The sequence below is a fragment of the Hydra viridissima genome, unplaced genomic scaffold (assembly GCF_058129835.1).
Source record: "Hydra viridissima isolate aposymbiotic clone 2 unplaced genomic scaffold, HvirCarnegie_v1 scaffold_1, whole genome shotgun sequence".
Classification (NCBI taxonomy): domain Eukaryota; kingdom Metazoa; phylum Cnidaria; class Hydrozoa; order Anthoathecata; family Hydridae; genus Hydra; species Hydra viridissima.
Window position 1 is genome coordinate 9,737,535 of NW_028324300.1, and position 107,040 is coordinate 9,844,574.

Here is a 107,040-nt window from a genome sequence, read left to right on the forward strand (position 1 = left end):
CCATGGAAATCTATGATTTCTTAAACAAGTTGTTGAATGCTTTTATCGCGTCTTCTCTTCCTTTTTGGATCAACGACTCTTTAGTCAATTCGTCAATGACGCTTTTTGTCTTGGTTCGGATTTCTTCACTCATGGCTTTGAATTTTTGAAGCTCGCTGAGAATGAGTTCGTACTCGGAATCACTCACAAATCCATCCATGAGAGATTTTGAAATGTGGTCGCTAATCGTATTCAATTTTGACTCGGAAAGAACTTTCAATTTTTCGTGCTTTTCAGCCTTTAGCATCATTTTTTTGTTCTGACGATTTCCGAAAATGGATAAAGCTCCCAATACAACAGCAATCCCTTCACACGCAATCGAAACTGGAGTGGCAACAACGGTTGATAAAAGTGCAATCCCTGCAACCCCTAAACCAATGCATACCGTTTGTAATCCGTCGTCGGTGAAACGAATTATTTTTGCCGCTCGATGGTATTTTTTACTCAAAGCCATTCGTTTCACTTTTTCATCCTCTATTTCTTTTTGGATCTCGCTTATTTTTTGAAGCCGGTAAATATGCCCTCCATCTGATGGTGCTGTTGGAAGAACTGGATAAATTTTTTCAGTGTTTTTGATTATCTCCATCTTTTTAACAAAGACACATTTTTTTTAATTCGAATCGATGTAGTTTATTTTACAAAGCTTTTCACCTTTTTTAACTATGACTTCCTGGTTGCTGTAATTGTGTATGGTCATGACTATGTCATCCACAGACTCGGAAAAAATAGCATCGTTTTTGAAATAATTCAATTGGTTGCTTATTTTATCCATCAAAGTGACGACAGCAATTCCTTTGTCTAATTGTAAACCTACAGACAACGATATCTGCTTGTGAGATACAGGAGGAAATTTAATGTCTTGTTGAGCAAAAATCTCGTGCTGTCTGTAGGTGTTGAAATAGGTGGGATAATCCAACTTTTTCTTTGTTACAATAATGTTTTTCATATTTTTTCGTTCCAACTCTTTGATTCTATCCTCTAAATGACTCAGTTGGAAATTAAAATTGTAAATCTCTGCTGAGGCGCTGTTTTTAAGCAACTTGTGTGGGGCATGCATTTTTTAATATGAAAATAAAATGTTTTAAGTCGTTTTATTTTCAGTTTTTTGTGCTTTTACATTTCCTCGTCAGAATCCATTTCTCCCAAATCCAAGTTTTCACACATCATGATGCTATGAGGTAAAGACGCATTTTTTACGATGATGGCTTCGGACAGTTTAACTTGAATAGACACAATCGAAGGACCAATATACACCCCCTCAATTCTAAGTCCTCCAATAGCATAACATCTTTGGTTGATAAAATCATGTCCAGAAGATAAGACCAAATTTTTATTATGATGTTCTCCTTTGACTCCATTTTTTATATCAAGAGCTGTTTTCTTTCTATGAAATGTAGAAGTAATGAATATTTCGTCTTCATTTTTAGATCCTTTAGTTATATACATTTTAGCATAAAACACTGGCGCTGCATCAGCATGGTTAGCTTTATATTTTAAAATACTCAATTCGTCTGAATTAATTTGCTTTCTTCTTCCTCCCTTTTTAAGTTTGGATGACAATTTATCTACTTCACCTCTAATAAACAAAGTAATCTTTTCCATTGTGCTAATAAACTTTTCTTCTTCTTCAGTTTTACCCTTTTTAGCATCAAAGCAAACAAAGGACATGGAATATCCAGTCAATTTTTGTGTTACCGGATCTTTATTTTCACACACACCATACGAAAATAATGTAGGTGTTCGTAATACAAGAGGACCATCTCCAGTTGGATAAGAATATTTTACTGGCACTTTTTGATAGACTACTGGTTTTGTTGCTGCGTAAATTTCTCCAACTGATAATTTGCTCTCATCAAAATTTTCCATTGTAATAAAATTCATTTCTTTTCTATATACAAGATTTTTATTTAACTCAAAAATTTTTTTTCTTGCCATACAAAACGACGCGTCTATTTTTGCAAACTTAACAATTCATTATTATCTACCCATGAGTTGAACGAGTCTGGATATCCCAACCATTTGACTAAAGATCTGTTCTTTTGCTTTCGAATGACTTTTTCAATTCTAAATATGTCTTGATTGGTCTTTTGCATTTCTTGTTCATAAAATGTACCTTTAATTTCTTCACCGTTAGCATCAGCGATTTTATACGTGGGTGGATTCGTATGCTGAACATTTAACACGGTAAAAACCTCTTCAGTCCATCTCGGTGTATACCCCTTTTCAAAATGAGACTTCTTTTTTACGATCCTCACTTGATCACCTATCAAGAATTTTGGTCCTGCTCTTTCTGTTTGCGTATTTCCATTCAGGTTCATCCAAACCCTATATTTATTCTTTTTATCGCTAGCTTCCACTGGAGTCATTTTGATAGAAGAGTGTTTGGTGTGGTTGTAATTTTTCACCATTTCATCTAATACGTCAATGTATTTATGAGTGTTGTTGGCTGAAAAATATTTAAACATTCTCTCTTTCATCGTTCTGTTCCATCGTTCAACAACAGAACTTTTTTCCTCGTTTTCAGTGGAATACAATTGCACTCCCAACGCTTGTACATGCTTGTTATAAAACTCTTTACCTTTGTCCACCCACATCTTTGTACACCTTCTCTCCTCAAATATTTTGCTTAGAGCGTTAGCTACATCAACTCCAGTTTTACTCTTTAACGGAACGATCCATCCATACTTTGAAAACACGTCGATCACCATGAGCAAATATTTTACGCCGTTGTTGAATTTTGAAAACGATTGCATGTCAACCAAATCTGCAGCCCATATTTCATCCATGTCGTTCACAAACACTTTTCTTCTTTTAAAATGATGAATGACTGGTTTATGAAGCTCGTTTGCAAGTTGATCCGTCCATTTCAGGTTCTCCGGTGGTTTTTTTTTGCAGATACACCTAATCCGAATTTAGCTTTGGCTTTGATGATGGGAGTGATCAGTTTTCTTTCGTTTATTTCTCTCTGAGTGGGATTTTGTATAGAGTTCATTTCTTCAAGCATCATTTGATCTGCTAAATTTCTGCTTTGAACGTCGTTTAAATATTTATAAGCTAAATCATGATGGTATGCTGCATTGTCCACTCGATCTACCGGTTTGCTCCACTCTTGATACATGTCTGTGGATGTAAGTCTTTTGTCCAAGTTTGTGCCAGGTCCTGCAAAATTCATTCCTGGAATGTGCATTTCTCCTGGAAATTTTGCCCATGGAAGCTTTATTTTTTTTGAAAAATTGTTAATCGTTTCCACCAAGTCTCCTCCTTTTGCCGTATGCGAAGAAACAAACTTACATTTGGTTGTTCCGCAAACGTTGCAAGCCCCTTTAACCATATGCCGGTTGTTTTTTGTGATTTCGTTTCTCAAATGATTCGTTTCTGTTTTCCTTTTACATTTAACACAGTACATTTTATTTAAAAAAAATATTTTTAAACTAAAAATGGAAGTGTCTGATTTGTCATGGAATATTGGAAAAATCAAAAGAAACAACAACAAGCTTTTACCGAGAAGCATTCGAGGAATCATCGTTGGAAAATCCGGATGTGGAAAAACAACGTTGCTTCTCAATTTATTGCTCAGACCTGGATGGTTGGATTATAACCATTTGCAAGTTTTTGGAAAATCTCTTTTCCAACCCGAGTACAAAATACTAAAAAGTTCGTTCGAAAAAAAATTACCAAAAAAAATAATTCTCGACTTGTTCAAGGTACAAACCGAAATTGAAAAATTGAAACTAGATCCTGAATGTGTTATCAACGATCTTTCAAAAAATTTTTCCGAAACCGAGGGCATGGAGTGTGAATTTTTTGAAACGGCTGACGATGTGCCTAATCCTGAAGATCTTGATTCATCCAAAAACAATTTAATGATCTTTGACGATTTGCAACTTACCAAACAAAACAAATGTGAAAAATATTACATCCGAGGAAGACACTCTAACGTCGACTGCTTTTACCTCGCTCAAAATTATTTCATGCTCCCAAGACAAACGATCAGAGAAAACACCAATTTTATCTGTCTCTTTCCTCAAGACTTAAAAAACATTAACCACATTTATCAAGATCACGTTTCGAGTGATATGGGAAAAAAAGAGTTTGAAAAGTTTTGCAGACATTGTTGGTCTGAACCTCACGGATTTGCGGTGATTGATTTGTCTTCAAAAAAGGACAATGGAAAATATCGAAGCGGATTTGACACTTTTTATTTTCCAAAAGAAGCCATTTAAATATGTCTGAATCCGAAGGATTTAAAATTTCACAAGTGAAATTCCATTGATCCGCAAACGGATTTAAAAAATGTTGCATAATAAAAAAATGTCAGGCATAATCATCGACGTGGATGGAAATTCCAACGTAATCATAACAGAATTTTTAGACAAAATCGTTTTTGACAAAGGAAAAACTTATGAAATGGCTTTTCTTGGGCTTGAGATGTACAACAGCTTTCCAAACATCATCAGCAAAAACAATTCTTTCCGGTATAGCATGAACAACGGAACCCATTGGGAAAATGTCACCATTCCAGACGGGAGCTACGACATCAAAAACATCAACAATTATTTACAAAAGACCGTCTCAAACACAATAAAAAATTATGCGTCTCAAAGCGCTAGCTACGTCACAGCAAATAAAATCAGCTACTCTCCCGATAACATAAAAATCGGATCCAATTTAAACACTTTAAAATCAACCATCACACTTGGAATGAATTATTTGATGGATTTGAACGTGGAAAACAGCATCGCATCAGTTTTAGGATTTACAAAAAGACAATTGGATCCTAATTCCGAATATGAGTCTGACGATATTGTTAGAATTTCAAGCATCAACACGATCAGAATCCTCAACAACGTCATCGGGTCGGCTTACGTCAACGGCTCCCAACTCAATTGCATCTACTCTTTTTATCCAGCTGTTGGTCCTGGTTTTAAAATCATCGAAAGACCAACTCATTTGACTTACCTCCCTGTCAAAGTCCCAGAAATTTCTACAATGATCACTCGCGTTGTTGATCAACATGGAAATTTGGTTGATTTTCGTGGAGAGGAGATTACGATCCGTTATCACATTCGAGAAGTGAAATAAATATTTTTTCCCACATTTAAAAATGAGCAAATATGTTAGTGTTAAATTAAATGTGTCTCAGGGACAGACTGAAAAAATAAAAAAATCAATGATAGCAGGTAAACCTGTGAGCATCCGTATTTCAAAAGATGATTTTAACGGAAACGACGTTTTACTTGTAACACAAAATCAACATCGAAAACTTCTGGACGCTCTCCATCGAGGAGTTGGAGTCACCATTAAAATGAGCAAAACCCAATTGGAACATAACGCAAATGTGAAAGGAGGATTTATTGGAGCTCTTCTACCTTTATTGGGTATGTTGGGTAGTACACTTGCAACAAGAGTAGTTCCAGCTCTTGCTACCGGATTGTTAGCAGGTGTAGGATCTTCTGCAGGTTCTGCTATGGTTGATAAAATTGCAGGAAGAGGTATCGTTTATTTGAAAAAGAATGGAAATGGAATGAAAATGGGAACGCACAGAGGAAACGGATTATTTTTAACACCCTGGCCTAAAGGAGGATCATTCAAAGACGGAGTTTACGTTAAAAGCGGAAGAGGATATGAATCTATCGGAGCTGGTTTGCTTCTCGGACCAAACTCTCCATTCTCAAGCATCCCTTTTTTAAATTTAATTTTGTAAATTATACAGTGAAAAAAACTTTTTTAAAATGACTTAAATAAATTTTTTCTTGTTATAAAAATGAGTATTACAGAACAAGAAGAATTTGAGGAATTCCTTTACAGCGAACTACAGGAAATAAACACTTTTGACCCAGAATTACACAGAATAGCCATACAATTGCACGATGATAATCACAAAAAAAGAATTGATGAAAATTATATTAATAAAATTAAAAAATTAAATACCTTACCCATTCATACCAATACTAAACTCTTACTAAAACATGGATTTGAAGAACAACGGCAAAAACAACATGCACAAAGAATTAGAGAAACGCGAAGAGAAAAATATAAACATCTTTTTCCATACTTGAACTACTACAAAGAATAAATTAAGACATTCACAACCTTTTTTTCATAATGACATCTCATTATGAAAATGCACAAAAATGGAAAGACGCAAAAAATCCTGCGCAAAAATGCCAATGAGTCTGCGCAAAAATGTCAATGAGCCAGAACCCGCTTTTTATAGTAGTACTCTCCCCCTGAACTTTTTTTGAGATCTTACGAACTTGGCTGACCCGAGAAAACTCTTTAGGAGTATAATAGGGTAGACCCTACGGAACAATAAAATGCTGTCTCTGAAATATAATCTTAAAGAAGGAGCTAGAAAATTGAGTTCAAAATTTATTTCTTTGTAATTATAAGAACAACCACAAATCATAGTTGTGTTTTGCATTTTTTACAGTATGTTAAACTCCACATTTTGAGAAACAACAAAGTTGAATATAAAGTATGAAAAGTATAGTACAGTGAAATCAACAAGTTTTATAAATAGGATAAAAAATACTCTAAGAACACAATAGTATGAGTTGTGAGTTTACTTTACTGTTACACAATCGATCTGAAAAATTTCTAGCACCTATATTATCCATTGTAAAATCATACGAAGTATGAGTGTATATATATCTGATAGTTTGGTCCTATTTTATTTCCAAAGCAAGCCTCGACAACATCATTGGATTTTCTGATAGTGTATATAATTGGCATTCCTTGGATTGTTGCTTTTCTCTCAAGCTTTTAAAGGGAATCAAGTTTTGTTAGAATTTTCTGATATTTTGGACCATCTAGCTGTCTACCATGAAAAGGTTGTACAACAACTCTTATCTCAGCTCAGCAACCCATTTTGAGAAGTTTCTTTGAGAAACTTTAAAAGGTGATTTACAAACATTTATCAAATTAAGTTCCATTGAAGTCAAGAACAAATGATTTTTCAAATCATGAAAAAAGAATTGGCAAATATATTGAGTATTTCAGTTTACTCAATGATTTGCATTGATAAAACAACTTGAGTGGTTACAAGCACATAATATATATTTATAATACAAGAAGTTCAGTATAAAGTCTTAGCATAGTACTCTTAACATAGCTGAGTATCAGATTAACAAACAAAAGAAAGCATGGGTAGCACACAATGCATTGTGGGAATTATTAAAAAACCGTTAGTTTATTATCGGGAAGCCGAACAGGCTTCAACAAAATTAACAACATTTTTAAAGGCTTTTGCATTTTTCATATCAGCCTCAGAATCTGTAAGGACTTTATGACATGCATTTAAACATTCAATAGTTCAAGGTGAGCCAGTATTGAAGAGACTTTTAGAAAAAATATCATACCAACAACAAGGACGCATACTTAAGCGTCATTAAATCCCACAAATAATGTTTTATTTCAAATGAGAGCAAATATTTATCTACATAAGCTTTGTTCAAGTTTAGCAATTTGGTCATATTTTCAACAACTTTCTAGACACATTAGAGATTTGTTGTGAGGAGAAAATGATTATAAAGTTCTTGAGCAATGTTTAAAAACTTGGCAAGAAAATTTGGCTCAATTAATCTTTCATTTGAGACGTTGTTCAATGTAGATGCCAATTTTTTAATTTTAAAATTAGAAAGCCCTGTATTAACCAGCTCTTAACATGATCTCTAGCAATCAACATAGAACATTGTTTGTTTGAAAAACCAAAAAAAAAACAGGGGTATCCTGGAAGTAAATAATTTTTTTACAGCTATTAGGTTCTCGGTCGGTGCTATTGCAGCTTCTACAACTTCATGTGGTTTAGTTATATCTGGTGATACTGATGACATTGTTGCATCTTTACCATATAGCCAGTTGAGCTCAAGAGTTTTTTTTCAAATACATTTTTTACTAAGTTATTTTCCTTCAGCATACCCTTTAAGTTCAGCTATTAAAATAAAGCAATATCTACTAAATTTTTGTTATCAGACATTCACCTTGTAATGTCTTGTAACCAAATTTAGAGAATATTGCGTTATTTTAATAGCTGAACTCAGAGTATAGTAAGAACCTTTCTGCTTGGTTTTCTTCAAAAGAAAGTATTTCTTATTATTTAGGTAACTCATTGTTTTAATAGATAAATTGCCTAATTATAGAAAATAATAATAATAGTCGCAGTAGTAGTAGTAGTAATAGTAATGATAATAATAATAATAATAATAATAATAATAATAATAATAATAATAATAATAATAATAATAATAATAATAATAAAAATAATAATAACAATAATGATGATAACTGTATTGGTCTTCCAGTGAGATTTGTTTAAGATTTGTATAAAATTAAAAAATATCTTTAATAACTTTTATTTTAAATTACGTTAACATTATTTTGGTAAAAAATAATGTTAACGTAATTTAAAATAAAAGTTATGAAAAGTGTTTAGCAAGAATTCTCGCATATTTTTTGTAAATATTTGTTCAAATTGATAACAATAGATATTCATAATGCACGAGCGAATAAGAATGTAACATTTATCAAATTTATTAAGTACATATAATTGAACCCGTCATTTCGAAAAGGGCACAAGTCACACTTTTTTCGAATTTCACTTTTTTGAGCCATTTTATTTATTTATTTATTTTTTTTAATAAATAAAGTTCACAAAAACTCTATATGTTTTTTATTTATCTACTCCTATATTTAGTTTTATAAGCACCGTAGACTTTTTTTGATAAGAAACATATTTTTTGTTGATCCTGAAAAGTTTTAATTAACGGACTTGTGTCCTTTTCGAAATGACGAGTTCAATTCTTTAATTAAGACATGAAACTTCATGTTCTCTTTACTTGCAATTCCAATTTATTACAACATATTGTATGAAATTCCAAATAACATAAATTTCCGTCATTCGTCGCCAACAGTTGAGAAATAAAAGACAGGAATTCACGTCTCCCGTCTTCAAAGTGTTAAGTAATTGAACTCTATACAAATTAGCAATGCTACGAACATTTTCAAGTTTTGTTGAGGATAACAAGGCACGCATGCTCAGAACAAAAGTTCTGAGCATGCGTGCCTTGTTATCCTCAACAAAACTTGAAAATGTTCGTAGCATTGCTAATTTGTATAGTGTTCTACTGAATGAAAAACAGAAACGAATGCGTTTGGAAGCTTGCTCGATAATCCACACAAAGTAGAGACAATTACAAAGAAATTAGAAAAACAAAAAAGAAAAAATTGTGGAGTAAACGTTAAATATATAAAAAAAACCAAAGTTAAAAACTTGAACAAAACAACAACTTAAAACACAAATTGGTTAAAAGTGATATAAAAACAATTATAAAATTTGTATAAAAGTATATACTTAACATAGATGTATATATATATATATATACATATATATATATATATATATATATATATATATATATATATATATATATATATATATATATATATATATATATATATATATATAACACACACACACACACACACACACACACACACACACACACACACACACACACACACACACACACAAAAGAACAGCGGTATTTTGTTAAAATCAAGTTCTCGTGTCTAAAATTTAGAATTCTGAAAATTAAGTGTTAAAATTTCACCTTACAGCTTTGTATATCTCGTTTGATGTTTGTTAGAAACGCTTTTTAAATGTTTACCTTTAACATTTCACCACCCGACAGCCTTGACTTTTCTGCTGCGAACACAAGTCGATGTCCCCTTAAGCTGTCCTCAGGTCCTGATTTTACCAAACATTTATCACTGAGAGCTACAGATCTTACAAATGATTTCATAAGATAATAGTCTGCGAACCCATGACCAGACATCCTAGTTTTTTCAGTGGGTTGTCTGGATTCGAATTTTGTTGTTTTCAAAGTATCAAACTGAAAAAGATTGAAGTTTCCTCCATCACAAATAATCTGACCTTTAGAACCCATAATAGTTATCTTTCTTGAACAAACATCTTTTGTGAAAGCAGACATTGTAAAAGTAGCATATATACCGCCTTCAAACTCCATGTTGACAACTTGGTAATCACACACATCATTATCCGAATTGTAAACACATAGACCATAGGGTCCAGTACGCAAAGCTTTAGTCATATTTTCAATATCAGGAATATCACAAACAGCATAGCAAAATGTATCTGGCACACCTTGTTTAACTCGAGTTAAATACTGTTTAACTGACGAGTATGGACAACTTTCTTCAATGCTACAATCTAAACACCTATCAGCTGCTCCAGTGGGCTTCTTAGAAGGCTTAAAATGAACTAAGCTACCAAAAGACTGAATTTTAGTGCATTTCACATTACCAATAAAATATTTAATCAGATCAAGGTCATGACAAGATTTTGTCATTAATGAGCCAATATCGCCTACTGTTTTTCTCCAATTACCTCGAACAAAGGAGTGGGCAAAATGCCACCAACCAACTGGTTCAAGATGTTGAATACCAACCAATTCTCCTTAAAAAATCCATGCAAAGATTGCTAGTTTCCCAATATTTTTAAAAACTTTATTATAAAATAAAGCATAAAAACTTTAGCATAAAGTAAAGCATAAAAAAAAACATATTTTACTAAGAAAATAAATAAAACCTATTGACCCATCATCAATCAGTTTTTTTACAGTCATATAATGATTAGTATACCGCATCACATGACCTATTGCAAGGATAATATTATTATGCTTGGCTGCTTCAACCATTTCTTCACACTCTCTTTCAGTGGGAGCCATAGGTTTCTCACAAAGAATATGGTAACCTAGATTGGCAAAAGCAAGGCATGGTTCATGATGTAAGTCATCTAAAGTTGCAATAATAACAGCATCAGCAAACTTTTCTTTTGATGCAACCTAACAAAAAAAAAAAAAAAAAAAAAAAAAGTGATTCAGTTTTTTTATATACTCTTGTTTTTACTCTATCAGTCATATAAATAGTATGATGACTGGAAATAAAATCATAAAAAAGATTGTAAAAATAATTATTTCATTAGCTTGTATAAGTTAATCTAGTTTGTCATACAAATGAAGATTAAATTTTACATAATTTGCCAACATCATGTTTTTGTAGAAGATTGCAAAAATTTCTTGAGACATATGTTAAGTACTTTAGGTTTGCACACGTATGCATGCATATGAAGCACACATACGAAGTGTATATAAAAGATTAAGAAATTTTAGAAAACATGTGTTCAAACATAATAAAACTCCATTAAAACAACATATACCTCTTTCCAGTCAGAAAAAACATTCTCATCACTTAATCTAAACTTTTTTTGAAAGCTTAGTCTACGGACTTCAATTGGTTCAGCTAAACCCACAACACTCATGCGTTCAGGAAAATCCATTGAATATGTAGCATAAACATTTCCTCGGCTTCCTAATGACAAACAAATGACAACAAAGTTTGAATGCATTTTTCAAATTGAGGGCTTAGGATTATTTGATGTGCAATGAGAGCTTATTTAAAATTACAGCAAAAAATCTTATGAAAAATAAACAATCTTTAGTGAAATTTCAATCAGAATAAATAAAGCTGTACTGAAAAATTAATGAAATTTGTGTTTCATAGTAGAATATTAACCTGGTAAAAAATATCATTAAAAGGGCCTATGGCTGCAAGACCAAGAAGTTTTTAATGAAGCAAATACTCCTTTAATTTATGCAAAAGAAAGATTTTTTTGGACTGAGTTTGGGATAAGAAATTTCTCTCACTATGTTCCAGACCCTCATGTTCAATATAAAGTAACTGAAAAATATTTTTGTAATCTTATAGGGGGTCTTTAATCATGAAATGGTGCTCTTTGTTACTACTAAAAGTCAAATACAAAAATATTTTTTTTTAACTAATCATATTTGGTAACAATCAATTTAATAACTTTATATATATAAACATAACTTTTTAGGTTTAGTAATCAATAAACCCCAATTTATTCATCTAGAAATGTCAAAATTGGTTAATGCAAATCAATACTTCACTAGAAATATTGATCAAGAGTCAAATATATTTTGGGTGTATAAAGGATGTTAAAGCATATAAACATCTATTCTTCTTGCAAGAGTTATCTATACAGAAAGATCCAGTTACTTTTCTAAAGTGCTTAAACAAACAATTTGCCAAAGATTATTACTGCTCCTTAAAGGTTCATAATTTAATTGATCATCATGGCTTGTTGTTTTTCAAGAAAAGGGAAGTAAAAGCATCAAAAGAGGCTAACCTTTTATCATATGTACAGGTAGTAAACTTGGACTAAACTTTTGACTAAGGTGATTTAAAAAGAAAAAAGTAATAAAGTTTTTAATCTGCAATTGCTAATCTGGCCATTAGTTTTTATAGTTGGTGAAAGAGTAGTATACTCTTAGACAGCAGGTGGGTGGGATAATTCTAAATTTTATAAAAAAATTCACAACATGTAGATTTCTTGTATGATGCTACAACAATGTCCCAACTCTCAGTTTGAGATTACCTTAAACAGTTTAAGAGAGTAAACTGATCTTTTGGCTGGCATCTTGATCTGGAATGAAAAAACATGTAAAAATTGTTAGGGATTCCTACATGTACCTATATAAATATGAAGTTCATGGTCAATCGCTATAATACTTATATAATTTTCTATCATGTACAACCCATCATATCAAGTTTTAGATTTCTAAACTCCATATAAACAGGAAGAATCACACATATATGAAATATCATTGAAAAGTTAACCAAATTTTAGTAGTAAAAGAGTGTAAATAACTTTGGTTGACTGATACTGGATGTCTAATGATTACTCTGGAGTTTAAAATATAAAACATTTTGAAAGGAATTTTGTAACAGTAAACCCACCCTCTTAGGGCCCTTTTTTTTCATTTTGTGTCATTGCCCTTCAAAATATTAGTACATTAGAATTTAAATATATATAGGAATTACACTTTACAACAATATTAGCATAAAATTCTATGATATAGTATAAAATCTCTATACACAAAATTATATTTTTAATGCATTTTGAAAATTCTTGGTTTCTTTAAAAAAAATTTCAAGAACAAGTTTCAACTGTTAATTACTTTAAAAAGATAGGCAATGCAGAATTACAAATCTGCAAATAATGAAATAATAATGCAGTCTACCAAAAAAATCAAAACTATAGAACAGCTGACATAAAATCACAATTTTAAAGTTTTATTTAACTACATAATTAGATCTATAATCCTTTGCACTTCTGTTAACAGTTAATGGTTTTCATTAATTGTTTGACATTAGTATATCTTTTGACTGATTATTGAAGTCTTTGATTTACTGATTATTGAAGTCTTTGACTTACTGTATATTTTCTCTCTATTTCTTTCTTTTTTTTTTTTTTTTTTTTTTTTTTTTTATCATGACAATTTTAAAAACAAAAATCTTTTGATGTCAAAGGGTTACCAGTAATAGCCAGAAAAATATTTAATGGCAGTGGCCTAGTAATTTAATAACATACTATTTTCAGCATTCCATATACTTTTGAGATTTAAAAATTAGGAAAAAAATTACTTTTAATTTTATAATAAAAAATAATTCACACAAAATCTAGGCTTAAATGCATGCAGTTTTTTGTTTTTTTTAATACTTTTCAAACTTTTACTTTCTAGAATTTAAAATGTTATCAATAGAAAAAGAAATTTATTTTATGTCTGTAACTATTTCAAAAATACATGATAGAGTAATGCATGATAGTATAATGCCTAAGTAACAAATTTAAAAAGAGAAAAAAAATTAGTGCTACATCACAAGTGTCATTTTATTTGTTTGCCACAATTTTAAAAATGATGAGAAGAAATACAAATAACATTTGAAGCTGATATAAAGAGCTAAAAAATCACATTTTTAAAACATGTTTATTTTTTAAACAAGGTCCCTTGAATAATGAGGCCCAGGACACCAGGCCTCCTTTTTCTAACAGGTCCTGTATATACATATACACATATATAGAACAACCTGCTCCAACAACAATTACTTTTATTTGCTGGTGTGAGATTTCTTCTTTTTCATCTTCATTTTGGAGAAGGATATCTCTTGACATGTTGGTAACCTCCTGTTCTTTTAAACTGCCTTTATTTCCCATTTCTAAAATAACAGAAACAGTTGTTTGTTTTTTTGTTTGTTTTTTTTAAATAAACTATATTCTTATTCAAAAAGCAACAAACTCATGTTTGTTGCTTTTTGTATATATATATATATATATATATATATATATATATATATATATATATATATATATATATATATATATATATATATATATATATATATATATATATATATATATATATATATATATATATATATATATATATATATATATACACACACAAAACACTTTCTATATTTTCTGAAAGTACATACCGCACTTTATTATCTGAAAATTTTGTGTTAATTGTAGCGTATTTCTTCTTAATTTCAATTATAGTCTCTTTAGGGTCGGTTTTTCGAAGCAAAAAAAGTTTTTAACCAAAAAATCATTATTTCAGATCTTTATGTAATCCCGCGTTTTTATAACAACTTCGCCATCCCACAAAAACAGACAACTAAATATGGAATAAATTCCATTGCACATCAATGTACCTTTCTTGGAACACCCTTCCGTACACCCTTAAAACAGATTTTATTCATAGATCCAAGAATTTATTCCAAAAGTCACTCCATCATTTCTACCTAAAAAGTTACGCTTAACTTTATTTTTTACCTCAATAACTATTTTCTTTATGTTTATGTACATTTTATAATTTCTTATTTGTGTATATGTGTATATACGTATGTATATGTGAATACGTTATAATAACTATTTGACCTATATTTTAACTCTTTTAAAGTCTGTTTTATAAGTGTTACTTATAAATTTTTGTAAAGTTCTACTTTTATTATGTGACTAGTTTATTTGTTATGTTTTTCTCTTGTCTTTTCTTTATCTTATCTAGGTCATTGCGTTTTATTACTAAATTACTATTTGCAATGACCTGTGTTTTTTGTAACATCCTTAACACGAAATATATTGGTATTGATATTGATAACCTTTTTAAAAACCTATTCTTCAGTTCAAAATCATTCTTTTGTATAAAATTTTTTCGAGCAATTCAAAAATCCGTACAACATGAACATATTAAATTGCAAGTATTGAGAGGTTATTAAAGCTTGATTTTTTAATAAGTGAAAGTTAATTAACTTAAAGGAATTGACACCTGATAAAAATGAATAACCAGCATGGTTTGCCACTCTATTCATCAAGATAGAGGAATGTAAATTTCTTTTGTGGAAATTGTCAAGAAAAAAGTGTTGTGATCCTTTTCAAATTATTGCAAGTACATAGTTTTAGGTCAAAAGGTTCTTAAATGTAAAATAATATGACAAAGCGGACTATAGCACCAATGTGTCGCATGTTAAAATTATAAAGAAGACAATAAGTAAATTAAATGCATATTACTTTATATTCGACTGTCCAAGACCAAAGTCAAGCTTGTCAATATTAATGACAATTAAGCAACTCTTTGAAAGGTTGTAATTTTTACAGATAATTGGCTTTTAGTTGCCATGCATTAATCTATTCTAGGGCTACTGTAGAATCATTTAATGGTTTAATCAGCCATTAAAGGTTTTGGATTTGCATATAATAGCTTTTTTCCAATTAAAAAAGAAAAAGACAATCATTTATTTGCCAAAATATGCAATCTTTTTTTTCTTTCGTCCTCGTAAATACAAAAGCAAGTGAGACAAGGTAATCAAGATTGTTAATTTGGAACTGGTATCATTATACACTAAGGAGCAACGTCTTTGTAAATAAAATTCCAACTCATTAATTCAATTTTCTATCATTAGTTTATTACTCATTATAATATCACTTTTACTTTTAATAATACTTTTTTTTACTCTTTCGCCAGCAGAACGATTATTAACAATTATCCTTTAAGGTAATCTGCAACAGGTGAAGCTCAGAATCTTCATCGCCCGAATTTTTCTTGAACTTTTGGACTATGCTTTTAAATGTAAATAGTTTTTAAAACAGCTAAAAGTCTCAGGGTAAAAGTCTTAGAAGACGTGAAACAAACAAATAGTTTTTAAGATAACCATAAAAATAACTAATAAAGTTGTTGATAAAACTTACAGTGACCTATTATAAAAAAACCTATTATAAAACCATCTCAATGACTTACTCTTACTTTTTGTCCCATTACAATAAAGTTCTTTTAATTTTCAAGTTTCTATTTGAGGTTCGTTTGGTAAAAAGTATTAATTATGACCCATAGCAAACTGTTTCTCAAAAGTAAACTGTTTAATTTCAAGTTGATTCTTATCCATGGATCCTTTTTCCTTAGTTACTCATAACCAAGGATCCTTAGTTATGTTCAACTAAAGTTTACCGTTTTTTGCTTTTCGCTCAACCATTTAACCTTTACTGATGTCACTAGATCTTTAATATTACCTGAAGTAGGTCACGTTTGATTTTAGTCTTCTTCAATGTTATTTAAAATTATATACCCTGCTATTTTTTGAGAATGGAGGAATTTTATCATTGAAAATTAGTAATTTATCTTCTTGCTTTGCAGGTGATTTAACTAATATCAATGGTGGTTTTACTAATATCAAAGTCTTGTAATTCTAAATCTTTTACTAAAACGTCAGCATAAATAAGTTAAGAAACTCAATCAAACCTGATAAATCTTTTATACAAACCACCCTTCATTTACCCCTACAAACAAAGCGCATGTTCCAAATAAAAAAACTTACGTGTGATACATTTATACTCATAATAAATATCTCAATTATTTTGTTTGTTTTATCAATCGTAAGGTAAAAAAAAAACTCCTTTTCGTTATTCAAATTACTCTTATGGAATATAGCAGTTAACTTAAATTGGACCTTGTAAAGCTTTATTGCCGAAACCTTTAAAATAATATAATAAAAATTATTTAAAAACTTATCTAACTGCCAGCCTAAATATCACTGCTGTTAACATAGGAACGATATTTTGAACATACCACAATAAGCTGTTGTTTTTATCAGCTTACTTTTGCTGAAGGAACTAAATTTTTATATACTTTGACACAAAATTTTACAAAACTTTGACTCGTTTATTTATATAGTTAATACAACGTGTTGATCAATGTTTTAGGTCTACAAGAGATAATAAGGGTGGGGTATAGTTCAATTAATTTTAAAAGCAAATCTCTTAAAAACTAAAAACATTTTAGCTTATTTGTTAAAATAGAATGTTGAAGTTTCAAAAATAATTTAGAAGTATCATTAATTATGTCAGACTTGTTAATAAAAGAACTTTCAAGTAAAAACTTCCTTGCATCATTCAAAAACTAAAAAAGATATTTTTACTGTATTTAAATTAATCACCCCTTTTCTTTTTGAACTCAGCTGCAATTATTTATTTGCGTCAGCCATAAATATGGAATGCACAAATTGTATCATTGAAAATTAGAAAATAATTTCGGACAGGTAAATACGAACAACTTCTTGAAAAGCCAAAAAAGTGTAAACAACACATTGTTGATATATTTACGTATATATATAAAACAAAAAATTTGAATGAAATTAGATATTTGTTTAAGTGCGCTTATGAAAAAGCTTCGTTGATGTTTGATTTAAATTCTATAATATTTGAACATACCGAATTGAAAGATCGTTTAAAATGATGTCCAGCTACTTAATATATGTAACTATTTATTTTGGTTAATTGCTAAAATATTCAATTATTTATCTGTTATGAAACCGGTGTAAAATAAAATCTCTGAACTTAATTTCTCGGTAAACTAAGACTTTCCCGCTCTTAAAAAAAGTGTGTTAATAAATTAAACTAGTTTACTAAATATCTCAAATTATAATTACATCTAAACCAAAGCGTGTCTGTTAGGGATGGCAAAATCCCGGACATTCTCAATCCCGGGATTTTGGGATTAAGAAATTTATCTCCAGAAAATCCCGAGAAATCCAGGGGCTAAATGGAAAACAGAAACAATATATGGCGGTGAAGTATGTGAAGAACAAATTTTTAAGTACTCATCAAGCACTGAAAAATGATTAATTTATTGATAATACAATTATATAATTATATTATCGATAAATTAATCATTTTTTGGTTAACTAAAATAGTTCATCTAGTATTGAACCTTAGTAATTTAAATTATAAAGCAGTACATTAAAGATATAGCACAATATAAATAAAAATAAAAATTTTAAATAATACGAATATACATAATTAAAAATAGTATGAATATACATGAATTATATCTATTTTTGAAAGTGCCACCTTAAAAAACTGAAAGCGTCAATCATTTCGTCTATTAATCAAGTTCGATTTTTTGAGCATAAAAATCCAGCCGCTGATAATGCTCGTTTGGACTCCACACTTGTTTGCCGTATAGATTGTATATAATCATATGCTCTTTGAAGGTGATTACCTATTGTGGCACCACTTTCAAATAACGATATTTCTTTTTGAATTTTAGAAGTTATACTTTCTACCCTTATAGTTATAATCTTTTTTTCCATAACTTTATTTAATTCTTCACTTATAGTTTTGATCTTATTATCACACTCCTTGCTTAATAATGCCTCGATCAGTTGAACATCATTATTACTACTCACGTCTGCTAATGTAATTATATCTGCCAAGTTTAGGCACTTTATTATGTTTATTATAATTTTTTTATTTTAGACACTTGTATTTGGTACAAAAACATCTGGGATTTTTAATGAAGTAACCTGGACATTATGAAGATAATAAACTATGTTGCTTAATGGTGTTCTCCTCTCTTTAACAGGGTGACTCAAGGCGGCATACAATTTTCCGATTTCGGATTGTTATTGTTTTATTTTGGTCAAGATGAAACAACAACAATCTGAAACCTGGAAATAAAACAATAATAAATGCAATGTCAGCTGTAATTAAAGTTGCATCTCTTCGACAAAGTGCTTCCACAGTTGCTTTAACGGGAGTCAAAAGTAAAACTAAATGATATGGTTCGATATTCGTTTTTGTTCATCTTAATTGAATCATCAAAATTGGAATCCAATTTAAAATCTAGAAATGCCTTTTTAACACAATACTTTAACTGATCAAATTATTCAAGCATAAGCAACAAACTGCTCCATCGGGTTTTGTAATCCATGGTTAAATGGATGACCTTTCCAAACTCAATTTTTAGTATTTTAGTAAAAAATTTTCATTTTTTGTTGGGGCTTTTTAAACATTTTTACAACTTTCCTAACTTTTTTTATAATAGGTCCAATAATTTGATGTCTAATTGTAACCTCAGATGTTTCATTAGTTAAAAATGAATCGTTCTAATATCGAGTACAATCTTCCTCTTCATAAAAGTATTCACTATTAAAATCATCATTTTTGTCTTCATCATCGTTGTTATTTAAATTTGTAAAAACAGTGTTCTCATCACTAAACTTTCATCAAATTCCAAGTGACTGGCGTCTTTTTACAAAGAACTGATACAACTGCCAGCTGTAGAGGGTGGGCAAATCATAATTGTTAATCAATTTCTATAATTTTTTCAAGTTTCTTCATAACGCTTGCATCATCAGTTGTAATACCAATGATATCACCCTCAAGGTTTATTTTAAAGTGGTGGAGTCATTCGTTTTAGGGTGTATGCCAGCACTTTTCTACAGGTATACACCCTAAAACGAATAAAAAAAAACGAATCAAAACTAAATTCCAATAGTTTTTCTACTCATGTACATTCATATTCATATACCTGCAGTTTCCAAAAAATTCCACTCATTAGGTGTTAAGTAAAATTTAGAGCCTCTTGATGTTTGATCAGTTACTTCCTTTATAACTTGCTTTTTAATCTGCTCGTAGTAGTCTAAAACCATTTTTCTGATAGTATTACGTGATTTTGGAACATTTTTTTATCCTCGTGCAACTAACCCGGCTCGTATATAAATGGAGTTACAAATTGTACTAATTGATATACCATCTTTTGCTGCAATACGTGCCAACACTTCAGATAGATTTTCCTCTTTTTCAATGTTGTTGAAAAATAGTTCGTGATTTTCGGTTTTTTATTTTGAGGTTCTTCTTCTAAATATTTTGAACTTGAAGCTCTCGTGGATAAACTTGGTGCTTGCAATTTCGATGTTACTTATGTTTAGACAATAAATGGGGTTGTAGGCCTTTTGTTTAACCACCAGTTATTTTCAATATTTTTTTGCATGTACTAACTTTGCACACCACTGTTTCAAATGTTCCTCTTAAGAAATGTCTCTATATAGGATTCTTTATCAGATCTGTAATTCTAACTGAATTTGTTACTGTGAAAACGATTACCACTTTGAAAAACTGTAAAAAAAGTTTATTTATTTAATAAACGAAATGTATGAGTGATTCTCAAAAATTCTTCAACTACGGTTTAAATTAATGAAGTTTTCAAAATTAATGAAGCATTTTGAAAACTTCATTAATTTAAACCGTAGTTGAAGAATTTTTGAGAATCACTCATACATTTCGTCGCATATTAATTATAGGGTTCTATCTAATTTTTTTTTTATTGTTGTGAAAATTTAACTTTCAATTTTTCTTAGTTAAAATGTCTTTTCCTGTCATTATTTATAATTAAAACTATACGTCTTATTTGTTACTTATGTTTCATAATTAAACTGATAACTTTTTAAAAATTTTTTTGTTTTTATTATTAATTGTGAATTTTTTTTTATTATTAACAAATCTAATGATATAAAAAAAAGTAGTTAGAACCTCTGATTCTAATTGGACGATTTAGAATTAAAATGAAGCCGAAAATTAGTTAAAACATTGTAAAGAGAATAAACAGTTATGTAAAAAATAGTTTACCAAAGATTACATTTATAAGACAATTTATGATGTAAAAAATAAGTTAAAAGCTTAATCCCTATTTCTCTTGACTTTTTTTTTTATTACATTCCCGAAATCCCGGGAAATTTCCCGTGAAAAATCCCGGGATTACGGGATCAACAAATTGTACGGGATCCCGGAATATTGGGATTCCGGGGTCCCGGAATTGCCATCCCTAAATGTTTGTTAAATGCCAAAAGTATAAAAAATCAACGCAACACAGAAAATATCAAAAAGAATACACGCAATAGAGAACAGTGTAATTGTAACCACGATAACATATATTGCTTTTTCTGAAGAAAAGTGACAAATTCATATTATGCTTTAAGCATGGGAATTTCGGCCTTCGAAATCGACGAAATTAAACGAAATTCGTGTTTCAATTTCGGATCGAAATTGAGAACGAAATTTCGATTTTTTGGATTGTTTAATTTCGCGAAAAAATTTCGTATAATTTCGGGTCATTGAAAGTAACGAAATTGACACGAAATTAAACATAAGTTTTAATTTCGAAATTCGTGAATTTGTAATGTTTAAAAATTTCGTCTTTCGAAATTCAATATAAATTTCGATACGAAATTGAAACACGAATTTCGTTTAATTTCGTCGATTTCGAAGGCCGAAATTCCCATGCTTATTATGCTTTGGCCCAGAGTAAGACATCAAGAGAAAAATTACTCTAAAATATTTTACGGTAGACGAGATTTATATTTTGCAATTTTACTCAGCTTTATATCTATTTCTTGTTTTTAAAAATGGCGCAGTGAAATTTTTATTGGTGGATAAGAGAAGCCGTTTTATTGTTTTTCGAATATCAGAACGCTTATAAGGCCACTACAAGTTCCGTTTACATTTTATCCCAGCATAAATAGATATGCTTTTAGAAGAAAATTTATTAAAAAAAGTCATAAATGTGTTGTTTGCATACCATGAAGAAGACTACCCCTGCAACTTCTCCAAATAATGTTGGTAATGTCAAAAGTGAAATTCAAAAGTTATACAGGTATTTAAAACTGCTAATCCAAATTTGAAAGTAGTTGAAATTTAGCTACCTATATCTTAATGTGACATTTGACCGAAGATTTCAAATTAGTTGTGATACATATTTTAAATTTTCTCATGCATATATAAGTTTCCTCCTTGTATCTTCGCTGGTATGTATGATCTTGTATTTACCTGTGTTAGTTTGTATGTATATAGAATGTGATATTTTAAAATAAAAAAAGTAAAAAGCACTGGAAAAAATTTAGATTATTTGTTGACTTTTATTTGTAAACATGTGGATATGTTATCATTGAATTTCACAGACATTTAAGCAATGTTTAAACTTTGAGTATATTAATCTAATAATCTTACTTTTTAGGCAAATTCAGCAACTCTCTCAGCGTTTAGATCTTCAGCTTCAGCAAGCAATAGAATGGAAAGAGTGGTTTGACATAGAAACTCTTCAGTCTAGACAAAGGTTGATTTTTATTGATACAACCAAATTTTAGATTACACTACAGGATTAAACAAATTTTTTCTTTATTATGAAACCTGTCAAATATCTGATTTTTTTTTTAAAAACTCCTTTTAAAATTTATCAGTTTAAGTAAAAAAAAGGTCAAAGTAAAGATCAAAAGCATCAATCTTGATCATTCAAGTTCTCTAAAGGCTTTATATTTTTATGTTGTATTTAGGTTAATATGAGTAAAGTTAATAAAGTTAAATTTTTAACAAATGTAATTAAGTTCCTATAACTTAGAGTAGTATCTAATATAGCTAGATGTGGTAACTATTTGTAGAATACGCGATTTATGTGAACATATTTTACTGTCTGGTGAATGTGATATTGCTAGAAAGACAGAAGAGTATCTTTGGAGAAAAGCATTTTATGATATAATTCAAAAACTGAAGTCTGATAAAAAGGTTATTTGTTTGATTAAAATAATCCTCAATCTTTATTTTATATTTATAATTGCCTTAAAGTTACATCTTAGTATGTTAAATTTGTTTTTAAAAAGAGCTATAATATGGTTACTTCTTTGTGATCTAATCGTTTTTAATTAATGAAAATATTCTTTGAAAAAAAGATTGACTGTCTCACATGGAATTATTTTTAATCTACTCTAACTTGTGCAGTTACTGATTAAAAGAAGTTCATCACTTATTCACATGGTTTGTCTTAACCATTGTGTTTGTGACATTGTATTAAAATTTAATTTTTTTGAAAATTATAGGCACTCCTTAGTGACAAAGTACTTAACTCTGTGTATTGCTCTCATTTGCAAGGAGCAATTGGTTTCTATCACCATTTACTCATACGCATTCAAAGTCGTTTTAGCATACAGTTGCAAGGTTTTGTTGACTGGATTGGGACACCTACTAGTGAGTGTAATTCCTAATAAAGGGAGGCATTATTTCTGTTTTTGTTTCTTTGTTTGTTTTTTTTTTTTTTTTTTCATTTTATCTAGTCTTACATTTATTGTTGTTGGCATTTAGGCGATGATTCATTTATAACTACTACTGATGAGCAAATGGACTGGGCGATAAAGGCTTGTCAAAGATGTCTTATTTATTTGGGAGATATTGGTAAGTTTATTGAGAAAGTCAGATTGGTTAAAGGTCAGTTGTAAAATTTACAATGTTTTAGTTCTGGTGTTTACAAAAAATGAAATGAAAATCTTTTACTAACACTACCTTTTCACATGTTTTAATGTTAAAATGTTACAAATTATTGCAATCTTTTTTACTGAAAAAAAAAACCATACCTAAACTAAGCAAGTAGAGGATTTTAACAGGAGAAATTCAGTAATATTAAAATTAAAGAATTTTAATAAAAAAAGCAAGCCACTTTGTTAATTAGCTTCTTATTTTATACTTATCATTAAAATTAAAAGGTTTATTAAAATTAATTGAGTTTAAAACAACAAATTGACTTTGAATTTTTAAGAATTTTTTATAATCTTACAACTTGTGTTATTTTTGTAAGCTCGTTACCAATGTGATGTTATGACAGTTCAAAATAATTCTCTTCCTGAAAGATATTATCACTTGGCAATTCTGTTGCAACCAGAAAATGGTTTGTTTTTGGATTGTGTTAACTAAAACTGCATTTACTTTTAAATTGAAGATTTTTTTAATTGTTTTTTTTTTTAAGTATTTTTGAAGTAGTATTGTGAAATATTTGAGATTAAAAAATTTTATGTGTCTTTTATGGTTAATTAAAGAAAAATGAAAAAAATTTTGTATTTTTTTTTATGGTAATGAAAGAAAGTTTATTATTTTTTTAGGAATGCCTCACAATCAAATTGGAACTCTAAAGCAAAATCAACTTCTTCTACATGAATCTTGCTACCACTATATGAGATGGTAAGTAATGATTAAAACAGTTCAGATGATTATGTTTGTATAAGTATGTAAAAACTAAAAATTTAAACCATAAAAAGCAAATGCTTTTTAGAAGTTTTTTTAACATTCTCTTAGTGTTTTGTCAGCATCAAGTTTTGATGGTGCTGAAGAAAATTTAAAGCGTGCCTTAGAAAAACACAGTCACATGGTGGCAACAATGCATGAAGATGCTGCTGCAAATGAAGAAGTGTAAGTTTTTAGCGTATAATTAAAAAAAAAAAAAAGAAACTATGGGTTTTTTCTTTTTAATTTTTTTTTATAACAAAACTGTAAATAACTTTATAAATTACTATTCAGAGAAAATCAATTTTTCAGAATTAGCACTAAAGTACAGTTTGAATCATCATTTCTTATGCTTCAAGATGTTCTGTTTGGGATTAGAAAGTATGGCGTTCTATTACTAATCTTTTAAGCTAATAGCCTTTTCTTTCCTTTGTTATTTTACCTCTTACTTTTATTTTTACAGTTTGTGAACTTAAAATATCATTTGTTGTAAGTATATTATCAAACTTAGTTTATTTACTTGCAAATTTAGAATATCAATGGATGACCTTGCAGAATGGTGTCAATCCTTATTGGCCCTTTTTGCTCGTACACTGTCAGAGAATCTTAAAGTGCAGGAACCAATTTTGGTGAATGGGACATCAAACAAATTTACAGATATTGTTGAGCAATGTAGCACCACTGAAAAACTGACATCTGGAACTCTTGTTAAGCTGCTTACCATGATTATTTTAGATGTTGTTAAACTGAAAATAATGGGTATGTTATCTCCACTTTATTTGTGAGTTTTGAAAATTTTGTGAATTGCAAAACTTTTTTTATGTACATGTAAGACCCATAGATTTATTTTGGACTAAATATGATAATTGCTGCTCTGGAGTATAGTCCTGAAATAGATAAAAACTATATCAGGTTGTGTAAATCTGTATTTTCAACATCTAAAAGATCACTCTAAAAAAAGATATACTTGCATGTTCTAAATTAATAATTATTCATAAAATAATTAAATCTCTATTTTCTGTATACATATTTTTTAATATCCTTAACAATTAATGGTATTTACTATTAAAATTTTACTAGTTAATTAGTATATGGAAATATTATTTGATAATATGCAATTGAAATGGAATTTTTAGGATCAGACATAACATCAGCTGCTACTGCTTTTGCAGCTGCTCTTTTATCACAAATGTTGGATTACATTTCACAATACTTAAAACTTCATTACCCAATCAATGAGAAAAATTTAAATCCTGAAGATAATTTTAGTCGTATGAAGCAGCAAATTTTGATTAATCAGCGCAAGCGTCGCCGACGTCGAAGAATAAATTCCCAAAGTTCTGATCATGAGGAAAGCGATGAGGAAAGCAGTTTTACTGATGATGACTTATCAGATTTGAGTGAAGGTTTTTAGTTTTTATTGTTTAAAAATCTTAATGTGAAATTTTAACACAAGCATGCACACTAGAAAGTTCTATAACAAGTTAGTGTCAATATAAGGTTATATTTTTTATTACAGATTCAGTACAACATTTGAAATTGGAAATTGATATAATCAACATATAAAATGAATATAATGAACTGCTTTAATAACAAATAACCATATTAATAATAGCAAGTTTTTTCATTAAAACAATTTTACTTATTTTTTAGTTTTAATGGAATATACTAGTTTAATTTACTTTAAAAAAAAGTGCATGTTATGTAAATAGTGAGAAAAAAAAAGTTATTAAAAAATATTTAAAGCCCTTGTCCTGTTTAAAAAAACCTATAAATAAAAAATAAATATAGCTAATTTAAATTATAATTGATAGTGTAAAAATCTAATCTATAAAAACTTGGTTGTGCTTAAGGTTTTCAGAATAACCTTATGATAATCAAGCAATTAAAGTATGTAAACAAAATATATGCAAAAGTTGAAATTTACTGAAAATACTCACCAATTTTAATTTAACAACTTAAAGCCAAATCAGGCCAGAACATAGGTTATCATGTGATTTAATGAGAGGTAAAATAAATTTTTGTAAGCACTTTTTAACATAAATATTTGACCAGTAACTGTGAATTCACAAATACAATGTGCTGATTTTTCCCACAACTGCAAATAGCTTGCCAAATCAAGGCTTTTGTTTAGCAGGCGTATCATCTTTTGCATATTTAAATTTTTTATTGGTTCTCTATGTTTGGAAAAAAATATACAGCCCCATGAATTGTTGATGGTTCTAATTGTAAGTTTGTAAGTTTCATCGTCTTCAATAAATAGAAATATTTAGAAATTACTGTACAACTTTCTGCAGTGGATTTTTGCACCTTTTCCCTTGTTTGTCAGAATAGTTTACACCTTTTGTAATTTAAAAGAATAAAAAAAAAAAGAATAAAGATAAAGAATATTTACTTTGAACTTTTGGAACTAAACTATGAGAAAAGTGGTATTTTTTGTTTAATTTAACAGGTGTTCCCTAAAAAATGAAACTCCACAGAATGCAGTGGCTAATGTGTAAATGTTTAGATATAAACATGTCTTAGTGTTTATGTAATTTAGACAATATTCAGTTTTAAAAAAATGTATTAATAAAAAATAGTTGTAAAAATAAGCTCAAAAATGGCGGATGTAAAAAAAATGCACAAGTTCCACAAAAATAACATTACACAAGGAAAGCTGAAAAATGTAAAATGTTCCAAAACTGCAACTGCACATTGTATGATTAAAAGATATGAAATTGAACTGAGTGAAAATGAACTGAGAATATTATTATTTTGGATGACAAATCTTTTCTTACTTTGTCAAACTCTACAGTTGTTGGGAAAGATGTTGAGTATTTCTCCAGTGACAGCAAGAATGTTTCTCCAGATCTCAAGTACAAAAGAAGAGCAGGATCTGGAAGGAATGTATTAGTCTAGCTTGCAATTAGTCATAAAGGTATGATTAGACAATTAATCAAGCAATCTGGGTATTCAGATAATAAAAATATTTACAAAAAAAAATTAAGTTGAAAATATTTTTATTCCTTCATACTTGAGCAATATCCTCAAGGCAATTACATCTTTTGGCCTGATTTCATTTTCCGCTCATTATACCTAAAAATTATTGCTTTGCTGGAGAGTGAAAGTATTAAATAAATTCTTAAAAGTAATAATCCTGCCAACTGTCCTGAGATAAGGCCAATTGAAGACTTTAGGGGTTATTTGAAAATTTTAGTCTACAAGGGAATATGGAAAGCCAAAAATGTTCAAAGATTAATTAGAAGAATCTAGTATTGTTTAAAAAAATCACTCCATAGGTAAAACAACAGTTTATGAGCTCCACCAAAAGAAGATTGAATGCAGTTTGCTTAAAGGGTTACCAGAAAAGAATTGAATAACAAAATTAAATGTACATAAGTCCAGAAATCAAACTCTTTTGCAATTTGAATTGTGGCTTCTATGAAGACTTTCCAAATATTTGTGCATAATTTTTTCTCTTGTGTCTTCTGTTGTCATTTTTAAAAGTAATTTTAAATTAATGGGAAAACTAAAATATCTTTTTGAAATAACAATCTTTTAAACAAAGTACAAACACCATTAAAAATTCATTAAAATAACCACTGAAACAAAAAGATGTATTTATTATTTCACATTTTGTTTACATGCTTTCAGCTTATAGGATGATGGGTGTTCAATAAGCCTTAAATTTGTTAAAAAATAAGAATGCATTTTAAATGTATTTAGTTTACATTTTGATAAACTGTTTTTAATTCATGCTAATAAAAATGACATCTTTTCACTTTCAAAGTAAGAGAAAATTGGACAGCGTTTTAAACTTCAATTTGTTAAAACTTTAACTTGGCTTAACATAATTTAATTGCCAAATATATATAAAATATTATTTCTAGTTTCATTATTAGTAATTTTTTTTTAATATTGATTTAAAAAATGATATATGCAAAGATATATATATATATATATATATATATATATATATATATATATATATATATATATATATATATATATATATATGTGTCAGTTTTACCATTTTTTTTGAATATCAAATTGAGCAATGTTGCAGTTACTGTAACTAGGTTATAACAACAACTCTGCCAAATTTCAGGAATACTGCATTAAAAATGGCTTGCGGATTTGTATTTAAAGTTTTCAATTATGCCCTAAATTTGTAAGTTTCTAAAATATTTAGAATTTCAATCTTTGAAATTTTAAATTCCAAACCAGTATCTCGTTTCAAAACATCTCGTTTTGAATATATAATGCAACCAATAAAAATGTTTGTTAAGTTACAACAGCCAATCAAATTTATTGCATCTGGCGATTGTTTAATGTATAAACAGATAAATATAAAATAGTAAACAAAAACTTCAACAAGAATTACAAATATCATCAACAATAAAAAAATGCAAAAAATTATAGTTACACCTATTACACGAAAAAACAAGAGGAAAGAAGTATGGTGGTGGTCCATGTGAATTATTAATGACGGAGCCAAGTACTTACAGACAGGTTATTCAATACTACTACTATGTTATTCATGTAAAGCCAACTGCAGATATCATAAAAGTTACTGAGCAAATTAAAGATAATTTAAAATCAATTTGGGCTGCAGTGAATCCTAATCTACCTCTAATAACTGACAAATCTATTGCTAGAAAGGTAAAGGATCTTCTCATTCTTGTGAAAAACATTAATCGCAAGCATGGTAGAGCAAGACCAAACGAAATCTTGATGCAAATTTGGATAAGCTTTTCGATATTTCTGCTTGTTCTTGCTCATTGGATGTGCTACCTTGCAGTGATAGAAAAGTATCGTGCAATCAAGCAAATTGCTCAAAAGAACATATTATATGTATTTGCCCTCAAAACGCAAAAGTACCTCTTGAAGATAGAGTTTATCTTCGAGATCAGAGGCAGAAAACCGGTCCAAAATGAGCTTATCAACTTTCTTCAGTTGATAAAGTAGCTTTCAAGAGAAACAAGAGGATTGATAATGAGCCACAAAAACTCAAAGAGTAGTTGATAAAGCAGAATCTCTCATATAACAATGTCATCTGAAGAAGCTAGTTGTTCAACTGAAACTGAGGTAAACTTATTGTAACTTTATTGATATATTTTAAGTACACGCAAATTTTGTATGCTGAAATTTCTTTCAGGAAGAAGCTGAATGGGAACCAATAAAAAAATTTCCTGGAGACTACAACTTAATTAAACTTCCCAGGTTTGCTATGGAATTAGTCAGAAATGAGTGTTCGTCAAACTTAGGTGCAGCTCTTGCAAATGCTTTACTTAATGGCATTAAACATATTTTGAAAAAAGATGTTGATATCAATCACATCTTGATTGACAAGTGCAAACTAGATAGGGCTAAAGCACAAGTAAAAATAGTTAGTGAAGGTAAAGATCTAGAAAAAAAAAAGTTACTTTGCCTTGGTGTGGATAGCAAACTTGATCAGACCACTCGAACCTCTTGCATAATAAACTCATCTGAAGGGGAATTCCTCAAAAAACATATTGAACCTAAACATCACCCCACATTTGCTTATGAAGATGGAAAATCTGCTGGAACCTATTTGACTCATAGAACAATTCCTATAATTGGCGCAACTGGTTTAATACTTGCAAAAGAGACATTCAGTGTTCTACAAGAATTTAACAGTGTTGAAAATATTCAGGCAGTTCTTCTTGATAATACTGCTACCAATACTGGCCCAATAAGTGGTTTAGTGGTAAAACTTGAAGAGTTGTTAAGACAAAAACTGCACCTCATTGGGTGCTCGCTACATCAAAACGAACTTCCTTTAAGAGCTCTTTTTAAAAAACTAGATGGTGTAACAACTGGATGGTGTATAAATTTGAGTATTTCAAAGGAGTAGGGTCTGGTAAAGTTGCTGATAAATGGGCTGCTTATAAAATTGGTCCACTTAACCATGCAAGATGGTTAATTCTAGCTATTCGCATTCTCTGTTTATATACAAGAGACAATCAACCAAACCAGTCTTTAAAAAAACTAGTCTACTTTATTGTCCAAGCTCCAGCATGGTTTGAAATAAAGATATCATCCAAGCTGCACGACTCTCCTCGTCTTTTTTCTGTTATCGTTCGACTAAACATTCTCCCATTTAATGATGTAATACAAATTGTGAAGCAAAACATTAAAAATAATGCATTCTGCCTAAGACCTGAAAACATTCTCTATGCCATGATTAAAGATGATGACAACAAGATCTGAAATTATGGTTTTCAATCAATACTGACTCTTAGACAAAGGTAGCTTTTTAAATTATTTGATTGACTTAGTAACTAAATGAACTTGACCAGTTTTCAAAATGAATTGAAAAAAATTCCTGTAATAAATTTTAATGCCAATTACTGGTATGAGTTGATAGACTTCACTGCTCCAGATGTTACGGAACCTCCTACTACGCAACATTTTACAATTCAAGAAATTCAATACTTCATAGACAATTCTGTTAAGCCAGATATTCCGGACTTCCCATCTCACTCCCTGAGTGTAGAGCGAACTGTTAAACTAGTATCAGAAGCATCCCATTACGTTTACAGGTTTGAGAACCGACACAGCTGCATCATGACAAAACTGCTTAGCAGAAGATGCGTCAAGCATTTATATCAAAAGGATATTATTCCCATTCATTTGATAATATTTTTGAATAAATTCAAAAAGTTACTAAATTAGTTAAACAACTTTTAATAAATTTAGAATCATAAATTATAAAAAAGGTGTTTAGAAAACTTTTTAACATATTCTCACAATTGAAAATTTTAATTTCCACTTATCGCGCTTTTTATAGCGTTTTTCGTAAAATCGCAATAATCTTTAAAATCAAATCCGCAAACCATTTTTCATCGAAAATCACTGAAATTTTTTGAGGTATTTCATTTCAACTACCTCGAACTACTGCAACATTACGCAATGGGCCGGGGTAAAATCGACCTACCTTAATATATATATATATATATATATATATATAAAATGTACAAAGTTTGTTTAGAAGAAAAGAAATGATTTCAAAAAGTAAAACAATAAAAAAAAAAACATCAATAATGATTTCAAATTTTTTTAAAAAAACATCAATAATGATTTTACTAATCTTTAGCATTGAGTCTACTAAGTTTGAATCGAGCAGTATGTTTTTAAATTCTTTTAATGGGTTTTAATTTGTTGATGGAATGAAGATTCTTTTTTAACTTCATTGTCAAGCCAAGACTAAAAAATTTGAATGCAATTCATGTCTGGACTGTTAGTTAACATTTTAGTCTTTTGATATAATTTTTTCAAATCATTTAGTACAGATTTGGCACTATTGTAAGAATCATCATCTTGTTGAAATATACATCATTTGTTAGTTGCAATAATTCTAATAAATAATTACATGTTGTGAAGAATTTATATGTATCTTATGGAATTTGAGTTGACCACTGAAGAGCCCATAGTCCAGTTGAAGTTTATTCTTGCTTGGCTCTTTGAAAAACCTTCACTGAGCAGGTTTCCAGTCAAAGCATTAAATTTACTTCTTGATGTCTAAATATTGTAGGACTAGCAGTTAGGCCATTCAAAAGTTCTCATTGATTAGAAAGTAAGAATAATAAAACTCTGCTTTTTTTTTTAAATTAACCATTTCTGTTGAAGTTCATCTTTTGCAGTTAAAATCATCTGAGAATTGGAATAGTGTCAGTCTTAAATCATTCTGGACTTAATAAAATTTTATGGTATTTCAACTCACAAATTTTGAGTGTCCAGGCTCATATGCTATATACTGGTACAAAAGACCTCTCTCCTTTTAATAAATCACTATGAAACTTAAGCATTTGCAATTTTAAGGGTATTAACCATTAGTTTAAAGCAATTAATTTCTTAGTTTTTATGTTTTAATTGCTTAAATATTAATTATGAAATCAATATTATTAATATGGGTTGCACAATAATAAAAAAGTTGCATTTTTTTTACAGCTATTTGATATGTTTTAAGCAAAACTAAAACATTTTTTATTTAAGATACTGTAAGAGTTGAGATAAACTTTATGAAAAAAGCTAATTTACTAACAATGGTTTTAGCTTATTATGAGTTATCCTTTTAATAAATTAGTTAAAAGGATAATTTATAAGTGGGAGAAATTGAGTTATGCTACTTAGTTTCAACTTTAAGTTATCTTAGAGTAAATACTTTACATCCTGTATCTAGCATGTATGTCTGAGTTGATGTACTAACTTGATGTATTGTATAGCAATTTGTCTGTGAGTTCTAAACTCTTGGTTACTACTAAGACATTTAGTGCTTCATGTGAAATGCCAAAGAACTAACATTCTATCAAGATGATTTTCTGAGTAAAAAGAAAAAGTTTTTAATGTTGTCTAATGGTTTTGATATGGGTTAAGATATACTCAGATAAAAAGTGGTTCTGTTGAACCAACTTTGAATTTTTGTAAATATCTGATGAAGTTTACATTTATGATAAGATTTTAGTTTTCAATGAAAAAGTAAACTAGCATAATTTCCTATTACTGAATATTTTTATTTATTTGAATCCTTTGGTTATATTCTAAGGTGATATGGATGAAACTCTTGATGCAGAAGATCTTTCTGAAAATGAAGAATCCTTAGTTGCTTCAAATGATGACGTTGATGGTGTAATTCCCATAGGAGAAATTGAACATAAAGTAAATGGATCCATTTCTGTTAAAACAAGAAAAACTTTGAATAGTCTTTCACATGCAGGCTATAAGTTCAATGAACAGCTAAAGAAAAACAATCACAAAATGAGTGTGAAGCCGGCCAACGGTCTAATTAATCATGTATTTATGGAGAATGTTGAACTGGTAAATGATGCAGCAAAACTGCTAGATGAATTTGAAAAAATGAATGAGGAAGCTTATTTACCAGCTGTAAAAATTCTGTTTGACTGGATGTTTGCAAATCCTGATGTGCTTAAAATGAGTGCAAAGGTAAGTTTTCTTTTTATTGCATATACCTTGTTGCTGTATATACCTTGTTGCTGTACTTACCTTATTGCTGCATATACCTTCTTGCTACATATACTTTATTGTATAAATTTGATTTCTAATACTCAAATCTCAAATAGTAAAATACAAATTTTGGTGCTGTTTTAATTGCAAAATGATTTTGATATATTTATGCTATAGCTAATATTGTGATAAGCTTTATAATTTCTTTGTTTCATAACTTCTTCAATTTTAATCCTGCCACTGTTACATAGTTAAAGAAAGTGCTGAAAGAAATTATATGTGAATATTTGTTTGTTTGCTGGATTCACATACACTTGAATTCATAGATAAAAGTCTTGAGGGTTTGGAAAAGTTGACATTTACGCATAAGATTAAAGTTTAATATAATAGCAAGCAGCTATCCATAAGGTTACATTGGTAGATGAATATATTTAATTTATATAGGCATCATCAGTCTTGTGGCAGCGTCTTGCAGATGTTTTGAATGCTTTACCTTCTCAAAAACTGATTCAAACCACAGGTAAACTTTTCCTTGTAAACATATATTTTTAGGAGAAATGTAATATATAAGTAAACATTTACAGTCAAAGTTTAAAAATGAAAACTGAGTAAGTATTATAATGAATATAAACAAGGATGAAAAAAATATAGTTGAAAATTAGAAGTGGCTGAATAAGAATTGGATTATATTTGTAAGTCTAAGTAGTGATTTTTGAAAAATTAGTTTCAAATTAATATTTGTTCTTTTTTTGTTTTTCTCTCTTGACAGTATTCTACTTCAGCTCTCGACGAAGAGTTCCTTCATGGTTAAAAAAAGAGATTGAAGTTGAATCAAGTGATGTGCAGCAACGTGCCTTACCTGAAGACATTACTGTTTTTGGTGCTCCTGGTTTTGGTGATTTGCATAAACAGTTGGACATAATGTGGTTTTGTGGTTTGAACCACTCAAATCTTTATCAGGTTTAACTATTTGTGCATATTTTAACTAATCAAAACTCATGTTTAACCAATTAAAACTCATGAAATACATATCTTAGTACAATTATATTTTGAAATATAATTGTATAAAGATATAACTTATATATTTTTTTTCTCCTTTTTGATGGTAATAATACTGGCGAGGAGGAAAATACTTTAACCACCAAAAAAGAGAATGATATTATCAAAAAATCACTTACAATCAGTGAAAAAGTGTATTACAATTTAAAAGGTTTCATCTTTAAATTATTATTTTTTAATGTGCATAAGAAATGTAAAAATGCAAACGAAAAATGCTTAATATATCCTATTAAGCATTTTTTAGTTACACTTTTACATCCTTGTAGCAAGAAACTCCATTTGATTAAAAACAAAAGAACTTGCCATGTCAGAAATCATTAAAAAATTTTATTTGTTGATGTTCTTTAGTGTTCAAGATTTATGTAATTCAACAACTTATAAGAAAAAATTGTTAAATTTGCATATTTTATTTTTAAAAATAGACAATAAAATAATTATAACTTGGCAAATAAAGGTGACATGAATGTAACAGCTGCATGGTTTCACATGCTAACACTCAATGACTGATAGTAAATGTGATATATAAAACTATTTAACAAATTTTTAAGTTTTTAAATTTCAATTATGTAAATGTTTCCCTTTTTAAAATATTTTCTAAGGATGCAATAAGATGCAAATAGTAATCTGTATAAAAAAAAAACTTCACTTATACTTTGTTTATAAAGCTTTAAACTACATTTTTTGATTAATAAATGGAGGTCAACTTATCTAAACTTATGAATTATTATTTTTTATAGTTTGCTTTGCGAGTGACATACTTGAGGAAGTTTGGACATTTTATTGCTAAAAGTCAGGTATGCATCTAATTTTACAAAATTTTCATTTTCTTTGTAAGACTACATATTGCTGTTTTGAAAATTTTAACTTTAATACAAATATTGTTTAAATAACAAAAGTTCATAAAGTAATATTTGTATTTCCTCATCATCATTTTTTTTTTTAGTTTTGCAAATCCTCAACTATTTGAAGTATTTTGTAATTTTGATATTGATGAATTAGCAAATTTCATTAAGTACTGGATATTATATTCTGTAATCCTTTGGTTCTATATGTTAAAAGGATTTTTTTTTTTTTAATCTCTTTAAAACTGTTATACTAAAAACATATTTTTATTCATCTATTTATCAACTATCAAATCTAAAACCCTCATATTTAAATAAAATGAATGAGATAATGTATTAGTTGTAATACTTTAATAAGAGTGCTTTGTCAAATTTTTTTTTAATTAAGAGAGAGGTCCATTAAAAAAATGTATAAACTTAAAATACGTGACATTTTTCACACAGTCCAAATTTACATGATTTACAGATCCAAATTGTTAAATATGAAATCTTTATGCTACTGTAAGAAAAAAATTTTTTTAAATAAATTAAACAACTTATAGAAAAAATTTAACACTAAATTGAGGATAAATTCTATGCACTATGATCCACCTTTGATGGCGGCTAAAAGCTCTTTTTGGAGTAAATCTATTTTTAGATGTTATAGGTATACTAGTAATGACAATCATAGATTTCTAGAAAAAGTCTGGAAGAAATTCTTCTGCAAAAAAAAAAGTAAAATCTATACTTGTTTAACCTTTCTGTTTTTACTTTAAAAAAAAGATCCAAATGAATTCTGAAAAAAGTAATAAGAAAAAATCAACTTTTCTAGAAGGACCTAAAATTGAGCCAAAATATAATATTAAAAATGCCAAATTAAAAATAGGTTGTTTTTTTACAATTGAAATCTTGCTAGAATTTTACAAAATTAAAAAAAGGTATTTTCTAATAAAGGTTACTGCAAATCCCTTTCTGTTAAAAAAAAAAAATTCTATATGAATTTAATTTTATTAAGAATTGAACTGTAAAAAAATAACATTAATAACATAAACATAGCATTTCTAAATAAAGTTCATTCTAGCTTCATCTATAGTTGGTTTCTAAATAAATGTTGTTGCCAAATAAAAAAAAAATTGTAGCTTTTACTAATGGTCTTTATTTCACCATTATTCTACTTAAATAATTAACTGCAAAATTTTTGTTATCATATGAACTAAAAGGATATTGTCATGTGACCAAAGTGAAGATTAAATCATAGCTTAATCTATCATTAAAGTCACATACTGCATGGGTTGCACCTCAACATCATCCTTAAATATCCAGTGCTCTGGGACTTATACTGTAAAACATTTTTCAAGTATGTTCCATAAAACTAGTCCCAGATCACTGATAATTTAAAGAAAATAAAAATTTAACTTTTACCAAAAAAATTAAAGTTGCAAAAAATGGAGTTATAAAATATATACTTAGGTTGGCTAAACTTGAACCAGCCCCTAGCCTAGCTCCAGAACCATATGTACACCCCAAATACTTTTTCAATGACTGCTTTCAAAATTTATTTACATGTTAGTTTAGATTGGTAAACAGGAGTCTATAAAATATTGAAAATAATATTTTAGGAAGCCAAATTGTAGTTTAGGTTCAAATATATGAATGTGTATATTTTTGCTTAATAGTTTACTTTTTGTTATCAAATTGTTAAATGAAAATTGTAAACCTAATTAAGCAATAATTTATAGAATTTTCTCAGTTTTAATCAACAAAGTAAAACTATGGTAAAAAAATTAAAAGTTTCAATTGAAGAACTTATCAACCAATCATCACTTGTCTTGAACCTAAATTTTTTGGTATTTACAAGCACAGGTTGTGAACACTTTAAAGTTTTAAATGGCTTTTAAATAAAAAAAAGTTTCTTTTTATTTAAAAAAAAAAAAAAATCAAAACAAATAAGTAGACTTAGATCACACTAATGTTAAAAGCTTTCATTTCACAGGACCTTTTAGTTGGGTTAAAGTATAAACTCAAAAACTATACTCCTTTTATCATATTGTAACTCAGCAATCCTTTCTCTTTTAGGCACCTCCTGATTTTGATTGTAATAATAGCCCTATCTGAAATCAGGCACCTTATTTTGATTGTAATTGTAAAAATCTAGCACCTTTTCATTTTAATTGTAATGTTAGTTCTATCTGGATAAAAATTTACCAAATAGATGGATTGAAAAAACTTTAGCATTCTTTGTATACACCACATTCAAATAAGGGCATTGCAGTTTATTAATGGAGGTTCTTCAAAGTTAAGTTTATGCCACATAACCAATGGCTATCATTCAATTCTTTGTTAAGTTTTTAAATTAAAACCAAACCAGCTAATTTTTATACTGGTGTATAAGTCAAAACTTTTAGCAGTTTAGAATGGATCAAAAACATTTCTTAAGGGCGTAAGAAGATGAAAATATAAATCTGTGTAAAATGCACTTTGACTTATAGATTTTTTTTTTTTTTATAAGAAAACATTAAACTACTCTTTATAGTTAAAAAAAATCTTGACATGTTAAATGGGTCGACTTATACACCAGTACATATGGTATGTAATACCTTAAACAACAAAGTCTTTGTCTCCAACCTTTGTTTAGATGCATGAGAATTTTAAATTATATCTTTTTAAATTTTTTTTGGTTTAAATTTAGGATGTGCCCTGCTTTACATGGAATGAAAGTGAAAATAAGTTTTCAGTTTTGTTTTCACCATCATGTGATACACCACCAGTTGCAACAAAACCTCTGAGAAATAATAAAAAGAAATTGGTATGGTTGATTTTTAAATTGATTTTGTTCCCAGACTCACTTTTTAATGATATTAAAGCAAAATAAACTGATGGATTAGTTTGCTAAAAGTTGTCCTTAGCAAAAAATTGAATTTTCTTTTTTATTATTTATAAGCTAACCTATAAAATATGTAGTTGTATTATCTTCTCAGATTTCACTTTAGAGTTTTTTTATACTCTATGGAATTATGCTCAAATGTAATAGCTTAAGCATTATGTTTTGAGAAAGGCTACCTATAGTTTATACCATGTCTTACATAATAGAACTAAATGAATTAATGGGCAGTTTAATTTTTATAATGATAAATTCAACATTTAATAAGTTATTATTCATTTAGTGCCCTGAACAACAAAATCAAATAATGCAAGCACTTGCAAAAGAAAAACTGAAGGTACGAGAAGAGTGATTAGTATTTATAATTTTAATTGTACAGGAATATATAGCTATAAAATATTTAAAAGAATTTTTCCATCACTTGGTTTTATTTTTGATACAAAGCTTCATGGATGTTTTTTTGCATCCTTATCAATTTTGCTTTTAAAAACAAAAATTTATTTAGCATGAAGTGAATGAGCTTGAGAAGCAGTTACACTCTAGTAGTGCTTCACCACCTGGTAGCGTTTACCTTGTGCTTGATACACCTGTGTTGTGCAAACACATATCATTTCTACGTGCTATTGTTAACAGTGGACAGTTTGTTATTGTTGTACCAATTCAAGGTTGTAAAGGCTTTGCAGTTTAATTTTGTTGCAATACTTTTACCATGAACATGTGCAAAGCATTTGTAGGAAAACATGTTTCTGCATTTAATTCTGTTTTGTTTGTTTATATTTTGTATTTCAAATATAAAATAGTTTTTTTCTTATGTTTCAAATATTTACTTGACCAAAAAGAAGCAGATTTTTAATAACAATGGGTTTCTTGTTCAGTTATTGCTGCCTTAGACGATCTCAAAAAATTTAACCAAGGTGCAAGAGATGGAATTAAGTTCTTAGAAGAAGAAATAAAGCATGGTAACAGGTGAAATATTTTTTAAAATTCTTTATTGAATTTATAACCATTTTATAATTTAGTTTAACTTTGTTATTTGGTTGATACATTGCTTCTGAAGTCCATGTTTGAGATTAACAAAAATGTACCTTCTTTTTAAAGATGGTTGAAAACACAAAAAGATCATGAGGTGATAAACACCCATGGAATTTCCAACACTGTGAAAAAGAAAAACAGAGAAATTGATGAATGGTTGGTGCTTCTGTAGTGAATATTTTATTTTGATGCACCTTAACATTCACTTGGTTTTAAAATTAATTCCTTTTAACGGGGAATTCCTTTTTTTTTAATTTTGACTTTTTTTTTTGCAGGAGGTTTCTACAAATTGTTAGGTGCTGTCTTTATTTTAATGAGAAGCGTGAAGGCTCTGTCACACTCTTAACTACTGATAATAGTTTGCAGGGCGGAGGTAAGAATTCCAAAATGGGAACACGTCCCTGTCAACAGGCATTAGATATCTGTAAAGAGAATGGTATCTGTGTGGAACCTGTAGTGGATTTTTATAGAAGGTATCAACTTCTTTATTCTTACATAATTTATTTAGCAAAGAACTTAATATATATTTTCTGTATTGCTTACTCTTTTTTTTGGAAGAAAAAAGTTACATGAACTGATGCATATTGTACCTAATAATAAGAGCAAATAAAGACTTTCAAGTAGTCAATATTTGTTACATTGTTTAGAAAATTTTTGAATTGATTTTATTTTAGAGTCATTTTAAGATTACACTAATTTTTATTGTGTAAATTTCATATGAAAGTCTGTGAGATGGCTCTACCGCATAGATCCACACATACTCTACACATGCTCTAAAAAAGACTATAAAAAATTTTTTTTCTCTAAAAAGTTGTGTAAACTTAAGTTATACATTAAGTCGGGTTTTTATTAACAAAATTCTATGAATAATTGAGAAATTGAGGCTTTGTTAAGAGAAATAATTTGCTGAAATTGATTTATTCAGTAAAAAGCTCACATTCATATTAACAATAGCGATAATTCAATCGCCTCCTGCTATTTTTTTAAGCAAGTTGCGTCATTTAAATTAAAAACTTAGGAACCAATCAGAATTTTTTACATGAATATTAGGAAACTAAAATGAGATTAGTCTTTAGGAAAATATGAATGCCACAATTGATAGGAATGTTCCAATCTATGTTCTACTTTTTTTAATTTTGTTCCTTATTATGTTAGGATGTTATTTGTGTAAATGCTTATGGTTTCAAACAGTTAATAAGAAAATAATTTAAAAATTACAAATTTCAAGGTTGCTTGTAAACTAATAGTATATTTATGCGTATTTATTCATTATTCTTCGATCATCGCTAATTGGTTCATGATTTATATATGAACGATTAATTTCGGACAAGTTTTTTTAGTGAAAGCATATTTTTAATCCAAATTCATTAAAAAAAAAGTTTCGCCTACTTGAAGAATTTCCTTTCCGTGTTTACGTGTTTTGTTTTTTTTACCACTGAACCGAAAGGATTTTGCTGCCACTTTTTAAGAAATTATTTTCAGCCATTAGATTTAACATCAATATTTGTACAAGATCAGCAATATAAACATGTGCAAGATTAGATAAAGGAAAACAAATTGGATACTGCAGTGGATACAAAACTGGTTCATGCTTGGTTCCCCTTTATCGTTATGAAAATTGAAGTAAAAATTAAATTTTAACATAACTATAACCGAAATTCAACAGTTTCTCAAAAATTCATTCATGATGCAATAAGGTGAAAAGAACTCAGAATAGTGTTTTGTCATCATGTATGATAATTGAATAGCTTTTGGTGATACTCTTGTATGATGATGAAAGGACTTCTTCCGAACGTGATGTTGTGTTATCTGAGAAAGGTTGGGAATTTAACACAAATGCTATTTGTAATTTTTAATCTGTTTTTATTTAAAGACTTTGGTCTGTTTCTATTTATAGTCCTCAGCACTAGGCTAACCAGCACCAAAGTGTTTTCCGGATTTTAACTTTGGTAAATGCGGAAGGAAGTGCTCATCTTAATTTTGACAACTCTTCCAGAAGTTTTCAAGAGATTTTGATTTGCAAAATAAATATAGAAATATTAGTGCAAAGAAAAAGAAAAAAAAGTACTCGAAAATGTGTTTTAGTTACTGCTCTCCTAATCCAACGACTCTGCATGATTTGGTTACTTATCAAAATAAAAGGAAAAAAATCGTTTTTAGTAAAATGTCTTCAATTAGAGCATTTATTTTAATCAACTATAATCATTACTACAAATTCATCTTATCTCTTGTGGTGGATCAATCGTTTTAATTACAACTTTTTTCGTTGTATAAATAATCCATCTTTCACAGAAAGATTAACAAACGAGATTATTATGCCTATATTTTAAGAGGATGTTGTATTCAAGCTAATAAACTGTTATTCAGTGTTTTTTGTAACATCTTCATTCTTTAATCAGGGTTTATTAAAAAAAAAAAAAAAGTTATCCCACTGAAAAGTGAAATGGAAATTTGTAAGAAGTCTTTATGCGAAGCAACTGATTATTTCAACATTATAGGTTACTTATTATTAGGTCCTTTGTTTAACTAAAAGATCTTAATCTTGTTTTTGAGCTTTTTTTTTTATTATTATTATTAAACTCTATAACCAGCCGTTTTTGTACTGTTGTTCCTCTCTTAAAAATAATTTTCTATAAAACTGGAGGTCTGGACTCAGTGTAATCGTGCGAGGCTGACAGTGAACTAAATACTTTTAAAGACATTAATTATTTCTAGTCACCGTCATTTTTTCCCTTGAAAAAACGTCTCAAATGATTTTTTCGAGTATAAGGGAAGGAGCCTAATACTAATTATTGCTATCAAAATGCGTAATACGAGTTATCATTGTTATATCCATTAAATCAACTATGCTGGAATCCCATTAGACAGATTTGTTACGTTGTTAATCTAAAAGTTTTTTTTTTTTTTAGAAAAAAAAAAAAGTAAAAAATAATTACATTGCTTAGATATAACACCAAATTTGGTCACTACATTAAAGATTGTGGTTGGTGCTTTAACACAAATATACGTTTTACCGAGAGTTACGCGAACACTGTTTTAAACTAACGTTTGAATTTAAATGTTTCTATTTATATATCTAAATTGCCTAGGCTTAAAATAATATTGAGAAAATTTTAAAGATTTTTTTTTTTAAGCGATAGCCTTTGGTAACAAATATTTCAATTCAATAGCTTCTTTTTTTTTTTTTTTTTTTTTGTATTTAAATGATAAATAGTTTGTTTCATGCTCACAATAAGATTTCTTTACACCTGGGTAGATTTTTCTCTCTTTTATGTTAAGTGATAACGCGATTTGTTTATTGAAACTTATTCCCGAAGGTTGCAGTTATTGATTGTGTTCATTTGCTTATGAATTTTTTTCTTAGATGGATGACAAGGGGTGGCCCTTCGTGATATGCTCCAAACCCGTAGTCTATATGGGTAGAATGGTTCGTTATGGAAAGCTTCACTTGCTTATACGCTAACGACTACAACCAGAGATTATCTTTGTAAGCGACAGTCATTAAAATACACAATCGACGTTTACGCGTTTACAAATAAAAGACCTCAACAAAAAAACTTTAAACTTGATCATTTAGAAGTACTAGTCCATTTATAAATTCAAGAGTTGAGAGTCGAAGCTGTCATTTAGTTGATTTCTCACTACATCACATATCGTATGAATTCCTGGTGCCAGGATTCTTGGCTGGCCTATTCTACTTTGTATCTTGCTTCGTATACTGTATATTACGCCTAAACTATCCGCGTAACAAACTTGTTGACATTCGATAAGAGTATCGATTTTTTTAAATTAATTTTTTGTTTCGATAAATGATTGCATATGAGGGTAGAAAATTTATCGACGTCGACGACGTTCTTTAAATCATAAAAGTTTGTGTGTTTCATATTATCGGTTATTTTTTGTGTTTTTATCTTTATGCTACTGTTAGCTTTGAATTAGAAATTTTTTAATGCACTTGAACATGCAATGTCTTCTTGTTATAACATTTTCTGTCTATCAACGAAATAGTTTTTTACAAGTGGGTATGCTTGGTGTTGATTGACAAGACTCTGACCTATTTTTTTTTCCTTATGTAACTTGAATGTTAACAAATTTAAAGAGGATTTTTTGTACGTACGGTATGTGATAATAACAAATACATCGTTCTATTTAAAATTTTGTCTATTGAAATGCAACATTAATCACGAAATTCCTGAGTTCGCTTGCGTTACAAAAATCATTTAACGTAACTTCAGCTGATGAAAAGTGAATACTCAATCAAATTATGTATGTAGCGAGGAGACAAATCATCTTTGAGTTAAATGATAAACCCTTTCCTTTATTTTTTTATTATTATTATTTTTTTTTTTGTAGCAAAAAAATTGGTTGGTAGTGACCTTGTTAGGTAGTGACACTGTATTTATTTGAACATCAATCCTCAGATTTAAATTTGAATCAAAGAAACCACCTCTGTTATATGGTCGAACTATTGTAAATTACGCTCTAGTCTATTTTATATAACTGTTTTTGACCGTATTATGGCGCAAATTATTTGACAAGATTTTCTAATGAGTAAAATATCATGTCCTTTTGATAAAACATGATCTACTTCAACCCCCCACCCACTCACCCACCCTTCTCCCTCAGAGAAAAATGGCTGAAATCAAAACTGCTGGTAAGAAATATTTGATGATATATGAAGAGCTTTTTTTTTCCGTTCAAACTTCTTAGAATAGACGCTTAAAGCTCTTAATCATTTTGATTAATGAATCTCTACCCAAATATTGGATTGCAAATATTCTGGGAAATGACGTTCGTAAGACAAATAACTTTTTGACTGTTGCGTATTCCAAAGTGATATTATCTAAAGCTCGAAAAAATTCCCTTAAATAGAATTTGAGAAAGGAAAATTTTTTAAAACACCGTTTGAAATTAAAATATTTGACTTATGAAGTATGGACATTATTAATGTAACTACCCTTTTTAAAGTTACTTATTATTTTAATTTTTTTTAAATTTTTTAAATTAATATATATACACACATCATTTATATTATCGGGATTAATAATTCCCCATTACGTTAAAGATAAAGCTGTTTATCAATTTATTTACCAGATTTATCATCATTTTTGGAAGCGTCTATAATTGTAAAAATCCTGATAAGGACAAACCTACGAAACAGATTAAAGTTTAAAAAAGGAAAACATAACGTCAATTCTAGTCCATATTCTGCAAAGTATTTATCAAAGTGTGCATTCTGAATCTCAAGGAAATGTTTGAAATAATATCTGGGTCTTTTTCTGTAACCAATCGCAGAATTTCATATGAACTCAAACTTCAATCCCACGTTTAAAAAGTGATGACTACCTACAGCCATTTTAACCACAACTTTCAGAGTTCAAATAAAAATAAAAAGTATTTTATAATTCTTTTAAACCCCATGAGTTAACAACTGTCGTCACTCATTTCGACACAGAAGACATCTGTAGATGTAATAACACAATATTTTATGGTTACTCGGGACTGTTTACTACGGTCATTGGAACTGTTTTATTTGAATATATGAAATGATGTGTTATTATTAGGAGCTACCTATATGAATATTGGAAATCTCGTTTATGAGATTTGATATTTTTAAATGTTGTTTCCTTTGTGTAGTGTGAAATGCAAATTAAATTTAAGTCGAACATAGTTAAATCTCTCTAACCTTGTGAACCGCCCCCACTGGTTTGTGGCCTGCTTACTTTTGGCGAAGTAAAGTAACTTTAAATGTAAATTTCTATTGCAAGATCTTACTCAAGTAAGCGTTTTGTTCTTTCAATTTTAGGAGCCGTTTGTATGGCGTACTTTCATATAAACGGCTCCTAAAATTGAAAGAACATTTTAAACTAGATATCTTTCAACACCGCCGAATACTTAAGCTATTTTTATTTTACCGATTGGTCTACTTTTTAAACTAACTCAACCTTGGTTCATTTAGTCAACAAAATAAAAAGAAAAACTATTGTATAAGTTTAATGAGCGAGGTTTAACGATCGAGCATTAAACATTTTCGATTTCAAAGTTAATTTATCGCTCGTGATTACAATCAGACTAATATTCTTACAAAGGAATATCCAGATGTCTTTTTTTTTTTTAAGTTTATATTGCCGACTCTTATTTGTAAAAGTTTGATAAAAGAAACAAACATTGTTTGCAGATTAAGGAGTTTTTAAAAAACATTTGCATTAAAAATATAAACTGAAGCTATTGAAAAATTAGAATTTATTTAAAAATCTGCTCTGAATACTATAAATTCAAGAAGTTAACAATTCATTAAGTCATAAGTTCGTCATTTTTTGCATTCATAATGCTATCTACAACACTAAATAGTTTTAGATTAAGTCGAAGATTGCAACCAACTTCTTCTATATTCCACTCAGTTTTTGTAGGTGGGAATGATAAGCTGTTTTTAGAAAGGGGTAAACGTTTTTATTCAAAAATCAGACGTTTAAATTTCAGGTCTTCTTGGCATTACACATCATGCACTTTAAAACAGTTTAATCAACGTCTGTAACACAATAAACACTTATGATCTTAAATTAAATTCTCGAGTTAATCGAGCGTTAATGAATAGATTTCATCTAATCTTTAAATAAGCTTATCTTCTTTAATGTAAACAAAGCTTTAAGAGCTACTGCCATATTATTTAATACATACATAGATGCATAGATACATACACACGTACATACATACCTACATACGTAGGTATGTATGTATGTATGTATGTATGTATGTATGTATGTATGTATGTATGTATGTATGTATGTATGTATGTATGTATGTATGTATGTATGTATGTATGTATGTATCTGTGCATGTATATATAAAATGAATAATTAGATTCCTAACAATCTTTTAATAAGTAATTCTCAGATAAATGGGTAAATGAAAAAGACGACTTTTTTGCTTTATCTTAAAAAGCAAAAAATGTTAAGATAAGCTTTAGTTCAACCAAACGCACGACTAACAATTGTTTACTTTGTCTTATTTACACTACAACACTTTTATTCAATGTGCTACTAGCTTGAGCTTGTAAATTTGAATGTATTGTTGAGTTTAAGAGGTTAAGTGTAAACAAATATTGATAACTTTATATGGACGATGAGACGGCATAGTCAACCTCAGTCCCAAGCCGGTGAAAGCTGAAATACCATATCTATCGAACGCTAAATGCGTAACCCCCGAGGCCGAAGTTGCTGAAAATGAAAGAATGCCACTTTCATTTTTAGACAAGACCAGCTTCGTTAGGAATATTGCTGAAAAAATTTAATTGATAAATGTGAAACAAGATGAAATAAATCAAATAAACTCAGGTAGGTGAGATTCCAAACTTTTCCTTTTTTATCTTCTAAATATCTCCATTTTCTTAACTTACAAATTTTCACTGACAGTTCAGGCTATGATTGGAAATGATTTTTAATTGAATAATCCACTTTCAACGGAACCGCTCTTAATAAAACAACATGGCTACACCACTACGTTAACAACGTAAGCACAAATCATGTAGAAATACTTTCAAACCGATCTTATCCTTTTCCCCTATATTGTCTACGTTGTCATCATTGATAATACCATAACCGCCGCCCAAACGTCATCAGCTGCCGCAGAATTGATTACTATCTTCTTTTACCTTTCATTTTAAATTAACCCGCAAAAATTCAATACGACGTCGCAGCAGCATCTAAGTGAAAAATAAATCAAATCGTATAAAAAAAAAAGCACAAAACAAACAAACAACGTTAATATTGATTAGTTAGCAAATAAAGTAAATTTGAGAACCGAAAGAAACAATTACATCCCTGTCTAATAAAGTATAAAGAAATTTGAACTCAGCTTTTCATAATTTAAAAAAAAAGCTGCGTTCAATGCATTTTGAAAGAATGTACTAATTGCAAGTCATATCTCTGCATAAAACATGTTGAAACGATGCGAACGTGCTAAAAAAAACAAACAGAACATTTTTGTTACGCGGAAACACGTTACTCACCTGCTGTATTTGAGCACCTTCGGCGAATGTTTAAGTTATGCAAATATTCTTATTTTCTTTGCATAAATAAAGTTAATTTTTCTTTCTTTGTTAACTTTCTAGCCGAACAAAGTCTGTGAAATAAATATATTAGAATAATAAATGAAATATATATAAAATTTTCGTTTTCTTTTACTTTTTTAGTTTGCCTACTGTGAAATCATTTATTTATTAAATACTAACTTCTTTTAATTTGATAAATCTAAAAAGCAACCAACATTTTTATAGAGGTTTTCAACGTGGTAATTTCGTAAAATGATTGGTTAAAAATAAAAAATAAAAATTTTTAAACGTGATTTTGAATACTTCTTCAATAACGAAATTTGATTGGTTTAAAATAAGATTTGTTTATATAGTTTAAGAGTTCTATTCATCCAAATTTGGTTTGTTAAAAAGAAACAACGACTATATAAATTTTCTCCGCGAACCGCGTGCCGACAGCAGAGAATATTGAATAACGGCTTGATAATAGATATTGAAGAAGGCTGTTTTTTATGGTTTACTAGAGAATGTTCTTTATTTTTACAAAATTTGTGATTAGAGCCCAAGTTTAAACTTTTATCATATTGCTTTTTATTTATATGAAAAGAAAAACATATCCAGAAGTTTTCAATGAAACAAAAGTGGAAGGTGGCAAGCGAATTGACGTACGTTCTAATTTAGATTTTTTTTTTGCTCTGTTATTTAAAGGCGCTATTTTTGCTGAGATCAACTTTTTAATAACAATTTAATTTTTCTGTGGTTTTTTAGTAATAATTTGAGAAAAAACTAGATGTATCATTGTAGCAACGGTTCTGTTAACAGCATAAATATGTACCCTGGAAGGCACACCGTAAGTATTTTTAACTTTTTCAATGTCTCTTAAACATTCAATTCCTTTGTTTTTAGTATTTAAATATCTTTAAAAAAAGTTAGAGATGTAAACTATAAACCTTTCCTAGACTCTATGTTGTGATGGATAATATTTTTAAATATTTTCTCTCACTCTCTCACTCTCTAACACATACACTCACACAATACACAACACAATGAAGCAATTCATCTAATAGTTGTTTGTCTGTGTTTGAATATTAACCACATTCACAGAAAGGTTGCATTTATATTTAAAAATGCATTTATGAGTTATTATACATTATGTAAGTTCATGAAAAATATAAGTTTAACGACATACAATTTTTCTTGATTAAGGTAAATAATGTGTATGTGATGGATTTATTCTGTTGTGGATTACATTATTGCGTTGTTAGTTTCCAAATAAGCAAATATGTAGTATTTGTTTATTGTAGCTGTTCCCACTGTTTATTCACATTAACCTACAAGAGTACATGTTAATTTGAGAAATCGATTTACCAAGTATATGCAAAGATATATCATTCAAAAAAAAATCATAATGTAGTGTAGCTTCTAAATTATTTTTTTAATGCAATCTTAAACATATTTATTTAAAAATATCTATTTGTTAGTAAATTTGGTTTTTTTAAAAAATAAGTAGCAGTTTTATCCTTTATATTTTTAAAGTTAAGTGATATTTAATGTTTTAATTTTTATACTATTAAAAATTTGATAACTTTTTTATTACCCATCATTAACCAACTAAATAAATTTAAGGCACCTTGACTATAATAATATGACCTATTTGTTATATTATCATAGCCAAAAAGTTTGATATCAATAGTCTAAACAAAAAGTATTCAATTTTCTAGTAATCTTTATATTGAGTTTTTCTTGACATCAATAACCAGCACTGAAGTTGGAACTTTTTAGAATGTTTTCTAATAGTTAAGCCAGTTTCATCTTCCCTAGATGCAATTAAATTTATTATTGTTGTCACTGCTTGTTTTAAAAATTTATTTGAAAGATATTTTGGTTTGTAATATGTATTTTCTTTTATTAAGACTATTTGTGTATAGTTTTAAGGGAGATTTTAAAAATTTCATAAAAATGACCACACAAAAAATGAACTGTTTGATGTTTTTTCCATAAATAAACAAGAATTTCCTCTGAGTAAAAGCACATAAAAATACTTTATAATTAAAAGCAAACAACAACAACAAAAGAGGCTGAACAACTATTTGTTTTGGTAACTTTTACAGTTTTTGTTTGAATTTTTATAAAAATGGAAAGTCTTAATAGTTACTTTTGTGAAAAATGTTTGCCATTCTGATTAAAGAACACAAACTTTTAAATTTTCAAACTTTAACTAATTTGGTTGTGTAAAAGGGCAGAAAGAAAAAAAAAAAATTGACAATTTCAAATTAGTTTTTTCTACCATTTCTTTAAAGAAAATATGTAAGTCCATTTTAATATGTTGTGTAAATTCTGTCAAATTTTTGAATAAATATGCAGTAAATTATTAAAGAGTCTATTTTAAAAACTCTGTCAATAGTGACCAGACTGTTAGCATTGACAAAATAAAAATACTAAAAAAAACATTTAACTTAGGACAGCTGAAGGAAGTTTTAAATTTTTTTTTAATCTGTTATGATTTTTATTCTTGATCTGTCACCTTTGCTTTTCTAATTTAGACATCAAGCCAACAAAGCAGCCAACCGTTCTCTAAGTTTTCAGTATCAGAAGCATGTGACAGGATAAAAGAAGAGTTTGGATTTTTGCAAGCTCAATGTCATAGGTAAATGTTTTTTTGATTTAAAAACTTGTTTTTCTCTAAGCAACTATTTAAAATATATTTGGCACCAATTTCCATAAATGAATATTTAAGTTAAAATCTTTGTGTTATATTAGGATTATTTAGATCGCTTTTTATTTTTTCCTTTAATGTGTAAATTTTTTGAACCAAAAATTTCTCTAAGGCTGTTATCAAAATGTTTGCGAAAAATTTTATGCTTAAGCAAACAAAAAATTATTTTTAGTACACTAGGCTATCCATAGAGGAAACCCAGGTTAAAACATGCTTTTTGAACAGTTTCAATGTGTGGTTTTTCAATTCCTCAGGATAACTAGGTTGACGATTAAAGCGGTTGATATGGTGTTTTTATCTATTTGCATCTTAGATTCTTGACTTTTATTTTTTAAAAATGTTTTAAATTTTTTTTATGAGTTATCATTGAATAATTTAAAGCCTGTTGGGTTATCTTTTTGTATCAAAACTCTTATCTTCATTTATGTTGAGCGATTTACTTTAACAAAGGTTTTTTTTTAAAATAAACTCTACTTATAATTTACGCAGATACGCGTCTTCATATTTAATTGGTTTTCTTTTTCATGGAAGATGGGAGTTTAGGTCAAATGAAGTTCTTCTAAAAGCCGATTGTTTATCGCAGACGTCTAATCTAATGTTACCAGCCGCGTTTATTCAATTAGACGCTAAAGTGTTTGAGAACGATTAATAAATTTGCTACAGAAATTAAGATTGATACAGATTTAATAAAAATTTAAAATATTTTAAATAGTTAAGAAGCAAGTCTGTAGATGAATTACACTACGCTAACTTTAGAAATAAATTGCTACGCGCCTATTTTGTTAGTTTGCGTTGCTTAAAATTAAATGTCACCTTTATTTTTTTCAAATGAAAATATCATGTTAAAACGGAACTTAGGAAATCCTTTATACGCAAGTACGACGAATGGGAGTACTAAAGGAACACCTAATATTTAGTTAAAATTGACACGAACCAAAATATTTCTGTTTTATTAATTAGTTATTGTCCAAACAAATGGTTTATCTGCGGTTAACAATTATTTTTGGTCTATTGCAAAAACCGCAGTGTATGAATGGAAAAACTTCTTTGGAGAAAAAACGAGTTTCTCAAAACATTTTTTTTTTTTTTAAAAAAAAAACAAATATTTTAAAAATATTTTATTATCATCAATTTTTTTTTTTTTTTTCCTAAAATTCAAGTTTTTTTTTTAATAAAAGTGGTATTTTAATTATTTAATCATAATTCTTATTGCACATAAACTATCGTCTGTTTTATTGAATGATTGAATAAGCGAGGAAACTTCAATCAATTTTTACAAGATGTAATTTTTTTATAACAATCTGTTTGATTTTACCGGGTGTTAACTTAACATCTGTTATTTTTCAATGTTTTTATGTAATTTTTTGTAAACTTAGTGAAGAAATTACGAGAAAACCTCGTTCTGACTTTTTTAATGTTGCACGTTTAGTACTCATCATATTAATCCTCTCATTTAATGAAATTAATTTGTCTAATTAGTTTTACAAAATCTAAGCAAATATCTTTTGCTGGAAGAAAAAATTGCTTAACAATCAATTTTTACCACTTCATACCATTTAACTAGTGAATTTTATATTTGCAATTGATCACTTTACTAATCTTTTCTAAGTTCATTATATTAATTACTAACAAATTATCTTTTACTACATCATGATTGCAGGATGCAATATAAAAGAATTAATATTTGTCTAAAACTAATTTTATTTTGATGATATTACTTTGCATTTTGAAAAATGATTTTCATAAGGTGGAAAATAAAGCAAGTTTCCAAAGCATTGGAAACTTGCTTTATTTTCATTGTTTTTTAGTGCATTGTCACATTACCTGGTTAAATCATAAAGCACTTTTTTGTGTTTGTTCTTAATGCACAAATGATGAATATACAATTACAAATACCAACTAAGGTAGAATTAATACCTTCAAAATATTTGGTTGTAGATAATTACAAAATTTTTTTACAACAAATTTTTTTTGCATTTACTAGCTTAAAGATTGAGTGTGAAAAACTTGCGTCTGACAAAACTGACATGCAAAGAGCATATGTAATGGTAAGTTTAAAGTTAATTATTTTCTTTTCTTAATTCTTTATACTGTAAATTAGTTTATGGAAGATGAGGTAAGCTCAACAAGCTGTCACACTTTTTTCACTTTATCTTTTTTCTTTATTTCATTTTGTTTATGAATTTTCTTTCGCTTGTGGACTTTTTTTTTTTTTTTTTATTTTACAGTGGAAGAATTAGATATTTTAAACTAATTCTTTAAAAGAATTCACTAAAATGTCAAATATCTTTGAATTTCTTTGTAGCTCTAGTTATTAAATCTTTAATAGAACTTCTTTTTTTCTTCTTTTTTTTAAGTATTATGAAATGTCATATGGCCTCAATGTGGAAATGCACAAGCAGGTATTTAAGGAAATTGGTTTCTGCCTTTCCTATCTTGTAAAATTATATTTTGGATTTGAATTTTATTTACAAATTATATATTAACAATCTGTAATACTTTTTTTTAGACAGAAATAGCAAAGCGTTTGAACACAATATGCAATCAAGTAGTCCAATATCTTTCCCAAGAGGTATTTGTTTGTAGCATCTCTAAAAAACTAAAATGTCTCTTTACATTTATCTGTAAACAACAGTCTAGTAATATGGGTAATTAAAGTGCTATCAAAAATTCTAAGTTATGTTTTACAGGTGTTCTGCAATATAAAAGAAGTGATATGATGACATAATGATAATTTGTTTGATTAATTATTTAGCACCAGCAACAAGTGTTGCAAACAATAGAAAGAGCAAAGCAAGTGACAATGGCTGAGTTAAATGCAATTATTGGGGTAAAAATTTTATACGTCCACACTTTAATGAAAAAGTATTAAGTTGTATTGTTATAAAATCATTTAAAACCTTTTACTGTTTTTTTTTATCTTAAAGTTTTTATTATTTTTTTAAGTTCTGAAACTTTGTACAGAGATTGAATTAGAGGATTACAAATTAGGGAATCATTTTATAGTGTTTTGTATTTTTTGCAAGCTAAGATACATGTTTTTCAGGCTGTGAAGCTATATTAACATGATGCTTAAATTAGTAAAGTTCTTAAATGACATTGTAAGAAGGTATAAAAATCAGTGTTATCAAGGAAATAAAAAAAACCCTTTTTAATAATCAGTTACGTATATATTGTCCAACTGGAATACAAGATTGTCCTCTGGAGTGTAGCAAGTATCACTCTAGAGTTTGACATGATTCTCCACGATTCAAATATACTCATTGGAGTCACTTTTTAGGCTAGCTTTAATGAAAACCTGGGGGGAATTGAGGTTGTCTTAAAAAGCTAGTCCAAATACTGTAACAGGTGCTGAATGTTGGTTCAACTGTAGGACAACTGTAAAAAACTTTAAAGAAGAGGATGGCTGTTGGTCTTCTAGAGATTTTAAAAAAATTCTTTGATCTTTCAAACCATTTTTTTTTTAATACTGTGGGAAATAAACTGTTTCTTGAACCTTGCCCTAGAATTAACCTTGAAGTGCTTCCTAACTACTTTTCTGAAGGTGTGCTCTTTCACATAAAGGTTTTAGCAACAGCTTTGAGCATAATGCCATGTCTAAAATTAGCTGATTTTTAGTTGTCATTTTTTTTTGTGCAAACAGTGACAATTTAAGTACAAAAAATTGTCATAGAACATTTGTTTTAAAACACTGACCTTTTTAAAAAATTTGCTTTTGCACATTATATAACAATATTATTAGTTTAATCAAGTAAAATTAAAGTTTTACCCATATAATGTGTAGTTCACATAAAGTCTAATAATCTTTATAAAAGTATCCTTAATTTTTTTAATGTCACTGAATTGATTGAATATTTACACATATTTTTGATTATTGTTACAGCAACAATTGCATCAGCAAGGTTTGCCACATACCCACCCACCAGGTGTTAGTCTGGCACATCCTGGTCTTCCACCACCTCACCTTCCACCTGGAACTAATTCTGATCTTTTAGCTCTTTCAAATGCTGTCTCATCTGCTCCACATCTACAAGTAAAAGAAGAAAAAGAAAGCTCTCTTCGTGATTCTCCTCTCCCTCCTCGTTCAAGTTTATACAATATGTCTCGTAATACAGCTGACAGTCACTCATCACATGGAAGTGATGATGGTCGTGATGAATATAGAAAAATTCTTGCTTATGAAAAGCGTGAAATGTCTTCTCACTCAAATATTCCCAATATTAAAAGTAATGTCAAGAAAAGAAAAGAAGATAAGGAAGATAGTGATCACGATAAAAGTGATGGAGAGCTAGTTGTTGATGATCATAATGATGTTAGTAATGTTTGAAATTTTCAATTTGAAAATATTCTTAATTTAATATGTGTAGTTCCTGTTTTAATTTTTATTGTAATGCAAGATTAAATTGGCTGTTTTAAATTATACATAGGATCGTTGTTCACCTGCTAATGGAAATTTGCTGCGAAAACGTATTGCTAATGGAGAGTCTTCCCCACCATCTTCTCGAAGTAACTCTGTTGATAAGAAAATAAAAAAAGAAAGTGGACGTGATAGTGTTGGTGATAGATCTGAGCGTCCTAAATCTCCACTTCCTTATGTTGGTTCAATCAAACATGGAAAGGTTTGTCAAAAAATTTGATTATTTAAAATTATCAAATTTTTAAATCATACATATTTATAAATATTTATTTGCATGTTAGGTAAAAAAAAAATTTTAATCTAAAGTATCAGGTTTAGTTGTTGTTGTCATATTTAGCAAATGATTCCTAAATCTGCTCCAAGTCCAATTCATACATCAACTGCAATTGCTAAAATTTCTCCAATACGTAAGTTATATATTTCATGTACATGTTAATGTTTATATATTTTTTTTTTTTGCTCTTTATTTGTTAGTTTTTGTTATTTTTGTTCTTTTTTTTTTTTTTTTAATAATTATTTGTTTTCTTTTTAGGCAATGGTCCATATCAGCCGTTTTTACCTACACACAGCTCCTCAGGGAATGATATGAGTCCAGGTAAAAAAAAAAAATATTTAAAAAATTTTGATTGTGTAAGCAGCAATATGTTATGTTTTTTTTGAGATATTAAATTTGGATTATTTGTATAGGAATGCATTACTCTTCGCGAGGACCTATGGTAAGAACTTTTTGTTATCTATTAAAATATCCATTATTAAATGATGTGATATTAAAATGATTATTTAGATGGTTCATATCTTTTTAGCCAGGTGGTTTTGATGCTACTCGGAGTATGGGAGGTGTACCTAGTTTTGGTGGAATACATGGAAAACCTGCATACTCTTTTCACATTTCTGGCGATAGTCAAATGGTACCTGTATCTCTTCCTCCAGATGCTTTACTTGGGCCAAATATTCCTCGACATGCACGCCAACTTAGTACTTTAAACCATGGTGAAGTTGTTTGTGCAGTAACTGTTAGCAACCCAACCAGACATTTATATACTGGTGGTAAAGGGTGTGTTAAAGTATGGGATATTAACCAAGCTATTAACCAATCGACTATTAGCAAACCTGTTTCAACTCTGGAATGTTTAGTATGTTTTTTACTTTCTACTGTTGAAGTATTTTAGCAGCATAAAAGGAAGTTTAGAGTCTAAAAAGAACTTAATGTGTATGCTTTTATTTTTAAAGTTCTTTTTGTTTTCAGCGTGATATTTATATCCGCTCATGTAAGCTCCTTCCAGACGGAAGAACTTTAATTGTTGGAGGAGAAGCAAGTGTACTTACTATATGGGATTTGGCTGCTCCATCGCCTACTATAAAAGCAGAACTGAACTCTAATGCTCCTGCTTGTTACGCTTTAGCCATCAGTCCGGACTCAAAAGTTTGTTTCAGTTGTTGCAGTGATGGTAATATAGCTGTGTTGGATTTGCATAATCAAAAAATTGTTCAACAGTTTCAGGGGCACACAGATGGTGCTAGTTGTATCGACATATCACCTGATGGCACAAAGTTATGGACTGGTAAGTTTTGAAATGGATTAGTATCTTGTTTTAGTTTTAAAAATTTATTTCAGTCCTTTTTTATTTTTTGTTATTTATTTTTACAATTCCTGTTTATTTGCAGGAGGTTTGGATAACACTGTAAGATCTTGGGATTTGCGTGAAGGACGACAGCTGCAACAACATGACTTCAACTCTCAAATTTTCTCGCTTGGATATTGTCCTACGGGAGAATGGCTAGCAGTTGGGTAGGCATTTTTTAATGTTTTTTCAAATATTTTTTTTTTGTAAATCTTCTTTAACCCTTTCATGCGCTGGGTTGTTTTAAAACAACAAATTAAACTAAGCTTCCCCAATTCAAATGGTGCATTCTAACCGATTAAATACAATATTATTTTAAAAATGAGAGTTGAAAAAGGCTGTAGAAAAAGTCTACTTTAACATTTCATAGTACCACTGTCATTTTGTAGATGATTTTTTATGGGTTATGTTAGTTATGGAAAAATAATTGGCGCATGAAAGGGTTAAATTTTATTTGTTTTTATTCTTTTCCTGTAGAATGGAAAGCAGTAATGTTGAAGTTCTGCACGTGACTAAGCCAGATAAATACCAACTACATTTGCACGATAGTTGTGTGCTATCACTAAAGTTCGCTTCAAGTGGGAAATGGTTTATAAGCACAGGCAAAGATAACTTATTAAATGCTTGGAGAACGCCTTACGGTGCAAGTATATTTCAGGTTTGTTAAATTTTTAAATTTTTTTTTTTTTAAAGAAGTTACAAAATTTATCTTGTAAAAGTTTGCTTTTATAATTTGGCTAATTTTACAACATTTTTTTGTTTTTAATATTGTTATGCTTTTGTTTTTTCTAGTCGAAAGAGTCGTCTTCTGTTTTAAGTTGCGATATTTCTGTCGACGACAAGTATATCGTTACCGGTTCTGGTGATAAAAAGGCTACTCTCTACGAAGTCATGTATTGAATCAATCGTTAAATTCATGTACTGAATTGCTGATAAATCACCAGCTATCGAGTTTACAAATAATGCATGTTAATGTCTAAAGCAAATGCGAGTTGCACGGAGAATTATAATGAAAACAATTAATGGTTGCTTTCACTGCATCAAATCAGATAACAATTAAACAATCGAATCGCTTGATAACTCGATCATTTATCGAATTAAACAGTGTTACATAGTATGAAAATAATGGCCAATTAAAAATGGGAAAGTTTTTATCAAGTTTTTTAAACTCCAAACCCTAATGGTTTTTTTTTCAAAATTTCTCTCCGGAGTTTTTTCGACAAAGTTTAGTTTATCATAAACAGCTTTTTTGCTCTTTATGAGAAGCTAAAACTTGACTTACTTTGGTAAAACTAATGATTTAAAAAGATTCTTCAATAAACTGGCTCCTCTTTCTCCTGCATTTGTAATGTTTATCTAAACGTTATAAATTAGGCTATAAAAACTGGGGCCTGGTACGAGTTTGTAATGTACGTCAGTTTTTTGAGAGAGCAATTTTCAAGAGTAATACTGTTTTACTCTTGAGTTTCGCTTAAAGTTAATATAGAATTTTTCCTGAACCCATCCCACTAATCCCGAACCGAGACTGGCAGTTTTTAGGAATTCCCTTATCTCCATTACTCTTAAGGTTTTCTCCATTAAATTTGTAGGAAATAATCTCGATTTTTGCGCGAAGGTCCTAACGTTATTATAGGGTCTAAACTACTTAGAATATTTTTTTCATTTTATACAAATAGAAATACTCTTTAATACTAACGCGTTAGGGGGTTGCAGCAAAAAATTAGTCTTTTTTTTAAAGCTTATTTTGAGATCAGATGAATCTAGTAGAAGTCCCATTACATTTTATTCAAGTTTCTTTGCAATATTTTTTTAAGTAAAACTCCCTGGAGTCTTTGTTCCTACTGAGCTTCCTCAAACAAAAGCCTTACTGAAATTTGTTTGGCCCTAACAGCCTGAGGGTTGTGCAAAAGCACCTTGTGTAAGCTCAAGGGCATGGGAAACCACGGGCATAGAGCATCTGTTTCTCTTGTGTACTCTTTCTCAAGTTCATCCGGGTCTTATAGCACTTTTGCATGAAAGTACTCAAAAATTTGTGTGATCATTTGAGAAGGATTCAGTCCGAGCCTACGGTCTTTGACTTAAAACTGCTCACCTAACCACATTTGTTTCATCTGATATGGTACTACTAACAGATTTTAGATCATATACAACGAACTTCAACTCAACCTTAATTTTTTTTATTGAACGTCTTTGTTTTGTCGACAATATTTTTCGCTAGATCTCTTATGCCTACCCTGTACCTTTCGACAATCTATAAATTATATACAGGCAGCACTCTGAGCATTTTATCCATAGATGAAATTTCAGGAACATTTGTCGATTTCGAATAACTTTTCATACGTTTCGAGATTGGTTTCATAGTCCACTAATTTGGAATGAGTTTGAATCAAGAGGCTTTATGTTTTAAAAACTCTTATTTCATATTAGTGTTTACAATGGTTGGTATGAGGTCAGAGTTCTTATAATTATACTCTTCTGTAATAATTTATTCATTCTCTTTGGAATACTTGAACCTGTCATAAATGGTAGTAAAGAGTTGATGACAGACAACTATTCCATCGTCAGCAGAATCTTTAACGATATTTGAATAGGAACGTTACAGGAGAGGAAATAGGACCCCTCCACAACAATACTGACTATTGTCTTCACTCTCTATTTCGTGTTTTTACATAGATATTTCGGAAAAGTGTTGGTGTGTGTGTCTATTTCTCTAATGGAATGGAATGAATGGTTACCTTAATTGAAGTCATATAAAAATGTCAGAAACTTTAGTTTTGATATGTCTATTTACATTTGCAAGAAATTTATCCCTCTTGTTTCATTATCAATATATATGCAGGAGTAAGTGGGTAAATTCTGTCCATCTAACTTCAAAGAACTTAGGAAGGTGAATTAGATTATTTCCGTTTAAACATCAGTATAAAAAAAAACCATCCTGGAAAACCCTTGAGCTAACAAACGTTCGAAATATCAGAATACTGAGTTTGAGCTCAATTGTTCATTTTTTTCAATTGAGCTCAAGATTAAATGTTTTTAAAAAAACGATAAGACTCAGGAAGAAGTTCAAAAGTTAGCGAAACTTTAAAAATTAATCAAAAAGAATGAATTCTCGGCCTCTGGTGATATTAGTTTTATTATAACTCAATTTATTAGTACCTTGCAATTGTTTTTTTGTTTTTTTTTTGGTGTGGCTTTTTTTCCGGTTTTGATGCAATTCGACTCAATGTGTTGCGGTTAATGAGGAAGCGTGAAATCAATGTTAAAACGGAAATTTTTAACGTTTATTGCTATCTAATTATCATGGTGATTAGTGATATATTTAGCTGAAGAATAATTATGCAAAAAGAGTTTCTTAATTATAAAAGACACTTGACTGATATTTAAGCGCCAAAAAGCATAAAACTTTTTAGGTACAGTGTACTTTAATTTTAGCAATCAAATTAAACAAATGATGCTCAAGAAAATATTTTTATACGTGGTGCATTTATACTTTTTATGGAATAAATGTTGAACATTGAATGAAGAGGTTAAACAGTTTTAGAAAATTGAATTCAACCACTTTTCTTGGAAAGTAGTTTATTACGGTAATTTAGTTATTACTATAGTTTTGTTATTTATTTGGTTGATAAGAATATGATTCAATTACACATCGTACACACCCTAATTTAATTTACAACGGAAGCCATTTCTTGATTACTTTTCAGGAAGCAATAAAAACCCAATAAAATTAATTTTTCTTACTTACATAATATGAAACAGTTAAAACTTGAAAATTTGGTAAGAGAAACTTCATAAAGAAATTAATTCTACTGAGTTTTTACTGTGTCCTGGAAAATGGCTAACGTTTTATTTAAGTTAAGGTGACAATATATCATCTTTAATTCAATTACATATCATCTTTGATCATTTTATGAGAGGGGAGAGGAATGTTTAAAAGAGAGTTTATGACGGCTGCAATTTCAAAAATGAAATCGCGACCAAGAACTTTTCTCCACATGCGATCGCAACGAGATTATAGTTAAGTCAACTGATTTTCTAACCAATCAGGAATCTTCTAATTTTTGTTGTAATTAAAAGCTGTCTTTCGTTAAATAGTTTGAGCATTATGATTTTGTTTTCCAATTCACAAGTCGATATCCCCGATCCGGCATCAGACGCTTATTTAGACGTTCGATATTTTTTTCCGTCATAAATTCGGCTTTTCCACCTTGTCCTTAGCGATGGCTAAATGGCAAACCACTTTCCGACATTAAAATCTCTCTATACACTATTTATTTTCGGATCATTAAAATGATCCTTGATTGAAAGTCTATCACGTATCGATGAAAATATTCACCTTGTTTGTTGGAATATTTTCCCAAAATTGGTTCAAATGAGTATATAATACAATTTTAAGTTTTCATCTCGACTTTTAACGGCTAGTTCAAAATTTGATGCTAAAACAACGTTTTTACGTATTGTTTTGATAAACTTACTGCAAATTTAACAAAATAAGTCTAACTCGTGTTTATAACATCTTGGTGTGGTTTTTGAAGGTACCATCACTGCATCTTTAATGTTGAACATATATATTAGTATCACATACATATGACATACATATAACATACATGTAGCATACAACAACTTTAACATAAACATAAATTGAATATAATTGTTGATGTGTTAAATATTATAATCCAACATAATTTACACTTCCAATATAATATTCCAGACATTACTTAAATATACTTAATAAGCCATGGTTGTTTAACTAACAACTTTGAAAAATGTTATTCACGACGTGATATAAAATGCATTGTATTGCTGCAACGTGTATCCACATGCAGACTATCGTCATACTGAACCATTCACTTGTGCCCACCCTTTCTTAATGAAATACGTTTCTCCTTATAAGGTTATAAAAGCCAGTGTGTAATAATTCAATGAAACTGGCCGTTTTTTATTTCAAGCGAGGTATTGCACAATAAGTAAATTTGTTAATTTTACTTTACATAAAGGTTCGAATTCACAACAACAGAAGAAGAACCTTTGGCGAGAAATCTTCATCATACTTTTCTTTTAATAGATACGTTATACAATAACTCTTTTTGCTTAAAATTTACAAGGATTATATTTCTTCGTTTTGCATTATTCTAATTTTACAACTTAACTACTGGCCCTGCGATCCATATTTACGGCCACTGTGTAAGCTTCACCGTAGGAGTTACTCTGGTTGGGAAATTGTTACTGTTTGACCTGTTCCCTTACCATCAAGATATCTTCATAAATCTTTTCCATTTTGACCAATTAGATAACAAAGTTCTGAGTAAACGTTAATTTTTATAAAAGAAGATGCAATTCAGCGCAATCACATTTAAAGTAAACACGCGAGAAAAAAAGCACAGATTTTTACAAAGTTTTTCAGACAAAAAAAAAAAAAAATTTACTTTCGAGTGGTGCGCATATTTTTAAACTTTAGTTTTTTAAAGTCTGTTTATGCAGTTAATTAAACCTTAATTTTAGAATAGACTTAAATCCAAAGTTTCATTAAATTTTTGTTGGCTTTCGTGTATTCCCGTGGAGTTTACTCTATATTTTGGCAAACGCTGTTATGTTATTGCTAATTGTAAAATACCGTTATCATATTGTAAACTCTAAACAGCACTTTGTTTGTGGATTAGTCTTTATGTTTTCATTGAATTAAAACTATACATTCTAACTATACATTCTAACTATACATTCTAATACATTCAAAACTATGAATTTAGTAGGGATGAAACTCACGTATTCATCCCTACTAAATTCACGCTATACACACACAGACACACACATAGACACACACACACAGACACACAGACACACAGACACACACACACACACACACACACACACACACACACACACACACACACACACACACAATCTTTTTTAAATTATCAATTGATTAAAAAAAAAAAAAGAAACCAGTAAAGTTAGGTTTTCCAAATAGAACCACAATAAATCTAATGATTTCTCTTTTATTAATGGTCAGACGTTTTTAAAAATCACAAACAAAGAATTACTTGTCAGTTAATACTTTTACAAATAATACTCTGTTGATGATTTTCTTTTTAACAACAATTACTCCTACATAATTTGTATTTGACAAATGTTTTTAAGAATACACTATCAGCTAACTGTATATATAGCTAAAAGTATGCTTTTTGTGTTAGATTTGACAAGTTATGTAACTTTTAATATACTTTATATGTTCTCATGGCATATGTGGTTTTGCATATTTAGAGCACATGATTTTTGAATTTGTAGATGATAAGCATTGGTGAGCAAGTTTCAAAAATAGTGAATAATGATTTACTTGCTGCAGAATTAAAATTGGCTTTATTTACATCAGCATTGAATAGTTACAGGCATGATTCATGCTTACGTCCATTTCCCAACATTTTTGGCAATGCTTGTGATAAAAAAAGAGCTGTTCTACAAATGGTATGTTCTTTTTCCCTGTTATATATATTTTTAATTCCAACACTCGTTAAAAAATCCAGCAACTCAAAGTTTTACAATCAAAATTGTTGCAATATACAGTAATACCAATAATTGAAGAGCAAATAGGAGCATTTTAGTTATTGCCTCTTAAGTTATATTTTTTATGTTTATCTACTTAAAAAAAATATTACCTCCTACACTGTGAAACAAAGGAATCTAGTTAAAAGTTTTTACACTTTTAAATTATGCTTCCTATGTAAAATTGTGAATTAAAAAAAGTATTTGTTTTTTATTATCTAAAATTACTTAAAATCTGGCAAAAATACCCAAATTAGATATTTCCTAATATAACAGTAATATATACATATGTTTTGATAATATATTCATAAAATATGAAAGAAATACAATTTTTCTTAAATATTTTAAAACAAGTTTCCAATCTGAATGGTAATTTTCTGTTTTTGCACTCAACCTTGAACTTGATGGTTCCTTTAGTCCACAATGCTTAGGTATTATTTTTGATTGAGGATTGCTGCTTATTATTTTTAATATATACAGAAGTGCAAAGCAATTTATGTTGTTAAAACAGATTTGGTCTTTTTAAAAATAGTTCTTTTTTTTTTCTTAGAAATCCCTACTCTCTGAATTTCAACCTTTAAGAGAAATGGTAAAAACCATTAACTTGTTGTCAGAAGATTGTCAAAAATTGATTCATTGGATATTAGACTCAAAAATATATACATCTAAAACGTGTAGTAAGCAAATAGTGAGTTTTTTGACTTTATTAACTAAATACTAAGTTTATTTTATATATACTACTTTCATATATTTGCATATTTACATTTTTCAGTTTTCAAAATTAAAACTTCATCAAAAAATTTAATCTGAAAATTTAAATTTAATCTGCATTGTTAGTTCAAATAATTTTACTTATGGACTTATTTTTTTTTTTTACTTATGTTTTTTAATAAAAATTGTTTTTTTGTCCATACCTTATATACAGGGCTAGAAATAATTTTTTTAGCTCATCAGATAGGTCTGTCACAAATCATAATTAATCAGGAATTAAAAAGTTTATCATACATAATTATTTTTCTTAAAAAACAGTATAAGCACACAGAAATTTAATCAGGAACTGTTAAATTTGATACAAAAGTATAAAATACATTTAAATTTATTTCCAAGGAAATGCAATTTACTTGGCACAATCTAGATTATTATTATTAAATTAAAATTTATATATGTTAATAGATAATCACATTTAAACTATTTGAAGCTTTTTAAATAATTTTATAAAAGCACTCTTAGGCAATTATATAAAAAAGAATCTCTAGGGGATGATATCTTTTAGAAACATACTTTAGATAAACCAATAATTCTTTTGGACCAGTGACCAACTAATTTCCAGCCCTGTATAGATTATAAGGTAAAAATGTATTTTTTTAAATATTAGAATAGTTATAGTTCATTAGTTAAGAAATATTAAATAATATTAAGAAATATTATTAGTTTATTAGTAGTATGGAAATGTTTTTAAATCAATATCTACAAAGATAAACATGTTAAATTAAATAATTATTAGTACTATTATACTTATTAGTTTTAAATAAGTCTTTTTCATTTATTTTTCAAGTATCATTTTGATACTTTTATGTTATGTTTTAAAGTTTGAAGAAGTGCAAAGAAAAACTGGGCAATCAAGTTATCGGGTACAACCTGATTATATTTTTGAAATCAAATACAATACATTTTCTTCAGAAAAGTTTGATGAGCTAGCTAAAATATATGGAGTAAAGTATGGATTTCATGGAAGTCGAATGGATAATTTTCATTCTATTGTGAATAATGGATTACAGGTGCATATGATGAAGGTATACCTCTGCATTTTTTTTTAAGTCTAAGTATGAGTCTTTCTGTGTTATGTGTTGTGTTAAAATACTACATCAAAGATTGCAAAAAAATCTTAATTAGCCTGCTAATGACTAAATATAATAATGATAATAACAGAATGAAATAATATATATATATTATAAAATATGTGAATGAAAATTTTCTAATAATATATATATATATATATATATATATATATATATATATATATATATATATATATATATATATATATATATATATATATATATATATATATATATATATATTATGAAAATATATTTCTAATAAATAATAGATGATAATATTATTTTTTGTGAATTATTTAACATTTAATTACAGAATGCTGTATTTGGTGAGGGTGTATATTTAAGTGAAGACTTATCTGTCTCTATGCCTTATATAACAAGTGGTTTTACATGGCAGCATTCTAGCTTAGGACAACAAATATCTTGTGTTGCAGTGTGTGAAGTATTGGATCATCCTGGAGTAAAATGTGCTGTAGAATCTGTAAATGATGCTAATCGATCTAGAGCTGAGAATTCTGAAGCTGGTGAAGTTCCCAAAAAATATTTTGTAGTTACAAGTAGTGACTTAGTCCGTGTTAAATACCTGTTTGTTTTTACTAATAAAGAAAAAAGGTAAGAATGAAAACTAACAGTTCTCTTAAGAAAGATGAACATTTTGATAAATGTAATTCAAAATGTCTTTTCTTTAATTTCTATTTCTGTAAAGTTTAAGATTTATCTACAAAAAAAGCTTCTTATGTTGTCCAAAAAAGGGTGAAATGTGTTATTTCCAGCTCCACTATAACCAGTACTAGGAGTATCCATTGTTTTATGTTCAGTTGGCAATAAGAAAAGTTATATGTTTCACAATATAAGACTATTTGCCTTAGCATAATTTTTCACAGTTAAGTAAATGGATGGGTTGGTCAATTGAAAATATCACATTAATATTTAAAGATATCTAGAGATTTAAATTTTTTAAGTGAAAACCTTAAAACTGAATTACTAAAATCTGCAAAAGTTGAACATATAACCATTACCTTACAAATATTGTATATCTTAGAAGTATTTAAACATTGGATATCTTAGAATGAGTCTTTAACATATTCTTTATTTCCTAATAAATTAGTTTTTCAGCATTTAAATGGTAAAAGTTATTATTTTATTATACATATCTTGTTTGCAATATAAATTTACATTTGTTATAAACTATATCTAAAAAATTATAAAGATTTTTTTTCTAATCCTAAATTTTTAATACTACAGGACTCACAAACGCAGTATGGTATGTTTTCGTTATCCAGTATTGAGTATTTTGCTTGCATACTTGCTGCTGCTTTCATTTATTAGTATATGGAATAACAGAGCTTTTCAACTAATGTGGCGCACTTACTGGAAGGAGAAAAAGTCTTGATAATGTAGGTTTATATACTTATAGAGTAGAATCAAAGAAAAAGTTTGCTGTATCAAAGGTTTAACTATTGAAAATTCTCAATAATTTACAGATTTCCAGGGAATCAGTTCTGCCTTTAACTTTTGAACTTGAATAAACTGTCAGTCGCACAACATAAGTTAATGTTTGTATATACAAAGTGAACACATCCTAATCTGTATCAAGATGCTCCTTAACTTGAAATTTACCAAGGGTTGATCTATTTTTACATTTTTTAAATTTACTTGCTTAACTAATAGTTTAAATGATAAAAAATCATGATAAAATATTTGATAAAATGCTTCTGTTAAAAATGTTATGATTTGATCTATTTTTTTCTGTTTATAATGTTTGTTGGGTACAAGAAATATGAAAACATCAGCTAAGGGTTGACTTTGTCTGCTGCAAAACAAAGAATCTTTCAGTTCTTTGATGGTTACATATGTAATACTAATCTTTTCACCCATACACATCTTTCATTAAGAGCAACTGATTTTTTTTTAATGCAACTAAGACTATTGTCTGATTGATCTAGTAATTAAAAACATAGATAATTTCTCCTTAAAAGTATTTCCAGAAGTTAGAACAGTCAGTTTTAACAATTTTTCTCTGGTGCTACATCATATGCTTTTATAGTCACTATTTTTCTGGTGTTACTTCATATGCTCTCTGAATCCAACCACTTCTTAATAAGAGCTCATATCAAAAAGATATTTAGTAGAAATGTTATGCTTTTTAATATAATCCATCATATATATATATATATATATATATATATATATATATATATATATATATATATATATATATATATATATATATATATATATAACCCCTCCTATCTTGTTTCTTTTTGAAAAATATGGATGTGTACAAAATTTTAGATCATTTGATGATGTTTTGACCCCAGCCCAATTCAAATAACTGATTTACTGAAAAAATCTTTATTTTTCCACACTAAAATCATGAAAAAAATTTTGTAATGCAGTATGGTTTAGCAAAAAGAGAAGATAAGGTACATGGTAACTGAAAGGTACAATTACATAATAATAGTGATAATATAGTTTGTACAACTGTAAATTTCATGGCCATCACATGCGAGCAAATGTTTCAACTTCTTGTCACTCAGTAAAAGGTTTACACAGCCAGCAGCACCAATTTTAAGACTGTTAAATAAGAACCAGGATTTAGGTCCAATAAGTGATGTTAGTTTTCTACTGTTGGTAAGAATAGGAAAAGTTGGAAAATCCATTTCAACTATGGTTGGGAAATTTGAAGCAATGTTTGAGCAATTATTTGCCTTTCTGAAGAGGAAAGCCTATTTGAAAAAAGAGAGAACATTCTTCAGTTAAGTACCAGAAGTGTCTTTCAATTGCTTTTAAAGCTGCATTTACAATTTGTGAATCATGTTTACAATAATTCTTTAATTCATGCCATAATTTAAAATCATTATAAACTGCATTGGCCCCAATGGATGAATCTTTCACGGAGAAGTATCAACATCAATTCAGCACATTCCTGATAATCAGCATGACCTCGCAAGTTCTTTCTATTTTTGTTAGAAAGTATTCTGTATTGGTTGTTTTGCATAGATTTGCCAAATTCTATCTTTGAATTTTAGGGTCTTAAAACCAGCTTCTGTCTTAATATTTGGCCGAATTGAATTTCTAAATTGAATAGAGTTGATGTTTGTAAGTCCTGATGTTGCACCAAACAATTCTTTGTAAACAGAACTCAGTATTCTTTCATATATGATGTCAACAAACCAGTAGAAATAACTTTTTGCTGAACAGCTTTTCCAGTCAAACACAAGCTTCACTTTTATACCCAAAGTTACTAGCTATAGTATTGAAAACAAGCCATCTAACATCCCCTGAAATGTCCCACTCATCTGCAATGTCAAATGTAGTTCTAGCTTACTCTTCACCTGTTGTATTTATGGTTACTGGGATTCCAAAAACCTTGCCTTTTTCAAAGTCTGGCATGCCAGATACCAGAACTGCTAATCTTTCCTTGTTTTCCTTTTTAAAGTCTGGAATCAGTATACCATCTCAATTTACAGTTGAATATTTTTGTGCTTTTAATTTAATCTTAATTAATTCTGCTGACGATTTCCTTACTTCTTGACCTGCTCTCCGTTTGCTTTTAATTGAAAGAGTTGCTTTTTCCAGAGGAACTCTACCTTCTTTAAGAATCGCTCCCATGAATGCTGTTCATTGACCAGCTAATAGATTAAGTTTATCTGCCATGGTTGATATTATTTTGCTTTTAAATGGATTTCTGGGTAGATTTAAAGTAAGTGACTGAGTTTTTGTATGGATTGCTGTACTTTTTACACCACTAATTGAAGGAACTATAAAGTCAGGATCTTTTTTTAAAAAATGTGACCTATCAAGACAGTCTACTTCATTTTTCAGCACAATCAATGATCTTCTAAAAATTGAACATCTTTCTTTGTCATTTTTCTGGTCATACATCTGTCTTGTTGTAAAATGGCATCATCATGTGCTGTGTCAAGTAGTTGAAAAATATATTTCACTAAGTTTGCACTCTCAGCAGATAAATTTTCTCTAGTTTTGTGTTTTTGAAGATTTTCGTATTGCAAAGTTAATTTATTGAGGTTTGCTTTTGAATTCCTGGCTCAGATAGGCATAACAGCAATGCCAGAATGCTTCCAAAACTCCTTGATCTTCAATATAACAAATTTTATGGCATCATCTCTTTTGTCTTTCCGCATGGGTCCATGTTTGAGAAAAACAAAGTAGGGAAGTAGATCCCCATTTGTGGCACCTGATATCCTTTTTTTAGGGTCAAATCTTGAAGGAAATTACCAAGGAGCCATGTTTCAGACACTTTTTTTAGAATCATTTCTAAGAATTGGGTGGTGATGTGTAGTTGGTATTTGAGGTTATACTTCTTGAGGTACTTCTTCCATATTTTTATATTTTACCTATTTAATAAAAAACAAAATTTTATTTAAATTCATATAAAACTCATAAATAAGTCTTTTTACAAATTTTCTTGTATATTTCAAAAACTTAAAAAAGTATACATCAAAAATTGTCATTAAAACATTTTTATAACCCCTTAAAGCGTATTTACAAATGTTATTGTTTAAGAACTTCTAAAATTGTAAACCAAGCAGTGGTTGTCCTGCTTAGTGATGGTGAACAGGATAACCACTCAGTTATTTGGTTGGGCAGGGTCAAAACATCATCAAGTGATTTAAAATTTTGTGCACATCAATATTTTGCCAAAAGAAACAAAATAGGAGGGATGCATCATGTATATATATATATATATATATATATATATATATATATATATATATATATATATATATATATAAGAAGTGCAGGGTAAGCCTTATGAGAAAAAATTTATTAAAATTAAGTCTTTGTCTTCTTATGAACATCCCAAATGTATATAAGTATATATATTTAATTCTATAATCATCTCTATAATATTATTGCTGACAATCCGAAGAGTTGGGAAATTATTTAGTAGAATTAAAATACTCAATTTAAAAAAAAACAAAACATTTTTTTATTATTATCAGCATTTATATTACTTAGAGGCGTAGTTTCCAAATTAATGTAACCATGTTATTTTAAGTATAATTCTGTGGCTGCATTAAAGGTTTTAATTATATTTATTTACAAATATATTTTTAGGTCAAGGAATTATTGTCAAATTTGCGAATACTTGTTAAAAGTCTCTCTGTGGTGAAGATGAGGCAGCATCATCAAATTTTCTTCTGTTGTATGATTTCTTCCTTTTAGAATCTTTTAGTTTATTGGTTCCCAATTTAGTTAAGTTCATTGTTTACAATCTTACTTAGTAAGGTTGATTGGATTGGTTCCAAATTTAGAGAGTTAATTTCAGTGCAGTATGAACTTATCATATTGCAACCCACCTTGTTTGAGTGAACTTGTTCCAATGAGGATTTTAATGTAGTTTTATCAATCTGGTTTTTTATCAATCTGGTTTTTTATCAATCTGGTTTTTTAGGATACTCAATAATTTTCTCATGGTTTGTAATAAACTATATAGAAATTTTCTATAAGAATATTTCTATAATTTCTATAATGCTTTTTAAAGTTTTACTTGAAATGCATACATTAAACCTGTTCATTTAAATAAATCAGTAATTTTATGTGTAACTTGAACACTTATTTTTTTTTACATATATTGTAGATTGATATTTATATGGTAAATGGATATATCAATATTTTGTATTTATTGCAATTTAATTATATACAGTGCAAATTTTTTGTACATTTCTAAATCAGTAATATACAGCTGCTTCTGTTATCACTTTTTTGTTTGCGTTAAAATGATTTTTCCAAAGAACCAATCAAAAACTTTACAATATGTCTTATTTTTTTAAAAAACTAACAAATGAAGTCCTTTTGATTAACAGAATAACAGCTAAAAAAATCACTTTGTAATCAAATCAAAAACCATAATAAATGTTAATAAATTGAACAAAATATAATTTAGTAAAACTAAAACAATGCATCCACATTTCCCTTTGAAAGAGAAAGCCTTTCTAATATATATTAACATTGGCATTTGTTTTTTTTTTGGGTATTAATGAATAATAATGAATAATTCTCAAACTTCTATATCACTCATTTGAAATAAACTGAATTTAAATTAATTTACATATTTAAATATACAAAGTTGCAATTGTGATACTATGCATATCTTATGTTATTTTCTTTCAACCCTTCAAGTCACTGCACAGAATTTGCTATTTGATTAAATATATTAAATTTTTTATCAAATAACATCAAATAACAAATTTATGTATGAATATAAACTTGTCTCACCAAAAACATTGCTGTTTTAAACTCCAGAAAATTTTTTTGATTTATCTCGGAAGTTGAAATTGCTATTTTGTTATCATTCTTTGTTAACCAAATCAAAAACACCAATTTTTTAATTTTATCCTTTGAAAAAGGATAAAATAAAAATTAGTCTTTATTTGTTAACAATCAATAATACAAATTAGTATTAGAAAAAGTGCTAGAAAAAGACTTTTATGACTTTTTAAGATTTATGATTATCAGAATTATAAGTATTATAAATAATGAAAACCCTACTTGTTTTGTTACTTAGAAAAAAACTTGTTTCATAGATAAATCTTCTTCTTGTAATGTATTATGCAATGTAAAAACCTCTTGTAATGTATTATGGAAATAGAAGAGCTTCAATCTCTCCAAAGCTGCAATAAAAAACTAATAAAAGAATTTTTTTTTGCTTTTTTAAATTAGATTTAGTCACAGCCTTTATTTAAAAAAAGATTAGTATTTATCGACTATGATAATCAGTTTTGTAAAGCAATAAGCATATTTAGGTTTTTTACTTTACACAATAAATATTTAAATATAAAAAATACATATACAATAATATTGACAAAGAATTTAGTATTTAAATCAAAATATGCAATACCTGAATATTGTGTGTATGTAATATCTGTTAGACAAAGATCAATAGTATATTACAAAATGATAAGTTCTTCAGAGTTCGATACAGACTGTTCCCAAAACACAGAGTGTCCTCTGACCATGGACGAGTATATTGAAGTAAAGGATCAATGTGCTTTGGATAGCCAAGAGTAAGTATTTCATTAAAAATATCTCTTTTGCACACAGAAACTTTTAAGCAACATCATTTTTTAATTTCTTCTAAATTAAGTTAAAAAGTCTCAAAAATGAAAAAAAAAATAAAAAAATAAAAACAGTATTTTTAATGCTAAACCATCCTAAAAAATACTCTAAAAACTGTTTTAGCTGCATTAACTGAGTAAATAGTTGCTATCTTCTAAAGTTCTCAACAATCTAAACCAAAAACATTTGTTATCCAACGGTTTTAGTTTTTGGGGATGTTGCAAAATTGTTTGAATACTATGATGTTTTAGATTGTTAGACATCAGAATGAGTGGATCTCAATCATCAGGTGAAAGTAGGTCATTTTTTATTTTTAATTACATCGTTTCCATTATTTTAGCAAAGTTTTTGGCTGTTACAGAATAGCTAGTGTGTTTGCATCCTAACATAGTTATAATTTTTAAAGTATCTTAAAATTAGGAAAAAAGCAACCAAACTGTTTCTATGCTTAAATTCTATGACTTGGCTAAAATCAATATCCCTCACAAACAGGGCTGTGGAGTTGGAGTCTGAGTTGTGGAGTCTGAGTTTATATCCTTCACAAATTGCTAAGATCCCTTTGGTTTTAGTATATATTTTTTTTACAAAGTTTTGCTGAAAAAGCTTTTAAAAATTTTTTTTATTATTAAACTTTCTAAAAAAATAAATTTCATAAGTACAAGGTAAATATTATATGCATGATGCTCTATTTAATCCTTTTTCCCTTGACATTTGAATTTAAGTGTAAAAAATTATGAGCATTAAAATAAAAACATCCCAAAATTTTTTAGCATACTTAACAAATCAATAACAATTTTTAAAATTTAGAGAATTAGTGAAATGTAGCACCAGGAAAATATTTAATTTGAATGTAATATATGTATGATTTTAAGTAATATACTCTTTTATATCCAGATGAAGTTGTACAAGTCAAAAGTGTGGTATGATTATTTTTTATGTGTTTATCATATGTGCTATATTACTTTTATTTGTTTTATTTTTGTCATATGAGCTTTATTACTTCCCTATTACTCAACATATTTCTGATTCAGAGTTCAAGTACTGGATCTGTCAGCAACTTGTTTAAAGGCAGGTAATTGTCTTTAACTAAACCTCATTTGTGTAAAATCAAGTTTAACATAGACCTGTGTAACTTTGTCACAAAAATGTGGCTATTATTCTATTTAACATTTTAAAAAACAGTTTAGTTCGAACTGCTACCTTTTAAGCAATCAATAGTTTCTTATAAAGTATTTTTTTAGCTTTCAATTATGGCTATTATGAAATATAAACTTATCATAATTTTACATAATTGAATGTTTTCATCAAATAAAGTTAAAAATTTTTTTAAAAAACACTTTGTATTTTCAATATATATTCATTCAATAAAAAAACTCAAAGTATGAAATCTCATAATTTTCTCTCTGTGTTCAGACATATTTTTCTTTATTCATAATTAAATCATGGTTTTGTTTCTTTAACATAGTTAATAATTAACAATGGTTTATTGAGTTTTCAAAGTTTTGTTACTCTTAAGTTGTGCAGGTCTTTCCAGGTCTTTTAGGTCTTTTCTAAATTTCCTAAAATTATCTTTACAGAAGCAGAGTATTTAATAGAAACAAGTTTTAAAAAAATAGATTTTTAAAAACATAATTTAAAATTTTTAATTTGTTAACAAGTTTTATTAGATAAACATTGCATAATAACAATTTATTAGGTATTTTTTTAACATAAACTTGATTTGTTTTAGATACAATTTTAAGTTCAATTTTCCAGAAGAAGAAAAACCACCTACCAAGTGCTGTGCATTTACATATTCAAAAATGCTCAATAAGTTATATGTACGTCCTGAACAACTTATAACTATTCCATTCAGTGCATTACCACTACCCAAAAAATTTAAGCTGCAAAGTTTTCTAAGATTCAAAGAACAGAATAAAGTGGTAGAAAGATGTCCAAATCATCTTCAGAATGATGAAAGTGAGTTTTATGTTTTGTGCAAAGCTTTTGTGAGTTTTTTTGGTAATCATTGCAAAAGTTTATAAACAGCTAAATTTTTTGAGTTTTTTGTCTTAACTTTTTGCCATTTCACTGAAAAATGAATGAAGTTTTTAACAATTGTTCCTCTAATGTGATTAGATAGTATAATTAATTCAAAAAAATGATAACTTGTTACAAAAGGAAGAAATTAGACTTTTATTAAAAGCCTAATTTTTTAAAAGCCTAATTTCCTAATTTTCTTATTAACATTTCCATGCCCCATAAAAAAAAAAAATCTCTCAGTAAAAAAAAATATTATTAAAATTAATTTACTGGAGATAATATATAACTTAAATTAAATTTTAAAAATAATGGAAAAGTCTAAGAAATTGTCACAAGAAAAGAAAAGTTTAATAATAGATAACGTAGAGAAGTAGATTCTTTATAAGTAAATTTCTGACTTCTATGATGTGTCTAAACCAACAGTTAGCATACTAGTTAAGAGATGTAGAGACCATAAGACACTTGAAAATGAGCATTGTTCAGACAGGCCAAAGATAACTACAGAACATCAAGACACAATTTTGGTAAGACAATCAAAACAACATCCCTGCAAAAGTGCTGTCAAATTAAATAGCATTTTGAGCATGAATTATGGTGTTAAGTGCAGCTTAGATACTACAAAACATTGCCTGTATCAGCATAATTTTTCAAAAGATCATCTACATTAGACTTTAAAAGAATGCTCAAAAGTCTTGTCCAATGGCGAATCAAAAATTTGTATGTTTGGTAGTGATGTTATCAAGTAGGTGAGACGTCCTAAAGGTAAAAGATTTGCTCCTAAGTATTAAATGCCAACAGTTAAACATGGTGGTTTAGGTATCTTTCAGTTGTGATTCTATTGGTCAACTTCATTGTATGAAAAGCATAATGGATCAGAATGTATGTTTAGATATAATCAAGAATGCTATGTTGCGGTATGGAAAGGGCAAAACGCCTCGTGGTTGAATTTTCTAATAAGACAATCATCCAAAGCACCATGCATATTCTATTAAAAATTTTTCAATTCAAAAAGTTCCACTTTTGGACTGGCCTTTTCAAAGCCCGGATATAAATCCAATAAAACATCTTTTGTCAATTGAAGAGCAAAAAATTGACCAATAAAAATGATTTATTCAAGATGCTTTCGGATAGCTAGGCAAATATCCCCATAGATGTTCTTATCAACTTAGTTGACTCTATACCTAGTCATTGTGAAGCAATTTTAAAATCTAGAGGCTATCCAATAAAATAATTATGTGCTGTGATGAAAAAATGTGAAAGAAGAAAATTTTTTCATTTGTTTATAAACTTTTGCACAATTATGTTTTCAATAAAATTTGAATCCTCCTTCTGTTACAAGTTATCATTTAAGTAAATTATATAATGTAGTCATATTAGAGAAACATTTATTAAAAGTTTGATTCATTTTTAGTGAAAAGACAGTGTATACATATATGATGACAAAGCTAATTGAGAGTCAATATACCCATTATCAGGATCAGCAGTTTTAGTTTCTGTATTTCTTGGTTTTAAAAATGATGACCATTTTACAAGAAATGATTTGGTATTACTAAGATATTTACATTTATTTTAGTCAAGCCTAGACTTACAATTTCTGTATGGATATAGAAAATGTAATTTTATAATAAGCTAACCTATTCAGCCACTGACTCCAAAGTTAAAATATTTGTGTAAAAAGAACATTTGCTTGTTTGTCATTCAGCATTCACTTATGAAGCTTAAAAGACAACAAATTAAAGATACTGTAATTTGTGCATATGATTTTGTATAGATCTTAGCAGTTAATAGATAAATTATGATAATGTTTCATGTAAACTTGATTATGGTATCTAAAAGGTGGTAGCTTAAAATTAGCAGATTGAAGCCTAATGCCAGGCTATACTGTATTGTATATTTTGAAATCAAACATATTTTACGTTAGGCTATGGTAACTCTGAAGAATTTAAGTTCTTAACTAGTGGGTACCTAATAACTAAAATTTCTTAGATTAGACTCTATCCTATTTGTGTTTAGTTAATCTTTAATAAATAGAGAATGGAATTTTATCAATCAAGAAATATATATATTCTATCAATCAAGAAATATATATATTCTATCAATCAAGAAATATATTCTGATGTGTTTTGTTATAAATACATAATACTGTAATCATAATTAATATTGTTAGTTATTTTCTTAAATTAGTTTTAGTAATTTTAAAGTTGATAAAAAAAACCTGAGAAAAAACCCAAAAAGCCAGGTTTTTGGGCTTGGATTTTTGGGTACCAACTCTGATTTGTTTAAACTCATTCCAGATTGATTTTAAAAAACAGATTATGCAGAAGCTCTTCTCGCTTGATGATTTATCTTTTCCTGCTCTTTTTAGATGTAGAAACTCGTCATCATGTCTTAAAAGTCTATAATTCAGCAAGTGCAAAATACAAGAAAGACGAGTTTGCATTTAAAGTTGTTTCAAAACCACGCCTATCATTTGATGCAACTCTATTTGTTGAAACTTTTAGATTTGGCTGCTCATCACAATGCAGAGGGGGGATTAATCGAATTCCCATAGTTATTGTCTGCCAACTTGTTTTGAAGTATATTTTAACATATTTTTTTACATTATTGATGATGATGAGGACAACAGCAATGATAATTTTGGTATAAATATTTATAAAATATTGTCCAGATTTTCTTGTAATATTAGAAAAAAAGTTGTTGGATCAGAGATGGTAGAAGTTAATGTAAGTCAATGTCCTGGAAGAGATAGGATGAGTGCTGAAAAAAATGTAATTAAGCATTCTTTTTTTTAAAATATCTTAGCTTTTCCATTATCCATCATTATATTTTATTAGTGGGGAAATTGTATTTGGTTACAATCAGTGAAACAAAAATATGAGTTTCAAATATTTCTTTTACAATAAAAATTTGAAAATATTATTAGAAATTATAAAGAAATATTGATTACTGTTAGTAACTTTCTTTTTTGTTGTTGCACAATTTTTCATCAGTATAAAAAGGCTTTAGCAGCAGCACAACCTGCCCTGCCACCAGAGCAATTGAATACTGCTGAACTTTTGCATTTGTCTACAAGTTCTGAAGATGACTGTCAAAAAGGTATATATGAAGTTTCAAAATATAATTTTTAAAAGCATTTCTTAAGATAACTTAATGAAAAGAAAAGATGTTAAGTATTTCTAAATTATATTTTTTTCTCCTGTTTTTTAACAGATCAATCTGTCAGCAGTACAAAAACAGAAGAATATCCATATTATGTAAGTATTTTATTTTATTTCAGTGCGTCATGAGTTGTGTGTACGTAGAGTTTCTTTTTCTTGTTATTTCATGTATATAATATACATTTGTATATTAGCTTTAGTTGCAATTATGAATTTATTGCTTTGATAAAAAATTACTATATTCTAATTATTCATTTTGTTAATAAATTTTTTTTTAACCTAAAGAATGGGTCATTTACATTAATCATGAACATACAGCTACAAGAACATTTTAAAAAATATCTGCTAAAGTTCTTTTTAAACTTGTTAATAAAGTTTTTAGCAGGTTCAAAGCTTTTTGAAAAAGTTATATATTATGTATGTTTTACGTTATTTTAGATAACCGTAAGAGGGAGACGCAAAGCAGCATTACTAGCAACCATATCTTCAATATTAACAGAGTAAGTTATGTTTTGTATATAGTAAAACAACTTTAAAACAAAATTTGTAACAAGCATTGATTATTGATTATCTTACACTCAATGGTTCTTAGATTTTAGCATTTGCAAACTAAACTCCTATTATTTCAAACAGAACAATATCAGAAGTCTGTGAATTTTTTAAAAAAAGTTTCAAACACAAGTAAATATCAGGGAAATTCAAAATCAAGATAAGGAAATGGGTTTTGACTTTGTTAAAACTGTGCTTGTTAATTTCAACAAGAAAAAGCAAAGAATCATTCAAAATAAGATTTGAACTTAATGTTAAGTTATTATTTTTAAGGTAGTGGGTTAATTTTGTCTCTTTAAAAGATGGCTTTTATTTATTGCTAACATTTTTTTGGTATATTTTTTACAATTTGAATTTATTAAATGTCAGACATTTTTAGATTATTAATAAATATTTTTTGGCAAATTAGCTTAATAAAAAAAAAAAAAAAAAATTTAACAAACAAGAAAAAAATTTTATATCTTCTTTCGTAGAAATTTGTTTAAAATATTTTATGGATATTGAATTTGATTTACTGAAATTATTCAGGTTTTTGCCATAAACAAGAAAAAATGCAATTATAGAATTGAGAAATTTAACATATTTCTTTTCTGAACAATCTTTATCAAAATCCTTGAAAAAATCAAGACATTCAAAACAATGTTTGACATTCAAACAAGTGTAACTTATGATTATTTTTGTTTTCTTTTTCCTTAAACTAGATCAAAATACCATTTGTACTTGCATAATGATTGTAGATAGATAAAGGAATCTAGTTTCTATGTGGAAATTCCACAAATATTTGAAAATTGCAGAGAAGTTTGACCCATGTTCTAGTACAGCTACAAAAGTTACCAAATCTTACAATGTTGATGAGATGACCATTCCTCTCCTTTAAATGCCAATAGAAAAACTTTACTAAGACAATTACCAAAATAGAAACACAAATATAATTTTTTTTTTTTTTTTACCAGAAAAACCTGCCAACAGTGTCAACACAAAAAAAGAAGAATATCTATATTGTGTAAATAATAACAGCTTTAAACTTATTTTGTCATTAAAAGATAGAAAATGCTGTTCTAGTAATGATATTTTCTTTACATCATTCCTCAGCTTAAATATGTTTTTATACAAAAAAATATTAATGTTTAAAATTTAAAAAATTTTTACTGTTAGAAATGTGTAAAGATTAGCATTTTAAAGAGAGGCTGCATTTTAAAGAGACAAAAACCATTAAATGCCACTTGTGTTAAATTGACAAACCTTCAAATTTTACTTTAGATACCTCCATTTGCCTGTCAAAATCATCACAATTTATAAGAGTAACTTTTAGTATCATATTTCAATTAGTTTGCAGTTTTTAAATGTTTATTTTTATGGCTAAACAGTTTTTCAAAATGAATGATCACTGGTTCTTGAGATTTTGCTGTTTGAATAAGCAGCAAGTCAATTTAAATATTAAAAAAACATCGATATCTATGGAACCTCTTAAAGACTCTTAAATTTCCAGTCAATCATATTTTATTATGGACTTATTTAACAGAAAGAATTTAGCAGAATAACCTGTTAGTTAATATTTTTATATGAGGGGTTAGAACCATAGTGTTGTAAGTCACACTTTGGTTAAATTTGAGTTAGGTGCTGTATAAATTTCTAAAAAAAAAAATTATTTAGAGGCAAATTAAGTCATAACTCAAGGTAACTACCGCTAGATAGCAGCACCTTTCATGTATAAAAATGACATGTCTGGAAACCCTTATATTTTAATATGACTTACACCACTATTATTTTGATTTCCTCATGTATGGTTTGAGTCAAAAATAGTTTCTGTTTCACTAAAATTATTTATCAATAAAACAAACAGCAGTTATATTCTATTCTATGAGATATTCCTTATTATTTACAGTTTATTCGCTATTATTAGTTGCAGTATTTGCCATTTAACGACTTTGAATTCATAAGTTTGCTGAAGTATGAAATGTCATAACACTTAGTAACTATAAAAAGTCCACTGTTGCTATGCAGTACAGCTGTACTTAGCAACCGAAAAACAAAATCATTATCACTACTAGATTCAAAATCATTATCACTACTAGATTCAAAAGAGGCAAATCAGTTTAGTTGATTAGTTTGGCTACTATCCATTTACTGCATAATAAAATATCTAGTTATAATATTTATGATAAATAATTATAATGTGACGATTCAAGAGCCTATTTAAGTTTTTTATGCTCTTACTGAACAAAATTTTTTGAAATATTTCAAAAATAAAAAATGTAATTCAATCAGAAATTTAGTTTTTGTATTTATGTTGACGATTTCAGCCAATCGATGCACCCTTTCTTACTTTGCTTTGAATGTCACATCAACAAGCTTAAAACTGTCTTAGTAATTTATGTCGTCTTCATAAAAAGTGGCTGCTTAGTTGTTTTGTTTCATAATTTTTTCCTGTTCTCGTTGCCGTTTGGAAAAGAATTCCTTTTCTTATTGCCAATGTTTTTGATTTTCTAATTAGATAGTCTGATGACTAAAATATTTAGTTGTTTCTCTTGACTGATCGAATTGAGGCAATTTTAGTAAGCATCAGCGTTTGGTTTTTTCCGTTAACAACGAATAGTAACGAATAAAATGCAAATTTCTATATCAGCCTTAAATTTCTATATATCAGCCTTAAATCTCTATATATCAGCCTTAAATTTAATTTTCTGAAGTTTGTTAAAATAGAATTCTTTATGTGTTTGCGGTGTGTTAAAATTATGTTCATACAAAATTTGTTGTTTTTGAAATATAAGTCTAACTGGTTTAATCGAGTTCTGTGTCTTGAAGGATTGAAACAACATGATCTAATGTATGAAGTATTGCAAATTTTTTTCCGGAATCTTAAGGTTTGTAGCTCTAAATGTAAAACTTACATTGAATTCGATTTATTTCAAACGACTAGTAAGTCGTTTGAAATAAATCGAATTCAATGTAAGTTTTAATGTATTAAAAAGTTTGCGATTTTTTCGTTATTAACGGAAAATCAAAACTGCGATTGTTACACGTTTAAATGTTTGAACATGCAGCTATTAAATTTCATCGTTTCATTATTTTGTAAAATTTCACTTGAATTTTGATTTTTAGCTTTAAAAAATAAAACGTAAATAACCATAATTTCCATCGTTATATTTTTCTACAAAGTAAAAATTATATGACTCAACTACTTTTATAACTATTAAGAATGATTAATTTATTTGAATTGATTAACTGACACAAGATTTTTTTGATTGCTCAGGAGAACTTTATTGTTTTTGTGCTGATTTGTTGTTTTTCTCTTCTTGGTTTCACGTTTTAAAAGTTTTTATACTTAGATTGTTTATGGATGGTAGTTTTTATTTGCACTTGATTAAAATTTGAATATATCTTATTTAATTATAGGCATCCAGAACTATTTTGATCTTGCTCATCCAACCAGAATTTTTTTAATTCTTTATTCTTGAGACTTTTGTAAGAAGTTTAATATGAAAAAGGAAACGTGTTTTTTATTTATATTAAAACTATTACTATAATATTGTTACTTCTCTATAACTACTACAACTGAGCTAATGAGACCAACTGAGAAGTGTTACCAAATTAAACATTGAGTATAAATAACAGAAACGTATGACTGAGCTATTTTTTATCCCTGGGAAATAATCACAGCTTAAAATTTTAGTTATTTTGAGTGTATAAATTTTTTTAGTGCCATTAACTTTGGCGCTTGTTAACAAGCAGTTTGCTTTTGAATGTAACATAAGGACAAAGTACCCTTGCGTTGCTAACAACGAATTTCAAAAAAAAAAAGAGAACTTTGAAGCTTAAAACACATTTAACATCCCCTTAAACTTACCTCAGTTTTAAACTTTTCATAGTTAACATTTGCTATTTAGTTTTTCAATTTGTATTTTGCTTTCCCGAGAATAATCTTCAGTAAATTCACTGAAACGTGTTTAATCAGTGGCCGTGTGTTTAATTGGCTCGTTTTCATAAAAGCTCTCGAAATGCAATATTAAAATGTCACAGACGATCTTGTTTTCGCACTTCAAGCAAAACTAATGCAATTTTTTTATGAAGTTTTATACCGGGATGTAATACCGTCCGTCAAGAAATTCTTATTTCGTGAAGCACGGGGGTTCACTATCTTTTAAGGTAAAACATTAATTGGCCTCAAAGTTAAATACTTCCAAATGAATGATTTTTACTGTAAGACTTAAATATTGAATACTCTTTACGCTTTAAATCTTCAATTTTATGGATTAATGTTAATCTGTAAAATTAAAGTCATTTTTATTAAATAATTGGGGTTGCGCTAGGGCACCTTTAAAAAGCTCGCCAAAATTTCATACGTTCATACAGAATTCAATTGGAAAAATAAGACTAAGACATTTTAACACGCAAAGTTGTTTTAGAAAATAAATTAACCAACAAATTAAGTCAAAAAACATATTTCTGACACCATGTTTACAGCATAATAATAACTTTAATAACGTTTGCTTAACATGTGGCAAAAATAAATACTAGAAAATATTGAAATTTGAATCCTTAAAACATGTTCAAAATCTTTTGTGAAATCATGTCTTTCCAACACGACCCAGCTATATACATAGCTGGGTCGTGATGGGAAAACGCGATTTTTTATTCAAATGCTAAGATCGTTATAGCTGGGTAAACGCGATTGACCCAGCTATAATGATCTTAGCATTTGAATAAAAAAAATTCGTTCCGTAATTTAATCAACCGTACTTTTCAGTGACAAATAGTGTTAACTTAAAAACTTTTTTAAGGAGACATTTTACTATTTACTTCAATTTTTTTAATTTTCATTAATGCACTCTTATCCGTTTGGGAATGTTATTTTGCCTGGTTCCCTAAGAACTCTTGATATAGAGCATTTAGATTTATAAAACGTTCTTAATTCGTTTCACAAATTTTATTTTTTAATAAATTAACTCGCTTAATAACTGCGGATTTTAAAAAATAGGTTTTGTACTTTTTGATAACAGTCCCAAAGATTCGTTAGTTTCGCCTGGTTAAACTTTATTTTAAACAATGTAAATAATATTTGGGAAAATTATGGCAAGTTTTAGGAAAATAAGGTCTTGAATTTAGTTGACTTGTAATGTTTTGTATTAAACTAATATTCATCTTATGCATGATAAAAAGAAGTAAAAGATTTTAACTGACTTCCTAGAAAGTTTTAGGAACGAAACTTTTAAGGAAAATTCAAAAGTTCCGCAGTGTGCATATACCCGTCGGCTCATGATGCACCTTAGAGAAAGATATACAGAGCAAATCGCTACTGTTTACACACGATGAATTTTATAAAGTAAATAGTTTACTTATGTACTTAAAAAAAAATCCAATATGAACTAATCAAGAAACGCTAGAGAGCGATAGGCATTAAAAATCTCATACTTACATGCTAATGCATGTCGCGTTGGTTTTTAAATAATCATAGCTTGGAAATAAGTGATTCTTTGTGCCTGTGTATATGTGCATGCATCGTATCCAACGGTCGGAGTGTTTAAGTGACAAAAAATACGATTCCCAAATGAATAGTTGTATTTTAGTATATGTGATTAATTAATCATAATTACATAGGTCTGACAAATTATCTATGAGTTGTTTGCATATTAATCTATAGTTAACATTTTCCCGTTTTTCTCTTTATATATCGGGTCCGCCAAATAACTTTTTTTTTTTTTTAAAATGCTATAAAAAAACTACTGAATATTTTCTCAAATGTCTTTTTTTATTTGAAAGTACAATCCTTCCGGTTAATAATAGAAAATAATTTCATTCAAATGGCTGCCTCGGCTGGCCATGCAGTAGCCTACACGATCGGTCCAATTTTTAAGCACATTATCGATTTAGTGCAGCTGTATTTCACCAATGGCTTCACGAATATTGTCCTTTAAAGCGTCAATTGTCTCTGGCTTGTCGGCGTAACACTTATCTTTGAGGGCACCCCACAAATAATAGTCCAACGGTGTCAAATCGCAGCTCCGAGGTGGCCAAATGACATCAGCTCAGCGGCTGATAATGCGATCTTCAAAAACAGGGCGCAAAACATCGAGTGTAGCTTCGGCTGTGTGGCACGTAGCGCCGTCCTGTTGAAACCAAATGTTGCCAATATCCTCCTCTTCAATTTTTGTGAACAAAAATTCCGTCAACATGGCCCGATAACGATCGCCATTGACTGTAACGGCCACTCCTTGCTCATTTTCGTAGAAAAATGGCCCAATTATGCTTCTGGACCAAAATCCGCACCAAACAGTGACTCGTTTTGGGTGCATCGGCTTTTCAATGTATGCGTGCGGGTTTTCTGTGCCCCAAATGCGACAATTTTGCTTGTTTACATACCCGCCAAGATCAAAATGAGCTTCATCTGAAAAGATGATTTTTTGGCAAAATCGGCATCTTCTGTAAGTCGATCGCAGGCCCACTTAGCGAAGCGAAAACGCATTGGATGGTCAGTTGGCTTCAACTCCTGAACCAATTGGACTTTGTATGGCGTCATACCAAGGTCTTTATGCAAAATTCGTCTCAATGATGTCTCCGAAATGTTCAATTGTTGAGAACGACGGTGAATTGATGTTGATGGAGCTTCACGCACACTTTCTGCCACAGCAGCAATATTCTCGGGTACACGCACTGTTTTTGGCTTTTCACGCTTTGGTTTATCGATGAGGATGCCAGTTTCTTTCACTTTTTTTACAAGATAACGAACATAAGGAGCTGACGGTGCTTCTCTTCTTCCAAAATACGTACGCAATTTTCGCACACATTCTGCAACATTACCATGATTTTCAAAGTAATGTCGCAATATTTTCCAGCGTTGTTCAAGCGTATACACAACCATATTCGTTCAGCGGAAGGATAAAACTAACTATCTGTCAAATCAGACATGAGCTAAGTGTTACCATTCACGAAATAAGCACTAGTTGAAAAAAAAAAGTTAGATGGCGGACCCGTTATAAACTAACGAGTTTGGATGGCATGTGGGTGTCCCCCCCCCCCCCCCCCAATCGAAGTATACCAAATAAAAAAAGTCAGATTTTATTTTAAATGTGTCTGCCATTATATCAAACAGTTTTTTGCAATAAAATCGTTCCATATACGTCAAGAAGAAAACTGACTCAGAAGCTTGTTCATTAAATTTTACGAGGCCATGTTCAACGAGATGGTAGAATTATGTAACGTGCTGTAAAACCAAATTTCACCAGTAGTCACAATGATATTCAGCTTCAAATATGCATGCTTGAATGTTTTATTCAGCTCAACAAAATCCAGAGCTAGCTTAGAGGAAGTGACATCATTGAGTATTTCTGTATGGATACATCAATTCTTTCCATTACTTCAGATGTATCTTTCAACTTGGAAGTGTGGTTAAGTAGTCGTTTACACATTATTCCAATGAACTCTCCAAAGTCCAATTTTGGTCGGGCAAGCCCAAATATTTCTATCTATTTGTCGGCAACTTTAGGCAAGACTTTCTGCTGCTCAGTAAACAATATATTGGTAAATCATAAAAGTAAGTGCGGTTTGGATGGAGGAAAGCAGTCAAGAAGAAGTCTATCGTCGTTTCCATAAAAAAAAGAGTTCATGTACACAACTCTGAAAATCTCGTATTCCTACATAGTTTTTTCTTCTTCGAGCTTACTTCTTCATAAAATTGATTGGAACATTCATGCTATATACACTGTACTATACTATAGATAAAGCCATGTGCTTGGATGTCACCAATGGTATCACCTGGTACCAGTAGCGTACCTAGGGTAAATAGCGCCTGAAGCAAACACCGATCTCGCGCCCCTCTTCCCCCACATAAAGTGCTTAATTACAATTTTTTAACAAACGATGACACAAACTTTATTTTATATAATATATTTATTTTATATGATATATTATTTCTTAATTTATTTTATATAATTCTCGCTTATTGTATCGCAACCAAGCCTTTTTTGCGCCCCTTTCAGGCTGGCGCCCATGGCACGTGCCCTGCCTGCCTTACCCTAGATACGCCACTGCCTGGTACCAAATGTATCAATTGTATGACATGGTAATAACTTTAAAAAATTCCCCACCTCCTTCAACGCTGAGTTTAATTTTGAGATGATGCAAATGCAAGGAAGGTTAACATGAAAAAATTAACTAGACTTTTGTCCCTTGATTAAAAAAATTTTTCTGACGATGATTCACCAGCGTCTTTTCCTGCAACATTCCAAATAAAGGGGATAAGTTTATATCTAATATTAGTTTTAGATTTTCCCTAGAGGTCTATAGTTCACAGGTTTGCTACTAAAATGATTTCTTCTTGATGACTCTACTACAAGCAGTAATTTTTTGTGTTCTTTCATTAGCGATACCAAAGATTTGGGATAAATTTTCTCTTGGGCTTATAGAAATGATAACCGTTCATAAAGAGGTGCCCTAGATAAGGAAGCTGCATACTTGGAGCTGGATGTTTCTTATAGTTTCTATCCAATCGGGAGGAGAGACGGTACAATTTGATTGAACAATCGAGCTAATTTATGAAAGCCACGTATGTCTCAATTTCAAAATTCATTCAGAACAATCGGTCACTCTCATTACTAACCATAACCTATCTTAACTTTAAAGTCTGTTTTGAAAGGTAAGATTATTTTTTCTATAAACGATTGTTTTTTTTATCATTTAAAGTTGTAACTTGTTATTTCATTTTTACTTGAGTTTATTCTAACAACGTAAAATGCTGAACTTAAATTTTAAAAGTAGAATTTATGTTGAAATACAACTTTTTTAATTATTAAAACCATCTTTGTAGTTAATTTTGTTATCAATGCAGACAGTGACTTGATAGGTAGATAGGTAGTTTTGAATTTTCATATAATCAATATTTTGTTGTTTTTTTTTGCGCTAATATTTCTAAAACAATTCTTCAAATCAAAATTTATATTTAGATGCTAGTCCTGTTCCTATCACTTTTCGTAGCTTTTACTTCTGCTGATGACTCTCAAGCTAGATTGCTTGCATCAAAAAATGTAGAAAATAAATTTATTGTTGAAAACAAAGACTTGGTCATTAAATACAGTATATTTAACATTGGACCCAGGTGAGTTTAGTATTTATCTTATGCACTTATTCTATCCAGCCTTGTTTCTCAACCATATGCTCATGGGCACCCACTGACTACTTTGCTGTGCTAATATAAAAAGTTGAATAAAAAAAAATCAAAACAATAATTCTACATGAGTACAATTAGTTCTACATGAGTACAATAATTCTACATGAGTACAATGACTTTTGTTTGAAATTTTTTATTTAAATTAATATGACATTTTAGTATCAAATTCATTCAAAGTTTAAGTATCTAAATGGATTCAAATCTATTTATGATATTTTTTTAATATTTAAAAAATATTTTCATTTACAAACAGTATTGCTCTCGTCAATTGATAAAAAAAGTATTGTTAATTAGTTTAGTTTTGTTTAAGCTATTGTGCTATTTGTGTTTTATAACTTTGTGGCCTTCTATTATTTGTTATAGATTCAATTTAATATGTTAAGATTTTTAATCATGAAGTGAGTGGGTTAGACATCTAGTTTGTAATATTTTTATGGAGTGGGATTTTTTGTTTAATTCCTTTTGTTTCTTCAAAATTAAAAATAAATTTATTGATTTTGCAGTTCATATCTTTTTTTTTTTTTTTTTTTTCCTTTTTTGATATCTGAAAAAGGAAAGAAAATAAAATCTGAAAATCTTACCAGCGTTTCAGAATTTTGATTTTCATAAAAAATCTAAATAAAAAATATGGTAAAACCTAAAAATACCACCTTAGCCTTTTTTGGATTGAAAATTTGACTTTAAAAATGAAAATCACCTCTAATCTTGAATATGCTGTTCAATATTAAAAGGTTGGCCCCAATTTTTTTTATTCATGAGATTAAGTTGAAGTTATTTTAATTTTAGTCCTGCAACCCAAGTTGTTTTAGATGACCACTCACTTCCATTAGCAGACTTTGAAAAAGTTCGTGGTCATCTACCTGTTGAGTGGAAAAGTATTGCACCAGGTGCAAATGTCACCCACATTGTTGTATTTAAACCATTAAAGATTGGTTATTTTAATTTCACAGCTGGTCATCTGAGTTACCTTCCTGTTGAAGGAGCTGATGTACAAGTAGGATCAAAATATTTCTGATATATTAGTCCTAATATTATGATAATTTTCTTTTTATTGTTAGTAAAAACTGTGGTGTTATTGCTGTTCTTCCAAAATATGTTACTTTTAGGAAGCATTCACTTCATTTCCTGGAGAAGGTGTTATAATGTCTGAGATAGAGTTTTCTAGAAAGCATTCCCCACATTTAGTAAGTTTAAAATTATGTTCTTAAAAATTTTCCTCGTTAAAGAACTAAATTATTTTAAAATTATTTGAATTTTTTTTATAGCTGGAATGGTCAATTTTTGCATTAATGTGTATGCCATCATTGCTAATCCCTTTTATGCTGTGGTACAGAAGCCACTCAAAGTATGCAATAGAGAAAAGCAAAAAACATTAAACCTATTGTCTTTTGTAATAAATTGTTTTTCTATAATAAAAAATATGTCCAAAAATGTACTTTACTTTCTATTGGTAATTTCTCCACTCCTCTATTAACTTTATTAAGAACATGCAATATTATTCTTTTTCTTAACATTAAAACATAAAATCTCTCTCTCTGAGTTTAGCATACCAGTACCCTTTAGAATTAATTGCTCAGCATGCATTTATTAGTCTTAATAACTTTGTAAAACTACATGTATAGAGCATTAAATGAAGCATTTTTTGTCTTAAATTAATTTCGCCTATAACAAGTGAAGGTATCATAAAATATGTATATACTAAATACATTTCCATTTTTTATGCGTCAAAATTAATGGATTTTGTTTTTTTTTTTATGTTAAATACTAAGTGTAGATATTGATCTTGAGTCACAAACAAAATATCAACCTTTTATCAGTATTCAAGTTTCAGGTAGAATAATGTCAGGCCTGATAAACTTCTTTTTAATTAATAGGCTGTTTCTTTGTATTGATCCGGTGGACTGAGGCAATCAATTCGCATTATTTCAATTTTATCACTTCATATAGGTGTATCAATTTCTTTACGTGGAACTGTTTTCTTTGTTGGTTAATTGAATTATAGCAGCTAGTTAGCCTGAAACATATTTAGTTATATTTTTAGTGGCCCTTTCTTAGTCTTTCAATTACAAATACATAGTGTCGTCCTCATTCTGTGTGTCCAGTTAGCAATTATGTATTACTGTTGAAATGTTAAATGCCTGTATTGCATTCATGTTCATTGTTAAAAGATTGTTTCTTATTTTGACCACTACAGTTATCAGAGTAAAAAATAACTTTCTTGTTGCTACCACTACAATTTTCTTTCAATAAAGCAAAAACATCACGCTGTTTCTATAGCATCACGTTTTGTATTTCCCTCATGTTGCTTGAGTTGAGATCGCTTAGCCGGTGTCCATGAGGATGGGCATTCAGTTTTTTTCCTGTCTTTAATTGGTCGATCAGTGTGCAACATACCTAAGGCCTTATACAAAGTTGAACCTGCAACCAAAGTTGAATCCTTCCTTTAAAAATTGATTTACCATTTCTCATTTTTCCATTTTTAGATTTTTACAACGAAATTTTTAACACTTTCTCGAAGATTTTCTCTCCTGGAAACGTTTAGCCTCATTTTTAAAAAAAAAAAGTTATGTTTTAGGCACATAGTTGATTGTACATTATGTAAAGCTGAACATCTTCAAAACAACTTATATGAGAGAAATTAATTTAAGTTTTGTCTCAACTTTTTTGCCATCCTTTAGTCAAAAGAGTATTGTGAAGCATTTCTAAATTAAAAGGTCTTTTGTGAGTAGCTTCTAACAAATAAAACTCTTTGTTGCTGGTTTTGACTAATCGCAATTAACTTTTTCGTCAATGGAAAAAGGTTTCTAAAAAAGGTTTTTTTTGCTGACATCAGTAGATGGTGCAAAATGAAAGTTTAAAAAATAAATAATCATCAAACTTGTTTGGGAAAGATTATCTAATAACCTTAATTAAGCTGTAAAATTCTTTTTTCATTATATGAGCAACTCTTTTAATCAGATCCATCAAAAGATCTTTTCCTAAATACAGCATGCCCCCCTCAAGATCTGTATTAACTTTAACGTCCTTTTATTTAGGGTTTCGAAATCTTTGATCGATACGTAAAAAACTAATAAAATGAAAAATTTCATTTTTTTACGATGACTGCCGAAAACAAGATCGTCATTGACCTTCATCTCTTAGTTGTTACACTAAAGGACATTATGGCAAGATTTGGGATGAACTAGCTAAACGAGCGATGTATGATATTTTTATGTCCATTTAAAAAGTTTGGTCACATAAAGAGTAAACCACTAAGTGTTAAGATAAAGATTATAAGAGTTTGAAAATAGTTTGGTGGTTTTGAACATTTTTAAAAAAAAATCTGAAACAATTAACAATTTTACTTATGCTTATTTTAAAATTTACTTATATCATTAGATTTTCTAAGTAGACGTGTTATTTTATAACTAAAATGAAATGGCTATTAAAAGAAAATTATATAAAATTGCTTTTGATTACTTAAGTTAACATTTTAAATAACTTTTCGTTACAATTAAAAGTAATTTATACTTAAAAAGTAAGTAAGTTTACTTTTGGTCTATATTTTCTTTGAAAGAGTGAAAGTATGAGAGTAAAATGCAGTGAAACAAAAGTTGCAGTAAACCATAGTTAATTTAATTTAAGGTAACAACTAGTCTGAACGGTTTTAGATATTTTTAACGGTTTTAGATCGGAGTCGATTATTGATATTTAAAATATCAATAATCGACTCCGATCAATGATTATATTAGCAATTAAAACCATTCCTAGCTCCGGAACAATTATGCATTTGCTATGAAACCATTCTTAGATCCTGTTTAAAAAAAAGTTCAATTCCTTGCCGAACATGGGAACATATTACTAGTTTTAGGCTGGAACAGTTGTCTTTTTGAAAATTTTTAATGATGGAACGTATGGAATTCAGACGGTATCAAGAAAAATATCCTCCTGAAAAAAACCTCCCAGGAAAAATGCCTAAATAGTTTTTTTTATATACTTAGATACGCTTTAGTGTCATCTTATCATTGTATCAGCTTTTTTCCTTATACCGTTTTTAATGTGTAAATTTTTAAATTTATTTGTTGCTTTTTTACTTTTGTTTTATCGACTGACTTTTCTGGAATTAGTGCAGCGGAATGTACATCTATAGATTGGCAGTTAGGGAGAACATGCACAAAATAGTACACACAACAACTGACGGATGGGACTTGGGGAGGCAGTCTATTAATTTAAACAAAAGTTTGTTGTTTTTTTTTGGGGGGGAAGGGGGATTTTTTCCAGGGGAATTTTTTGTCAGGAGGATATTTGGGTGGGGTTCTCGTGTTTCTTTCTAAAACTAATTTATAAATAACCTAAACATAGTAGTAAGGAGAAGACGCATTTACCCTGGGAGACACCCATTTCTGAAAAAGAAATTCTTTGAAAAGCAAATTTATATGTAGTTTTTTTTAAGTTTTTATCTATAAATGTTTTTATTATTTAAAAACTAAGGAGCGACACTTAATGTAATAAGGGCATGTAAAAACAGATTATAATAAGGGCGTATAAACTGGCCAGAATTATTATTGCTTTCTCGCAACAAACATCGATAAAATGACAACAGCAAAAAATTTAATCATTTTACAAACTGATTGTTTAAAAACCTTATGTTCCATAAATCCGACTATTCTGTGTACTCTTCAAAACCATAAAAATGATTGAGGAAACTAATTACATTAAATTACTATCAGAGCCTTTATTTACGATTTGAATCAGAGATCTCGTATTTGTATAGGCGAGTACCATATTAATTTTGTTTAATTTTGACAACAATGACAGGAAAAAAAAAAAAAAAAAAAAATCTAAAAGACCTCTATTTGGAATGCAAGACTTTATCAACATACATCGCCAGAAATGTTTGTCTTTATCTGAACAAACACGCCAACTGTTGAAGCGTTGTCTATCTGGTGACAATTTTACATATTCAGGTATGTTTGTAAATTTTATTTAAATATTAAGATGAACTTGCGAATAAAAACAGAAAGGTCAAAGAAAGTAAATGACCCAGAATAAATACTTGCTGCACAGTTATGTATTTGTATCAGCCTTTAATTTGCGTTGATACTTGAAATATATTTTTATAAACTACTGTTTGTACTGTAGTTTTGAACTCTGATACCGATGATGATCAAGTTATAAAACCAGTCCGTAAAATAAAAAGATTGCCTATTTAGACCCTATTTTCATTTGTTGCCAGCTCTAATAAGTATGTTTGTTTGATGTGCCCGGAGAATGGAAACCTTGTATGTGGGCCTGCACCAAATCTGTGAAAACATATTTTTTATGTTCATAGAAAATCTGAGTACTTTTACGATTCTCAAAAAAAAAAAACTTGTTCAAGATAAATTAGTTGGGATGCAGAACAAAGATGAAATAGATGAAGCCGTAATAAATTTTGTTATTCAAGATGGCCTTCCTCTTAACGATTTTCATAAACCTGGTATGCAACGCTTTCTAAACATTTTTGCTCCACTTTACAATCTGCTTCATTGAAAGACAATTGCAAAGAGATTGAGAAAGCAATACTATCAATACAAGAACGATCTTAGAGCTAAACTTAAGTCAGTTACCCATAATGCCCCAGGAACCGATTTGTGGAAGAATAGGGTTGGATCCTATTTGCATTGCATAACAGCGCATTATTTAACAAGGAAGTTGAAATACAGATCAAATATAGCTTGTTTTCGTAGATTTTACGGAAGACAATTAAGTAGTAGACTTACAGCATTCCTGCAAAAAGAAATTACTTAGTTCGAAATTGATAGTAAAGTTGTTTCAGTAACAACAGACAACGCTGAAGATATTAAAAAGCCGATGGAATCTTTTGCTTTACGACTTTCACACGTTTGTCATAACTTAAATCTTCTTTTAAATCATGGAATAAAGTTGTGCGCCAAATCATCACCAAACTTATTAGATGGCACATCAGATATCGAGGAGGATCTTATTTATTGCAATAACTAAAATGAAAGCGATATCGAGTCTAAATAAAATATATCGTCGGACGAACACCTTGAAATGCACGATGTAAACAATCAAGTAGAAAATGTGTGTACTTATGAAACGGAAAACGTGAGCTTGGATGATGATAAAAGTAGCGAGGAGGAAGAAGCATTAACAGATGAAACTATTAATCAGTTATTCAATTTTTCATCCATCGTTTTATTTAGGTTAAGAAAAACTTTAGCTCTTGTTAAAAGGTCTTCAATATTGCAATCTTTTGTTTTTTAAGGGATTAAGAAACAGGGGCTAAAAAAAAAATAACTTATCATCAGGTTTTCATGTACGTTGGAACTTTTTTAAAGATTAGTAAGATAATTAAAGCTAAATATGTTTACAATAAAATTACAGATTCCTGGTACTATCAATGGGTTAACAGAAAAACAAATTAGTAAACTCAAGAAACTAACTCTGTTATCAGAAGATTGGAAGTTCACTATAATCTAAGACTTTTACATGAAAAGTAAATTACTTTGAGAATTCTTTTTTTTTCATTCTAAGCATCTCAGTTTTCTTTTTTCCAACTTTTTAAAATAAATACTTACGACACTTATGAAATCCGTTTGAATCTTTAAGAGAAGATAGCCTTTTTCTGGAAGCAATTCACGAGCTCTAACAGATTTCGTTGTTCCTCTAATACAAAATCCGCCTACAGTATTTACATCAAATAAATTTTTTACGATTATTTTACCATTTTGTTTACCATGATTGTTTACCATTGCCATTTATTTGATTGTTTACCATTGCCATTGTTTTACTTTGTTTTTATGAGAAAAAGTATTACGAAAAACCCATAAATTGTTTTACTATGCGGAATGTACGTTTTTGAAAAGATATTCGAGGAATAGTTTTTGATGCCTCTATTTGAAATATTAATGAAAATAAATAACATTAACTAAAAAACAATTTATAAAATTAACACGCTTTTCAAGGAATGGTTTATTAAATTAGTTGAGCATAATTTAATCAATCCATATCTCAAATTTTTCTTGATCGGATTAATAATCTCTGAATGCTTTTTTGTTAGTGCAAGAAACATGATGGAATGCTTCTGAAAAATTGTTTATACTGCTGCTTTGAGAAAAAAGTGTTTTTGAACTCGATTACTTTTAGAAAATGGCAAGTGAGTTACAAAAAAAATTCTTATTTGTAGTTCTATTTTTAATTGTCATATTAACTATTATTCAAACTAGCTCAAAAATTATTTTTCTTTTACTCAAAAAACTTGGATTAAACTTACTTGACAAAAGTTTAGGGTTAAATATAATTTTTATTTAGCAAAATGTGTTATTTTATATTTTTGCTATTGATAAAAATAAAGCTTTTTGGCCTTATTAATTTGAGGATAGTGTGTAGAAATCTCCACTGCAATAAATGTAAATCTACTGTTAAAAGGGGTTTGGGTCCACTGCGAAAGTAGATAAGAAAAAGGGTGTATCCTCTTATACCACAGTCTTTTTGTGTTGTAACTTTTCTGTTCCTTATGAAACCAAAATTTCTCATGTAAAACTCTCTCTGCTGTATTGATTGTTTTACAGCTGATAGTAAAATAACCAAACATTCGCATGTCAAAATATCGAATAATTTTTCATAAATACTATCAGTCTTACTCAGGGCAAAGACTTTTTTTTCCCGAGGGAGAATTTCATTTACTGAATACAAACGTCAATCAGCTTTGATATGATGTTCGATTATTATTGATAAATGTTGGCTCAGACCTAACTTCGCTTTTTTGATAAATTAGATATTGTAGACAGATTTAAAATAGAGTTTATTAAAAAAAATAAACCGTTTATATCGAAGGGAAACTTAGGTTTTTTTTTTACATGAAGTGTCTCGCAAATTTGATTATAATTTTGTATACCTTTTGATTTTGTTTTATTAGCTAGTGGTACTGAGCAAATAGAAAGATTGATCAGAAACATAAATCTAGATAACCTGATAACTGTTGAGAATTCCGAAGACCAGCAAAAAATTGACAAGTTACTAAACTCTCCGTTGAAAGGTAAAATCATTATTACATATTAAACAGTCAAAATGTTGAAACAGTATTTTTACTCTTCTTTATATTCATTAGCTTTAGACAGTTTACTGCATAAGAGTGACTACAGAAGGTTTTTTTTAAAGATCTGCACTAAAACTATTCTCTCTTTATCATTCTCCTAAAGTTCTCATCCTAAGACTCTCTGCCAGATTTTTTAGCTCTTCTTTTTTAATATTTCTTCCGATGCCTCTTAAATTAGGTGTTGTTCCAGCATAGAAAATAATTTTGATTGTACTTAATCATTAAGTGTCACAGGTGTAAAAAAATGAGTGTGAGCTTGATGTTATGTCCAAAGAAAACACTTTTGGTTGATAATTGGTCTATATCCATATGCCAATAGGGTTTTGTGACATATGGATATTGGCCTATCATAACCCTAAAGGGTTTTCTTTGGTCAAAACATCAGATATCGTTGCTAAGGATATTATTGTTTGGTAAGGTCAATATATCACTACATCCGTTTATCTTATCGAAAATTTATTAATCTAGGGATCATTACGCACATCCTGGAACTAGCATAAACTTTTAGGCTGTAGTAGTGGGTGATTTATATTTTTCATTGTTACATTTTGAAGTAGTTTTTCACAATCTGTAAATATAACTCCAAACTTAGCAACGAGTTTCCGTTAGTATTCACTCAGCCAATCTTTTAACACGGCCATCGTTTATTGGACAAGGGGACTGTAATTATCACTTTAGTAAAGACTCCCATGCTATTCGATATTCAAGAGTTAACCCTTCAAAAGCACTCTCACCTGTTTTAGTTACTCTCAGTTTTCGGTCTATCTTTCTAAAATATCTACCGCAAGTGATTGGCATTATGCCTTGAAGTAAGGTTACAAGAGTAAAATTATTGAATTCAGCTTTTCATGATACGGACACGTTACTTGCTTTTGCAAAAAAAGCTAGCTCACCGCTTACCTCTAACTTTCAACAGAGGTGGGCAACCGTTTTTTTTTGAGTCTGATATCCGATTGTCCGATAGTTTGAGTTCCTAATCCGATAACGATAGTCCGATAGCTTTCCTAATTTCCCGGTCTGATTATCGATATTCCGATAGTCCGATAGCTAAAAAAATGTTAATGCTTTTTTTGATTTTTTTTACCCTCTTTGAAAGATTCAATACAATTCAATTGTATTGAATTGTATTGAATCTTTTTGACCTCTTGAAGGCAGCATCGTAGTTCGCACCATTGTACGTTATTTTGCTAACGGTCTTGCTAGAGAGGGTAATCTCATTGAGCAGATCCATCATGGCCTGGGCTAGATAATCACTTGTCTGCTGGACTAGAATCTTCTTTATGCCTAGGACAGCTTTTTCTCTCTTGAGGGTTTGGCAATTACATCAGTGGACAATCATGTCAAGAAAGCTTCTGTTGTGTGTGGGCCAGCTGTCTGCAGTGATGGCAGCATGATTGACTTTCTCTAAGCTACTGGTGAGGGCAGATTTGGCTTCGTCTCCCTGCTGGGCAATTTCCATGTACAGCTTCGCTCTGGGGGGACCATAAAGTTTGGATTCAAGAATTTCAGGTAGTCCCTCATGGCAGGAGAGTCTGTATCATGAGCTGGCACAATGTCTTTGATGATGAAGGTATAGTATAGCCTACAGGCCTTCTTCTAATCCAATTTTTCTCTTAAGACAGACTATAAAATCAGGAGCCTCCAGATGGTACTTTGTAGTGGGTCTTGAGGTTGCTGAATGAGGTTGCAGACTACTTGATCTCCTTGCCTTAAACCTTACTGCCTAATTTTCCTAAGCACCTTAGAACCGTCTTTTTTTGGGTTGGGGCGAAGTAAGATCTAATGTACTCACAGAATCGGGGTGGTGGCGCATAGCACTAGGTAGCCGACTTGACTTAAATGTCAAACATTTGTCCATTTCAACTTAACATGATATCTAACTGAAACTATTTACATAAAGTTAAATTTAAAAGAATGATAATATTAACTAATTAAGTGAAATATTACAGTGGTTTATAGCGCTAGGTAGCCGACTTGACGTAAATGTCAAATACTTGTCAATTTCATCTTTCTATGGTATCTAACTGTAACTATTTACAGAAATATAAATCTAATAAAACGATAACATAAATTAATTAATAAAACATTTCAATTTCAAAGTTGTCCTATTCAAACAATTAGAATATTAAATAGATTAAAAAAAAAACCATGTTAGGAACAGACAACAGTTATTTCAATTTATTGATTTAAAGAATACATTTACTGATTACACTTACTGATTTACAGAACACTGGTATACATCTGTAGCTTTCTTGCAGCAAGCACAACGTTGCTAATCTTCTTTTCACTCCCCTACATAATTTTCTCGAACAACTTATCTCAAATTCCATAAAAAAAAACCCTTAAATAACCGTCATAAAAAAACCACTCAAATTACATATAGAAGAGTTTCTTGTTAAAAACCAATTCCACTAGGAAACTATGTAACCTTAATTCTTTTCACCACTTTATATGATTGTTTCTGTGCAATTCAATCACAGCAATTCAATTGCAACCTCACTATCTATTAGCACAGACACAGGCTGACATTATGTCTTGTTTTTGCCAGTTCATTCCCGTTTTTTGTATTTATTAATTGTCCCATTTTTTCGCAAATATTCTAGTTTTGTCCTATTTTTAAAAAAAGTATAAGCCCATTAATGACTATTTTTCAAGTAACTAATGGTTTGTTAATACTTATATATACTGTACAGCCACACTAATTCAAGTTCAAATTAGAGAGATTTTCGAATTATAGAAAGTTGACTTTTCTTATGCATAATTTATGGTGATACCGACGAATATATATATATATATATATATATATATATATATATATATATATATATATATATATATATATATATATATATATATAATCATTTTAATTCGAAAACCTCAATAATTCGATAGTTGCAAAAGTAAAAACTGAAAAAGGCGCAAAGAGAAAATAACATAATGCTGCGTAACAAATACATACACCCAAATGTCGTCGTCACAATTTTTGAATTTGAACTTTTTCAAAAAAAAAAAAATTTATTACATATAAAAGTATTAGGAAGACGGAAATACAGAATTTGGACGGTCCGGTAGTCGAAGTTAAATAGTTATTTTTTTAGTCAGATAGTCCGATACTTTTTCCTTAGTCCAATAGTTATTGTAATACTGGATATATTATATTATCATCCGATAGTCCGATATTTTTTTCTTTCCACCTCTAACTTTCAATGACCCATTTCCATGAGCAAATGTATATCACTATCATTGATAGCTCAAGCTCAACCACATTTTTCTTCAGAAGCACATCCCTTTCGAGACCTGGAATATTAATATAGCGTGCTGCGTTATAATGTGTAGTTTATAATGATTGTCGAGAATGGAGTAGAGCGTATGTGGGTTAACAACGATCAAAGCAGTCAGCTGACGTTTTACAACCAAACTCTTCTCTCTAACATGTCTTGTGTTGAAACTATTTGCATCAAACTAACAATATTTTTTTTTCTTTGCTTCTGCGCCAGCAATAGTTTTTATCTTCGCATTATTAACTGTTCTTATTCTTTAAAAACTTTCTCTTATAAAAAATCTGAGCATTGGTGACTAGTTTGCTTTTGCTATTAAGATTGTTTAACTAACAACACAACTTTAAAAATAACGTGAAAAAATGAAAACTGATAACGGCAAAACTGAAATTTAATTTGAAGAATTTATTTAATATTTTGTGAAATCTCTATAAATCTCTCTATATATATGTGTTATATGTGTATATATCTATATATCCATAAATCTATATTTTAAGTACCTAGTTTTGATATGCTTAGATTTAGCCATAAAACTTTATCTGCGTCAAACATTGTTGAATATGTATTTAAACATTCCTTTTGATTCTCTTATGTTCCATTTTACGTCGTGTGAAACCTTTTGATCGTTTTATGTAAAAAAAAAACAAAAACCAAAACATAATTTACATGAAGAAGTTCAACCATCTTGATGCAAGGTACCAAAGAGAATGGCAAAGTTTATAAAAACAATTTAAAGTGGTCATAGGAGGAACTCGGAACTAGAAATATGATCTTTTCTTTGATAAAAATATTCTCATTTAAAGAATTTCCTTAATCTAAAGTTAGAACATATAACAATTCGAAAGTTAGAACATATAACAATTCGAAAGTTAGAACATATAACAATTCGAAGATAAATTAAAAGAAAGTTTCTGTGAGCGTTTGGTTTATTGTATTTCCGTTTTTCTTGTCTTTTCTTTGAAACTTGAAACGTTTTTTAAACGATTCTAAAATTCATCAGCGGAGAACCGTTAATCCAAATCTGCTAAAAATTTTTTTTCTTCTTTGGTTTAACCATAAATTTTATATTTAGCAAAAATGAGTAAATTAAAAAAAATTTCACCTCAATAACATGGAGTTTTTAAATTTTTAGACAATGCCATGTTTTAAATGCGATAAGTTTTCTTTCTAGGCTTTTTAATAAGAACCAACTCACAGGGCATTACTATTACACAACTCTCTTCATAATTTTCTCTATATCTACCTTTAGATTATCGGTATGGTCTCGGTGAATTGTACAAGCATCTAGATATCGGAGAAACGGTATTTATAATTTGCGACGAGTTTGAATTTTCTGAAAGTAGTAGAAATGAAATTGATTTAGCAAGAGGAGGAGGAGGCAATCCAGCGAAAGTTTGGCTGAATGAATTGAAACTAAATCCTGGAACAATAAGGTTTGAAGCTTTTAAAAGTGCTTTGGAAACATTTCAAATAAGTTTGCCTGAATTGGAAAGTATTAGCTCATTTTCGCAACTTAGTCACAGTATTATCAACCAGCTAAGTGTATTAACTCGAGATAATGTTTGGAAGGACGTTGCCGCAGAACTAGGATACTACATGGAAGATAGAGAACACATAGCCAGGCATCAAATGCGTCCAAATAACTATTCTCCCGCTGAAATTCTTTTTCGAATAATAGATCGAGAAAGGCCTGAATATTCGGTAAAAGAATTCATGATTCTTCTCCATAAACTGAGAATTATCAATGCATATGAGCAAATGGCAAAAAATGTTAAGGAATGGGCGAGAGTGAGTGCTGGTATCAACTAGATAAAAACAAATTTCTCTTACGGATTTCAAAATTGAATATTGACATTAAGACTTACATGTTAAATTAGGTTTGGTGTAAAATGGTTTAACATATATTTGATAACTTTTCACTTTGAAAATATTGATTGTAAAATTTTAGTTCATTTACATTTTCTGAATCTAGAAAACATCTATGCTCCAACTGTTAAAATTAGTTCTTGAAGTAAAGTTTGATTGCTATTGCGGTAGATGACAAAATACTTAATTAACTCAAAAGTGTCAATACAGATGTCCTGAGAAATCCTGAAAAATCCTGCTTGAATTTGATACGAAAACAATAAATTGTAAATTCAGAGTTTTTTTTCAAAAAGCCTTTAATTGATACAAGAATAGACGTAACGGAATAAACGTAAGAATAAACGTAACGGAAAACAAAAAGTTCCTTATTTTATTCACTGACGTCATTATTGTATAAGCTTCTTTGTCTAAAACAATAAAAAACTGAAAATGAACGAAGTTGCGAACCGTCAGAAATGTAGAAAGACGTTTTTCACGGGTGGGAGTGTAAGTTCTCTGCAACAATTTAAAGGAATGTTGTAAAAGACTTTCTTATGGAGATCAGCAGAAAAACCATGAGCAAATTACATAAGACTTATTCAAGAAAGTCGTTAGTCCGAAATTTTTAACCATATAACCAAGCATCTACTCGGTACAAAACAAAAATGCACAAAACTTTACATGCATTATCGAAGAAAATAATAATAATAAAAAAAAACACGCGCGCACGCATTAAACATACAGTACTGTGAATATGTTTTGGACCACTTGTGTATAATTAGACGCATTTACAATTTTTTTCCTATGTAATTTTTTTAAAGCGTACTTAAGTTTTTATGAACACAGCGAAACAAATAGTTAAAAATAATTAAACAAAGTTATTAGTTTGCATTTTTAGATAAATTAAATGTTTGTTTTCATTTTTAAATGTTTAGTTTGCATTTTTAGATAATTAAATGGGTAAAATATCTTTAATTGAGAGACAAAAAGTTATTGTGCTTCACGAAGAAGGTTATTCGCAGCGTCAAACTTCGTCCGTCGTGGATATTCTAAGGCACCATGCTGTATCATCCGGAATGAGACTAATAATTCATAATTTTATTCTGCAGCAGGACAATGACCCAAAACATTGTTCCCGAGTGGCAAAAAAATTATTTAAATGAAATGGCAAAGGAGTACTGGAATTGGTGACCTGGCCTCTCCAGAGTCCAGATTTGAACATAATTGAGCCTATTTGGAATTACCTGAACAGAAAGAAGGTCGAACATGCTCCCCGAAATGCTGAAGAATGTTTTGAAGTACTTCAAAGAGAATGGCACAATATACCCCAGGATTTTATAACTAGTTTGTATGAATCTATTCCCCGGCGAATATCGGCTGTGATTAAGGCAAAAGGAGGACATAGTAGATATTAAGAGTTTTTTATAATATTCACAGTACTGTATAACGTTGATCAACGTCGATCAACGTTATTTCAACGTTGTTTTAACGTTGTGTGCTTGCTGAGTATGTGCGTAAAAAATTTTGACTTATTAATATATTTAATCATTATATATCCTTGGAAAAAGCTTTAAATAAGTATTACAATGGTGAACATTTCATAAAAAAAGAATAATCCTACAAAAAGTTATGCACTTTTAAGTAACAAAATTTCATAACAAGGATTGCTTAAGAAAACTACGACCAACATAACGTCGTTGCGCAGGTAATACCCCCTATGTGACGATTTTTTCGATATTGAAATACGCACACAGAGTTTTTCGTCTTTAAGTGACGCATCTGTTGGTATCGTCATAACTTTAAATATAGCCACCAGAGGCGCTGCAATCGAAGTAACGTAGGACCGCCTGTGTGAAGATTTGCGCGCAATATCGCCAATCTGAGCAGCATGTGTCTTTTCTATTTTATTTTTAAACTAAAAAAATTGTGTTACACTTTAACGAGTTTTGTAATACTTCATTAACCATATTCTATTGAAAGTAATTGTTTTATTCACTTATCTATACTTATCCTGTAGTCGTAAAATATAGCTGCGTTTGAATTGTAAAAAATATTTTTTTTAAAAAAAAAATTTATTAGTAATGTGAAACTATTATTAAAGCTGTTTTATGATTTGTTTTATCATTGATTATCATAGAATTATATAACGTTAAGTACAATCTTATTTTTAGAAGTCTAGTTAACAGATTATTATTCTTAAAAGACTTGTTAGTTTTCGAAAAAACGTTACAACCTATTTTTGCAAGTAAAAGCTGAAATACTTTTTCAGTGCATAAACAATATGGATCTTGAAGTATTTAATTATGACTTACTAACTTAGTTTGAAAGTACCTAATGTTAGTTTTTCTCTTATGTTACAGGAAATGATAGAGTCAACATAATTATGCCGGATTCCATTTATGAAGAAAGGAGCAATCCTCAAGTAATGGCTGAAGCTGAAATTATCTCAGCACTCAGTAGTGACAACAAATTTGATACAGTGTTCGATAATGAACTTCAAACTACTGGCAAATCACAGAGTAGTTTAAATTTAAGTGACTTGAGTGTTTGCGAGGTGCTTAAAGTAGATAATGTTCTGTTCCAATCCCGTACAACTCAAATAAAGAAATTGAGATGAACACGTCCAACGTAGCCGATGATTCCATTGCAGGGAGTTTAATTCGCTATCCAGACTTAAATTGTGAGTTGGGTATTAATCCTGATGCTGAGATTATTAACGAGGTAGAAATCCCTCAAAATGAAGACCCTAATCAGAATGACGAGGAACAACCTCTAAGAAAGGTAAAACTATCACCATTAGATTGGAAAAGAGAAAAAAACAAAAGAATAAGAATGGAGGGCTTGCCATATTTAGGATTCTCCAAACCGAAAGGAGAAAATTGTAGGCATGATACACCCCGTGGTGGAAGGAAAATAAGAATGGTCGGCACATCACGAATGTGTGCTCAGGCGAAAAATCGGGATTGTGAAAAATTTACGGAAGAAGATAGAAAATAAATATTTTCTAAATTCTGAACTGAAATGAATTGGGATCAACGGAAAGTGTTTGTCGCAAACTTGGCACAAAATGTAGATGAGAAAAGAAAAATGACAAAAGAAGAAATTTCTAGGAGGGAAGTAAGCAGAGAGTTTCACCTTTTCCTTAAAAACGAAAGGGTCCAAGTCTGTAGGACTATGTTTTTAAATACTTTAGGAATCAAAGCTTGGACAGTGAGGCAGTGGCTCGCTAATTTAAGTGGCAGTTTTTGCAGTCCTTGCCAACTCTCCCCTCTCACTATTGCCGAAGTTCATCGACTAAAACGTACTTAGAACATTATCACAATTCTCATTTTGGACTGTACCAAGTATACAAGGAGTTTAGTGATGAAAAAAATATCAAACCAGTAGGAAGAAAACTATTTATAAAAGTTTTTCAGGAACTGAATCTTGCTTTGTATACACCTAAAAAAGGACAAATGTGATGTCTGTTGCTTGTTTGAAGTGAATCAAATTGACAAAGAAACTTATGACAGGCACATTGTAAAAAAGAACCGAGCTAGAGAAGAAAAAAATAATGACAAAGACAACCTAAATAAAGATAAGACAGTACAGGACTCCTCATTTGTTTATGACTCCTCATAAACAAATGATGGTTTACTATGGACGTTCAAGCGGTGGAAATCAGCCCTTGCCTTTACGCCAGTGCCCTATACTACAAAACCAAGTTGAACTGCCACAATTTCACTGTTTACAGTCTTTCCACTCACGATGGCACTTGTTACTGGTTTAACGAATCAGAAGCTGATTTGTCTGCTGACACGTTTGCGAGTTGCGCCGTTCACGCAATAAGAGAAGTAATAAAAAAGGAAAAACTTCCTGTGATTTTATATTCAGATGGATGTACTTATCAGAATCGCAATAGCATTATGTCAAATGCTCTGATTCATTTAAGTGAAGAGTTAAATATTAACATCTACCAGAAATTCTTGGAAAAGGGGCACACCCAAATGGAGTGCGATTCAGTGCATAGCCCAATTGAACAGAGCTTAAAAAAGAAAGAAATTTATCTTCCGAGCGATTAAATTAAATGCGCAAAGGATGCCAAAAAAAAACCTTCACCATACAATGTATTTGAAGTGGATCACATTTTTGTAAAGAAGTATTCTGAAACATTGACAATGGTATACGCATCAATACGTCCTGGACTTTCTGCCGGCGATCCAACGGTGACAAACCTTCGATGTCTATGGTACAACCCCAATAGAAAAATGTTCTATAAACTGGACTTTGACGAATGTTGGAAACTTTTGCCAAGAAGACCAAAGAAAATTAACTTTCCGATCACTTTCAACCTTCTCCATCAAGACAGGCTAAAATTAAAGCCGAAGAAATATCACCATCTTCAAGAGCTCAAAGACATTCTCCCGAGTGACTGCCATGTTTTCTATGATAACTTACCTCACTGAGCCTCTATAAACGTGTTTCAATTGCATAGGACCTTCCTTTTTAATATGATATTGTAATATGAACTTGTTTGTAACTTGCATTTTTTCAAAAGTCAAAATATTTTTAGTTCTTATTTTAGCATAATTGTGTTATAAAATGTTAGTCAGGAAGTTCCATTGAGAACTGGCATTTTCCATTCACAAAGCGTACTGACATGTCAATAAAACAAACTTTCATTTAATGGTCAAAATTGTTATTGCCCTAAAGAATATAAAATTTAGGAACTGAACCATTGATAAACAAATTGATTTATCTTGTTTTTTTCGAAGAATAAATTTAAAAGTTAATCAAAACATTTATTTCTTGCAGAGTCTTTTTTACTACTTGTAGATATTACAATTTTGACAGAAAATAGGCCTACATATCCTTGAAGTTCGTATGCAGCTTATATGCCTTTGGAATGAAAAATACGTCTGTGATTCAGTTTTGCTTATTTGCGCAATTTTTTGCTTCCATTAAGTTTTCATTCAACGTAACGCTTTAATAAAAAGTTATGTTAAAAAAATTGTTATTATTTTAATTAATTTATCATATTGATTAAAATAATAAAACATTTTTATAATGAATTAAAAATTGATAAAACTTTTTTATAAATTAATATGATAAATATCGATAAACCTCTGTGTAATTATAATATTATACTCTATGTAATTTTAATATTATACCCTATTAAGCTTATAATATGTAATATGTTAATATGTAATGAATACCGCGTTTATAATAAAAGGTGTATTCCATTACTGTATATTATTTTATGCTGTGTATAGTGTGTATATTAAATACCCAGCTTTCTAGAAAGTCAAAAGTGAACTTAAAGAGATTCATAGTTTCTTGAATTATGCCTATTTTTCGCGATGCTGTTTTGGATAGTACTTAAATAAAAGGTTTTCCCTTAAAAAATCAATTTAAATTTATTGGAGTGGGAGTTTTAATCGAAATAAATCGATTACTACTCCCACCCCCAATAAATTGAACCCTTCAACAAATGTAAATAGTTTAAAAAAAAAATTAAAAAACTAAAATTTTAAACTAAAAGACTTTTTTTTCCCATTTGCTTGATAATGTTTTTAACAGAATTGTGGCTATTGAAAATAGCCTTTTAGATTGCGACTGTCTAATCCGAACAAGATGCAACTTTTCTATTTACCATAAAGCATTCACATCATAGATAGAAAATGTAGATTCTTCAAACAGAATCTTGTCTTTTGAAGGCATCAATATCCACAGAAGTAAAAGTCTAACTAACAGCATGTTCTGATAAAACCTTGAAGTGATAAATATATATATATATATATATATATATATATCTGGTATGCCCTTGGGTAAAAATAAATCAAAATAACTTAACTACTAAAGCAAACACATTTTACCATTTAAACATCAATAGAAGTAAGTGTATCCCTTAATGTTTGCTTTGACAAATCCTCACAATAATATCCGAAATAAAATAGATGTGATATATAAAAGTGACAACAAGAAAGTAAATAACTGTTCATAAACTAGCCATTAGGGGATGGCAGGCGCCCCATATGTTCAGGTTATACTGATTTGTTAAAGTTACTAAACACCAGCATCTCGTCTAGTTAATGCATCAGCATCCAAGCAAATATTGGATGTCAATAACTACCCAACTTCCTGAAATAAGATCTAATATATACAAATGATAAAAGAGAGAAATATAAATCATTTTATAACTTTACAAAAAAAAGTTAAAAAAGCTAGGGGTAGCATAATATATACAATAACTACAATTGCAAATATATTTCTAACATTTTGACTTACCTTTTATCTGTAAATGATAGCTATTAATGCAAGTATATAAACCATCTTGCTATTTACATTAACATATAAAACACTTATATGTTTAGGAGATGAATTAACTGACAAGAATGAAATAGTGTTACTTGAATTTGGGGTTGACTGTAATAACTGTGTTGCTGACAATGCTGTCATTTGACACAACTGAATTGCTTGATAAGATAACAAAAGTGCCCATAATTATCATTTGATAATAATTTTGAGCAATTTTATCATAATATAAATATTATTTGCATACTATAACTTTTTTTTTTTTAAAAAAATGACCATATGATGCATCATATAATGCACACCATCCGATACCTCATTCATTCATAATCATCATAACAAACTTATCATAATAAATTTTCAATAAATTAAAATATAAAATTAAACTATTAATAGATTATTACTATTATCATTATAAATGATTAGATATTATTATTAAATAATATAGTATTATTTAATAATACTAAACAATAAAATATATTTTATTATGATAATTATAATAATTATGGTACTATAATAATCTTGTGCTAAGGGATTATTATAAGCAAACCAGAGGTGTATCATATGGATAAATTTTTTCAAGTTGTTATGCTATTATGATGATATTCGTTCTTGATTTTAAAGAAATTGGCTATAATGATGATCTTTTTCATTTCATAAGAAAATCGTTATGAGCCCCCCCTTACCCCCCCTAATATTTCGAAAAATGTTAAGTTAAGGTACCAATTCTGATACAAAAAATTAAGTGTCTGCTACGTAATATTTTTCAATTAAATTTTTCATGCACATAAAAATTTAGTTTTCAAACTGGGCCCAATACATTTAAAAAAAGACTCAACATACCGGCGCTACTCGACTTTCTCCCTTTCCCCCTCCCCCCCTCATTTTATGATTGATTCTGATAGAGAATAAATTGAAGTTGAAAGTACAAAATTATACGACAAATCCCTGATATTCGCCATCTTGAATAAACAAACGTTACCGTGGATTTTGTTCTTAAAAGCAAAACACTGTCAACCTGGTTTTTATTATAAAAAAATGTTTTTTTGGATAATTGTAGGCGCGAAAGTTCTTACAAGTGTAATTAGATATACAAAGGAGTATAAAATATCTTACTCTTGTGGAATGTGATTCTTTTATGAAATTTTTATTTTTATAAAAGGATTTAAGACTGTTTTCTTAATAAAAATTTACATTATTATTAAAGAAAAAGTTAATAGGAAAGATGAATTTTCATTGAATAATAAAAATCGAATTCTTTAATCTTTTTTGCAAAAAACTTTCTTAATGAAATTGTATGGCTATGAAAATAGCCGTTTTCTAATTAGCAAGATCCTAG

The 107,040-nt window shown here is 29.2% G+C and overlaps 7 protein-coding genes and 1 long non-coding RNA gene across 18 annotated transcripts; 6 read left to right on the forward strand and 2 right to left on the reverse strand.

Annotated features, from left to right (window-relative positions):
* Window positions 1-9,555: 9,555 nt before the first annotated feature.
* On the reverse strand, window positions 9,556-73,313 carry LOC145187868 (uncharacterized). 7 transcript variants are annotated; one of them, XM_090094345.1, is made up of 6 exons: window positions 14,419-14,451; window positions 14,011-14,139; window positions 12,518-12,565; window positions 11,279-11,430; window positions 10,649-10,904; window positions 9,556-10,516 (listed from the first exon to the last, which is right to left on the reverse strand). In XM_090094345.1, the coding sequence occupies exons 4-6, from the start codon at window positions 11,396-11,398 to the stop codon at window positions 9,696-9,698; spliced, it is 1,197 nt and encodes a 398-aa protein (XP_089950471.1). In that variant the 5' UTR covers window positions 11,399-11,430; window positions 12,518-12,565; window positions 14,011-14,139; window positions 14,419-14,451; the 3' UTR covers window positions 9,556-9,695. The 7 variants fall into 7 exon arrangements, with proteins under 7 accessions (XP_089950471.1, XP_089950469.1, XP_089950455.1 ...); XM_090094343.1 differs by having other exon boundaries at window positions 14,030-14,139; window positions 14,419-14,433; XM_090094329.1 differs by lacking the exons at window positions 12,518-12,565; window positions 14,419-14,451 and adding an exon at window positions 73,306-73,313 and having other exon boundaries at window positions 14,011-14,159.
* Window positions 21,616-43,216, forward strand: LOC145187871 (nonsense-mediated mRNA decay factor SMG5-like). Of its 2 annotated transcripts, XM_090081274.1 has the most exons (22): window positions 21,616-21,908; window positions 22,269-22,367; window positions 22,690-22,813; window positions 23,125-23,272; window positions 23,387-23,476; window positions 23,877-23,966; window positions 24,178-24,256; window positions 24,371-24,484; window positions 24,611-24,679; window positions 24,831-25,057; window positions 25,435-25,704; window positions 32,850-33,247; window positions 33,713-33,788; window positions 34,038-34,228; window positions 35,065-35,121; window positions 37,838-37,954; window positions 38,313-38,366; window positions 38,535-38,694; window positions 38,905-38,995; window positions 39,128-39,217; window positions 39,337-39,534; window positions 42,426-43,216. In XM_090081274.1, the coding sequence occupies exons 1-22, from the start codon at window positions 21,817-21,819 to the stop codon at window positions 42,451-42,453; spliced, it is 2,862 nt and encodes a 953-aa protein (XP_089937400.1). In that variant the 5' UTR covers window positions 21,616-21,816; the 3' UTR covers window positions 42,454-43,216. The 2 variants fall into 2 exon arrangements, 1 of the variants encoding a protein (XP_089937400.1); XR_016450592.1 differs by lacking the exons at window positions 39,337-39,534; window positions 42,426-43,216 and having other exon boundaries at window positions 21,638-21,908; window positions 34,038-34,478; window positions 39,128-39,199.
* LOC149893272 (uncharacterized) lies at window positions 46,397-47,291 on the reverse strand. The gene is made up of 2 exons (XR_016449261.1): window positions 47,070-47,291; window positions 46,397-46,763 (listed from the first exon to the last, which is right to left on the reverse strand). It is a non-coding gene; the product is annotated as an uncharacterized LOC149893272 (long non-coding RNA).
* On the forward strand, window positions 47,485-56,985 carry LOC145188175 (transducin-like enhancer protein 1). 2 transcript variants are annotated; one of them, XM_090076799.1, is made up of 17 exons: window positions 47,485-47,755; window positions 47,859-47,940; window positions 49,634-49,737; window positions 51,791-51,854; window positions 52,164-52,208; window positions 52,316-52,378; window positions 52,562-52,636; window positions 53,690-54,118; window positions 54,234-54,425; window positions 54,561-54,630; window positions 54,756-54,818; window positions 54,911-54,939; window positions 55,027-55,356; window positions 55,470-55,785; window positions 55,889-56,012; window positions 56,323-56,503; window positions 56,638-56,985. In XM_090076799.1, the coding sequence occupies exons 2-17, from the start codon at window positions 47,881-47,883 to the stop codon at window positions 56,743-56,745; spliced, it is 2,253 nt and encodes a 750-aa protein (XP_089932925.1). In that variant the 5' UTR covers window positions 47,485-47,755; window positions 47,859-47,880; the 3' UTR covers window positions 56,746-56,985. The 2 variants fall into 2 exon arrangements, with proteins under 2 accessions (XP_089932925.1, XP_089932926.1); XM_090076800.1 differs by lacking the exons at window positions 47,485-47,755; window positions 47,859-47,940; window positions 49,634-49,737 and adding an exon at window positions 51,181-51,710.
* Window positions 61,262-69,951, forward strand: LOC145187563 (protein mono-ADP-ribosyltransferase PARP16-like). Of its 3 annotated transcripts, none has more exons than XM_090094362.1 (7): window positions 61,262-61,280; window positions 62,131-62,307; window positions 62,936-63,073; window positions 63,975-64,178; window positions 64,540-64,838; window positions 65,472-65,623; window positions 69,312-69,951. In XM_090094362.1, exons 2-6 carry the CDS (start codon window positions 62,131-62,133, stop codon window positions 65,617-65,619), a joined length of 966 nt encoding a protein of 321 aa, XP_089950488.1. In that variant the 5' UTR covers window positions 61,262-61,280; the 3' UTR covers window positions 65,620-65,623; window positions 69,312-69,951. The 3 variants fall into 3 exon arrangements, with proteins under 3 accessions (XP_089950488.1, XP_089950483.1, XP_089950478.1); XM_090094357.1 differs by lacking the exon at window positions 61,262-61,280 and adding an exon at window positions 61,927-62,018; XM_090094352.1 differs by lacking the exon at window positions 61,262-61,280 and adding an exon at window positions 61,934-62,002.
* LOC149893273 (cellular tumor antigen p53-like) lies at window positions 71,053-80,568 on the forward strand. Its single transcript, XM_090094368.1, has 11 exons — window positions 71,053-71,260; window positions 71,564-71,607; window positions 72,207-72,232; window positions 72,344-72,384; window positions 73,042-73,271; window positions 75,700-75,910; window positions 76,021-76,102; window positions 76,325-76,430; window positions 76,545-76,588; window positions 76,931-76,992; window positions 80,438-80,568. The coding sequence occupies exons 1-11, from the start codon at window positions 71,151-71,153 to the stop codon at window positions 80,454-80,456; spliced, it is 975 nt and encodes a 324-aa protein (XP_089950494.1). The 5' UTR covers window positions 71,053-71,150; the 3' UTR covers window positions 80,457-80,568.
* A 4,993-nt stretch (window positions 80,569-85,561) lies between these two features.
* Window positions 85,562-87,635, forward strand: LOC145187586 (translocon-associated protein subunit beta-like). The gene is made up of 5 exons (XM_090076690.1): window positions 85,562-85,673; window positions 85,981-86,132; window positions 86,991-87,198; window positions 87,311-87,388; window positions 87,470-87,635. Exons 2-5 carry the CDS (start codon window positions 85,981-85,983, stop codon window positions 87,578-87,580), a joined length of 549 nt encoding a protein of 182 aa, XP_089932816.1. The 5' UTR covers window positions 85,562-85,673; the 3' UTR covers window positions 87,581-87,635.
* A 5,392-nt stretch (window positions 87,636-93,027) lies between these two features.
* On the forward strand, window positions 93,028-99,512 carry LOC149893274 (uncharacterized). Its single transcript, XM_090070010.1, has 3 exons — window positions 93,028-93,345; window positions 94,108-94,227; window positions 98,815-99,512. Exons 1-3 carry the CDS (start codon window positions 93,339-93,341, stop codon window positions 99,372-99,374), a joined length of 687 nt encoding a protein of 228 aa, XP_089926136.1. The 5' UTR covers window positions 93,028-93,338; the 3' UTR covers window positions 99,375-99,512.
* Window positions 99,513-107,040: the final 7,528 nt, after the last annotated feature.

Excerpts from the sequence above, each read along its gene's own strand:
- LOC145187868 (XM_090094329.1), bottom strand. The coding sequence starts at position 14,137 with ATGGGAAATAAAGGCAGTTTAAAAGAACAGGAGGTTACCAACATGTCA. Across the intron at positions 10,905-11,278 it reads TTTTTTCTGACTGGAAAGAG|GTTGCATCAAAAGAAAAGTT; the intron begins GTATATGTTGTT and ends TTTTTTTGTTAG. Across the intron at positions 10,517-10,648 it reads GATTGATGATGGGTCAATAG|GAGAATTGGTTGGTATTCAA; the intron begins GTTTTATTTATT and ends GGATTTTTTAAG.
- LOC149893273 (XM_090094368.1), top strand. The coding sequence starts at position 71,151 with ATGATAAGTTCTTCAGAGTTCGATACAGACTGTTCCCAAAACACAGAG. Across the intron at positions 71,261-71,563 it reads TGTGCTTTGGATAGCCAAGA|ATTGTTAGACATCAGAATGA; the intron begins GTAAGTATTTCA and ends ATGATGTTTTAG. Across the intron at positions 76,103-76,324 it reads GGATGAGTGCTGAAAAAAAT|TATAAAAAGGCTTTAGCAGC; the intron begins GTAATTAAGCAT and ends ATTTTTCATCAG.
- LOC145187586 (XM_090076690.1), top strand. The coding sequence starts at position 85,981 with ATGCTAGTCCTGTTCCTATCACTTTTCGTAGCTTTTACTTCTGCTGAT. Across the intron at positions 86,133-86,990 it reads ATATTTAACATTGGACCCAG|TCCTGCAACCCAAGTTGTTT; the intron begins GTGAGTTTAGTA and ends TTTTAATTTTAG. Across the intron at positions 87,389-87,469 it reads GAAAGCATTCCCCACATTTA|CTGGAATGGTCAATTTTTGC; the intron begins GTAAGTTTAAAA and ends TTTTTTTTATAG.
- LOC145187563 (XM_090094352.1), top strand. The coding sequence starts at position 61,973 with ATGTTTTTAAGAATACACTATCAGCTAACT. Across the intron at positions 62,003-62,130 it reads GAATACACTATCAGCTAACT|ATGATAAGCATTGGTGAGCA; the intron begins GTATATATAGCT and ends TTGAATTTGTAG. Across the intron at positions 62,308-62,935 it reads AAAGAGCTGTTCTACAAATG|AAATCCCTACTCTCTGAATT; the intron begins GTATGTTCTTTT and ends TTTTTTTCTTAG.
- LOC145188175 (XM_090076799.1), top strand. The coding sequence starts at position 47,881 with ATGTATCATTGTAGCAACGGTTCTGTTAACAGCATAAATATGTACCCT. Across the intron at positions 49,738-51,790 it reads TTGCAAGCTCAATGTCATAG|CTTAAAGATTGAGTGTGAAA; the intron begins GTAAATGTTTTT and ends TGCATTTACTAG. Across the intron at positions 52,379-52,561 it reads TCCAATATCTTTCCCAAGAG|CACCAGCAACAAGTGTTGCA; the intron begins GTATTTGTTTGT and ends TTAATTATTTAG.
- LOC149893274 (XM_090070010.1), top strand. Across the intron at positions 94,228-98,814 it reads ACTAAACTCTCCGTTGAAAG|ATTATCGGTATGGTCTCGGT; the intron begins GTAAAATCATTA and ends ATCTACCTTTAG.
- LOC145187871 (XM_090081274.1), top strand. The coding sequence starts at position 21,817 with ATGTGTTGTTTGCATACCATGAAGAAGACTACCCCTGCAACTTCTCCA. Across the intron at positions 21,909-22,268 it reads GAAATTCAAAAGTTATACAG|GCAAATTCAGCAACTCTCTC; the intron begins GTATTTAAAACT and ends CTTACTTTTTAG. Across the intron at positions 25,058-25,434 it reads TGTTAAACTGAAAATAATGG|GATCAGACATAACATCAGCT; the intron begins GTATGTTATCTC and ends TGGAATTTTTAG.